Genomic DNA, 114219 nt, shown 5'->3' on the forward strand with positions numbered 1-114219 from the left:
ATGCAAGAAACAAGAATATGATATTGCAGAGAAAAAATGTTCGTCTTCCCTCCTTTGTTCTCAATTTTTTTTTTCATCTATATCCTGTTTCCGTCAGGAGAAGGTGTCAAAATAAAAGCCCCATAGGATCAAAGAAAAAAGGGGACCACCAAAATAAAGGCTGACAAGAAGCAATTTCAATCTTAGCTTCAACCTTATTCACAGACCTTAGTTTACCTTTTGAAGTAATTTACATATAATATCTAACAAACTGAATGACGCTGCGTACTTAACGTTAAGTTACGTAAGTTAGGTTTAGAAAAGTTAAGTTACATGGGTTAGTTACAGTTTGGGAAAAGAAACATACCCACATACCTTAAGATAACTCAGAGTTCACTTGGCTCCACATGGTTTTGAACATGAGAAAGTCCTGTGTTGTTTGACCAATCCACCAACCCGTCCTGCCTCCTTAAGGCTCATTTACACTAACTTTACGTATGAGAATAGATCAGTCAGTTTCAAATGTTATAAATGTCAGTACCTTCATACTTCATGCAGCCTTCATGATGGCATAGATACAGCCAATAGATGGCACTAGAGGGCAGAGTCAAAAGTTCCAAACAACAACAACAACCAAGGTGACAAGTTGTAATATGGTACCTTTAAGTGGAGGCAGCTTTGTAGAGGGCAGTACTCTGTGCTGCATTTACTTACGGACAGACAGAGACTTCTTTTTGTTGTATTACCAATTCGTTCTGTTCCACCATTATTGAAATTTCTATATCATCTTCTACTGTCGTATGTAGTTTGACCTACGCTACACTGCTTCCACAATCTCCAGAGGTACTGCTTTGTTTCGCCTGTATTTGTAAGCTCTAAGAAAATGTGCACAAATATGGACAAAATAAATACAGAGTACAGACTTCATGCATCTTCTCACTAACTCTGAGTTGAGCATTAATGAGCCCTCATACGGACTTACGCTCCTTACACTACTATGTCAACACATTGGTCACGTGATAGTAGCCTTCCCGAGTACATGGGTTACACACGAATTACTGGCTCATTATTGCGTGGGTTGTGGTTCGTTACTTTTCATAGTGAGCACTGCATGAGAACAGCCTGTATCAGTTTAGCATCAGTAAGTTCAATGGATAGACAGTTTGGGAGTGTTAGCTTAGCGCAGGGGCCAGAGGTGTGATGAGGTATTAATGCAAAAAGCTGTAAACCTATAATATGCTAGATTAGATGAGATACAATCACATTCAGGCATGTTTTCAATGAAAGAAAAATCTTTTGGGTTCCAGTTGTACTTTAATGGAAAGAAAGAAAGAAAGAAAAGATTTATTACAGCAGTATAAACATTTCCTGAAATAAATGACCCATCACTGTCAGCCTATAAATTCAGATGCTTCATGTTTCTTGGTGAAGCTAACTTGAAGCAACCTCAAATATTTTGGCTGTCGATTTTTACTATCCCATCACATACGCATAGCTGCAGCAACTTAGCATGCAAGATACCACCATCATTCCAGCTTAACTACTTCAAGACAGATTAGGTTGTGGATTTTACTAAAAGTTAATGGATCTTTGCCCCCCCCCAACATTCCTCATTTCTTCATGGCCCCTGTAGCTGTTGTCTCTGTCTTTCCTGACTCCCGGGGGCTGGCTGGTTGGTATGAAGGGAGGGAGGGTGTCGTCGTTCTCGTTAGCATTTGGGCCATTTAAAGCTGATTATATGGAGCTGGCTGTGCCATAAAGCTTCCCTTCATGAGAGATCACCCGGACAAACCGCACGTCCGACTGTCAATATGATGGCTGTTGCCCGGCAGGCCAAACACAGTTTGCTGGAATGTGAGTTGTTTAATCAGAAGACAAATGCCATATTTTGAGCAGTTTATTTTTACGGCCCGGCGGGGGTGTGTGAGTGTGTGTGTATGAAGTGGCATGAGTGAGTGTGTATATCCCTTTGAATTTGTGCAGGGGTTATATAAACATGCATTAAGCTAGATTTTCTCTTGTTTGTGTGCATTCACTGCATGTTTATGCACATGTATGTTTGACAAGTTCTTGCAGTGTAACAGTGGCATATATGTGTGTGTACTTGAAGAGGTGAGTTAACTGTATATGTCAGTCTACAGTGTGTAGTATGTGTGCGAGGAAGCCATTATAAATGCCTACATTTTTCTCTATGTATGTTAGCGTGTGTGTGAGAGAATAAAAGGTCGTACCGCATGCTACAGGGTTAGTTAGCATTAATGTGTGCTGTGCCAAGGGCCCAGCGTGGCCACCCATGATGGTTGTGGCGCCTCTGAGTAACACAGCTTGAATCAACAGCAAGACAAAACACATTTGAACCCCGCTGAGTTTCTCTGTGAGAAGCCAGTTAATGGTCCTGTCTTGAAAATACAAACAGCACACAAACGCACGGCTCAACACACAGTAGCAACCATTGTTTCTGCCTCACATCTATCCGGCTATGTCACTTTGTCTTCAATTCAGAGGAGTGTTATTAATAATGAGAACTGATGCATGAAGAGTAAATGTTCTCTGTGAGAAAACTGACCCCAATTTGATTAACTCCTGATCTGGAGTCCTGACCTCCGATTTTTCATCACAGTGTTTACTGAAGAGAAGGAAGAAAGACCACTTTTTAGTTTATTGTTCAGTCCCTTTTTGCAGTTATAAAGCAGGAATTTCACACAATATTTGCTAACATTACGTTTAAAAACATTTATTTGTGTAAGGCTTCTCTGATTTTAACCTGTGCTGTTAGTTGATGCTTTTGGACACTACTTAATTTCTCATTATCTGTAATAAAAAACATGTTGTCACAGTTAGCATTATCATTGCTACTAGCTGCCTTTTCTCACTGGGATTCCATGTATCATGCCAGCTAGCTAGACCTGACAAGGCAATGTTCCAATTTGTTTTCTAAGGGACACAAGCAAGTTGCTTTCCAAGGTATTGTGGGCAGCAAGAAAAAAGGGAGGGGATTCTAGGATTGCAGATACAAGCAAAAATGAAGCTATGCTTGGTACAACAACATGATCTCATCCTTACTCGTCGTAATTTCTTGCACGGGCAGAAGCTAGACTAAGCCAGGGGCAACCTTTTTCTTTGAATCTTGATGCAGAAAGAGTCAGTGGTTAGAGGTCAGAGGTAGAGCAGGTTGTCCACGAATTGGAAGATTGGAGTCGATCCCCGGCTGCTCGAGTCCAATTGTCGATGTATCCTTGGGCGAGATACTGAACCCTAAATAGCTCCCAATGGCTGTTCCGTTGGCGTATGAGTGCAAGTGAATGCTTACCCAGTAGCAGGTGGCACCATGTCTCGGCCACCAGTGTGTGAATGTGTGTGTGAGTGGGTGAATGTGACGTGGTGTAAAGGCACTTTGAGTGGTCGGATAACTACAAAGGTGCTATATAAGTACAGTCTATTTACCATGTGTGGTTAGACATGTGTCACATACGGTGACTAACATAAGGGGTCGTGTAGGCAATAAAACTACTTGGTTATGGATAGGAAAAGATTGCAGATGTCACCACAAAACACCTGGTTTTGAGTGGCACAAATGGCGCAAACAACAACAATGTTTGTTGGTCTCAAACACTGGTCTCCTGGGTCAAAGTCTGTTGTTTATTGGATGCATCCACCTCCCCTCCTACTCACCCTGAGTGGACTTTCACACTCTTTCAGCAAAGTTTGCTTCTAGTAATGACACTGATGGGTTTGCATTTGAGTTGGTGGAAAGCCCAGTACATCTCACACAGACACTAAACGGTGCCTCCAATGTCATTATAGTGATGTCTGGACACTGCCCAAGCAGTGTATTTTTCCAGTGGGTCTTCTCCCTAAGATAGGCTTGTAGTGTATGTACAATCAAATTTACCTTTAAACAGTATAATGTTTGGTTTACAGCAAGTTGCCCACTTTCTAAATCCTGAAAATGGCCATCAGTAAGCTATCATGGTATTGTTGCCATGTGTTTTCCACCCTCTGCCGCACAGTTATCCTGGATTGTTTGTAAATGGAAAAACTTATATAGGGCACACTACTTGCTGCATCATCCCTGAATGTAGGCACTGAATGTAAATAGTGACGTTATTCCAAAAGATACTGGACTGTAACATAAACACCAGTACATACATTGCCACCCAACACAACACCACATTCTGCACCCTCAGGGAAGATTCAGAACTGCTGTGACTACAGCAAAAAATGACAAAGAATCATTGTGGAAAAACCTTCGGAAAGCTAATTGCACATAGACAGATGTCACTCATCAGAAAATGTGCGAAATGTATTCTTAACCTGTCTCAACTAGTTTGAAGACATCAGGAAAAATAGAAACTCTGTGTTGAAGAGAACTAAAAAGGAAATCATGTTTTTGATTTGTGCGGGATTACTTTTAACAAGGGACATCTGTCTTTAACAAAACTGTTGAAAGCCATTTGTGCTCAAATTTTTACTGAACAAATAATAAATAAGGCAGATTTGCACTGGATTAAAATCATACTCGACCACTGCAATTACTACGTAAGAGCAGGGCTGCTGGCAGACAGATTTCTAGGAGACTGTATTTTTTGTTCCAGTGCTTATGAAAGATGTAGGATAAATAAATGTATGAAGGTTTTCATGGCAGTTTTTCCTTAAACACATTTAAGGGTCGGGGGGTGGTGGTGCCAGGTAGCCTGGGCTGGCTTCTGTAGATTAGAAGGGCTTGTTATGTCTTCCATACTAACATGTTTTTATTCATACAGTATAGCTGTATTTTGCTCAGTAATTGATTGCTGATTAGTATGATTTGAGACAGACTTGTGATGACAGCCTGTAGAAATAAATAAACTTGAATGCGCACGAGCATTTCAACAACAGCCGCTATTATTGCAGCCAGGGACTTGGAGAAAATACGCATTTAAATCAGTTCCACACTGAACATATAAACAGTATTTAGCATGATTATCTTCACCAAACTAGGAATGGATGTGGATAATGCTTGGCTTCTTCCCCTGAGGTTATTTTGTAACGTCCAAACCATGAACCGTACAGTTTATGTATTTCTACACCCTGATAAGGCCTGATTCTGGCCGAGAAATGACTTCTATTGGAGCATCTTTGTTGGAAGTGATCCGAGTCAGTCAGTCTTCATCTGGGATGCCGGCCCAGCACTCTCACTAACCACTACTTTGTTTCTGACGCAGGGAAATAAATAACCGCCAATCGGAAATTTGTCTTCCCAGTCAATAAGTTCAAACCTTTTACAGGAACCTTAGTAACCTCTGATTGTGTATTTTCTGTGTGTGTGTGTGTGAGTTTGTGCATATTTATGTGCATTTGTGCAATTATTGGATTTGTCCAAACCCATGGCCCGAGGTCGAGCTCACTCCAAGCCACGAAAAGCATGAATCAAAAACCACGGGAGCTCAGCCAGATACACAACAATGCTGACCATAAATATTGAGAGGAAGGCACACCCCAAAACACTTGGAATGCCCCGTGTCTGTGCATGTTCCTTTCTAGCTTTTCAATCAAAAAGAATAATACATTTATGCATAATTCTAACATGATTCCTGTATTTTTTTTCCTGCTAATAGAAGACGCCGATTTGGTGCCATTCAGTCTCGTCCACCATTAAAACTTGACCATAAAAAGAGAGGTTGTTTATCCTCACTTCACTGTGCTGAGTTATGTTTTCATATCAGCGCTGCATGATATGAAGCTCTACTTCCTTCCAATCATATCATGCCCACAGGAAGAAACAGAAGCTGTGCAGGAAATGATCCCTTAAAACATGTAACTTCATGGATTTTGGCGCATTGAGGGTCCTAAAGTGTTATTTTTCTTTTTAAAGCAAGCCTGCAAATGTTATCAAGTCATTACCAAATGGGGATTAGCCCGAACGCTGTGGAGATGAAATAGTCCATGAGAGAGGTTCTTCCTGATGACTGGACAAAAACACTAATGTGGTTTTATTTTTGTCACAGCAGCATATTTACCTACGGTGAAGGTTGTGATTTTTAGCTCACCATCAGATTTCAGACACAGATAGCACCAAAGCATTAAGCCTCGTCATGCTTTAATTATACACTTTATTCCCAACAGTGACCATGTTTGCATTCTTTCATTTATTCTGTAATATGGAGCAAGAACATTGTAGAACTGGAGTTACATCCAGGTAACTTCTATTTCGCCTTGTCTCCTGCCTGCAATCAGCATGTTTATGTTCTTTTATTTACTGTAATGAAGAACTCGCCATTAGGGATGCATGATAGTATCGGCATGTCATTGGTATTGGCCAATAATGGCTTTAAAATTAACTATTAGAATTGGCCAACATGATTTTTCTTATTTTGCACAATGAATGAATATTACATACATTGAAGAGTATTCTATTTCATGTCTCCATCTGCTGGTGGGCTATCACTATAAAGGCCCGAACATACTCAGTCGGAACGTACGGACTCAAAGCGGACGTCCGCAAGCCCTGTGCGCACAAAGCTCAGATTTTACGACCGCGTGGACTCCGCTCCGCGCAACAGTGACTGCTCTGCATGTATTTTCCACATCGTGGGGATTTTTCACGGACATTTTTACAGGAAACTACAACGCGGAAGTGCGCTCGACTATGAAAGCCCGAATGACTGTGGACATTCCTCGCGGAGTCCATTCCGCGTACAGTACAGGCCAAAAGTTTGGACACACCTTCTCATTCAATGCCTTTTCTTTATTTTCATGACTATTTACATTGTAGATTCTCACTGAAGGCATCAAAACTATGAATGAACACATGTGGAGTTATGTACTTAACAAAAAAAGGTGAAATAACTGAAAACATGTTTTATATTCAACAGTGTCACCAGCAAAACACCCCCACACCATCACACCTCCTCCTCCATGCTTCACAGTGGGAACCAGGCATGTGGAATCCATCCGTTCACCTTTTCTGCGTCTCACAAAGACACGGCGGTTGGAACCAAAGATCTCAAATTTGGACTCATCAGGCCAAAGCACAGATTTCCACTGGTCTAATGTCCATTGCTTGTGTTTCTTGGCCCAAACAAATCTCTTCTGCTTGTTGCCTCTCCTTAGCAGTGGTTTCCTAGCAGCTATTTGACCATGAAGGCCTGATTCACGCAGTCTCCTCTTAACAGTTGTTCTAGAGATGGGTCTGCTGCTAGAACTCTGTGTGGCATTCATCTGGTCTCTGATCTGAGCTGCTGTTAACTTGCGATTTCTGAGGCTGGTGACTCGGATGAACTTATCCTCAGAAGCAGAGGTGACTCTTGGTCTTCCTTTCCTGGGTTGGTCCTCATGTGTGCCAGTTTCGTTGTAGCGCTTGATGGTTTTTGCGACTCCACTTGGGGACACATTTAAAGTTTTTGCAATTTTCCGGACTGACTGACCTTCATTTCTTAAAATAATGATGGCCACTCGTTTTTCTTTAGTTAGCTGATTGGTTCTTGCCATAATATGAATTTTAACAGTTGTCCAATAGAGCTGTCGGCTGTGTATTAACCTGACTTCTGCACAGCACAACTGATGGTCCCAACCCCATTGATAAAGCAAGAAATTCCACTAATTAACCCTGATAAGGCACACCTGTGAAGTGGAAACCATTTCAGGTGACTACCTCTTGAAGCTCATGGAGAGAATGCCAAGAGTGTACAAAGCAGTAATCAGAGCAAAGGGTGGCTATTTTGAAGAAACTAGAATATAAAACATGTTTTCAGTTATTTCACCTTTTTTTGTTAAGTACATAACTCCACATGTGTTCATTCATAGTTTTGATGCCTTCAGTGAGAATCTACAATGTAAATAGTCATGAAAATAAAGAAAACACATTGAATGAGAAGGTGTGTCCAAACTTTTGGCCTGTACTGTACGTAACGACCGAGTATGTTCGGGCCTTAAGAGTAGGGGAGATCGTGGATGGCTGTAACAAAGAGATAGTTGTAACACTCTCAGTCTGGCCAATTAGAAACGAGCTGTGGTGACATCATCAACATAGTCCATGCCCATTTACAATTGGAGCTCACTGGTGAAGCCGCATGTCTCTGAGTCCAAATTTGTCTGTTCTAGAGCCAAAAAACGGTTTGTCAGGTGAGAAACCAAACATTTTCATCACAGTAGTTTTTTGCATAGTGTCCATTGTGTTGTATGTACAATTGTTTCACTTACATAGGTTCAACTAGTAGTTTCTCTAGTTTAATTTGATGTGTTTCATTAGTGCTAGCTTTTAAGCTAAATGCTAAAAACTGTTAGCTCTTTCATGGCTGCTAGGCATGGGGAGGGTTGTAACAGTTCTTAAAAAGTGTGGATTTTGGGCCCACGAAGCCTGCACCCCAGGCAAGGACATCTACATTTGCCACAACTGCCAATCAGATTAAAAATTGGCTATAGGTATTATGTTTTAGTTTGCTCAGATAATAGTTACTCTTCGAAAGTGTTTATTGTTCAACTGTTCAAATGCTGTTCAAACGTCAACCTTTTTTGTATTTACGTTATACATTTCTATTTATTTTAATATTATAATTATAGTATTCTTACAAGTTTATTGTTCCTTCTTTATTATTCATTGAAGGGCTTGAATACATTTAGCCTATTGTGAATCTTTTTAAGCACAATAATTTAATTGTCACATCCATCCCCAGCTAGTGTTACAACTCACCCCGGTACTGGGGTACGTTGTAACAATATACCTCTTTGTATTTGACATTAATTTCCATAATCTGTGATGGTGTAGTAGAGGTCAAAGTGTGTGTTATTTATAGCAGACAAATATGGGTACCACGTATCAAAATTTAAGAACTCTAACAAAAAAACCCACTGAGTTACACTTGCTCAAACAAAAAGTGTTACAATCATCCTCGGTCTCCCCTATACATGCATAATATGATGTTAATTTCACTACAGAACAGACTCGATCACTAAAATTAGGCAGGCAAAAAAGTGGATATATTGATATCAGTATGAGTTATTGGCCAGTTTTATGTATCAGCGTATCGGATATCGGCAAAAAAATCCAGCATCGTGCATCCCTACCCCTTATAGTTGCTGAAGTGTAGCTACATTGTGGAGGAGATAACCTACCCATGGTATACCGTCGGCGGCTATGTGAAAAGGCTTTAAAGCTAAACTCTTCAGTGCACAACTCTACATCTTAAGCCATGCTAGATGCTCTGTGAGGCTGCACATAGACACAGTGGCACTTTGAGCTAAACGCTAACATCACAACGTATCCTCATACAATGGTTCGTATGATATCTCACAAATTTGCTCCCCACAAGTGACGCTACATACTTAACGCTGAGTTATGTATTTAATGTTAAGTTATGTACTGTAGGTTAGGTTTAGGAGAGGAAACATGGTGACAACATACTGTAAGATGATTCAAAGGTCACTTGGTTTAACATGGCTCCAAGCCCCAGTCTCTTGAAGGACAGTCTCGTGTTTTGTGACCCATCCACCACCCCAACCTGCCTCCTTACAGGGACTACTTTCCTCTTTACTCCCATCAGTGCATTGGTCACGTGATGGCAGCCTTCTCAAATCCATGGGTCATACACAATTTACTGGGTCATAATCATGTGGGATATATACAAATTTCGGTGCATTACTTTTCGTAGAAATACATACAAACAGTGCATGAGATCAGCCTGAACATTAGCACGCCAACAGGCTCACAATGATATTGCAAACATACTGGTTTTTAGCAGGTACTGTTTACTTCCCAATTACTTGCGACACTGTACAGAGCTCCCTGCAGACTTTAACAAGGACCTATCATGTTTTTCCTTATTCTGTCATTAGTATAATTAATGAGGTAAATGTATGTAAAAGTAATCCCTATGAGCAAAACACCACAGGCCTCTTCTGTTCTGAAAACTCTTTTTCTACTTTGGCTACAGGCTGATGTCAACCCGTTACAGATTTCTTTATATGGTCATCTGCTCCAGGCACACTACTGCAAGTAGCCTACACTGCTACATGTAGCTACATGCTAAAGTCAAGGAAACATGTAATCCTGGTCGTTGTTGTTGTTAATTTCTCCCCAATTTTGGATCATATTTCTGCTGGAACATGTCCTGTTGTGAAGACTTTGGTTTAGAGGCTTTTATTTGTGATTTTTCACTGTAGAAGGTGCTGATACACTCCATTATAGTGACTGCCTGGCTGCAATGACAGTTCACAGATGCTGAAAGCACAGATACTCACATAAGGGGTGCACAGGTGTTCCAGCCATAGACTGTATAAAATAATGGAGTGATGGATGGATCGACATAAAAGCCAAGGATATTATCTGCAAACACTGTGTCGCTCAAAGTCACCCGCCCTTAATTATGTGTGATTTTAAGCCTTAGTAAAATGTAAATGGGTGAGTTATATAAAAAAAATCACCCCCTGTAAATTTGTCAGGAAGGAGAAATTAGCTATAGAGACCAAATCCGATTTTGTAAACATGTTTATTTGGCATTTTAACATGGTTGTCAGTTGGGACTGACAATCACTGAATGGACTGTAGTTTTTGGCACTTTGCACTGACTTCATTTTTCAGCCTTGTTTTGTTTTTTTTTGTTTTTTTAAACTAATACATGTAAAAATGTTCAACTAGAAACCATAAAATACAAATATGAACCTGAAAATGATTGTAATAGCTCCTCTTTAACTTCACTACATTTAGACAAAGTATGTTTCAAGCCTTAAGTTGTACTTTTTCTAAATGTAGTAACATTTTAAAAGTAAATGGGAACAAGACTGTTGTGAGTCTTTGAGAACGTGGACAAGAAAGGTGTGTGTGTGTAGCAGTAAAGTATCATGGCCACTGTCTTAGTGTAGTGTGTTAGCATGCTAACGTATGCCAGTCAGCATTGAACACAAAGTACAGAGAGGCTCAATGTAAATGTCACAGTTTTGTAAGTATCTGGTCATAAACCAAAGTATTGTATAAATTAGAATGTTGTTGCTACAGGAAATGTTAGGGGTTCACAAAAGTTATTAAAACTCATCCTGAAGAGGGCATAAATGTCTCTACCAAATTTCATGGCAATCCGTCCAATAGCTAAGGAGATATTTCACCATGAGCCAAAATGGCTGGTCGACTGACCGACCAGCGGAATGATTGACGATGCCATCCTGAGAGTTATGCTGCTAGCATGGCTAAAAGACAGAGAATCATCATTCATACAGTCCTGGCTAACAACTCAACCACTGACTACCATTATGAACAATTCCTAAGACCATTTATCCACATTTTTTCATTCATACTTTCTATTTATTTTATTTTTTATTGCATGTTTCCTCAGCCAGGAGCGCAATACGATCCAGGGTCTGTAAAGTTTAGATTTCAAAATGATGAAAAATAAGTGCATGAACAAAAAGCCTGTGTGTGTGTGTGTGTGTGTGTGTGTGTGTGTGTATGATCATTGCAAAATAAGAGAATCTAACTTAGAAAAGCAGAGGTTCAGTAAATGGTCTGTATCCCTCCCTGACACTGATATCCTTCAGCAATGTAAAATAAATGGCTCCGGTAATGTCTATTCAACATTTCTCTTCCTCTCCCTCCTGCATTTTTACCAAGCCAGGAAAACCACATGCGCAGTCTATACGATCTAGCCCATATCTAAAGACAATACAGACTAGCCTTCCGACCGGAGCGCCAATAGGGCTTTTGAATGGCAGTCAAAAGAGATCATGTTTTGTAACCCATTTAGCGGTTTGGGAGAGGAAAGACGCTGGCGGAAATCAAAGAAGTGTCTTTGTGGAAACAAAGATCATCTGTCTCTCGTCTTTTCTCTTTTGACAGGAAAGAGAATGTCTGAGGGTTGTGATTAATGAAAGTATGGTGAGGGCACACTCAGTCAGGAAATATGCATACACACACACACGCACACACACATGCAGTCAAACAGAGCCCGGGCACCTGGAGGAGGCATGGATATAATATCCATCATAGTGAGAAAAGATGACACATTTTGTGCAGTGAAACGTTAGCCCCCACCAGCCAGCTCAGCTGTGTGTCCTGGGGCATTTGTCTTTGGCAGGGAGACACACACACACACACACACACACACACACACACACTGAAGCTGGAGGAGCTTCAACTGTCATCAAACATTAAGGATGGAATCTTAGTTAGTAAGAATAATGGTGTTATTATTACAGTGAGGTAATGGCAGATGGAGGAGCCAATGTCACACACATCCATAAACACGCATGCCCACATACACACACATCACACACGATACACCTGTTCACATAGACACGGAGACACACACCCAAACACTTAAACAAAACAGACATACACACTCGCCCTTACACCTATGCACATGTCTGCACTCAAACATAGAAACACACAGAGTCTGTAATGGAAATATAGCTTTTTACTCCAGTTATGTGGAACTTCACATGACATCCAGAGTGGTGGCGACTGAACGCGCTCACAACCACACACTGCCTGTCTCCAGTGTGAGGGTTTGGACAGCCGCTGTGCTCCCCTGCAGGAAGCAGAATTAAGTGTAAATGTGACAGATGCCGAGTTCCTCTCACCACTCTGTCATTACTCTCGACATTATTAGTGTTGATATTGGATGAATTTAAAGTTGCTGCGGAGCCGTAGATAATCACACTGGTTGAAATAAACCTCAGCGGGCGGAGCCACAGAACCACAGCCTACTCTCCAGTTGGCCGGGCAGATGTGTTGTATGGTCCATACAGGCAAGGCTGATTAAAGGAGGGGCAGCAGGTGTGATTCAAGCTGATGGTCAAACTCCAGTGAGACTAAACAGCAAGTCAGAGGTGGGACCAAGTCATTGATTTACACAAGTAAGTCTCGAGTCCTTGCAGTCAAGTCCCAGGTTAAGACAGGCAAGTCCTTAGTCAAGTCCTAAGTGAAACTGACAAGTCCTGAGTCAAGACAGGCAATTCCAAGGTTAAGTTCCAAGTAAAGTCCTAAGTAAAACTGACAGGTCCCAAATCAAGGCAGTCAAGTCCTGAGTCAAGTCTTAGGTCAAGACTGATATGTCCCAAGTCACAGTGACAAGTCCCAAGTTTAGACAAGCAAGTACTGAATTAAGTCCCAGGTCAAGACTGACAAGGCTTAAGTTAAGTCTTAAGTCAAGACAGGCAGATCCTGAGTCAAGCCAAAAGTCAAGATGGACAAGTCCCAAGTCAAGTCCCATGTCCAGACAGATAAATTCTAATTCAAGTCCCAAGTCAAGACAGGCAAGTCCCGAGTCAAGTTCTATGTCAAACTGACCAGTCAAGTTCCAGGGCAAGACAGACAAGTCCTTAGTCAAGTCCTAAGTAAAACGGACAAGTCCCAAATCAAAACAAGACCCAAGTCAAGTCCCAAGTCAAGACAGGCAAGTCCTGAGTCAGCTCTTTGGTCAAGACTGATAAGTCCCGTGTCACACTGACAAGTCCCACATTGAGACAGGCAAGTACTGAATTAAGTCCCAGGTCAAGACAGACAAGGCTTAAGTTAAGTCCTAAGTCAAGACAGGCAAATCCTGAGTCAAGCCAAAAGTCGGACAAGTCCCAGGTCAATTCCCATGTCATGACAGATAAGTTCTAAATCAAATCCCGAGTCTAACTGACAAGTCCTAAGTCAAGACAGGCAAGTCCTGAGTCAAGTTCTACATCAAACTGACCAGTCAAGTCCCAAGTCCCTCAACGCAGAGTTTCCTAAACAAGTCATAATGCTCTCTTTATCAATCATAATACAATTTTAACAACAGATTAATAATACAGTAAATTTACAAAAAGCATGAATGTTTTTAAAAATTGTGTTATTTGTTCAAATAAGTGCGCCATCATAAAAAAAAATAGTGCTGAGCTGACATTGCACTTTAATAGCATATAGCAGTATTAACCAGAACCACAACAGAGTGAATTTTGTATGTTTCTGTCTTGTCTTGTTGAATTTACCTCATCTGGTGGTGGAAACATTTCTATAATTTTCTTTTCCGAAATTTGTAAGACATTTTCTGTAAGACCACTCTTCCTTTAAGTGATATTGTATATTGTTGCATGTTTGAAATACAAAGAGTTGATTCAGGAAATGAAGGGAAATGAACTGATTCTTGGCACACTTTTTAAATATCATATTTTTTAATCTTCAGGCTTGAGGGAAGGCATTAAATATTCTTAAGACAAAAGGCTGGAGTTTCAGTGAAGTCACAAGTCATTAATGTTAAAGTCCAAGTCGAGTTGCAAGAGTTTTTTGATTTTGTCATGTTAAGTCTCAAGTCATCAGTTGTGTGATCTGAGTCTGACTTGAGTGCAACTACCACTCAGATATTAAAGAAAGAAATGCATGTAATATTTATTAGCATAAATAATGACAATAATAATCTACCCTGGAACTAACAAAAGTGATGATATGGATTCCTGACAGGATTGGATTCCACCTATGTGATCAGTTTTAATGTTGTAGAATTTCATTAGGCAGCAGTCTTTAACAGTATGTTTAGTTTCCTGTGAAGTGATTGTAGAAGTGATTGTCGTATTGGCCCTCGTCACTGAACCACATAGAACTCTGGTTCAGTCTGTGGATACACAATTACTGCAGCGGACAGAGTCATAATAATGACAAGCATGCAGGCACATATGTTATTACAGTGCACATCCATACATCCACACGCAGACTTACAGACGAGAACACACACACTAGTAGAGTACATTTTAGCAATCTGATGGTCTGTCTGCTCCGGTAATAGCCAAGCAAACACAGACAGAAGTAGACTGATTCATCTTTAACGGAGGACACACACAATAAGACGCATTAAGCGTGCTGAACTGAAGGAACAGATGAAGAAACAAAAAGCCAACAACAGATTCCCTTGTCTCATACAGTTGTAGTAATGTGGAGGATACTTGTCAGTTGAAGAAATGCAGCTAAAGATTTGGTCTTGGAATAACTGCAAAGCCCACACATGCACATGTATTCTGTATCTATTCACTCTTGAGGCTGTGGGACATGAAGCACAATAACAAACAGTCATACTGTCACCAACTGAAGCTCTGCACTGCCATCTTCTGGCTCTGGACATACTGTGGTAAGAAAGTGCATAGGATGCATTTGGCTGAGCGTCCTTACAATAATTACAATCAGCAAATATCCAGAACAGGGAAAGCAAATGCACAAAGAGCAAATGATAGAATATTTAGTTGTTTACATCAAGGTATAGCAAAAGTATAGAAGCAACTGTGTTGAATTTTAGAGCTGAAATCTTTCCCTCTGTCACTTCTTCTGTACAAACATTGACATATCAATGGAAGGTTAACTCAGCACGCCGATAGACTCCTCAAATTTGATTGGTTGTCTCCATTCACGTAAGGTACGGCCAGTAGAATGCTATGAGGAAGTCTGATATGATGAGGAAGTGATAATGAAAGTATCTTCCAATCTGCATAATTTTTGGACAGAACATATGTTTGCTGACCTCATATTTAATTTTCTTTCCAGCATCTGCACTTGCAGTACAATAAGAACTAAAGCATATGTTTCTACAGTTAGGTGTAGGCACTCACAGAACTTGGTTAGATAAGACTGTGGTTTTGCATAATATTGAAAAAGTCAAAAGTGACTTGAAGCACAAGTTTGATTCATTCATTTTGGTCATTTGGGGGCAATGGAAACAAGCTGTGATCACAACATTAACATAAAAGCTTTTAAACTGATATAGGAAACTTGTTAGAAAACAGGTGCTTATTACACATTCATCAGTTACAGAGAAACATTATCCTTCATTTTGAGTTTTGTTTGTGTCCACATGATAAGTATGAGTCCAATATTCACTCTCTTTTGGCTCTGTTTTTGGTCTCCACCAACTCCTGAGAGTAATATCTGGTTTTTTAGCCGCTAAATGCTTGAATGCTGTAGGTTCCAGTTAGCCAGTTAGTTGCCAACATTTTCTACATTTTCACTACATGATTTGGCATGACTCAGCTCAACTCAACGCACTCCTAGTACCAGGTTCTTTTTGTTACAACCCGAAGTCCCCATCAAGGTCATGCTTCCTTGTTTTCAATTTTGTTAGTATTTCCAGTCTTATTTTGACACTTAACCTTGCCTCTCGTTGCAGGTACTTCACTTCCTGCCCTTGTGTGTTTCCCTCCTGTGTGATTACCTGCCCCGCCCTGATTGGTTTCACCTGTCTGTCATTACCCCTCCTCCCTTGTGTATTTGGTCCACCTGCTGCCCTTTGTCTGTACTAGTTCATCTGTGTAGTTTGGAGCACATATTCTAGCCCTGTGTTCCTAGTGTTTTGATCAGATATCTTTTATTTTTGCATTAAGCCCCAAGCTTTTGGAAGCTTTATTGTAATTTTTTGGCCTGTTTTTCTGTTCACCAACCTTCATTAAAGTCCTTGTGTTTTTGAGTCCTGCTACTGAGTCCTCTCTGTTGTTGGTACCAGTCTGATACTTTTCTCTTCTTTTCACTGCAGGTGGTATCCATATCAGCAGGATTCTCAGCTGATCACCATAGTGATGGCGCATGACTACCTCATCTTCAACATGACACTTGCTGAATCCTTTCATTCCAAACCAAATAGAGGACCCCCTGCATTTTGTCAGCTGTACGGCATAGTGCATGTAGTGCATGAAGAAGTTCTGCAGGCTCCATTTTTGAAAATCTGGGTTGAGTGAATAAAACAATTCTGGTAGCGTGGCTATTAAAAATGGTGGGTCTGTGCAATGTGTCCGTTGCTGCATTGGTGCCAATTCTGTCTGACCAATCAGTGGTCTGCAGTGTTTTAACTCCATTCTCAGGAATCAGTTCAGCTCGCTTGGAACCTCAACTGAGTTTGTACCAAAAAAAGTACCAGGTGCTATCCAAAACTTTTGCAAATGGAAAACCAAAAAAGAGCGAGTTGAGTAGAGTCACGTTGTACAAAGTGGGTTTTTTGCTGCAGCCACAAATAACACTGCGAGAGCAGTGAGAATGAACCAAAAAAGTAAAGCTGTAAATCACGATTAAAAAAATACCTTGCACTGTGTATTGTCCAGGCAGCAATTACATTTCATTGGAAGCATATTTGGCAAAACAGATTAGTATATAATAGTAATTTCTGGGCACCTTTATAGTACTTAGGGAAGCAGAGAGCATTTCCCTAATTAGGCTTTTTTAAATGAGCCTGGATTTAAACCAACAACTGTCACATCATCATGTTGTGATTGTTCTCTGTGTCCTCTAAATGACTCTGCACATACATCCACACTTCTGCCAACATACATTACAGACACACCGCTTCACTGATCTTTCAGCAGGTTTTTATATAACGGATCTCATCCAGGTTCCCTTCCATGGTTGTATTTATAGGGTCTTAGGTCAAGATTCATAAATGATTCACAACATGCTGAAAAGATTCTTTGTAGCATTAAATTTGCCAAAAGGAAAAGCAATAGGAGACAGTACAACAGGTGGAGACAATTTGACCCATAGGTCAACATGCATTATGCACACACAGTCTTCTTCTATGCTTACATGCGTGCATCCATCCTTTATTCAAGCTCCAGTGCACATTGTAACAATCTGTACATGCTGTACATCAAATCATCCATTCCAGGCGGTGATTGAAACAAGATGGAGGCAGCGCTGGGTGGATGATTTGTAAAATACATGGCAACAAATTATTTACAGGGATCCTTACCACCCAAAAAAACATTCACAGTGAGAGGAGGTTGAGTTTTTACTGGGACGAAGGAGACTTTTATGAGATGTGATGGACAGATACACAGCTGAGATTTATGGCTCTGGTGTGGCCTGCTCGTCCAAAGGGATACATTAAGGAAAAGATGGGAGGGAGAGATAGATGAGGAGGAAGAGGAGAGGGTTGAGGAGAAGTAGAGGGGAAATAAAAGAGTGACAATAGAGAAAAAGAGTTCTTTTCATCCACTGCAATCATCTTAATGTCAAATAAAAGAGCAGTGAGGAGTGGTCACAGTACACCCCTCTGCAGACTGAATTTTGAGTTTCATCTTTAGTTTGTCCTTGAGCACTGACGCCGCTGTTAGAACTGTGAAACACATCCCGCATATTACATTTCCACATTCTGCAGTTTGAGTTTATTGGACCCTTGTTCTTGATCCCTGTTACTCTGCAGATGATGACAAGGAATGTGACTGTCTATCAGTTTTAAGAGGAAGTGGGAAGCACACTGACTTTTGTGTGTCTGGAGCAGAGCTGTTCTGAGGACACAGATGATCTTCCTGGTTGGTTAAACGTCAGCTGGTAAACAATAAATGGTGGAAACAACAGAGCCGCAGTTTTAGGTAGAAAATTAGGCAGAAAATGTACTACTAACTGAAAGATGAATGCTAAACAAAATACGCTGATGCTGGATTTACATTATCAACACCAGTTTTACTGAAGAATACATGTCCACTTTATGCAGAAAAAGTATTTACTGTATGAAAAGAGAATATACAGAGAGGATATTTGTGACTTCAGGGTTATCAATACTACAGTTCGACATGAAATTGGCAGATACAAAGGCCTGGGTCTGGAAAAAAGAGCCTGTAACCCTTGTAATGACGATTAGCATTCTTTTGGAGTTGTGTTGATAATTTGCTTTGATTGAGTTTCTTTGTTTGAGCTAATTTGCTTTAGCTTGATTTATTTAGTTTTGTGTATAATTTTGGTAACAGGGCACTGTCAGATTGAAACACTGCTGGTAATGACGTAATAAACGGTGCTGGAAAGGGGAAGGGGGTTTGGGTCCAGGCCCTGGACCTTCAGCTAGGAGCTCATTGATTTCTTCCTGTATGAATAAAGAGCCAAACTATGTTTTTTTCTCAACCTAACCACATGCTTTTGTTGCCTAAACCTAACCATCTGACTTATGTTACATTTTATCTCTGTTTGTACTTCAGATCTTAACATTATCTTGAGTTAATAAATTAAATATAAATCTGAAGAGAGACTGATTCCTGCCACCGTGTTCTAAAGCTGCACTGCATCCTGGTTAGTGTTCCTCCTCTTGTCTATCTGTCATCTATGTTTGATCAGGATAAGCACACACCAAACAGTTAAATAGAGCCGGAAATGAAAAGCCTTTTAGCAGCTTGAATATTTTAGAGGATATAAATCGGATAATGAAGCCTGGATTTTATGATGTGGTCACCACTTGACCGGAGTTCCTTCTTCGTTGGTTTCAAGCTTGCTAACAAAATATTGCTGATCTTTAGCTCCCGCCCGCTGAAATGATTTCTGTCTCTGGAGCAGCTGTGTGTAAAAGAACATTTTCTTAAAGTAAAACTTCAACCTGAGAGTGCTAATGGGGCCTGGGGGAGTGGTCTGGGATGGAGAACGGGGCCTTTGGGGGAAAAGAGGCAGGCTGATGGAGGGCAGGACTGAGAGTGTAGGGCTTGTAAAACTTGTCTGGGGCTGATGCGGTCTCGCTGTGTTTCACGGAGGCTGATGTTAACTGCTGCAGCGAGGTGGAGGGTCCGAGCCCAGTGTGTTTATCCTGGACAGGAAGGTAGCAGGGTGCACAGAGAGAGAAAGAGAGATGACTCTGGATGATCCAGGCTCTGACTGCAGATGGGTGGGCTTTACTGTACGTGTGGGAGTTGTGCTGACCGCATACGTTCATGTGGCGGATGCTCATGCCACCCAGCTGACAGAATGATGATTGCCTACACAATGTACTCACACATCCATAAGGGACTGTCATATAGGATGTAACTCCACTCCTGCACTGTAAAATCCATCATTTACAATGGCTTTTGCACTGCACATAAACACATTTTCTTTATCCATCTCTGCAGGATACAGACCTGCAGCTCAGCTCAGTTTTCCAGATACAACAGAACATGTGCAGGGACACTGGTAGAAGAGCTCTCTACAGTATAGTGTGGCATCTTCATATGTGCAGCACATACAGTGTGCCTCCTCCTACTGTAAAACAACCATCCTGCCCTTGATTTATTTTCCCTCACTCAGTTTTCTCATGCATATCTGGGCGGTGCACTACATCAGAATACAAACCATAAAGTTGCAATGGAGCGTTTCATTCAACAGCACAGGACATTTGGTCCATTAACACAGCCGGTTCAATGTCCCCACGCAGGGTCGGCCTGTGTGGAGATTCCTGACCTCCTGCGGAGAATCAACTCTCTTATCTCACACTTGACTTGAAAAGTTTTACCAAGTTAGCCATTAGAGGCTGAGTGGTGTGAGAAGTGTGTGTGTGCTTAATTAATTGTCCTGGGAGAGTTGACTGTTGTTCTTAAAGGAGAAGTGTGTAGGATTTAGTGGCATCTAGCAGTGATGATTGCAGTTTGTAACCAGATAAAACTTCTCCCATGTGCCAAGCATGAACTCCCAGTTAGGATTCCTTCACTGTTCATTGTTCAGGAGGGTTTTACAGGGAGCCACAATAGACCCTCTTACACTGCCAGATTTTCGGCGAATGTTGGGCCATTTTGCCGGCAAGCTGCGAGCGTTTAGACACACAGAGCCGGATTGGCAAGTTGATCTGAGGTGCCCAATTTTCCACCTCATAGGGTAGTCATACTGGCGCAACACTTTTAGTTTAAAAAGACCGAGGAGGCCTTCCGCAACAGGAGGGGCTGTTGAAGACTTGTGGGAGGAGCTGTTGATGATGCCGCACATGCGACCCACTGGCGGTGGATAAACAGGAAACAGCTGATAGCAGGAATTAGCGAGAGCTAGTAGCAAGAGGGAAACACAAACCTGACAGACACTGTAAAGATGAGCAACTGGGGAGACAAGGAATTGTATGCCCTCCTTGCCCTTGCAAACGAAGAGGCCATTAACCGTCAGATGACGGGGACGGTGAAGAACGGGCCGACTTATGAGAGAATTGCAGAAGGACTGACTAGCTGCGGCTTTCCTCCCACGTCACTGTTTACGTCACATGTTGAGCTACACGTTTTGTTACTTGCTCACGCTCACCATTGCCCAAAAAAGGTGCATTATGCATAAACAAAACTAGGTAGGCGGCATTTAGCTGCACTCCCGATTTTGTTTTTATACTGCCAATGCTGAAAAAAGACTGATTGGGCTTTCCTGCAAATTTTCACAATTCCTGTTTAAAAGGGGCTAATATGTGCAGAGGTCTCTCTAAAACAGCCCCAGCAATTTAAATTGGTGAAAACAAAGCAGTTTCAAGTTAAAACCTCAGTATTCTTCCAACAGTGCTCATCTTAGAGGGTCTGCTAACTACAGTGGTCAATGTGAAAACACAAATGGTCCTATCTAGAGCCAGGGTTTGATTTGTCCATTCAGAACTACTGTAAAAACATGGTAAATAGGCTGCACTTGTATAGCGCTTTTCTAGTCTGCCGACCTTTTAACACTACATGTCACATTCAGCTATTCACACACTATACATGGTGCCAAGTGCTACATAGCATCCATTCACACACACGGAACAGCCATCAGGAACAATTTGGGGTTCAGTGACTTGCCCAAGGATGCTTCAACATACGGAGTGAAGGAGGTGGATGGAGGTGGATGAGCCGCTCTGCCTCTCAGCCACAGCCACTCCACATGGTGGTGCAATATGGTGGACCCATGGACAAGGACCCGCTCCCTAGGTAGATACAAATGGCTCATTCTAAGGTAACAAAAATAAGATGATTCTTATTTACAGGTGATAAGACAACACACTTATTATATCATATTCCATTTCTGCCATTATATCCCCCTAAATCCTTCTCAGGGAGCCTTTAAATCCAACTCTGTCCTACTTTGTGCATAGCAGATGTGCTTAATCGGAAAAAAATATCAACATATACCAAGCCATAGTTGCCCAGGAACAAATCCATTAATTTATTAAACAGAGTCAATTTCAGCATCAGTTTTTGGAATAACACTCTTAGTTTGAAGAAAGGTATTTGCACATCCAACTGTCTCAGATGCAGGTGCGTTGGAAAATATCACTTGAGTCCTTGAATAGAAAATCCTGCACACCTGGAGGACCGAAATGTTAGTGTTACTGATGAATTGTGAAGCAGAGCAAGGGCAGTGTGAGGGACTTTCTGTTTAAAGACTCAAGGAATAAAACTCTTCAAATGTTAAAGCCACAGATTATACTGTAGATTGTACCACTGTTGTATGACAACAATTGGCAACAGAAAGGAGAAACTTATCTTAGTCTTATTTGGCTTTAATTTATATGTTTTTTATTTATACATCTTACCATATGTGAAACAGTGGTAGGCTCTTGTGTGATTCTAGTCTTTGGCACTACTGAGCTCCTTCCCCTTATGTGAGCCTCGTTAAGGCTTACATCATTAAGTCGCACAATACCTCATCCCTCTGCTCTTATCATCACTGTAAAGGGATTCAGGGATATTAATGTCCCATCACTCCTCTGTCTGTTACAAGTACCATTCCTCCCTCATTGTAAGTCCATAACCAAAATTCTTGGCCTTGAACTATGCAGAATATCAGGCCCTGGCCTAACCTCCACTGCAGGGAGACTGAGCCTTTTTCCTTTTGGCCGTTTGATCCTTTGCACAGATGGTTTTCTTCAAGAAAAGGTGCTGAGTGAGAGGTGAAAAACCAGGTTTATGGTATCAAAAGAACCCAAGAATACTGACCGCTTACGCTGTCCTGCCAAGAATGGCTCAGGCTGGGGGGGAATGAGCAAACCAAAAGGCTCTGACTGAAGGTAAGGATATTAGTTGTTTTTTTTATTGAGACTGGAGCCATAATTGCATATAAAATGATTTTTATGCAGTTCACAAATTTGAAATTTTTTGAATGCTACTTGCAAGGATGGTAGCAGTACAGGCAAATCTGTAGTTTACATGTAGCAAATGGTAATGTGTGTTTTCAGATATCCCTGTGCTTTCTGTCTGGGAAGAACCACATTTTTTGGCTCTTGATCCTGGCTTGGGGCATCCACCATACTCTCCACTGTGGCACAGACAGTCATGCCCTCTTGAAGGTGTATGGCGCCACATAGGCATCCTTGCTTCTTGGCGGCCAGGTTTTCCATGAGATCCACAACAGTGACAGACCCTTTCAGGAACCCAAGACACTTGACCCAGCCAGAGCCAACAGGGATAATTTAGTTGCACCTGTAGATGTCCTCTAACTGGACAAGCAGGAGTGACCCCCCAACACCAGCAGAGCCAGGGCCCAGGGCATTTGTAAGGGGGGAACAGGCATCCCAGGTCCTGTGCTCCAGTGGCAGGGAGGTTGTGCCAGCACTGCTGCGACTGTAGGATGCCAGGCTGATGAACCTACACTAGTGGGTTACCCTGTTGCCATTGGTGCTGCTGGTGTCCACGCTCACACCAATTTGCCGGCCACTGTTTAACAGTGGATGACCGAAAAACGCAAACTCAAGGATTAGCTTATCCTATCTTGAATTCCAAGATAGGATAAAGCTACCTGTGTCACTCTTTCTTTGCTTTTCCTAAACACACAACAGACCCCTTCCCACTGGGTGTTTAGCAGAAAGGCAGTATGACTGGATTGTTGTGGAGGACCGTAAACATGCCATGCTTGGTGAGGAAAAATCTCACCTTGAGGACTTGAGAGATGCCTGTGTTTGAGGTTAAGAGCACCACCTCCACCATCCTGGACACCAGCTAGCAGACCATCTTGACCAGGTCGTCCATCCGGCTAAGGTAGGTCTTGAGTGTCTCATGGTCTTCTCAAACTGAAGGTGGGGCAGGCCACAAATAGTGATGACACTATGACCTGAAGCAGAAGGGGACATGCAGATGTGGCAAGTCCGCATACAGCTGTAGGAGAGTCAGGGTCTCAGACTCAAACACTGTGGCCTTGTTGGAATGGAGATTCACAGCCTCATACATCCCCAGCGCAGAGCTCAGAGCCGCGAAAGTTGCACCCATGTGTTGGGGTCTCTGGGTATGAGGCAGCATGAAGCAACAGCCTTCAGAGTTTCTCCAGGTCCTCCAGCTTTTTCATGCCAAAACTTTGCAGTGTGAACATGGGCCACATGTGAGGAGTAGTTGCCTCCCTGAAACAGGTCTCCAGTATGCAGAACATGAACTTTTGGTCCTGGGGAGGGATGTTTGAATTTGCCAGGTTGTGGAGGCTATTCTTTTGCATAGTGGGCCTGGCCAGGACTTCTGCTTGAACAGGTCCACCACAGTGTTCAGTGCTTCCACAACACTAGCCTGAACAAAGCTGACAGTGACCATCCTGGGGTCCAGGTTTTTTGCATGGCAAGGAATGAAGCGAACATCCAAGAAGTATCCCACATTCACATTCTCAGTGGTGCCCCACTGAATGGCACGGAGGCATGCTACAGCATAGCTACTTAAAGAAGTAACATAGAAAGAAGTACAGAAGTATTTCACTGCTGTAAAGATGTTTTCCCCATAAAACTAGGCTGTACATGCAGTGAAAAGATGTAAATACTTTTACAATTGGTGCTACCTGACTAGAAAAATGACTAAAAATTGAGAGATGGGTTGTGACATTTGTTCTAGCCCAAGAGGTAGAAAACCTACAACTACCACAATGCACTGCAATGCACTTGACCAATAAATGCTTAATAAGTAAGAGAGATTAAGTAATGTAAGCTTAGCCATTTAATCACAGGAAACAAAATGGCAGTGAGCTGTTAACAAACAATCTCAAATTACAGTTAAATTATAATCTTTTTCAGCCTTTGCTTTTACAGTACAGAAAACAGTATGTCACCCATTTCCTGTTTGCAAACTTTCATATTACAGCCAAACAGTGCACTAAAATATGTTTCTGAAGATATTTTAGGTGAGAAATAGGCAATACAGTAAGAGAATCTTGGTTTGTATTTGATCAGCACTGCCTAGTTGTACAGTTTGATCTGAGTGGGGCTCTCTCTTGATCCGCTTCTAGACTCTTTGTGATTGTGGTGGGGGTATACAAAAACGCAGAGGTATAATCTGTAGATTGAGCAACAGACCTAGAGCCTGCAAAAATCTGCAGATTTGAGTTGAGATTTGAGCAGGGAGATCTGGCTGGTGATAAGATGGAGGGAGTTTACCACAGTTGATTTACACATACTACCCACATTGTTATGATACAAAGCTGGTTGAAAATCGGCAGGGTATCCCTTTAATCCCACAAAGTTTAAGTGCCTCTTTAGTTTGTTCCAATTCATGAGAGAGAAACTTTCTTTGATCATGATGCCCAGTGTTACTGTACGACTCTCTGGTTTATGTACGTTACACTGTATGACCTCGCCCTGATGACATAGAAGAGCGTAGGCTTATGTGCCGAGGCTGAGCCCCAGACAGCCCTGGCCCAATTTAACCCCTGCTAATGACTAATGTCTGTATACATTTATGTGGTGCAACCCATTTTATTTTAGTAATGCATAAATATTCACTTAAGTCATAACTACCAGGGGTGTCGTCGTTAGGGGAAAAGTTTACCCAAGGCCCTAATAGGAGGGGGGCCCTCAAAAAGCCTGGCATGAAAAACTTGGTTTTGTTTGTACTTTTTTATTTCTAAGAATTAGTGTCATAGCTAAATTCAAATTGGCTCAATAAATCGGTCAAAACACTGAACTTTGTATTAAAAAATGGTGGAAGCTTTTTGAGGCCCTTCTCACCCCTTAAAGGCGCAAAATGGTTTAGTCCGTCCCTGCACCAGGATTTATCTCCAAAGACAGCTAGACCCGAGTAATTGACTGCTTATGCTGCTGGAGCACCAACATACATGGTCAATTCTTTCTCCAAGAGAGGAGGTCCAAAAAAGAAAAGAAAGAAAACAAACTGACTTTGAATCAAAGGTGTTTGAGAGAGACATGGATCAAGAGAGGAAAGGCAGAGGGGGTGTTACGCCCTTGATAACTACGCTGAGTTTGAACTTGCAAGCTCCAGGACTGCAGAATCTTTAGTTGTCCAACATACCTCTTGTTATGAACTGACACTTCTTTATCTTATTTTAACAACTGAGAAATCTTGCCTTCTAACAAGTCACATAGTTTGCTAGCTAAGAACATTAGCAACTGAGGTAAATAAAATTCATAAAATGGGTTATCACAGGAATACATGGTAATTAATAAATGTGTGACAAGAATATTCAGGGTAACGATTTCTTTTACTTGCAACAGAGACAATAATTATCGAATGTGATAAACTTGTCAGCTGATGTCACCAGATTCTGCTTTTCAAGTGTCTTGTGATCACGATGTGCCGTCAGTCAGCTTTAATTGGAGGTGCTCAGCAGCCAGCAGAGAACTGTTGATGTAGTGTGTGGCTCACAGATGTAAATGGGTGTAACCAAGTGTGAAAAAGGGTGTTACTGAGAAGGAGTATGAGACATATTTCAGTCACCTTTCCCAGGATAGGTGGATCCTGTCAATACGTCTCTTAAAGTTCCACTGGGTGGAACTGAGTATTTATTTCAAAGAGACCAGGAAAGCTGTAAATCTCATCTAATGAAGTAATCGCTGAACCATTGGCAGAAACCTTATCAGCCCCAGGCAGACATATCATGGTGATTTTATGCTGTGGGGAAGTAAACACACGCCAAATTAACTATTTAATGATGTTTAAATACTGTATCTCTTTCTGCTGAGTTTTGACATGTGAAGTATCGGATTCCTGTTGTCAAAATGAGTAAATCTTTCACGATCCTTTCCACCTCATGAACCGCAGCCCAGGCTCCAGCTCGGGGCTCCGCGGTCCTCTCGTCAGGTTGTTTTGCTTTCCTGAAGCAGCAGAGATGTATGATGAGGATTTCCGCTGAAAGAGCTGTTGAATTTCCCCCTTGTGTGTTAGGCAGCTCTCCCCTGGGGCGACCTCCCACACTCAACAATGTTGACACGTTATGAGCTCGCCGTATAACTCTCCTATTTCCTTTGATACTCTCACTTTCCCTATAAGTGTAAGTGTGTGTGTGCACATGTGAACACATACCCTCCGTCACCCTCTATCCATCTACTGGACGTATTGAACTCCTCTTTGACTCCCTTTCACTCAGTTACCTTTTCAGTCTCCTTTGCCTTTTTGACTTCCCTAGAATTTTGGAGTTCTTTGGCTGACTGCTCCCTTAAAATGTGCAATTACCATTGTTTTCATTTTTAAATATCGACCATCTTGGTCAGGATATAATTATAATTAGGATATCCTTTTCCACTTGCCAGTAATAAGTCACATTTGATGATTTCCCCTTCACATTTTAAGCAGAACTGGAGGGCTTTTTCCAAGAGTTTGTGCCGCTGGATGCTTGGCTTTGCAGCCATGGTGATGGATTTGAGGCCCTTCTCAAAAACAACACAGCTTAACTTTAATCGTGGCAGTCCACTTTACACATTAGCACAATCAATTTAATTGGGGAAATTGCTGAGCGAGAGGTGACATCAAAGACGGAGGCCAAACGCATGCGATTGCCCGGCATCCATCGCTGCCTCTAGACGGGGGCCGTGCGTCACGGTGGCTGCAGTGGAAAATGTGAATCGTCCACAATGCCTTGTAATGCAGAGAGAGGTCTTTGAGGCCTGCCAAACTGCATCACTGTGCCCATTTGTCTGGGTGGTGTTTTTCACGTAACTCTGGGGGTCATGGAGCTGTAGCATGTGACTCAGGAGCAGAGATGTTTATCCGTATCCGTGTGTCGGAGACGCTTTATGAACTTTTATGGTTTTAGGAGCCAGATTCTCGTATGTCACATTCTCCTTGCTTACATCAAGGTAAGGACGAGGTCAGACCAGACGACTCGTCGGAGTTCCAGTTACTGTATAATGCTGCTCTTTGTAAATGCATACAATGCACAGTGCCATGTGCCACAGTATGTAGGTGGGAAATTGTCACACCCTGCATGTGTGTTTAAGGCTGAGTTTTTAGTGCAGACTGGAATAAAAGGTTATTTTTTATATTTTCCTGAAAGCAGAACTGATCTTTAGCAAGAAATAACTGGTTAGGTTTAACCTTACAGCAGTAGTAGCTTTATTATATCATTTATCATAAGCAGGTCATTTATATCATATCTAGTATATACTTCATATTGTTCTTAATACATTATGTGTGTGTTTTCCTGCCTAATTTCATAGTGGCATGCGGAAAAAATAGACCAGATGACGAAACTATCGCTGCAGATCTCAAGTCGGCCACGGAGCTCAGGGCCATTGCGCGCCTTGTGTAAACAGCCCCATTGCTCAACATAAGCGCCAAAAGAAAGCAGGCAGTGCTGCACAAAAATTTGGCACACTTCATGGTGTTTCTGTTTACAGTGTGAACCTAGTGTTAGTCAGTATAAATAATATTGACTAATGCAGCATTAAAAGAGCATATGCTACATTCAGGGACTATCTATTATTCAGAATCTTAGCCAGGATTGTTTGCACACGGTTCTCAACAAGGAGGTGGCTTAGCCGGCTACTAGCAGCTAACAGTGCTAACAGCACAAGTAGTTATTGCTTTCATGACAATAAACAGTAACTACCATACAAGCATAGTTCAGAGCAGTGGCCATTGGTTAGTCACATGCACTAACATGCGTGCCTGGCTGGACCGTCTACTGCAACAAAGAGCAGATAAGCTCAGCTTGCAACACACACAGACTTAATTCTCTTCTCAGGACGCTATTGCTCCACTATGCAAGTTTAAGCTGCTTTCACACGGCCGCCTGGAATCCATCCTGGCAACCACCTAGTGGCAAGAACATTACCCCAGAAACAAAGCTTTAAAAAGAGCAGCTGCTGCTACCGTCCAGGGCTGCAAAGACAGACGCTTTGGTGAACATTACCAAAGTGCAAGCTAATTTGTAGCTGTATACCGTGGCGAGAAAACATAAATCACTGAAATTACCAAAGATAGAGAATATTTGGACAATTTACCAGCCATCTGAAGTTTGGTAAAAATGCTAGCCCAGGCCCAGTTTCTCTCCTGGTTGTCCTTATTGTTGCTAGCTTTGTTAATTCCAGGTATTCAGACACTAACAGTATCGGCTCAACCATCTTGTCTTCGTTCTGCTTCCGTGATGCTCGCTATCGATCAGCCAAAGCCCGGCAGCAACCGCCAGAAGTTCAACACAGAGTTCATGAACTGGAGGTGGCAAGTTACCGTGCAGTGTTTTCGAAAGCCCCATTACATAGTAAATACTTGTTTACTGCTAAAGCAGAACACCACCCAAACTAAATATTCTAATATGTTATTTCCAATGAAATTTCAATGAATCTTTGTGAGCATGAGCAACCCTCTCTAAAAGCCAGAAATCAGAGAACTAAGTCTCAAACTTGTGATGTCGCAGAGGATAAAGTCAAGACAATAAATGGGAGCCTGATTTTGTGGACCCACAGAATGCTTGTTTTCTTTTTTATACCCAAATGAGCTTTATTCTATTGTAGTGTCCTCAGTTCTGAAACTGTAAATGTACCCCTATACTCAGGACATTCCCCTGGTTGCTCTCAGTGTCATTTAGAACATCTTTCCCAATTCATTGCCAGTGGAGCAGCTCTAGACTTTCTACCCAATGACATCACAAGTCTGAGTTTTAGCACTCTGGCCTTTGGATTTGGGAGTGAGTTGATCATGTTTACATATATATTTGGACTGTCTTAGACCATGGCATTAACATGTATGAATTTTGAAAATGTGCATAGGTCCCCTTTAATGCTCTGAATGTCATAAACAGCTCCTTGAATGAGTAGAAGAATTATACAAGTTGGATCACTGTTATATCTTCATAGTGAGAAATGAACTGAACAGGTTAATACAGTATAAACATGAATGATGTCATTGTATCTGAATCGAAAGTAGCAGAGGCTGTGTTTTATTACGTGCATGGAAATTCAGAGAACTTTTCCCAGAAAAATGTGATAAAGTTACTTCTTAAAGGAGCCACATGACTGGCTGGGAACACTTGCCTCCAACACAGCTACCATGGTAACTTTTTCATAACTATAACAACAAAAGTCAACCAGCAAATAAATGGTGCTTTCCTGTTTTGTTTTGTTTTTTACAAAAATCATGCTTTTTGTTATAGTCTGACACAACAGTTGGCAAAGTTAACAATGGCTCAGTTCCAGCATTTTCATTTTTGGTAAAGCACCAAAGAAAAAGTCGATAATACTCTGTTAGCATTTAATGAAATGTTCCCCAGTGTGTGCAGTCACGCACCTACGAGGTTGTAACAACACAATGCAAGTGCAAACAATCAAAGTTTGCATGGTTTGGATGCTAAATGCACGGTGAAGAGGGTCATCCACACCCTTCGATTTAAACTTTTTTCCATGTATTAAACATGATGCAGGTCTTGCATACTGAATGCTTGGCTTACAGGAATTAAATCGCATTAATCCAGAAGTAAGAAAGGTCTATTTCACTTTGGATTAAATGAGCTAAACCATATGTAGATGCTCCACATATGGTTGTATGTTCATTTATTTTGCACAACTCATCATGCAACCTCAGCCAGCCCTTGGTTGAGATCACTCGAGCACAGCAGGAAGACAGCGATGTCAGCAGACAAGACCCGTGGAGGAAATCCATCTCCGCCTCATCTCTCACTCATCAGTCATCACCATGTGCAGTGACCTAAGCCGAGGCTGCAGAGGTCAAGACCACGCTGTCCATCTCTGTTACCCTGTTCATGAATAAACAGAGGCCAGTGTATGGGTGTGCGTGTCCGTCAGGGCGATTACACGCACACAAAAACACACACAAGCACTCACACAGCCTCGTGCCGACTCCACTGGCATAATTAGAAACATTTGGGATCATTTGCAAAGGGAACACGAGCTCTGATGGGATCCAGATGCACTACTGGGTTTCACCGAAATACAGGAACCCTTATTTACGAGGGGCCATTACTGGCTCCTCACCCAGGGAGGTGTGTTTGTGTGAGTGTGCGTGTGTGTGTGTGTGTGAGTGAGTGTATGTGCTGCTCACTTTGTCCAGATACGAAAAGAGTGTTTGTTGGTGGATCATCCATATTCAGGTCAGACTCAGTTTAATGGCTTTTGTTATTGTGCGATTGTGTATTCACTGTAGTTCTGAACACAAAATGTGAAACTCACTTGGGGGGAGTCAGAAGCAGAGGCCAACACACAGCAAAGTTTAAATTCATTTTAATGATAGAGAAATGCAGTTCACAAGTCATTCCAAAGTCCAAGTAATTTCAAAATGCAATATATTCTCCATATGTGTGGACTTTTCTTGTGTCTTCAACAACATTTCTATCAATAATTCTACAGTTGATTTCAGTTTTTTCTTCACTTGATGTCAACAAAATGACTCTTTCTGATTTCCTGTGGAGGACAAAAAAAAAAATCACAGTTAGCATGACAAACTGTCAATTAAGAAATGACACTGACGCAGCACTGATGATTACTGGTTGCAATACAAAGAAGGCAGGTGTTATCACTTGTAGCACTATGCTGCCACCTTAAGGCTAAGAGATGAACTGATGGTAAAAGTTGATGCTTTCAGAGCAGTGGATAACGTGAAGTTATGGACTGAACCAAACTGTTGAGTATTTTACCTAAAGTGTTGAATATAAGATCAAAAATGCTTATGTTTGGATATATATGACTAATTTAATTTCAAAGATGGTTAGATTTAGCTTTGGATGAGTTTGATTGTTGAGATCATGAAAAAATGGATATGGCTAAAGTATGTGTGCCTCCACCTGTAAATTTTGTATGATTGTGTGAGGTATTGCAATGGAGCAACAAGGCATAACCCATCACCACAAGACCCAATCAAACAAAAGAATGAAGTAATCATGTCAATCAGTCAAGTTTGTACATGAAAATAAACATTAATACCAAGTGTTTTACTGACATCAGTGTATTTTGAAAAAAGACTGTATGCATATAATGAGCAGAAACTGCACACACCCTGTGAAAATGGAAGTGTATTTTGAAAGACGCAATGCATGTATTAAGTGTAAACTGACACAACATCCCAGAATGTCAACAACAGATGCAGGAGGATACCTAGCACGTCATATGTAGGCCCGAAAGTCAGCTGACAAAGCGGTGATATTTGACGAGTTGGGATGAGAATGCGTTGAATACCAAGGAAATACATTTTTTCTAAAAATCTATATGACATATAAATTCTCTTTGAAATCATCAACAATCAAACACAATCCAAAAGACACTTGTTTAATAATGCCACCATTCACCCTTATTACCCATTTACCCATGTTATTTGACTGTTGCCTCCACAGATCCATCCAGATTTGGCCTCCAACCATTCTGGTCTCCTCTTCTATTTCTTTAGTATGCCTGGAAAACAGACGAGACAAAACTTTGCTATTAGAACTGACCTGAGTTATGTTTGAACTGAAGACAAAACCAACAGCAAGCAATAATTCAGATCCAAAAGTTTTGGTGTAGCACCATGTCATGTTGTGTCATCATGTCACAGTTAGTTACATTATGTGTCTAATATGTGATATTAATGCTTGGCTGCAGTGTTTGAGGTGACTGAAAACAGTTTATCCCTCTGGACTAATGTACACCCATTAAACAGATTCTCTGTGACAATTACAAGAGATGAAAATCTGATATGACAGCCCTCAATAAACTGTCTGGTCATCAAGAACGTCACAACATGTTTTGTTGAGTCACATCTTGTCACACTGTGAAACATCACTGACCTTTCAGCAGTGTCAGAGTCCATCAATAACATCAGTTTAGTGCACTGATCACATCCCAATCGGTCAGTCTTTACTCGGTTTCCATCACCACTGCCGGACTGATCAGGAAACACAGTGATGCTTCTGAACATCCCATGATGCTGGTGCAGTACGACACTGTGTCATCTCTCACGTGCCAGTAAAGTGATCGATGGAAGGAAGGATCCCTACAGAAAACACACAGATAGGTGAGGAAATTAGGTGCGTTTAAGTGTGTACATGCATATGTTAGACTGTACTTGTACATGCTACATAGTGAGGACCAAAAAAAAATTTTTAGCAACAGAGTGAGGACGTTTTAGCAAAGTGAGGACATTTTGGACAGTCCTCACTTTTTGAAAGGTGTGTGTGTGTGTGTGTGTGTGTGTGTGTGTGTGTGTGTGTGTGTGTGTGTGTGTGTTTACCTGGTGCAGGTCGACTGAGAGTCAGTCGAACCTCAGGTGGTGAAGTCTTGAACAGCTTTAGCACCCTCTACAGGCAGAGAAGAGAATTTTTAACAGCAATACCACAAAGTGAAAATACCGCACTGCAAGTAAAAGTCCTCTATTAAAGTAACTTAAGTAAAAGTCTGGAGTATTATCAGCAAAATATACTTCAAATATCAAAAGTAAATAAACTCATTGTGCAGTAAAATGTTTCCTGTCAGTGATTTACTATTATATATGATGTTTTTGGATTAATATTACCACTGCATTCATGTGTATGTTAAATTTTAGTGCTGTAAAAGTGTAATTAGTTTTAGTGGTTATGCTCATTTTAACTCCTTTATATACTTTATACTTTACTTTATACTTCACGGTATAACAAAAACAGCCCTTTTTCGGCTTTGTGACCATTTCCAGCTGATTCCATAGAGTTTGTAAAGAGTTTATTTAGTTTAACACTTAACCTTTCAGTTTATGACAAAAGTATTAAGTTAAATAAAATGGAAATACTCAAGTTAGTACAAGTATCTCAAATCTGTACTTAAGTACAGCACTTGAGTAAATGTACTCAGCTACATCCACCACTGACTGATGTTTTGTAGCATTTTAAAACGCACCATTTTCATGCCAAATAACTAGAAAAAATGTATATGTAACAGTATTTCCTTTATAATATAATTCTCCTCAAAATAACATCTAGGTCATTAGATAATCCACAATAGTTAAAAGTAGAAATTATATTTTCAAATGCGTTGATATGTTGAATATGGTCAGAATATTGAACAATAATTACATATACTCATACAACAGTATCATATTTATCATAGCAGACATTACGTTTACAGTCATGTGTCAAACTGACAAATCATCATGAAAATGATAACAGGTACATTAGATAAGACTAAGTCCATTACATATGAGCAAATAAAGGAATACTAATGAAACTCATAAACACAAATGTCTAGACTTAATTTAAAATCTGCACATACTGGATATGACAGCTCCTTGAGTGACTGGCCATTGATGGCCAACAGCACGTCTCCCTCCTGGATCCTGCCGCTCTGCTGGGCGGGCTGGCCGGAGAAAAGCTGCTTTATCCGGACCAGGCTGCCAAAGTCCCGAGTGGGCGGATCCAGCTCGCACATTATGAAACTGAAGCCTAGGCCGTTGGCACTCTTAGTTAGAGTCACTTCCTGGGTGTTGTCTGAAAGTTTGGAGGTGGGAGGATGGGGAAGGCAGTAATGGGATAATGACGAGGTGAAACACAATGTAGACGTATGAAGTCAGATATTAAAGGGAATTGGAAGGAGGAGGTAAATGGGAGAAGAGGAGGGAAGGAAAGAGAAAAGATAAAGTTGATTATCTTTTCTTTTAGAATCTCCATTAGATGTATATCTTAATTAATTTTGCCTTGTCAAGGTTTAAACATAAAAATGAATATGCAAGAATCAAAGCGGAGTTGATATTTGGTGTCTAGTCTCAGACCTCATCACTCCCTGCAAGGATGCAACAAATCTGGGATTGGAGAGTGATGATAATAACTTACCACGGGGAACGGTCTGAGAGTCTACAGGTGAATGAGAGTCTACAGGTGAATGCTATATGGTGGTAGGTGGGTCTTATGAAATGCTTATGCACCGCAGCAGTGGTTGCAAGTCACCTAGTTACAGCATTGTTTTGGGGAATGCAATCTAGCAACAGGCATGGCAAAGCTAAAGAGTGAGCAGAGCAATGATGGCTTAAGGCCTGTACACTTTTTCCTTTTATATGCAATTAATTCATGTAAATATAGTTTTTTCAACTGTTTTTTTTTTTCTTTTTTGTCCTCAGTACTTTCACACAGAATGCAAACAGTGCACAGCCAAAATGTCACAATTTGGGGGGGAACAAGGTTGAATTTCTAATTTTTCACACCACAAATAAAGACATCACCCAATCACATAGTGTAAAACAACAACTCGTAGGCTACGTACGAAACAAGACAGCAAATTTTATTATACCTTTCAACCTTGACAAAGGCAGCACATACCAGATCTACTCCTTTCGTCCTTATCTTAAGCCCTAAATACATACACTGCATAACTGTTAACCAGAGGCAACTCAGATTTACTTAGAGCATTTCGCTAGGACGAAACTCAATAATGTTTGAGGCAGTGGAACTGTCCTTCTCTTTCTCTACCTTGTAAAATGGGGTGTTGCCAAAATCTCCTCTTTTGTTGAGTGAGGAGGAAGAGGACAAGGTCATCATCACTGGATGATGTTGAATCCATTACTTTTTTCTGAAAAATTAGCTGGTGTGAATTTATTTAACCCTTTCATTGAACAAGTGTTGCAGTTGTTTTGATGCGAAATATTCACAGGTGAGTATTTTGCATTTTCAGGGTTGAATCCATTACTTTTTTCTGAAAAATTAGCTGGTGTGAATTTATTTAACCCTTTCATTGAACAAGTGTTGCAGTTGTTTTGATGCGAAATATTCACAGGTGAGTATTTTGCATTTTCAGGTCACGCCCCCATGTGCAAAGGCCTTTATACTGCCATGTAGAGTAGCAAAGGGTGTGTTGGATATGCAGTATGTTTCATTGAGAAGGACATACCATTTGAGAGTAGCAGCAGACTCAAGTTGTCTGCCTAAGATAGCTAGCAGGCAGGGTGCTAAAAAGGATGGATACATTTTCTATTCCCTTTTTGTTTGTTTTATACATTTAGTGACTTTCAGTACTTTAAAAGCAATAGTTCAACTTTTTGGGAAATATGCTAATCGTTTTCTTGCTGGGAATAACGAGCTCTTTCATATATTTCTGGTAAACATAAGGCTATAGCCAACAGCTGGTGAGCATAAAATAGCTAAAGGTAAAAACTTGTCATTTTTACCCTTTGTTTTTTCTATGTCTAAAACAAATAAATTATAACATGTTGATAAGTGAGTTGTAGATGTATTGGTAAGCAGATTTTCAGCCAGGCTTGTAAGGCTAGTTCTTTCTCCATTCTCCAGTCTTTCTGCTAAGATAAGATAAGCTAAGCTAACTAGCTGTACTAAAGACCTCTTTGAAGCCAATTTCACATAGTGGCCAAACCATAGAATTACAACTTCTGGATTACTCATGGTGAATCATTTACAGGTGCGCATTTTACACTGCAAAAGATATATGGTCAAATGCATCTTGGATAACCTCTGCAAGAAGTTTGAGTGATTGGATCACAGTGCGTTTTGGTGGTCCTTTACGCCTGTATTTAGATCTGTTACCTTGTGATCAAGCCCCTAGAAAAAGCATCGCACTTTGAAGCCAATTTTATGTAGTGGCCAAATGTGAAACTTCCAGATCATAGACTTACAATGTAATAGAGATGTCTATAAATCAGATCACAAAATGACCCATTTATGATTGGGATTTGATCCATTCTGTACGGTAACATTTCCAAAGTTTAGAAGAGTCTGATTAAGCATGATTAAATAATTTTATCCCCATTCAAGTTAGCAGAGAGCTAAACTGGAGGTAAGCTGCTTGTCTGCCGCGAGTCCCTAGTGCGCTTGCTGTCGTGACCCAACGACAAGGGGAAAAAAACCTTTTGTACCACTGAGTAGCTTTCACAGGAATGAACAGGGACCATGCCTCTAATGCTGTATCCAGTTTTCTTTATGTATCCATGGTTGTAGCCAGATATTTACCAGGGAAATATCAAAGTGGTGTCAATCTTTTCACGTCACTCTAAACAAGAAAACAAATAAATGTATTTCCAAAAATGTCACATTCATCCTTTGAGGTTTTTGTTCATCACAGCTATTAAAAAATAGCTAAACAAAAATGTGCCAATTCAAAATATGTTCAGAACAAACTTTCTTCATCACAGAATAATTATTTTGTCATAAGATATTTAGACTTGTTACATCAAGATATAAAAAAAATCACATTCAAGAAAATGAAATCATTACTTGCATGTCCTCTTCATCCTTCTGTAGACATGATGAAAGGCAACAGTAAAATCAATTATAAAACCATTTTGATAAAGAAAATATCAATTGAGATATATTATTCAGTAACAGATACATGCATGTAGTTACAAAAGCAACAACAAAGGCCTGTACAAAAATGGGTAGGAGGGACATTTTAAGGGTTTAGATGTCAAGTGGACATTGGCTCATGTGTCTTTTTTAATGGTTGCCAAGATGATAAATTGTCTCTGTGCTATATTAAAAGGTGTGATCTGTCTGTCTGTGTGAGAGTAAAGAGGAGAGGTGTGGAATGACATATATAGAAGGACAGGCCGAAGGATAAGGGAGGCCAGAGGGATAAGAAGGGAAAGGTCAGGGTCAGCAAGGAAGATCAGGATGTAGAGAAAGAAGTGTGTTAAAGTTCACCTTGAAGCAGCCAGGCTAACCTGGCCGGCTATTAATGCACAAAACAGCTTAGACACGGTCTCTCACACCGGTTTTGTGATACAACGTTCTGTCGCTCTGAGGGAACTGCAGATTGAACTATTGGTAATAATTATGAGAAGTTTACAAAAGCCCAAATACTCCCTGCAAATAATTCTGAGCAGATCCCAGAAAGAGATCCTGGGTGTTCTGTTTGTTGAGGCATTTCTATGTATTTTGTGCACTGAAGTTTAAATTCAATTGGTCCAAAGCTAAACTGAGTTTTCCTACCTTCAGTGACAAAGCTGTAGTCCCTGGACCGGTCAGAGATTGTGTTTGGACTCGTGCTGATGGACGAGCAACTGTTGATCCTTAGCCGGCTCGTAGTAGGACTCATGCTCTGATTGGACCCGCTGCTGTTGGTGTCTGCACTCAGAGAAACCCTGGGTAGGTTCATCGACACCCTCTCCAAAACTAAGGTTACCACCTAAAAAAGAGGAGGACAGACAAGAACGTGATCGGGAGGAATGCAAACAAGAGATAAAAGCGCTACTAAGGAGAGGGAGCGGACCAGAAAAGGTCTCTGTTGGGAAGAATGGAAATAGATGGTTGCAGCAGAATAGTATAAGAGATACGTTTGAGCAATAAAGGAAACAGTCATGCTAGAGGCTCTGTAAAGCTTTGAGTTAAGTACTAACATCAGCATGCTAACATGCTTACAATGACAATGCAAACATGTGTAGCAGGTATGTTTGTTAACCATCTTAGTTTAGCATGTAAGCATGCTAACATTTGCAAAATAGCATTTAGTGAATGCTGTGTCTCAAATCAGAAACTTCTGTACTTATATTTGCTATTTCAAGTGTGTGAGTGCATCAACCCTGAGAAATATGGCAAAATGTAGTGCACTATGAGCCGTCAGATGGTGCAACATTCAAAAGATTGAGTGTGGAATATTGTACAGGTCCCATCCATGGATGTATTAAGAGACCTGGATACAGCATTGGAGGCACGGTCCTGTTTATTCTTATGAAAGTTGCTCAGTGGCACATGGTGCCAAAAATGGCCAGATCAAATCCCGATAGTGAAACGAGTAATTTCATGGCGGTTGTGATGCTCAAAAAAATGCCCACTAGGGCTGCTCGATTAAAGGGCCAGTGTGTAAAATGGGTTGAAAACAGTGACATCGGTGGTCAAATTCTAGATTGCAGGGCTCACTCGCTCACCCCTCCCGTCGGGTAAATGACGGCAGCCTCGTAGGGACAAAAAGCCTTGCGCACGACTTTTTCAGGAGCAGGTCTATCTACCGAAGAGGTGAATGTTTATTTAGAAATCTAAACCATGTTACGATATTGTAATGAATCCCTCACGAGCAGGAGACCAGAGGAGCGTTCGGGAAAAAGGCCCGTTTATTTGAGCACTCCAGAAACTCCGGTAACACTCCACTACGTTCCAAACTCTGACTCTTTCTCATAACTTTACACACATACTCATTTACCATACTTAGTGGGGACCCCCCTCCCCTCTCTGCTCCGCCAATCTCCAGCCTGCACACTGACTGACAGCGTAGTCGGTAAACAGTGCTCAGCTGTTTATTTAGCCTAGCAATATCTCCGGACTATAGTAGCTGCAATGGACGACTCTGAACGCGATTTTGAAGAGTTTCTTGTAGCGGACACAGACCCAGACCCATACCTGTTTGAGCCAGAGCATACAGATAAGGAACTCCATGTGTTTGATGCTGAGCAGGTGAGAAGAGAGGCTGAGTGCACAGAATGGGATTCGGTGCTACTGCTGCCATCGTTGGGGAGATATATCATCAGGAGGAAAAGCGCTGCAGAGAGTGCATCACAAGGAGTGAAGTTGCATCTTCTTTTCCTCGCAGATGACGGTTCGGGTTCATTCTCTCCTGTTGCGTGGTAAGTGTGGTCCATTCGCAAACTTTATAACTAAAAAAACTTTTCACTACTCTCTATCGACGAACTACTAACACTCTGCTGTTTCTTCCTCCTTCTTCCTTCCTTCCTCTGTCTTCGTTGGTTCATTTTTACACACGAAACGCGTTCTCTGGCTGGCTGGATTGTCAACTCGGTCTGCCGTACATACATGGCAGCGCAAGATGGCGACCTCTCTAAAGCAAGGCCCTTGCTATATATATATATATATATATATAAAAGCATAATTATAAGGCTACGAAGACCAAACGAATTTTATTTTATAGCGATCATACACTTGTATAGACATATTAATGGGTAGAATATTCAGATTCAGATTCAGATTGACAATAAACCATGCCAAACATTACACACTGGCCCTTTAAGGAAAAAATCATAATCACAATTATTTTGATCAAAATTGAAATGCATGTGAAGACAAAATAACATCTCCAGCCATCCGTGACCAAAAATCATTTACCCTCGATTTAATTAATTTTGAAATCGTTTGCCCTCAAAATCATAATCACGATCACCAGATGATTAATTGCACAGCCTTAGTATCCACTGATTCACAGACATCTCTTTCCAAATTTTAATCTATGGGAAAAAGTCTTTTTGGCACATGACATCACGTGACAGGCTCAGTACTTGTAATTCCACAGTTTAGCCACTATAAAATTGGCCTCAAAGCCCAGCATACATCCTGGTCCCCCGCTTACTGGTCGCTGTCATGCCTACGTAGTGGACCACATGTCAAACTTGTAAAATGTTGACCGTCTAGCGGTACATGTGTATTTTTCACTACCACTTGTCAGATATAAGCCACCATTTTCTTTACTGTGTTAGGCCTAAATCTGTAATAATTTGGTACTGCAAACGATAACACAAATGCTAACATTAGCTTGCTAGCGGTGCATTTTATCATCAGACAATGACTTTACATGTGTTGTGGCGTACGCTATATGGCCTGTCAGCGTAGTTAACGTTTATTGTTTATTAATGTTCAACTGTCATCTTCAGTGTCGAAGATTTTAGTATTAGATTTGTTGTCAGTTGCTTGACAAGTTGTACATTTTCACAAAATGTGGCAGCTATCATGAACTCAATAGATCAACTGGTGATGGAGCCGGTCACTATCAGCTACAGACATTCATAGATATAGAAACGTGCCGTGAAAGTTTTTTCATATTCATTACAATCAGTAAATAGATAAATAAATCAATATGGAAGAAGTCAATTGAGCAAACAAGCAGATGTAGCAGGCATATATTTTGTATTGTATTATATTTTTACAATCGTTCGTCAAATGTTGATAATGCTCTGTCTGCTTGCAATTCGCCAAACAGAAGAAGAAAAGCTGTCTAATCTTGCGATTGTCATTTCCAGTAAGTGAGTCATGGCCATGGCTAATTTGAGGCAACACTACTATGTCAAAATTTGGGCACTATGAAAGTTAGTACATTGTGTACACAGTCTAGTACATGTAAGTGTACTAATGGAAGTATCTAACTTGAGACACTGCATCAAAGTACAGCTGGAACCAAAGTGTTGGACAATTAAAAATCTGACCTCATAAAAAGAGTACAGCTGAAAGGATCACCAAAATGATTACAGTTTATCCTGTTAGGACATAAATGTGCATATCATAATGCATCCAGTTGTTATAAAATATCAACGTCATGGTCACGGCACTAGTGGAAAAGTCGGGGCATCATTCGTCATGAGGTTTAATTCTCTGCAAACCATGAAGGTGTGTACAATATTTTGTGCCAGGCCATCTTGTAGAGAATGATGATGATGATGATCATCATCATCAGTGTATATGTCATCACTGGTCTCTGATGGTTCTCTCACACTGACATAATACAACATCAGTCACAAGTCATCCATTACCTCTCTTGTTTTACTCAGACACTCCACAGCCTGCTGGTAGGTGAAGCCCTGGAAGTTAATCCCATCCACCTCCAACACTCTGTCACCTGTAACACAGAAAGTTTGGAACAAATAAACAAATAAATTGATTAGATTTCCCTCCTCTGATTGTTTCAGCTCTTTACATTGCTGCATCACATCCTTGTGTTGGGTTTTATTTCTGGATTTTAATATCATTCTTGCTCTACTGAAAGCATCAGCTAAATGCCAAAACATACACACACACACACACACACACACACCAAATTTCCCAGTCTTAATGAGTGTTGAATATTAGTGATACGGTGTTAAACGGAATGTTGTTTGTCCACTCGGGGAGCTGTTATGCTCCGGGGAAAGATGCTCAAAAATAAATCTAAAGTGTTGAATTTAATTATTTGCTGTAGGCTCTCATTTCCTTCAGTCCAAAAAAGCAATTAAGACAACATAACATAATGTCTACCATACATTGTTTATCTTCCTGTTTTTTTAGTTACCAGCCGTGACAACGTTGTGACAGCTGGTATTGTTTTCACTTTGTGTGTGTGTGTCTGTGTGTGTGTGTGTGTGTGATCATGGTAAAATGTGGTCCTGATGACACTTCCTGTAGCAAACACTCTCACAGAAGCTGTTGTGAGTATTTTGCCAATATATGTCTGTCTGTCTGTCTGATTTTTCAACACGACAGCATCACAACTGTGCAAGACATTATCATGAAACTTCACAGCTGTCTAGTTGAGCTCAAATTGAAGGCTGAGTTCAAAGATGGGTGTGGCCTTAGCAAGGGGGCTGGAAGTAGGGGGTAGGCAGTGGCTAAGTGGCCACTGGTTCCTCCAATTTACACCCCTGGCCCACATTCGTTCTAAGTTGCGGACTGCAGTGTTACGGATGGAGTGATCCCACCGCAAGATGGCCTTTAGTTACAGTTTCATCTGAGAGTAAGGTGTAATATGCTTCTCATTATTGGTACTGTATGCCTGTAAGTTGCAATTGTTTTCCTTGGTCCACTGGAAGAATAACTGAGGTTTTATATGAACAACACATATATCTTTTTTCAATTTTAGAGGGATGGGCTATAAACATGCAGTTCAATGATTCTGTCCTCAGGATGTCTAACTGTCAAATTCAGAAAGTGCTAAGGACTCTGTGCTGAGGTTTTTGTAAGTCTGCGGCAAATCTGCAGATTTCTCACGTTGTAAGAACTCAATAAATGGCGAACATTATCAAACCAGTTTGAGAAGATTCACCACAAGTGCATAAGGTCTTCACATTGTTGGATTTGATACTTGACAGTCATACCTGAATGTATACGTCCGTCTCTCTCGGCAGCCCCTCCTGGAACAAGGCTTCTGATGTAGATTCCTCCATTACGAAGGTTAGTGTTGACACCACCCTGAAGGATTAATAATGAAACTTTAATTCAGGACATATCTCTGATAAACTGATGGGTAGGAGGGAAAACAGTGTACAAAGACATAGCTTTGGTTGTTATTTTCGCTATTTGTTGCTGCTCAGTTCATAGTGTGGCGGTCACTAGTGTGAGTAAGGTCATGTGGACCAACATCTCTCTGACCCGATTTACACTTGATTTTAAAATGTGCCTTGGATGATCTGATCATAGGTGGACAGCACTAAATACATGGGTCAAAAAACACCAAGATGCACTGTGATCTGATCACTGAAACCAACTGCTGAGATGGTCTGGGATGCATTTGACCACATGTGAACACTAATGCACACTGATGTCCTTCTGACAAGGACTACGTCATCAATGCAAGACATGCTAGTTGTTTTGGTGAGAGCCAATAATGCTCTATAACTTGCCCATTTTACAATGAGTTGGACAAAGTGTTGTGTGACAATCCATTGTTTTGCCCTATGGAGAGAGATGAGTTGGATTCTGCTTACAGCGATATCTCCAGCTGTACCGAAACAACTGCCAATGTAACTGACAAGAATGTGGATGTTATAACTGAGCACAGGCCATTTGATCTTCTAGCGCAGTGGTTCCCAACTGGTCCAGTCACTGGGACCAGATTTCATTTCAGTCATTAGTTCGAGGTCCTACAGTTTAATGCATTCAGCATCATACTTGCATTTGGCCAAACCAGTGAGTTAGTTTGCTGTCTCTATCAAGTAGTCACTCACTGTACAGCAGAAAATGGCATTTCAAAATAAAAGCTCTGTGCTTGAAATTTACTGCACTTAAAAATAAAGTGTGGTTTTTTTGTTTTTTTTTTGGACCGCAAATTTGAGGCATTTGCGGTCCATTCAGAATGGGCCCACGACACACCAGTTCGGAATCACTGCTCTAGCGTAATGACGTACGTAGTAACAAAATCTGAACACAACTGTTCAGCTGGAGACAGCATAAGAGACCCAGGTGTGAACAGTGAGGTGTCTCAGCTTTCTACTTGTGTTCAGATCATCGAAACACATTTTAAGACCAAGTGTAAACAAGGTCTCTGTAATCCTGTCAGATGTTAATCAGATTGCGTAGCGCAGACTTGACCCACTGCTAGAGATCAGTTGCTGCACTAATTACTCTATATAGAAAACACAAAGTTGTACAGTGGCCCTGGTTCTCAATGCACTGCCACTTCAAATAACATATGCTAATACAAGGTAAGCAAAAGAAGAAACATCTTTCTCTGCACCATTTTACATGTTATCCTCACCAGTCCTTGGGCATATACTGATATAACATTTAAGCCCAGACTGCTTCTCTACCATTCACAGCTGCTCTACAACTCTTTCAAAATATTTCATGAACTTACAGAGATGCTGATGCCCAGACTTCCTGATATCTTTCTGAGCTCCACAGTGATCTCCTCTGGCCTGTCCTGAAACCAACACAGACACAAACAAATCACTTCAGTCCAGATTTGTACAGATGCAAGTACAAAATCATCATCACTACAAACAACACGTAGGAAGCACAGTTAGCTGTTTGTATTGCTAACATTAACTCTGGCATCCTAAATTTGGTCTTAAAGGTTATAGATTTCTTATTGACCCTTTAAATGATTCTAAATAAAGATACTGTCACAAAAACACCAAACCATCACCATGATTCTACCTGTGTACTGAGGATTCGTACTTCTCGGGGAACGTGTAGCCTGTTGCCAGTCTTTGGCGTCATCATGACCGGCATAATGTCATCCAAGCTGTAGTCTCCTGATCGACTGTCTGTCATCAGTGTAGTGTTGCACTCGTTATTCCTCAACACAGAAGAGCGCACACTGCTTGGACTCAGGCCCACTGTGGATACAAACAACAAGGTCAGTCCTTGTATAAGATTTTGTAAATGGTGCCAAGTTTTTAGACTATCCAATAAGCACTTCTGACAGAGTATACAGGCCCCTAAGAAGCTAGAGCCAATATTCTTTAGCTTAGCTTAGCTTAGCTTAGCTTAGCACAAAGATTGAACATAAGGGGGACGAGCTAGTTGTCCATGTTTTTGTGCAGTTAAAAAAAAAAGACAGCATGTAAACTAATAAAATTTGGAGGTGTTTTCAGGTGTATTTTGTTGTCTTTAGATTGAGCCAGGGTAACTGTTTTCCCCAGTTTCTAGTTTTTACGCTAAGCCAAGCTAATGGCTGCTGTCAGTAGCTTTTGACATACACAAACACAAGAGTGGTGTCAGTCTTCTCACAGAGTTCTTGGCAAGAAAGTAAATTTAAAGGCAGATGCTATTTGTACCCAGGTTTCTGTCGCCAACAATGCTATTCACACCTAGGGTGAAAATAGCCAATGTGGCTCTGTACACCCAGGTGCATATTCCTGAATGTCCTGGCACTGAAATATGACATTAACGCGAACGGGTCACAGTGTGCATTCAGCAGCTTTATACTAGCTAATTTAAACTCAAACAGGTCTTTCCTGTGTGAAAGTTCCATGCTTAACCCACTCAAACACCACATCTTTCTACCGCTGTGGCCTGTGTCCCTCTTTATACTGCATCACCTGACTCTCTGGCAGTACATTTCTGAGTTTATTCTCGTAAACAAATCACTTTCATCTCAGAGAATATCTGTGATTGACTCGTAGTAGCCCTAACCACCACCTTTTTGTCTTAATCCTAACCACTTCTGACCTTGACGTGTCAGTGTAACGAGTAAGCTATTAGCCAATCACCACACATTGGGATCAGAGACAGGTTGTAGGGATCAATGTAAGTAGCCACATAGCTGCAGTGTGACTATTCTCCCCAGTATTAAATCTAATGTGGAAACCCTGAATAACTCAATTTATTTATTTAATATAAGCAAAATCGTTGTGACACATGCTGTTTTAATATTTAAAATGTAATGAAATGACATATAGACAGAACTCTGTCCTAACACGTACTGATATTACTGATAGAATATAAGGTGTTAAACATCTGAAGGGTCTGAAGCTTTATACTGTACAATGAGAGGTGGAGGATGGATTTGTTTACACCCTTGAGAGCAAGATGAGTCAACAAAAACTGACATTTTGGCACGGAGATAAACAAGTAGGATGATGATGTAAAAATATACCAACAGTTTGACATATTATTATATTATAGAGCTACACAATGCACGCAGGGATGCATGCTGAAACCAGAAAAGGCACTATGCAGCACAAAGAAGAGAAAGGAAATCTCATTTTTACATGTTAGTTATTCAGAACAGGTGCATCAGTGGAACAGGCTAATGACTTAATCACCAACGTTACACGCACACATAGGAGGGCAAGGGTCAAAGCCCCAGCAATGTAACACACATACAGTCACCACACACACACACACACACACACACACACAGAGCACCTTTTGGCTGTGAGATAATGAGCTGCACCTCCTCAGGGCTGCTCTGCATGACCTCCGCTGCCTCGCTGAAGGTGACGCCCTCCAGGCTGATATGGTTTAGAGAGATCAGACGACCACCTGCAGGCAAAGGTCACAGTGAAATGGTGCGGGTGTCCGGTAACAATGGAGTTTGAAGACCACCCCACCACCTGTGAACTAATACGTGACCCCAAAAGCCTATGACTGATTCCCACAGACACCTCCCATCCCCTCTCTGTCCTCCTTTGCACTTTCTGGCCACACATCCCCTGCATCCATTTTGTTAAAACAGAGGAATAAAACATCTACCACCAGGCAACTGGACATATAGGAGGAGTCTGCACCAAAGTGGGGTGTCCACTGTTTGAATTAGAGGTGTTTTAAAGGGGGGAAACTAATTAACTGAGGAAGTGACGAGTGCAAAGTTTGCTTTCTAAATGGGAAAGCAAAGAGTCACAAACAGTCAAAGGTGGAACTTTAGCAATAGGAAGTAAAAGTGTCTGCGTGATTCTCTACCTGGTCGGATGCGTCCATCCTTATCAGCAGGTCCACCAGGCACAATGGAAGCAACAAAGATGCCCAAGTCATAATGCCCCACAGTGTCCTCTCCCACTATCACAACACCTGTATGAACACAAACCACAGTGTGAAGCATTTCTTCCTATCAGCTTTGTTCTCCACATACCCTCAAAGTCAACCAGTTACAGTGGCCTAAATGTGCACCATAATGTACTAAAATTAAAGGGATGACATTAGAAAAAGCAACTGTAACATGGCATCCTGAGCATGCTATAGTGGTAGACATAAGAAAAGAGCCTGCAATAGTTTAAAATAAAATAAAAAAAACTTCATAACTACAAATCCTAACTACACAGATGCAGATATTTTTTAGGAATTGATATTTTCCCCTGTGTTTTGGCCTCTTGTCCACATGCAAGTGAGTTTTAGGTCACCAAAATGAAGATTTTTTGTTAAAAACGCCTTCTAGAGGTGTAGATTTTTAAAAACTGCTGTTTATCTGTGTGGACATGTCAAACAGAGCATTTGAGAACAATGATGTAATCAAGCATGCCCATTGCCGATTGTGCAGTGAGGATACACTAGAAACAACACAAACAATGGTGGAATATCAGTTTGTTTACATTTTGTATACTTAGTATTACTGCATCACTTAACAGATGAACAGAGCTGTTTGCTGCGCCCAGTGTTTCTGCTTCACCTCAGCATCCACAGTTTAAAGTCTGCTAGAAATGACGGTTTTGGATCAAGTCCGGTTAAACCAGCAGATGATGTGACACCATCAGAGTGAGGCAGAGCGAAATTGTTGTTGATGAAGAATGGAAGAAAAAATTCAGCATGTCCAGAGCATCACTGGTATGTTTGGGTGACCTCCGTCATCCTTTTTTCAAAAGGGAATCAACAGTGATGTGATCTCCACTAGGTGTTTTGAAAAAAGTAATGCTAGCCTGTACAATTCACTACTGTTGTGATGAGAGGAGACTGCTGAGGAAAGCTAATGCCAGTTAGTGTTTGGATTCGTTTTGCTCTCTAATGTGGACAAAATTATCTTTTAAAACAAAGGGTAAAAATATTCGTTTTCAAAAATATCTGTGCACATGTAGACAGAGTCATTAAAAGAATATTGACCCGGGGCATAAAGTTGGCAGGCCAGTGGCCCTTTCCCTACTTCCTACCCCTCTACTTTCAGTGGCCTTGCACAGATAATGCCCATTTTGCACATTTTCACCTTCATTGTGATCTGTACTACACACATGTTATGTGATTGTATTTTGCATAGCTGTGACGCCCTCGCTGTGTCTACAGACAGACAGACAGACAGACAGACAGACATATGAACACCTGGAAAAGTACTCAGTCTTTTTCTGTGGTAGTTCCTGCTACAATAGGTGTCCCAAAGATCACGTTTTTCCATGCTGACACACGCACACACATTATCACAAGGTGAAATCAATACCAGTCCCCCTGCTGTAGTTGGTAACATTGTTCTGTGTATTAAAGTGTGATCAGCTTACCCAGGCCAAGCTTTGGGTCTTTCTTTAAGGTAACACATATGACTTCTCTCTCTGACGACGACCCCAGTTTTGTTGGAGTCTCTGTAAGACAGAAAGCAGAATAACACATAAACCTTTACTTAAAAAGTAAACTTCCTAAAATGATGCAGCCATCCATCATTCATTCATATTTAATCAAAATCACAATGTGGTATAGCTGTGACATTTTCAAAGTGCATCATCCCACAACTATTGTCACCATTGAATTATTCATGAAACAAAGTCACATCAGTGAGGAAATAAGAAAATGTGATGACCACAAACAGTTCAGCTGCTGTCAACTTTTTTCTGACTTTTAACCCAAAGTAAACCCAGTTCCCGTTGTCTCTCAGCTCCATAGGCAATAGAAGTTGCAGTGACTGTGTTGATGCTGTTGCTTGTTTGAAGACCATCAGTTAGCAGTACACTTGGTCATACCTCTGGCTGCTGGGGAGGTAGACGGTGCCTCAGATCCGCTCCTCGGAGAGCAGGCTGGGGAACGCATCCCAGTGCTGCTGCGCTGACTGCTGGAGCAGGTACTACAGAAAAAACAATGTGTTAATTGTGAGAGTGACTACATAATTGTGTACTCTGAGACCAGGACGTGCTTTTTCTGATATAATTTGTTTGAAATAAGCAGAAGAACTAATATTAGCCTGAGCTGCCGGATGAATACATACCTCTGCTCATGGAGGCGCTGCTGTTTGATGCGGGCCTCGATCTTGGCTGCGACATCATAACACAGCTTGTTTAGGGACTCATCCTGAGGTGTGGTCAAACCGCTGTCATCCTGTGGCGTCTCTGAACAGGAGAAGGACTTGCGCCGGCTGCTCTGAGAGCGACACACTGCTGCATACTGCACGATGTTCTCCTCTGGAGGCAAACGCAAAGAAATATGGAGGAGTTGGGAATAGACCACAAGAGAGTTTTATCTCTTCAGTAATGTTTTCTGAAGGTCCACAGAAAAGTGCAACAAATCTTGGTGAGTTCTACAATTCAAAAAGCCAGCTTTGGCTATTGTCATGGTGCAGTAACTGACCTGAGACCAGGCTGTGGCTGAGCTGGCGAGAGTTCATCTCATTGTTGAACTTGTGTTGGGCTGAGCAGAGGTCACACAGATATTTGGCTATCTTCGATCTCTCTGTGATGAAGGTGTACTTCTTCTTGCTGCCCCGGCATTCTATTACAAATTTACGCCTCTGCAAAAACATGAAGGAAAGGTTTTACACAGAAAAATAATAAAACATCACTATCAACCACATTTTTACTTTAGCAGCAGTCTTGCAACCCAGCGGCTATTGGTCTGACAGCGAATCAGCCTCTAGGGGTATCGGTCAATACATTGGGGGTTTGCATAAGAGATATCCAGATAATGGATCCGTGTGCCAGTCATTAGCCCTTTTTACACTGCCTCTTCAAGGTGGGAATTTCACACTGTTATGCCGCCTCCCTGTTCTGTATAAAAGGTACAGTCGCAGAATGGAGAGACAGAGTTGTCTCGCCTTTAAGGTGGCATCGGAGGTAGAAACAGCCCCAGAATGATGTCTGTATGAAAGGAGCAGCCAGCAGGACAGGATCATGGGCGGCCCAAGTGTGACGTTTGGTAATGTGTTATAACTGTGACCCACTGTGGGAAATTTGAAAAGTAGCTGATGGCAGTTAGCAGCTAACTCAAAGAAGAAGAAAAGCAGCCGAAAATTTCAGAGGTAGTGACAGTGCCGGAACAATGTCCATATAAATGGGACAGCTGGCAGGACGGGATCACGCGTGGCACAGGTTTTGTTTTGACAACTTGTTATGCATGCAACCCAGCACAGGACATTTCAAAGGTGGCTGATAGCAGTTAGCAGCTAACTCAAAGAAGAAGAACAGTGGCCGAAAATGGCTGCATATTAGGAAACCAATGAGGCCCGGGAGCTCCTTCTCCTCCAAAAGGAGGGTGAGAAAAGCCACCATATAAGATAGACGGTCAATGATTGTTACCGCCATGTTAATGCAATGGTTATTGTTTATAAAGTGCTGCCAACGCATATGTTATATGTCACACTAGAGGCAGACATGTTACATGTTAAATGTCACGCCCGTCATACCTCTCTTATTCCTGGCATGCCAGCATGCTGTCTAAAATAACACGCAGGAGCTGCTCAATGCCACCGTTGTTTGGTTGTGTGTAAAAATGTAAAGGCAGCATAAAGAAGGGACTTTGTAGCGGCTCTATAGCAAAATCTCTGTGTAAAAAGGGCTATTGATTACAGTTCAGTTAGTAACTTAAGATACAAAATATACATAGAGTCATAATGCTGTATAATCACTTATCTGCATGAAATACAGATACATTTAAAAAGGCTAATAGCTAAATCTTCATCAGATGATAGCCAGTTCCAAGATCGCATTTCAGCCAATGAGTTCCACCTCTTTGCTCTCAAACTCAAAGCTCACTTAAACATGATTGGTCAATATTTTCTTGGACTACAAATGGACTACAAACAAAAACCAGAATGCTTCCAATACCAAAGTCTTGTCTTGTCTGTTGCCTACAGATTCTACATTCATATGCAGCTACCTGTCTATAGAAACTGTTTTGGCAGTAATTTGAATTTCACATAGTAAGAGGGAATTAAATGATAAAATGATCACTCCGCTCACATTAGAGGAGATTGTTGCTGTTTCTCTCCAATAGAAAGTCTGACTGGTGGATCGGCAGCCATCTTTAACCTCGTACACGATGATTCCTTTGGCACAAACCCCAAGGATGATCTCTCCTTCTATGGGCTTTTTCTCACGCATCACACGGTGGAACAACACGCCATATTCAGGCAACTGCTGACAAACCTAAAGGGAAAAATGTAGACTGTGCTTCATATGATATTAACGGTAGTTATAGTTGTGCCACTAGTCTAGATCTTCATTTTCTTTATCAAATTTGACTATTTTGCCACCTTAAGGAACTCAAGTTCTGATTCGTCGGTGAGCATCTGAGCATTGTTGGTGTGAAGTCGGAGCAGCTCCTCCTGAATATAAGGCAAGGCACGTTTCTCCATCACGCTCTTGGAAACATACTGGTCAGGGCGGTAGTAGTTCCTACCGTACACCTTAACACAACAGAACAAAACCTTTTATTGCTAAAATCTTAATTAAAGCATTATAATTACTTTCCAGTATTAATACCTTACCATTTACCATTGATATGACAAAAAACAATGCTATGACATAGTTAAAAAATTCTATATGTGGCTACTTGTTGATGTATTCATTATCATTTTAAAAGGGCTCCTTTGAATTTATTGTAACATGTCTTATTGAAATTTGTGGTGCAAAACCTCAGGCATGCAGTCTCCACACTCTGTCTGCAGGGCCAGAGCTCCGAGGTACAGAGCAGTCTCCTCGTGGCAGGACAGTCTATCCTCTAAAAGATCTCTCCTAAGCTGGAGGTAATACTGGTGGCGGGTCTGTTTGTGCCTGATAAAGAAGACAACACACATTTCAAGGATTCAACTTTAAGAGACACATTTTATGGCTTTTTTTGTATTAACACAAGAAAGAAAAATACTTACAAAAGAGAAATGTCATTGACAAAGAATTTGACCCTGAAGAAAAGGACAAAGGTGGTTGTAGGCACTTTCTTCCAGCTATCTGGAGCAACTTTGGAAATCTTGGTGTCATTGTCCACAAAGAAGAATTCATTATCTGACCAGAGAATAGAAAAAAAGAACAAAGACTATGAGTTGACAGAAATAAAGTATAACCTCTTATCTACCTACACCACACAAAGTCCCATACAACAAGCTTTTAGTGTGTGCATGTTTCCCCACATCAGCACGTTACATCACCTGAATAAATGGCCTCGGAATGCTCTAGTGCTCAGATAAAATGCTTCAAACATGCTTTGTGTCAAAGCAGCCTAAACCTTTTTACCGTCAAAATAAGCAAGGCCAAAGTAGAAATGTTCCACCAGGTTGGAGTGAGCCACAATCATGTCAAAGACGTCCCCTCCTCTGGATTTCACCTCACACTTGACCAGGATGCTCTGACCATTTGGCATCAGCACACTCAGCTCTCTCTGAGTGGTTGGAGATTTCCCTTTTTTGGACTGCAAGAAGGAGAAAGTAATTTAGAGCACAGAATCAAATAAAAATAAACAATCAGACAGTTGCCGAATATGTTCGGGGTGACAAATTTCCCATACAGGTGCAGAGTAATGCTTTATTCTACACGTACAAAGGATAGTGTAAGTAATAGATAATTCCCTTGAAGGTGTCCTTTATCACTTTTTAACAACCGACATGGAGGTGTGAACTGTCTGAGGCTGTTAAAGAGTGATAATGGACACCTCAAAGGGTGCTTGTACCATGGTCACTCACCAAAGAAATAAAACATAAGAATATTCATTCATATTTTTATGGTTTTAGCCATCAAAATTCATATTCACAAGTCATAACTCAGTGTCCTTAGCAACACCTAAGGGTTTACCTAATACCTGGAACAATCCTTGCCACCCCATAAGGTTCTTATGTAATGGAAACGTTATTCACTACCCCAGTTAACAGGACAAGCCTTAGATATGACCTAACAACAGGAGATATTCTAGTCTATCCAGCTTATGGAACCCTTTGGCCCAGCTATTAGCCAGAAAGCTACTGTTACGCTAACAAGATTCAAAGTCAATAACATTGCATACAGTTGAGAAACAGCGAATATAATTTGACAGTAGCCAGCGCATTAATTTAGAACAGTGACAGTTTCACTGGAACTACTTAGTCGGTGTCCATTATCAGTTTTTAACGGACACCCTGCAGCCAGTCAGAATCAAGTATTCACCCAAACCATAGTATAACAGGGATTAATTGACAACAGGGAAGCCAGAACCCTCCACGGAGTCCATTACTGCCTCATTATGGACACTTTGAAGGGCATTATGCACATGTATATACCATGGTAATTTGCCAAAGATAAAAAAAAAATCAAGACCATCCATTTATATTTTCATGCTTTTGCAAGTCAATAACATTGTGTATGTTTGACAAACTGTAGAATTTGACAGTATGTTTATCAATAAGACTACATTATTGTCCTCAATCAATATCAAGTTTTTCACGATTGAATGATTAAATATTAGCTTGTTAACCTGTTGCAATGAATTAAGAATGAGACTTTGACTATGTTCCTGTTGCTATGGTTACTCATTTTATACTGACTCATACTATGAAGCCAGTGCATTAATATAGAACGGTAAACAGACAGTTTTACTGGAACTACTTGGTGATGTTAATTATCAGGAATTAATGGACACCCTGCAGCCAATCAGAATCAAGTATTCAGAAGGACCATTGTATAAGTGACTGTGTGAACAAAGCTCAGAAGTTTCATGGGGCAGAGATTAGGCATGTATCTATGCAACTCCACGTTTACTGATGGCTACAAGACCAGGTGTGTTACTATAGACTGCTATATAAAGATGGACAACATGACAACTCACTAAAAGTGAAGCCGAAACATTTTGATCGCCACCTGGTAGCTGTTTGCAGTGTGGGTCATAAAGCCATCTCCCTCCATGTTAGCAGATTGGATATGTGAAGGGATATACTAAACACTAGAAGGACGCATCAAATAAATTTTTCCCAAAGATGGTTTCTGTCATTTTAGGTAGTTCATCACCAGTGCAAGATGGCAGCATCCGGCTTCATGTTTGTACAGTGGGGATAAGTGGAAACATGTCGTCCATCTCTGCATACAGTTTATGGGTGTGACCCTTCAAACTACTGTTAATCTCTTCAAACCCTCACAATGACAGGATCTAATTTACTTTTTCAAGAACTCACCACGATGGATCCAGGCAGCTCCAAGACAACCAGCGGCTCATCTAACATTCTAATAAACTCAGGTCCCATGTCCTGCAACAGAGAACATGGCAAAACACAATATACCTTCAATTTGCCCCATCACAAGATATTATGTTTTCATTGTATTATTATATTATGTAACATGATGATTATAATATTCTAGCCCACCTTCAGTTTCTTGTCATTCAGACTCATTGTGGAATCAAACTGTGCGAGGGATCTTGAGTTGGAGTTTCTATTACCATCCATGTACGGACTACAGGGGCTGCGGTTCAGATGCTGCCAGCTGCCGTAACTCTCCCTGTGCCGACCTCCCGAGGGAACCCTGGAGGGAAAATGAGTTTTCCATTCTGTGTCTGATGGGAGGCGAGATCTGTCATTCATGACACCACCGCTCAGACATCACACATCTCATTTTATTCTCCTCTGGGGTATTTGTCTTAGAAGCACTGTCTTTGTCATTTTCCTCATTGTTTTTAACATTTAAGCAATATATCAAACTTTACTTGAATTTGGTTGAATTTGAAGTAAACAGCATATGTTCTCACTGTGTCTTCTATGTGCTTATACTTGTAAATGGGTTTGAAAACATCTGTTACAAGGTGTGTAAAATATGTTTGGACACAAACTTCATACCTTGTGGGCTCGCATGGATAACATGCTCCGGAGAACGTTCTAGAAATCTTCTTCCTTAGCGCCCATGTTGAGTTACTAATAGAACCTCCTGAAAAACAAATTGGTATACAATACTTACATTATGTCCACAGTACAGTCTTACAGCTTTCACTTTTGGCATGGTAAATGTAAAAAAGAAGTCTTTATATGTTTTTTGCTGAGAGGTGGATGAGAATATTGACACCACCCTCATGTTTATACGCTAATATGAAGCTACAACCAGCAGTTTCTTTCTCTTAGTGTAGCCTAGATAATAGAAGGCGAGAACAGCTAGTCTGGCTCTTTTAAAAGATGAAGAAATTAACATGTCTAGCCAATAAATAAATAAATAAATAAATAAATAAATAAATATGTATGATTTAGCAAGGTTGTGCTGGTAAGTGGTAGGCTAGCCTTTTCCCCTGTGAAGCAACAGCAAGCAGCAGTCACTTATCTTATCTTAGCTAAGCTTAACTTAGTATGGCTTGGCTTACCTTATCTTATCTTAGCATAGCTTAGCTTAGCTTAGTTTAACTTAGCTTGGCTTGGCTTATCTTATCTTAGTGTATGTTAGCGTATCTTAGCTTAACTTAGCTTGGCTTGGCTTGGCTTAGCTTAGCTTATCTTACTGTAGCTTATTTTAGCTTAACTTAGCTTGGCTTATTGGCTTATTTTACTTTAGCATAGCTTAGCTTAGCTTATCTTAGTATAACTTAGCTTGGCTTGGCTTGGCTTAGCTTATCTTACTGTAGCTTATCTTAGCTTAATTTAGCTTGGCGTATTGGCTTATTTTAGCATAGCATAGCTTAGCTTAGTATAACTTAGATTGGCTTGGCTTATCTTATTGTAGCATATCTTATCTTAACTTAGCTTGGCTTGGCTTATCTTATCTTAGTGTATGTTAGCGTATCTTAGCTTAACTTAGCTTGGCTTGGCTTGGTTTAGCTTATCTTACTGTAGCTTATTTTAGCTTAACTTAGCTTGGCTTATTGGCTTATTTTAGCATAGCTTATCTTATCTTAGTATAATTTAGAATTGGCTTGGCTTATCTTATTGTAGCATTAACTTAGCCTGGCTTGGCTTAGTTTATCTTACTGTAGCTTAGCTTAGTTTATCTTAATTTAGCTTGGCTTGGCTTAGCTTATTTTAGCATAGCTTAGTTTAGCTTAACTTACTTTAGCTTAGTTTAGCTTGACTTATTTTATTTTATTTAAAAGCACATTCCCCATGTAACTTACAGCCCTGTCAGTCCTTCTGACTTGGTGCAGGTAATGGCAAGAAACATCAGACTGATAGTAAATAAGCAGATACACCGCACACAAGAGGACTGAATTCAGGCTCAGGTTGAAGCCATAGGCGAATAGGTTGTTTGTAACATTTCAAATGAAGACTAAATCAAAAGAAGCATTTCAGCCCACTTGTGTGCAATGTATCTGCTTATTTAGCTTAGCTTAGCTTTGCTTAGTGCGATGACTAGTAATGGGGAAACTGCTTGCATTGGTGTATCCAAAGATTAAAAAAAAATCTGCCTTCCAGCACCTCTAAAGCTCATTAGTGATATAAAAAAGTAAATTTGGAAAAAGTAAATATAATGTCTTATTAAGACATTATATTTTAGTATAAAAATGGAAGTGCTATGAGGGATTATGTGCCTCACTGTTTCCTGTACAGATTAAACAAAGAAGGTATACAGTAATGTGATAATGAGATTTAGTGATGCTTGAGAGGCAGATAATTACCTTTGAACAGCGCCAGGCTAGCTGTTTACCCCTGCTTCCACTCTTGGCTCTGTCCATATGCAGACATGCGACCAGGCCATTGTTTTGCAAGTCACAAATAAGTCTCAAATCTTTGCACTCATGTCCCAGGTCAAGACTGATGAGTCCCAAGTCCTTAGTTTTGAGTCTTAAACAAGACATGATGGAAAAATCCATCTGTATTTTCTGACCTGCGTGTTTTGCATAGCACAAATAGTTTTTTGTTGACCACCGCATAGTTTTTTTATATGTGAATGAAATAAGTGTTGACTTGCTGGTAATGAATAGCCAAGCATTAATATTAGATGATTTAGCAAGTAAAGGGAAATGAATTGATTCATGGCACACTTTATAAATAACATACTTTTCAATCTTTGAGTTGGGGAAAGTATCATATATTTTCTAGTTACAAGGCCCAAATCAATTTAAAGTCATAGGTCATTGCTGTTAAATAAGGCAAGGTATGTTTAAAGTCATTGAATTTATGACTCCAATCTGACTCGAGTGCGTTTAAAAAATTAAATAGAAAATATTTACTATTGAGCTGTGTTCATCTTTTTCACAGTTGAACAGAGCCAGGCTAACTGTTTGCTGTCTTTATGCTGAGTTGACTAGCTGCTTATGGTAGCTTCATATTAAGTGTACTGAAACATCCAAGAGTGGTATCAATCTTAGCATCTAACTCTCTGTAAAGAAAAGTGTGTAAGTCTATTCTATAAAATGTCAAACTATTGCTTTAAAGGACCAGTGTGTAGGATTCAGGGGGATATATTGCCCGAAATAGAATATTATATAATAAGTAGCCTATGTTTTCTTTGGTGTATAATGATTTGTAACTTGTAACTTTGTAATCTGTTGAAATCACTGGGTCTGCTCGCTTTGGAAAGGAAGAGACCTCTGCGGATAATTCGGCTCATGGTAAAAACCTCCTTATTGTCTGGTTTAGATAAAGGTGAGCACACATTAACTTGTGAGAGAAAAGGGGTAAGCACACAGTAGCATGCTGAGGGTCAGCCGCCCTTCTCTGAGATGCCGAACAGCATCAGAAATGCACTGATTTGTAACATGAACTGCTTTATTCAATGTTTTTAGCAGTTAAATTGTCTGGTCCTTTTGATTCGGAAAGGATGACACCTCTGAGGTTAATTCAGCTCCTGATAAAAACTTCCTGAACAATGAATACTGAAGGAATTCTAGCTGGGAGACGTTTTAGCTGGTTGCAATCCGCAATTCACTGCTAGACGCCACCAAATCCCCCTAAATCTTACACACACACTTATTATAAAAACATAGCAGGCTGCTGTCTGCCTCAGTGTGACCATATATGCATTTTAACATAAGTTTAAATCTGACAGAAGGGATCAGTTTCTTACTGTGTAATCTGTCCCTGATCATTTGACTGCGGTCTGTTAGCCGGGATCCATTTTCAGCCATGGACATGTGATCAACCTGCAAAGACATCACTGTCCAGCTCAAGGAAACAAGCAGAGAGTTGGTGCTATCTGTAAACTCAACAAAAACAAAACTAAAACTTCTTAAAACAAAACATGACTTCACTGAACCAGCTGAAATCAATCAGTGCCCCCGTAATATGTGTATTATTAATCTTTTGGAGAACCAAATCTATAGGTAATATGTAACAATTTTGTCCTCTAAAATCACATGTGGCCTCAGTTTGCCCCCGCTCCTTTTGAAATGGTATAGAAGTGCCACTGCCAACACCATCCACTCATCCACCCACTCACTGAGTTCCTGTAGACATCTTCTACCAGCTGCCTGATGAACCGTTCAGCAGGAGGCAGCATCGAGGTCCTGCTGTGAAGTTCACAGGTCTCTAGCACTGTCAGCAGGTCGGTCCGCCTGACCACAATGTCCTCACACATGCTCAGCAGCAAACCCTCCAGCTCTGCACTCAGCTGGACCGGCTAGGAGGACACAGGTGACAGTAAAATGGATGAAGTACCAAGAAAAGGCAAGAACGAGTTTGGGCAAGAGATAGAAAGGAGAGGGAAGTACCTGGTTTTGAGGTAGATGATAATCAACACACCAATAAAGAGTCATCCCCAGTGAGTACACAACCATCTGGAGACAGCAGGACAAGGAAATGATTGAGACATTAATTTCTGCTCATATAAAAACACTTTCTCTGACATCCAGTTAGTAACTCATGCTTTCTGATTAAAGAGTTAACGTCACAAACAATCTCTAAATGATTCAAATTCATGATGCATAGGTTTGTGATATTATTCCTGTCCAAACAAAGCAGTATACAATGATGGACACGATTTCATTATATTCTATGATGGTCTGCTTCTCAACCTTTTAACATGTGTCCTCCTAAAACAAAGTAATTTCTCACAGTCTCTTCAAAGATTTAATATGTTCACCCTGTGAGCATTTTATAAATGTCAGATGGGTTAATTTGAATAATTTTTAGAAGCCTGAAGTGATAAAACAACCCAGTTTTTTTCTACAAAATAGCCATGGTATACTTAGAAGAAATGTTTTTGATTTTTTCTTATCACATTCATCGTCTTATGACCCCTCAGATTGATCTTCTGACCCCTTGCTTTAGAACCACCTCTCTACATCATGATATTTTGTAGTATATGTCCTCACAACAAGTCTCCGAGTTCTCTAACCTTTTCGGCTGCAGTCCTGGTGGAGGCGGCGTGACCCTGCTGGACCTCCGGAGCTGTGAAGGAGGACACATCTTCATATCGTGCACAGCTCTTAAAGGCCAGACTCCCACTGGCGGACAGCAGCACCGAGCCTGGGCTCAGCACACTGCACATGTTACCTGAACCTAAACGAAGAGCAGAGCACAAACTGGTGACATTTACCAACTCAGAGAGTTTCTCTATCTTTCCATGTGGTATGTGGGTGAGCACGTTGTTCCAGCCTCAGTCTGTTTAGATGCTCTTGAATGCTGCCTGAAAGAAGAGCACTGTGCACTGACATAGGTGGAATTGGGAGGAAATATGAACCGATGAGTGGTTACCTTTTTTGGAAATGTCCAGTAAGGCATCAGAGGTGGCAAGCAGCAAACACCAGACCTCATCCTCATCCAGTGGTGAACCCCGGGCCTCCAACACTTCTGCCAGGGTCACAAATGTACCCATCCTGCTGGGATACACATATATTAAATTGAGTTTTTTTTTTGTTTTGTTTTTTTTGAATAATATCTGTTTGAGAGTTAGTTCAGACTTTTGATGTGGGGTTGAATGATGAACATGTCCATAGTTAGTGCACTACCTACAGCCGATGTCAGACAGAAGCTAAGCAATATACTGCTGTATTTTTGTTGTCTGCTATATTTAGAATATTTAGTACTCCATCCATCTATCCATTTCAACTGCTTATCCAAAGCCCAGGTGCGGGGGCAGCAGGCTGAGCAAAGTAATCCAGACATCCCTCTCTCCAGCAACGCTTTTCAGATCCTCCTGAGGGGTCCCAAGGCGTTCTCAGACCAGACGAGATATATAATCCCTTGAGCGTGTTCTGAGTTTGTCACGGGGCATCCTGCCAGTCGGACATACCCCGAACACCTCTAAAGGGAGGCGCCCAGGAGGCATCCTGATCAGTTGCAAAAACCATCTCAACTGGCCCCTTTTGATGCAAAGGAGCAGCGGCTCTACCCCAAGCTCTCTGCGGATGTCCAAGCTCCTTACCCTACCTCTAAGGCTGGGCCCAGCCTCCCTTTGGAGCCCAGCTACCCCTCGGTATTTCACCACTTTACCTTGCCATCACACAGCCCTCTCCAGCAGGTAATTGAAGCCATTGTCTAAGGTTTCTTCGAAGGCACTAGACTCCATTGACAAAAATGGTAATTTTACCTCACAGAACATGGGAGTTGCTGGTCTACCGCTGCCTTGATTGGTTAGTTAGTTAGTGTTATTGTGTGACTTCGATAAAGCCAAACTAATCTTTAAAACACCAAACTCACACAAGAACACAAGCAAACAAACCCATCGATGCAGCGGTAGACCAGAAACTTGCGTATTCTGCAAGGTAAAATTACTGTTTTTGTCAGTGGAGTCTGGCTTTGAGCATAGATAATGGCTTCAGTTCCTCATCAGAAAGGGCAGCTAAAATATGTTTTGTTGTTGCCGACGTCCACAGCAGCCGATCATGTGCCGATCACCATCTATTGTAGGTAATACACTGACTTTAGATAAGCACCTTATAACTGTTATATACCATGGTGCATCACAGGAGTAGTTGTGCTAAGTGAAATGTTCGTGCCATTTCTTAACAACCAGTCTGGATGACCTCACGGGCTGGAATCCCACTACTAAGTACTTCAGACACAGCGAACGTTTAAAGGCCAGAGGTCAGAGTTTGAGACAGACAAGCTTAGGGTTTAGTGGAATTAGATCTAATAGGAAACAAATCCAACACTTCTGTTTATTGCTAAGAATACCTTAACTCTTTCCTATCGAAATAAAGCAACGTGTAGTTTCACATAAAATCCTGCAGAATGGAGAGCTTCAGGTTTTTACTTTACCAAATTAGTCTGCAGTTTTAGTTTTCAAAGCTTGAAAAGGACACAATACACTTGTGCAGTATGTGTTTTTTTTTGGTTTGTTTGTTTGTTTTGTTAGATTAGATTCCATATACTGTAGTGTGTTACTTTGGACCAATTCAGTCTGTTCAGTCAAGGCTGAAGGATTGTTTTACATCACAAAACAGGAAGAGTAGCAAACTGACATAACTCTTTCATAATGGGGGACAGAAGATGGCAGGCAAAATGTAGGTTAGTCGCTCTCACTTCGAACATATTTGTCCTCTCAATGGCAAAAAGACAACTTTTGACTCATGATTTTCTTGCAGCAGTCCACTGAGGTTTGTAGTATTCAGTTGTTAAAACTAACAGTACCATAGATGTGAAAAAATGGCTACCGTGATAAACAGATTTACATAACACTGAAGTATTAGCATGGCTCTCAGTAACTGCAGTAACCTGAGTTTTCATTCAGATTAACATGCGGATGTTGCTTTCAGGAAGCGTCTTATTATAATCATCTTATTCCCAGTGGTGGAGCTTCCTATAGGAAATATAGAGGGAGCATTAATGGGTGTGGTGGATTGGAGTGTGATAGAGTAAGAGGAAATGAAAAGGCACAGGAGGCTAGGAGGAGGGAAGAATTTTGTTGGTGTAATGACTTCACGTCTTTATCTTAATTATAAATTATATTACTTTAATTGAATGTACAACTGCTGGGATTTGTGCTGTTTCGACACACTGCTTTGCAGCCATTTCACTCTGTAGCCTTTCTGGCACACAAACAGAAATAAAACTCTGTCAGACACATGTCTGGTGACATGGGAGATTGCCAAGTAACCCGGCTCTGTTAATCAGGTTATGTGTACTTTCAATTCACCCAAGACAACCTGGGGTGAAGTGTCGACAGCAATTAGTGAATATCTTTTTCACAGCAGACATTTTCACTCGTCAAAGCAGGAGAAACACAGGTGTTACTAATAACATTAATGATGGCTCTGTTTTATTAAAGTGTCACCGTGAGCAGCGTCATTACTTTTATTATTTACACCTTGAGCTTTTTCTACTGCGACATTTCAAAATTTGTTGAGTGAAAATTATTGTTAATTAAATGCTTTTTAAAATCACATTTCTGTAGATATATATAAATAAAAGTAATTATAACAAAATATTGCAGGTAATTTATCAAGAGAAAGATGGCTGATCACACAGGCTCTTTGCTTCTTACTTACTCTGTGTGAGTTTGATGCTTTACACAGGAGCAACCCTAAACTCAGTCAGTCTCATTTAATTTCCTACATCTCAGATGGAGGTTGTGATGCTACAGCAGCAGCATAAAGAATCATGTACCTCATGCTTAACCAGCACTGTGTCTGCATACACACATTTCAGGCCTGCAGGTGGTTAGAAACATTCTCACACATTATGCAGCCTACCTTATTTCATCTGGTATCTGAAAAGATTCTTCTTAAGTTCCTTCAGACATCCGTCACTCTGGACCTAATCCTTCTTCCCCCTATGCATCCTCTGCTGCCATTGCACCCATTTCTCCCTCGTCCGAGTGCTCCTATCTGTCATGGCAGCTTGTCACACTCCGTCATTTCCCCCCAGGACAGATCAATCGTCTCCACACAGAGGACACATCAGCTCCGTAACATCATTTGCTCCGCACTCACAACTAATGACGTGCTGTTTCTGTGTTTTGCATTATTTTCGACTATTTTTAGACTGGGGGACTTAAGAACATAATTGGATTTGCAGGGCAAGCTAACGGCAGATGGGGCAGCAAAGGACCAGGCCATTGTAGGCGGCACTGTGGTAATCTGATGTTTCAGCCACAACTAACACATTAATTGTCCCACTTTCTATTAGGGCCTTACATAGATTAAGTTGATTGGTCAATGCACATGGCTCGGTGAGTAAGCAGATGTCATGGAAGATATGCTACAGGCTCGCTCTACCAGGGTTGAAAAAGCATTCAAATTTTACTAAATAATAGTGAGAAAAAACTAACTGACCTATGTAAAATTACATAGAGCCATATTAAATGTCAAATGTGGACAGGTAACACCAGTAAAGGTGTTATTCTGAAAATTGTATTTAGATGTGGTGTAAAATGTAAAATACTTAAGGACATATAGTTGAGTATAAGTAGGTCAGGAGTGGTCTAAGACTATAAAGTCTTATTAACTGACACCCTCAAAGGTTACGGTAATGGGGGCCTCTAAAGGGTACTCTTCTTATTCCTTTTTTTGCTGTTTTGTGTGCAACTACGTCCCAGTTATTTGCAGTATTTTCTTGTCCACATACTTGTAAACATATGAAATGCTGACCCACCACTTCGTCCTCAGCCACATCATCAAGAGGGGGCTTGTAACTTAGTCTGGATTTACGTCTCTGTCCTTTACGGCCCAGGAAACGATAAACACGCTGACGTGTGGAGGAAATGTGAAGGTTATACAGGCAGTGCACGTGACCTCCTGTCTTGAGCAGTAGCTGTCATAAGGGTTAGAACTGAGTGATTGAAATGATTGATTGACCTAATTAGATACACTTAATCTAGTATGCTTATCTGGGTGCTGAATTCTCACAAAATGGTGCTGGAAAGCATCAGGAGGACAGTGCTGATTAAATGATTTATGTAGGATTTCAAATTACTGACAAATCATGTTTTAGGACACTGTACTCCATTATAAGCCTTACTTTCTTTGATAATGCATTGCATTTGGTTAGGTTTGGTCCAAATGTTTTAATGTAAAATCTAAATCTGAATGTAACTAGTAACTCTAGCTAGCTTTCATTTTTTTTTATAATTTATTAATCCCCCTGAGAGGAAATTCAATTTTTTTCACTCTTTTGTCACACACAGATCAGGTCCACAAACAGGACCTATACATGCACAAAGTGGAGAGATGTCAGAGTGAGGGGGCTGCCTTGGTCAGGCGTCCCGAGCAGTTGGGGGTTCGGTGCCTTACTCAAGGGCACCTTGGCAGTGCCCAGGAGGTGAACTGGCACCTCTCCAGCTACCAGTCCACGCTCCATATTTGGTCCAGACGGGGACTTGAACAGGCGACCCCCCAGTTCCCAACCCAAGTCCCTATGGACTGGGCTACTAGCTAGTATGGTATATAGCATACAGTGGCATAGAACTGAATTGCTTGGGTAATATATGGAGGGGCAGATTATCAAATAACGGGCCCCTGGGCACAGATATGCAAAACTACCACAAAAACACCACAAACAGTGCAAAGGAACCAGAAAAGACACAAAACAATGTCAAAGAGACACAAAATTATAAAAGATCCATAAGAAGTAAAGAAAGACACAAAACAGCTACAACAACAAAAAGGGGCAAAGCCACCACAGAGTCTGTGTCTTGCTCCCATGTAGTGGAGGTGGTGAGGCCTTTTGCATATCTGTGCCCAGGGCCCATTGTTTCATAATCTGCCCATTACAGCTCTTGAAATACATAAAGTTGCAATAAAACTCTAGATGATGCAGGAGCAGGAGTTCTTTTGCAGTGCTAATAGGCTTTTTAGAGGTTTCTTAACTCTGACATCAAATAAAATACAGAGTTGAGACTTAGATTTGATCACTGAAACAAATTTCTGAAATTGAGTAGACACATTTATGAGCCAATCAAGTTTACCTTTGGATACTACTGTTATCGCAAGAGCTGAGTATTTCAGACAAATAAAAATGACTGCAGTGAGAGAGGAAAAAGAGCATTGTAAGATCTTACATTATGATCAGGCTGAGACAAGAAGAAAGCTATTTCTCAAGAGAGGAATTAAAAAAATATCCCATAAGAAAATGGTCATAATCTCAGATTGATGTTATACTGAGCTCAGTTATGTCTGGGGAGAAATAGTTTGGAAAGAGAAAGGATATTATTTTGAGTTTTTGTTTCCTCTACGAAAGCGTATTGCTGCCACAGCAGGAAAAAAATAATGGGTCAGTATTAAGTTATAACACGAAAAGTTTATTGTTAAGTTTTTCACATTATAACAATACTAGTCCATACCCATTGGTAGCTTTGTCACCTTCTACCTATGCCACTCCTCAATGCCTATGTGCAGTTTCACATAGATTGACCACGTCAGTGAGTAGAAAAACATGGGACAGACAGAATGACTGACTGACAGAATGACACACTGACAGTTTCCGTGATTATGTACAGCATACCATACCATGACTTAGTCATACCAAAAATTTGAAAAAAAAAAACCAAAACATTGGTCCACAGGGGGAGCCACAGCGATCGGTCGCATTTTAGCCATTTTTAAGCATTTTTCTGTTGTTATAGCGCCACCCAGTTGCCAATTAGAGTTAAATTTCTCCAGTCACCTTGAGGTGTCTGTTCTACATATCTACCAAGTTTAGTAAAAATCGATATAGCGGTTAGGCTGAGATACGAAATTAGCTCTCTAGTGCCCCCATTTTGTTTGATGGGGTCAATAATGGAGGGGTCCCCTCAGATTATGTGTGGTCATATGCCTACAAAGTTGCCTGGTGATCGGTGAAACCCTTGAGATGTTATACACCTTTATGTGATGAGCCACGCCCTCCGCAATATTCATTGCCTTATAGAAGCTCAGTTTTAGTAAGTTTTCCAACTTTTGCCAAGAGGGAACTTTAGATATTGGTCCCTAGATTATGTTCATCGAGTTTCATGCAGATCGGTCAAACTTCCTAGGAAGAGATCGATTTGAAGTGTTTTTCAAAAAATTTAAAATGGCAGAAAATCTACATTACCGGAAGTTATGGGTTCTTGAGGCAAATTTGTTCCTCATGAGGAGAGGCATCTCTGTGCAAAGTTTCATGTCTCTACGACATACGGGGCATGAGATATGCCCATTCAAAGTTTGCAATTTCAATCGGTTGCTATAGCGCCCTCTTTGGCCAAGTGATGTAATATTGCTTCATTCGCATCCTCCCATGACCCTCTACCACTGTGCCAAATTTCACATGGATTCACCAAGTCAGTGAGGAGAAAAACATGGAACAGAGACACAGACAGAGTCATTATATAGTAAGATAGTAAGATATTTTCACGTTAAAACATGATAATTTATACTGTAAGGACATTAAAAGTTCCACATTACAATGCAATATTTGGTCTTGGGAGGTGCACCCATATCCTCCGGTTGTGATTTGACATTTGGCTATTTGCAATGAACAGACATCAACATGGCCCAAAACACAGATAACATGAAACTATATTGTTATATCATGAAACTTTTCACGTTTTACAATATAACTTATCAGGTTTTAACCAAAAACTATATTTTTATAACGTGAAAAACTTCTTGTTAGAATAATAAACTTTTCACGCTATAACTGATCCATGATTTTTTTCCTGCTGTGGCAGCAATACGCTTCCGTACCTCTTGATGTATCTACCACATATAATTGGGCATTTGTATTTCGCAATAATTTATGTTTTTTATCTAAATAAGTTACAGGCTACATTAGCCAACCTCTACTTTATTAAAACTAGTGTATATAAAAATGTGAGTTGAAACAGTTTTCTTTGGTAGTAGTAACTGTCAATGGTAAATGTCTGTGAGAAATGTACTGAAAAAATGCTATCTAAATATTTATTCTAAATACTTTCTGTGTATTTATTTTATGTCAAATTATATGAATACACCTGTAAATTTCTGTAAAATAGCAGTACATTCACGCTGTATGCGGTGTCATTTGAAAACGTTGCGAAATCGTCGCTTCCGCTTCCCGGAGCGGCTGCCGGGAACGCGCAGGCGGTCTTGAACGTCCCCCTGGTCCTCATTGTGCAGCCGAGGAAACATCGCAAGGTTTCGACGACGTTGGTATGAAATGGCAGAAACTGCTTGTGTCACGGAAGCACAAAGATTAGGTTACGTAGAAGCTACACATGTATTCTGCGATGATCCCGGCCTGTTAGTGTGAGGGAAACGGGAGTGTATCCGGAGGAAAAAGGGATTAAAGAGCTGTTTTTCTCCTTTAAAAAAAAGAGAAACGTCCGGGTTGTGTCTCCAGCAGGCAGCAACGGCGACTGCGGGTCGACACTGGTGGAATTAACCGGAGAGGGGTGAGCTCGACATATGGATTTTTATCTTCCTATCAGACATGTTTGACGTGTTATTTGTCAACAGTTGGGGGATGGGAGCAGACCAGTTCGGGTCACACACACGTTACTGTAAATAGGTGTTACTACAATGTACACGGTGACCACCACAGCAGGCAGGACAGGTCTGGCCTAACTGGGAAAAGGCAACCAGACTGAGTGGCTACACTGGGAAGCACACTGCTGTAACCTATCCATGTCAGGGCTACACACACATTAGCACCGCTTCCACTGTAAACTGTGAACTGTGGGTGGTGTTACCGGTCATGGGAGTAGTGAAAGATTCAAGTAAAGCGCTGTGACCTCCAGTGTGTGGTCACCGAAAGACGATAACATCTTCCATGTAAACAGAAATCACTTACTGACGCCTTTGAATACACCCTGTTTTTCGCTAACACTGATATGTACTGCTGTGATATGATCTTGCATGTTTCTGTTAGCCTGTAAGGTGCTCAGTTCCTGCACTGTGAACTGAGCAGAGGTGGGTTTACTCTGGCTATTATGCTGTAGCAGCATCTCTGTTAATTCGATAACAACAGTGGGCAGATGGGATATCAATATGTGGCTATATGCATGGCTGCAGTCTGTCTGTTGATGTGGTCTTTATGTGATTTATGTGATGTGCTAATGGCCTCACTGACCTGCACACTGAAAGGTGAATGGGAATATTCCTCCTTGGCAATTGCATAATCATCTTTGTTGTAACAATCAAATGGTGAGCATGTCTTAACAGTAAAGTAGTATATCTTATCAAGCCAGGGGATCAAATGTGAAGTTTTGCAATCCATCATCATTAATCTCTCAATCTGGTTTATTAGAATTGTCTGATCAAAGGTAGGTTAGTCAGGTTGCAGCTTGTGTGTGTCTTGTTTGTTATACTATCTATCTAACATGTTCCTGCAGTCACATTCGGGGTGATGTAGCTCCCGGACTGCACTGCACATTGCTAGCGAGGTTTTCTAAGCAACCTGCCAAGAGAACAGCAGTGGTCAGCCAAAAGCACCAAGAAATCTGATTCCTGCACCAAAAGCGAAAGGTTGCCCGCAGAGATGAGATTATGAGTGCTGGCTAACACATAACAAGCCCACATTCATATCTGAGAGTCCTATTGGTTGATGCTGACAGATTTGCGGCTTAATTATATGTTAATATTATATCATTATAATATTTCTCAACAGATAAATCATGGTGTTAACAGTATCAAGGTTGGCTTTTGATTTCTTAGCTCCTCTGTGCTAATATTACACAGAATGAGTGCCTTTTTGTTTAAAAACTCTATAAACAGGTCAGCTTATACTGCTCACAGGTGCATACCATAAATTGCCTTGGTAGGTTTAGTCAATATTTGATATGAAGACAGGCCACACTGTGGCATGTGCTGCTTGCTCCACTCTAAGCTGACAGCCAAGACCAGCCCTGACAAAATAAAACAACAGTGTGCAACAGTTCAAACAGTCATGGGTGAGTGCTAAGACAGTTTCCTTGAGAAGGAGTCACCACTCTCTCGTGTCTTTCCACACCTTTGGATCATGTTCAAATCCTCTTCTGCAAGATGTGATATTTCATTAGTTGTTGTTTTTATCCTTGTGCAAATGTACTTTGTGCTTACACCTCATGTAAACCTGCTCAAATAATGCTTGTTGTAAGGATTACAAGCACAGTTTGGTCTATATAACAATAATAATTATGCAGCTGAGCAACATGACAGAAAAAAAAATTGCTGTCTTTTTTTTCCACAACAGTCCACATTTGTATACATAGCATCAATTTCAGTCACTAGTCCTCTTGTTAGAGATTCCCTTAAGCTTTAATAGATTTAGAAGCTAAAATATGATGAAGCATTGTCTGCGCTGAAAACAGAAAATCTATTGGGAATAATCAATGTACAAAAACAAACAATGATCTACAGTCATGTCAGTCAGAAAAGATAGCACGTGTTGCATATCAGCACCATGTCTGTCTTTTGCCATTAAAAAAAGCAACAGCATGTGTGAGTTGTTTATTAAGGGGGTGGAAAGCATATAGTAATGTAACTGTTTGTTATGGGGGTGTTTCTCTGAGTCTTGCTGCATGCTCCAGTGGATAGGTGTATTAGCTGGTGTTGGAGACGGTGTGCTTGCACTCTGCGTGCTTCATTGGATAGAACTTTGTAAGGTATTCTCTCATCCACTGCATGGCCAAATGGGGCTTTAAGTAGCCGAAGTATGTGACATCACCCATTGGTTTGTGGACTTCATTCTGAAGCCTGGAGTTTGGCATTTTGGCCAACATCTTCTTGGATTTTTGGAGCCAAAGGTGACCATATTTGGACTAGAAGGTGGAGCTAACCTTTAGTCTAGCTGCTTGCTTGGTTAGCATGGTGCATTTACATGTCGGTGAAGATTCTCAGTCATCCAGGTCGTGGTAATCACAAGTGCGTTATCGTCTGTACCTGGACTTGCTTGCGTTTCTTGAAGACGCATCGCTTCTCAGCTGTTTCGCCTCTCAACTTGGATGAGAGGCGAAACGTCTTTTAGAAATGCAAGCAAGTCTAGTTACCTACAATATAGCACTTATGAGGTGCATTTACAGTCACAGTTAACAGTGATAATGCTAATGCAACTTTTTGCCAGCAGAAAACAAGCTAAAATCCATTAAAACAAAATGTACTAACTGGAAAAAAATATGTAACTCCTAAGAATGTCTTTTATTTACAACTAAACACTGAACGATACATTTTTAGGTGATCAGAATGTTATTAATTAACTTTCATGAAGTTAAAACGCACTGAAATAGCGACGGCTATGCCTAATCAGGGGTTACGTCATGGTTACGTTGCCTAATCAGTGTTGTCGCCAGGTGGTGACTTGCCAGCACACAGCATCCACCTGCCACTGAAAGTGCCCACGCTCTTGATCATGCATAACTTGACTAATGCCTTAATAGCTTTGCTCGTGGAGCCAGCCTCTGGTGGCCATTCGAAGAACTGCAGTTTTTGGCACTTCTGAGTTGGCTTCGTATTTCAACCCCTAGTGGTAGCAGGTTGGTGTTACCCTACCACTGATGTGCTGTTACCTCACATAGATTCATTTCTGTGATGAGCTTGGTTGTTAATACGTTGTCAACTAATGTAACTTATCAACAGTATATTTAAATATCAAATTTCTTATCAAGGACGTTTTCTGTAGTGATCAGCTTTCATATAGTCCGACTATAATTGAAAGGATTGCATTTTTTAATGTACAAGACAGAAAAATGTCATTTTTAGCATGTCTTTGATTGTTGCAGAACAGGAGAGATGCTTTTTTCACCTGATAGGAGATCACCTATGTTGAGCCCAAATTCCCTGGCATGAGTGACTCTCCTCTAGTGGTCATATTTCAGACCCTCACATAACAGCTGACTGCATGTCTGAATGTTGAATTTTGTTCCGAGTTTTTGTCTTTCAGTTTATCTTGTTTTCTTTTGCTTGTTTATTTTTTTGTTTAGATGGTGGCAATTTGGTTGCATAAAATATTCCTCATTGTTGTGTCGTCTTTTGTGATTAGCACATTACCTAAAATAGGGTTCAAACTGCAGGGAGTTTGAGTGTAAATACCCCCAAATTGTCCCTCCAGATAGTCAGAAATGTGGCATAGTGCCTTTATTGCTAGCAATGTTCGTCACAGACTGTGCCCTTATGAGCTCTTATCAGCAGCCATTACTTCGGCTGAATGTGAGTGATTCAAAGATACAATCTATCTCCCAAATTGCAGGTGGACCCACATAACTCCAACCACATTGATAAAAGAATCTGGACAGTGAAGTTGCTGCGTTCGGAGTGAACAGGAGCAGACCCGTGATAGCAGATGAGAGACAGGTTGACTCCCAGGAGAGACAGTGTGATGGACAGCGGTGAGGAGAGAGACCAGTGTAAATCTGGGCAGGATTGCCAAGATGAATGTGTGTTCACTTCCACAGAAGCCATATCTGACACTTTCTGACACAGTTATCTGTTCTTTTCTGTCTGGTTGTCACAGATATTATTTTGTCACAGTCAGTGATTTACAATGGAAGGCGACAACTGTGTCAGCAGTGGTTGGTGGGAGAGCTGTGATAAAGCTGCAACTTTGATGCCTCAATGTGATTTTGATAAGGATTATCAAGAGATCTGAATGAACTTTGACCCTTGAAGGTGTCATGTGGCCAGATAGATGAAACGACTTATTGGTTTGTCTTTTGCTTTGTTGTATCTCTGTGTAAAGATGCAGAACCCACTTATTTACTGAGCTAACATATTTCATTCATTCATTCTTTATGGCGTGCAGCCCTGGCTGTGTAAGTGTGTGATGGGAGGGGCACACACACATGCGATTCTCTGCCTACTAGGCCTAACAGTTGAATTGGGTTGACAGCCTGACACACACTGTCATATCTCTCAGCCCCGTTTCCACATGCAGCCACAGATCCTCCTTTCTCACAGTCACCCTGATATGTGCTGCTCCGTTTTTCAAAACGGGAGAGAAAATCATGTCACGCTACACGCTGAAGACTAACAGCAGCTCAGACATATTCTGCAGTGTTTAAATAGGCCTGGTAGAACATGATGTGAGTACATACTCTCTCTCCTCTGCGGCTTATATTTGATTTACCGAATGACATTTTCTGAAAAGCACTATAGAAGTCGCTTACATATTATTTCTGGTCCCTTTGCATCCAGATACCACTGGCAAATGAAGCTGACATTTTTTGCTGCTCGGTGGATCAGTGTAAAGATTGGATGATATGCAACATCAGACTGAATAACATGGAAATATAGGGATGAGAGACCATGATATATCAGGGTTGTTATAGCAGTCATATTCATGTAAATATATTCTTGCAGCTTTGCTGCAGTTGGAAAGTAAACACATGAACAGATTTTGCTTTGTTAGGTCTAAATTAAGCCTAAAATGATCCATTGTTGCGCTCTGCATTTAGCCTACTGAAGAAAATTCCTTACTTCGGTGACCGCTAGTGGTGGTTTCAAACATCCTGTGGCTCACATTCTTACTGAGGAGCTAGCCTCGCATAGCCAGACCTATCTCGCGCTGTGCCAGAGCTCGAGAAAGGTCTGGCTCAACCCATCAAATTCCGCACTTAGGGAAAAAAAATACGCTCTGGGTTGTTTGTATTTCTTTAAACCAATCACAGTTATCTTGGGTGGCACTAAACCCAGGATGCAGCAACAGTACCTTTGCAAATCAGTGTCAGAAGAGAACTTGTTTCGGTGGAACGTTTGCTCGTGGGGAGTTGAGCCCTGGCATTAAAACGGCTAAATCCCTGCTGAAGAAAATGTGGCGTAAAACATAAAATTACTTTTTATCGCAGGGGTTTCTAGCTCAGAGGTTGTTGTTTCACGCACAGCGGTGTAACAAAGTGTTGAGATATATTTGGCTATGCAAGACTAGTTTCATGTAGCAATGGGGATTTTTAAAACTGAAACAGGTGTCCAATGACGTTATACCCACAGTATCACATCCTGTAAGCCGGACTGCTCAGGAGCTACAAAAGCTGAACACAGTGAGACTCAGACATTTCCTTGCAATTTCTTTCTAGTCGCCTGCATGACATACATCGAACTATTCAGTTTACTAACGACATGGCTCGCCATTTTTCAAATAGCAGCCAGGGACAACAGGATAAAAGGCGTGCAGGCAGCATGTGAGGTGGTAGGTAAGGTGTTGAATCTCTATCAGGTGATAATCAAACAGCAGCAGGTGCTGGAGATACTTGAAACTGTTATTTCATCTTTTTACAGCTTGTCAGTCTTTGCAAAGTCACTGAAGAGCCTTGTCATTTTGGATGCAGCCATGACAGGCTGTGTAAAATAACTTTTCATTAGTCTGTATTATTTACGATCTTGTTTGTACATGTGGTATTTTGTTACATGCCGCACAGAGCCGTCATGTCACATTGGCTTACGCGCACCCCGGTAGGTCACCGGGTAAAGTGCATACCGTTGAGGCTGAGTCTTTAGAACAGCGGCATGGGTTCAAGTCATGGCTGGGCCCTTTGCTGCGTGGCATCTTCTCTGCCTCTCCTGTCTGTCTCTCTTACTGTCGATTAAGCAGAAACGTCTAAAAAATAATCTTAATAATAAGATGATTAAGTTGGCCTAAGTTACATGTGCCAGTTTGTTTTCCAAAATCAACTTGGGTGAAAGCCACGTCCCCCTTAGAATAGTGTTTCTCTCCACAGGTGGGGTTTGGGTTTAGGTAGGGTTCTGGTTAGGTGCAGCTGAGATAACTGATTGGGGTTAATGTTGGATATGGGTCAGGTGAAGCACCTCAGAACATGACTGGTTGGGTTAGGGTGTGTTTAAAGGGATACATTGCCCATTTTCAAACCTACATTGTATCAGCCCATACAAACCAAGATTATGTTACTGTAATTTCCTGTTTCTCGCCTAAAATGCCTGCAGAAACATATTTTAGTGTAATGTTTGGCTGTAATATGAGAGTTTGTGAACAGGAAGTGAGAGCCATACTGTTTCCTGTAGTGTAAAAACAGATTCTGAAAAAACTAAAATGAAACTGTAGAACTAGAGAGTGCCAGTAGAATATCAACTATGGATGGCAGTTTTGAGTATGTTTGCTTTCAATAGGCTGACACTCACCAGTAACTAACCTGTTAATTTTTTAAATACAAGTGGCCTTCCCTATTCTGGCAGTCCATTGCCCCAGTAAGCTTTAGCGTTGCATTTCAAAGCGCTATCCATTTAGGTGGAGAAACTTTAATGTTTTGTGAAGTAAATTGTCTTCCCTTTTATTTTCTGTTGGCTTTGCCGACGGACAGACAGACAGCTAGCTCCGTTATTGTGTGGAAAGATAGTGCCCACTGCTAACCCTCCGATCCCTGCTGGCCAGAAGCTAATGTTAACTAGCTAGCAGTGACATCATTGTTCTGGTGGTGGGACACGATGCTGCAGAAACATTGTGCCCCCCCCCCCCCCCATTCTCCCTCCAGAGTAAGCGCCATTTTAGGCCGCAAAACTCCTTTAGCATCGTTAACTGTGCTAACTATGCAGTGCTGACACTGCTAACAGTGCCAACAGAGCTTACAGTGATACCAATGCTAAAGAAGTTTTGAGGCTTATAATAAAGCCGCTTACTCACAGGGCAACCTAGGGGGAGACTGAGCATGAGAACAATGTTTCTAATAGCAATGCTGTTGGGTTGGGATGGTGTTACTAGCAGTTATCGTTAAATGAGGACAGCTGATAGCTAGCTAGCTCCTACCAGTCCTGGGTGGTGAACAGTGCAGTAAATAGAAGAGTAGCAAAATTAACCTACAGATCGACATGTAACTGCCCAACAATATACTTGGTAGTTAGTTGATCAACAGCTAACTGTAGGGGTGGGAATCTCTAGACACCTCAAGATTCGTTTCGATTCAATTCCAATTCCGAGGGCAACGATTTCGATTATAAAACGATTCTTGATTGTGAAATAAGCCAATAAGAAAATTTACACTAGATATTGAAAAACAATATTGTAATAAAGCTGGGAATACATATCCAGTGCATACAAACTGTATTACTTACTGTGGTTGAGATGATTACACTCCACCGGTCCATCCTCCTCATCCACAAATCTCAACGGGACTCTCCTGTCCCTCGTCGACCTCCTCGACATTTCTCCTCCAGTATTTACAAAACTATAACTGACTATAACTATCTATGAACTATAAAAACACAAACTATTGTTTAAAAAAAAAAAAAAAAAAAAAAAAGACGAATGGTGGCAAAACTACGAACCAGTGTCAGAAATTAGCAAGGGCCACGGGCCATTTGGCCCGCAATTTAGCCAAGAATGCCCCCAAAAGCCATGTTCCGGGGGACAAAATTGCCCCCAAATTTTCGAAACAACTATATGAATTTATATTTTTAACAGTATTACAATCTGACATTAAAGTGTAATTTTATTTTCATTAAATTAATTTACCGTCGCATCTACAACTCATTTTCCAGACATAATCAACGAGCTTGCACTGATTACGTGAGAGTAATCTGACAAAGAAGGGGAGGGGGCTTTGCTGTACAATAAGTATAAATTAACCATTTCTTGGGTGATCTGTGTTTACACAAAGACAAATTAATGAAAAATTAAGGTAGAATGAATGTTAAATTTTAAATTAACTTACTTCCAGGATTGCATCTAAGGAATTTAGTACTGCTATCAGTAGATTAATGGTTAAATCATCACATTTAAACTGGTTGAATTACAGGAAATCTGAGTGATATTTTACAACCATAACTTTATGTAACCCATTATTTATTTTATTTTTTAGTGGTTTCTACTGAAGAGTGAAGACACTATCTTAGTTGGTTTTGCTTTTCATGTGCTTATTGTTAGAACATAATTACAATTTTTTGATGGCCCCCAAACATTTTGAAAATGCCCCCATTTTTTAGACCATGGGAGCCAAAATTGCCCCCAAAATATTTTGTTAATTTCATACCCTGCTACGAACTATGGTGAAAACACAACGAAAACACTCAAAAACACAGCATAAAAAACACAAAAGCTTTCAAAAAACCACAAATACTATTATTTACAACACTAAATATTATTTACAAAGAAAACGCCACCAAAACTCCGCTAAAACTCACCAAAACACCGCTAAATCACTCAAACCTGCACTCTCCTCGTCAACTGTCACTCTTCTCCTGCTGTGCTCACTTCCCTCCCCTCCTCCACAGTTAATGACGTCTTTACCGTATACCGTGTATATCATATATCACTGGAAAGCTCTGCTTCTCAGCTTTCAGAATCCGTTGGAATTACGTCAATAGCGCGAATGGTCAAGGAGTTACAGTAATTTGAAAAATAAATATAAAAATAAAATTAAAATCAATTATGAGTTTTCCAAATCGATGCTCGCATCGTTCAAGTCAGAATCTCGATGTATCTAAAAATTGATATTTTTTTTTCCCCCACCCCTAGTTAACTGTCACATCCCTAATATGAACCAAGATTCTGTTACTGCGTTCATTGCTAATTTCTCACCTTAAATGTTTTCAGAAACATTTTTTAACTTACTGTTTAACTGTTATTCAAAATTGTTTGTTACCAGCTGGCAGCTGTATTGTTTCCTGTGTCAAAGTGGCCAAGCTTGTGTGACGTTACCCACCTGCAGGAGCTTTTTATGATCCAGTGTGGTGCAGTGCATTGTGATAGCTGTTTTCTCCAGTCATGTAGCACCAGATTAGAAGTATTTACATCTTTCTACTGCATAGATGGCCTTGTGTTATGAAAAGACCAGCTCTCCAGCAGTGAAATACTTCTTTAAGTGAATTTGTTTCGTAAGTTTTTCATTTTATTGAAGTGTCATGATATGTTTGTGCTTCTATACCTGCAAGTGTGAGTGTTTGCTCAAGTATACATTGTTGTTGTTTTTTCCAAACATTCAGCAGTATGTCTCTTGCTGTAAGATAAAATAACTGAGCTCAGGCTCTTTTGTGAACCTTTGATTTATCCCTGTGCATCTGCACAGCGTGGCTTAGCTGCAGACTGTCGACAAGGTTCTCCAGCAGGAGAGGGAAGATTGTATTGCAAGAGGCAGGTGAAAGGAGAGAAGACAAAGATAGGAAGAAACAGAGGGGATTAAACACAAGTATAAGGGAGGAGGCACAGGGGAAGACGAGTAGCGTTTGAGTTCAGTGTAAAGATATCGTTCCTGGTGTATTGGTCTTTATTTTAGAGACTTTTGGGATTTGATTTGACTTCTAGTGGATCTAAAAACCTTCAATAGTGAGACTTCTCACCAACGAGTGTGTGTCAGAACAGCGCAAGCAACTAATCTGTTCATTGATCTTTGAACAGGGTTTTTAATTGATTTAGTCTGGGTCTTGACTTGGTTTCTACCTTCCTCTGGTCAGATCTAGTCCGAACCTGGTCTCTGAATTTAGTCGGATGCAGTCAAGGTGGTCATGACTTCAGCCCTGCAAATATAAGAGAAAGCAAAATGGAGGAAATGAGAGAACGTTTCAAGAGCTGGGTACCCGAGTAGGAAGATGATTGTAGAGGAGAGGAGAGAAAGAAGAAGGCAAACCTCGTCAGCTCACGGATACTGAAAGGAAGAGGGGTGGGTTAGTGGTAGTTAGTGGTCAGAGAAACCCAGAGGTCAGGTCATGGTCTGTGGAACTTACAGCTATCATCGCAACGCTGAACCCCTCAGCACAATGTCCCAGATTCCACTAATGATTTGTCATCTTCAGACGCAGCATGAAACCCAGCTTCCTCTGTGTCTCTCTGCCTGGATCATCACTCCATCGCACAGACCTTTGGGTTTTATATAGTAGTCATTATAGCTGATGAAGCGCCAGTAAGAGGAGATTTATACTGTACCACTGCACACATGAGCAGCATATCTGCACTTTAGTGGGGTTGATTGCTACTGGAGACTTGACAATTCTTTATTGAATAAATATAACTTGTTTGCACTTGAGAAATGCAGATAAGGGTGTTCACATTAATTACATGAGGTCTCCACATAATACCAACCCCAGGAGTGTTTAATTGAATTAACTGAGTGAAGTGGCAAAGGAAATAAGCTGTTTCTAAGCCAGACTGCCTGGGGTTGGTGGATGCATCTACAGTAGGAGCAGCTCCTTAAAGTGTCATTGGCTGTTGTTTTACTGGCTTAGATACTGGAGCATAGACTAATAATGGCCAGTCACCTATTGGTTTGTGTACTCATTTTTGAGGCCTAGAGTTTGGCATTTTGGCTGTTCCCATCTTGGCTTTTTGTAGCCAGAAATGTGACCTTATTTGGATGAGAGGGTGGAGCTAGCCCTTTCCGCTAGCTGCTAGCCTGGTTATCATGGTACATTTACAATACCGCTATGGTTAACTGTAGCCCCTTTTACACTGCCTCTTCAAGACGTAAATTTGATGCCATTATGCTGCCTCGTTGTCCTGTATAAAAGGTACAACAGCGACAGAGTTGTCTCATCTTTAAGCCAGCATCAGAGGTTGTAACAGCGCCGAAGCAATGTCTGTATAATGGGACAATCGGCAGGACGGGATCATGGGTGGCATGGGTATGACGTTTTGATGACGTGCTATGCGTGCGATCCATCGTGGGAGATTTCAAAAGTAGCTGATAGCAGTTAGCAGCTAACTCAAAGAAGAACAGTGGCTGAAGCCAATTTGGAAAACAGTGAGGTCCAGGAGCTCCTTACCGTCCAAACAGAGGACGAGATCAGCTGCCATATAGCAGGAACAGTAAATAATCTTTACTGCCATAGTTGTTGTTTAGAAAGTGCTGCTGATGCTTATGTTATATGTTTAACTAGAGGCTGACGTTGTGTTACATGTCACATCCGTCATGTCTCTTTTTAAAACCATGATGGTGATGATGAGGCTTGTGATAATGGTAATTGTATTGCTAATTTTCACTAGTGGAACCATTAAAACAAAATGTACTTACAGGAAAACCCTTAGAGGGTCTTTAAGTTACAACCAAAAGCTGAACAAGATTTTTTTTAGGCAAGCAAAATGTTCCAGTTAACTTTAATGAACTGAAATAGTGACAGCTACAGCTATGCCTACATTCTGAATCTGGTGCTACGCCATGGTAACTTTGCCAAAACAATGTTGTCACCATGGTAGCGACTTGTCAACGGACGGCACCCATCTGTGACTCAAAGCAGCCTCATCCTCAATTATGCGTAGCTTTAAGCTTTGATAACATTTAAACAGGCGAGTTAAATAAAAATTCACCCCCTGACTGCTGTCATAAATGGGGAAATCAGCTATAGAGACCAAATCTGTTTTTCATCCCAGGCTGTAAACATGTTTATTTCTGCTGTTAAATTGGGCATTTTAACAGTCAACCTTTGGGGATTGACTCGCCAGCCTCAAGTGGCCATTTGAGGAAGTGCAGTTTTTGGCACTCATGCTGGAGTGATGGACAGAGTTTGACACTGCCACAATTAGAGACATTTGTTACAAAATTCAATCATGATTCACTCCAAATTTACCCTTATAAAATAGTTGTTATCGAAAATGAATGATATTATCCCACACTGACAAGAATAGTAGTTCACCTGCATTTTCTGACGAAATTGACAAAGTCACATTTTTACCAATTGGAAAGCATAAAGTATATAAAGAATGCCTTATCAGTGTTTTGGAAATCCCTGTTTAGTTTTGTGTGGATGTTTTGGCAGCTTGAAGAAAAGTGTGAAATCAGATGTTGAAAAGTGCTGAAAAAATGACAACCTCTCTTTCTCTTTACGCACTGCAGGTCTTGCGAGCTCCACTTGAATGCCCAGTCATAGCGTTCGTCCAAGGCTTCACCATGAACCGGAACAAGCGTGAAAAGGAGTACTACAGTATAGATGTGGGCGATTCAACTTTTATGGTTTTAAAGCGCTACCAGAACCTCAGACCCATCGGATCCGGAGCACAGGGAATTGTCTGGTGAGTCAAAGAAAGAAATTCTAATATTTAAAAAGATGTCTTGATCTTTGAAATAGTATTTCAACAAAATAAACTGCACTTCATGGTCTTTATTGGTGGCTGGTGTTTTCCTAGTTAGACAAACTCTGTGAGATGTGTTTGTAAGCCCTGAAAAAAAAGTCTCACATGTCTAAAACAATCTTTATTTATCAGTCAGAAAGGGGTGAAACTGCAGAAGTAAATGTTCCATATAGGAACTGTCAGTTGAGGGAACATTTGATGAAAGCTACTGATGCAGCGCTCAGACTTTGCCAGCTGTCGGCTTTGAAAGCTGATGAGATTAGACGTTACAATATCAGCATAAGTTGCATACAACACAGAAATTGATGCATAATGTAGTATTTGTTGACAGTGCAGTGTGGTGTTGTGTTCCCTGTGGATTTCTATAGAAGTGAGAGGAGTACAGGGAATGTGGATGCTGAAATAAATTTGAATCTGAACCCCAGGATCACTCAAGTCCATGTGAGGATTAGCTCCTGTATGTAATGATATCATATCACTTGTGCCATGATGGCATTGTTTACATATTCATCATTCCAGTGGATTGATTAGACGATCATTTTTATTTATTAATGGCCAAAAGGGGAAGTTCCAGATAATCCTGGTCCAGTTGTTGTAACATGAGCAAAGTAGGATGAGCTCCTTTACGTTCTTTGCTGTCATCAATCTTCTCTGGTCCTCATACCAGGTAGGGGATGCCCAGAAAGTGATACACATGAGGATCAGTCAAGGCTTTTCGTTATGTGAGGAATTGTTGGTCAAATATCAACATCCAACATGCTTCTCTTACGTCAGCTCTAACTGTGAGGGATCCTCAAGATTTTTGTTAAAAAGATATATAAATGTTTGTCGTGGAATCCGCATATTGTCACAGCTCCATCACATAGGGGAACTTACCAGCTTTCTATTGTAACAGTGTTACTAAACAGAAACATGGTGAGTGACCAGAAAAATTAAAAACCCATGTACAGTAAAATACAGTCAAATATAACAACATTGTAATGTTGCAAGGTGTCTCAGATTTTTTGTTCCTCCTAGGACTTAGCAATATGGATAACATTCAGTAAAGATCTTTCACAATGTTTTTATACTGCGATATATAGCACATTCTCTACAGTACTGTAAATTGCCATAAAGCAGTATTGCTCATTGATTTGCCCACACTGCTCTAATACAAACAGACATTTTTAATACTGTATTTGTCAGTGTAAAGGCCTTAACACACCAGGGGCATTTTTTTGTGCCATTAAAATTGCACATCAATATAATTTTTTTTGAAAACGGTAACCCTAACCCAGGGACGGCAACAACCAATTACATTGAAAGGACATCACGTCACAACGTCATGACAATGGTGAACCTGTTAATCAATTATATTTCTCAGCACTCTCTATTATATGACAAAGGATACAAAAATGATAAAAAGAACTCAATAACATCGTGTTGAGTAGCATCCACGGACAAATACATGGAGGCTCGGTAGTCCAAACCAAGATGGCACACTTTGTTACTCCTTTCAACCTTGACAACAGCAGCACATATCACATCCAATCCCTCAGTTCTTGGCTCTCAGAGTAAAGGTCCTAGACATAAACACTGTGTAAATGTTTACCAGAAAAAACTCAAAGTCATTCAGAGAAAATCTATTTGAAATTTTTATTGAACAAGTGTTGCGACTGTTGCAAATTCGCAACACTGCCGATATGAATAGTTTTGAGGTAAAATATTTAAAGGTGAGCATTTTGTATTTTCCTGTCATTTATTTGTCACGCCCACGGTGTGTAAAGGCCTTAAACAATATGGGAAAGTCTGATCTACAGGCAGAAAGATTTCTAGCTACTAGTGCTTTTTATTGTCACACTGTCCAACTAGTTCTTTCACATTCAGTGGGCGTAGAGCCTTAAAAGCCACAGAATTGAACAAACAAACATTTTAAAGCTACTAAAAATATTTTAGAATTAACAGCAGATCAAACGTGTATGTGAAAGGGATCAACTCTTCCCCATCCAACAGCAAGTTACAAGACATACTTACCACAGCCTACAGTTTGCGAACTAGCTATCACCTATTTTCCGAGAGCCTGTCTGCAAAAGTTTGTGTTTATCAACCATCCAGACCCGACACACATACCCCTAACTTAATGCAATATACGAGCACAATTGTCAGGACTTAGGGTGGAGACAAGCAGAGACGAGTGCCGTGACATGTGTGTTAAAGAGAGCGTTAAAGAGAGTGGGAAAGTGAAGGTGGAACGTGGACTATTGCATGCATTGTTTCTGTAAGTTATTAATAACTTTGAACCATTTCCTCACACATGATAGACTCAGCATAGACTGCTTCATCCTGTTGCTGCAGTATGTCACCATCGCTGCCATATTGGATGTGTAAGACTGGCCTTGAGTTGATTTGTTTCAAACTGCTTATTTTGAATCCTAATTTTAAATACATGTTGATTTTTTTTTAATCATGCAAATTTGGCTGGGTGGTTTTAAAATATTTTTTCTGTTGTATGACAAACTCAGAACACATTTATTTTTGCTTTGCCTCAACTTTAATGCTGCTTCTAAATGTGTTTTTATTATGCAGTAACCATCACTGTTATGCAGTACTACAGGCTGACAGTGACAGTAACTGACAGTGTCAGACTGCAGCCTGAGAATAAACACAAAGAAACACACAAACTTAAAACAACACACAAACTTTAAACAACACACGTTAGCTTTCTAGCAAATGTGTCATTCTTATTCAAAAGCATGGAAGCAGGTCTTGTCCGGAACCTTGTCTTGTTGAACCAGCTACCAACAAACCAAAGGGTTAAAGTATCAGTGTGTGTGAAACATCCTCAGAGAAATGCGACTAAAAGAAAACATAGTTTGTTTTTTTATTCTTTTGACATATTATTTTTGACCAAGTTTTTGCTTTCATTTTTCACTCCAGTTCAGCGTATGACCACAACTTGGAGAGGAACGTCGCCATCAAGAAGCTGAGCCGGCCGTTTCAGAATCAAACTCATGCGAAACGGGCCTACAGGGAACTGGTGCTAATGAAATGTGTCAACCACAAGAACGTAAGAGCTTGAGTTCCATTCTTTTGAGCATGTTATTTTAATCTTTCTGTATGTCTATTTAATATTAGGGATGAGATGTGACACCTTTTCTGTATTATGTATAAGTGTTCCTCCTGTGGGGACAGGCTTATATCTGGGTTTAAAGGTTGTTTCAGAGTTTAAATCAGTCAAGATGCAATGTGATGAACAAGCATGTGGGAGCAGTGAATTTCCGATAGAATAGCGGACACTTGGATGGAGCAAAGCTTGCCCTGAGGATAGATCTGGAAAATGTAACTAAATCAGTTTGAACATCTTTTTTGTCCTCATGTGTCCTGAAATTATGCTGTGTCAGGCTGCATTTCAAATTACAATACCTTGGTTGATTGACAGGTCATCTCGAAAACAGGAATCTTGTGGATTACCACAGCGCTCCTTCCTGCTACTGCTGTTCTATGTAGTGTTTTGAATCAGTGAATGTCCTGTTATTCATTATTAAAGCTCAGGCGGCTGCAGTCGGAGCCTCTCAGTTGTTCCTTGGTGGTTCAGGGATGCAGAGTTGATAACGGTGATGTCATTCATTTACAACCCTTCATCTCCCCTTCACACTCACAGATTAATAACTGTGCTTTTTATTTCAACAGATAATTGGCCTTTTAAATGTATTCACACCACAGAAGACACTGGAAGAATTCCAAGATGTGTGAGTATAACTGAGCCCAAATAAAATCTGCTTGCTGGGTGTTTGTAAAATCAATACAGGATGTAGCATGCTGGGGGCTTAGATTGCCTTTTCTGACTTTGGGGGCTTGTGCAGCTCAGCTTGATCTCTGGTTAGTGTGTTATTCTACCTCACTATAACCACACAGTGTGGGGAGATGTGATTTACAGAAGACATATAATTATAATCCCTGTAATTACTGTAAAACATGCACATGTTTAATGTTGAAGGCACTTTCTACAAACTAGATCCAATCAGCTGATTAACAGGTGGAAATGTGTCATCGTAAAGCAAATGTAAACACTGACTTAAGGAGAAGCTTTAGTAGTTTTTTTCAACCCTGACTTTATCTTCCTTTGTTTTTGTGCTCAAGTGACTAATGGGAACTACACTTGAAAAAAATGTTCAGTGCTGCAGCTGGCAGCCTCAAAACAGGCTGCAGTGTAACCACTGGTAACATATGACCCATATGTCTTGTTTTTGCCACTGACAGGCTCAGATTATTATTCTAAGTGTCTAACAACATTATGGAAAGGATCCCTACAGCGATAGATATTTTGTTGAAGAATAAGATCCTTTTTCTTCACCCAGAAACAGCCCTGAACTGTGATTTTTTTAAATCAAACCACAGTTGGTGATTGTTAGAAAGTGGAAAGACGAACCAAGACGATTTTTGTGTTTTGAGTTTTGTATTGTTTCTGTCAACTTTAAATTAAGTGTCTTTTACGTTAATTAACTGTTTTTTTTTTAATGGAGACTGATGAGTTTAGCCTTAGAGTTTTGTGGCTGTAATCTGGTTAAACAGAAAGGATTGTACTCTTGAACAAAAAGGTCTATCTCTGTAGTGACCCTTTCTGTAATGTTTTCAAACACTAAGAATAACAATCTGAGCCTGTCAGTGGCAAAACAAGCACTTTAGTGGAACAAAATCAATGGTGCGCATTTGCCCTGAGTGGTTACATTGCATTGTGCTTTGCTGCTACTGGCAACAGTCCTCTCACCCAATGCTGGACCAATTTCAGAAAATGTTCCAATGGGAAAATACGGTCAAGTTGAAACATACCATTAGGGCTGTCCCAAATACCATTTTTTAACATTCGGACCTTCAGCAGAATTTATAACGAATATTCGAACATTCGAATATTCAAATTTTCATTTGCTGTGCTGCAATAAAATGGTTAATCAGCAGTGCTGTGCACTGTAGAGCCCATGAGCTGCTGGTTCTGCCAGCCTGAACAGAATATAATGTCTATAGCCTTACTGTTGTGTGTACAGCCTTTATAGACTGAGCTGAGTAGTGATGCGCGGGTCGACCCGTAACCCGTGGGACCCACAGATGGACCTGCGGGTCGGGCAGCAGTGATCGTCTGTTAAATCGGTCTGTAAATGATATTTTGACATTAGTATTATAATCTATTAATCTATAATCTATTACTGTCAAGGTACTGATGCGTTGAGCAGGTGACAGTCCGCTGTCGTTTTCAAAACACACTTGTGTCACGCACTCCTAAATAAACTTGTTGAAACTTTAAACAGTAATTTATTGTACAAAACGGGGGAAACAAACGTTGACAAAAACAGTTCCATAATTCATATTAAATTCAAAAGATAACGAAAAAACAGCTACAAGTTAGAGGGAATAGTGATAAAGTCGTAAAATTTGGCATTGATCTACAGCCTCAGATGGATGCGCTCAAGCGTGCCGTGCACAAGCTCAGTTGGTAGGCTATACTTTATTTTCACATTTTTATCAATGCAATTTCAAAGTTTTAATTTTTATTGATAATCTACATTTACCAACAACAAAAAGACTACATTTAGCACCAAAAAATATGTAAAAATAAGTAAATAAATAAATAAAAAAACTAATAACGAATACCAAATTTTCATAACGAATACCTACCCATAGAAACGAATATTCGAATATCCGAATATTTGGGTACAGCCCTACGTACCATACATACCCTTTAAGTCACAACAGACTGAAAATGGCTATATTTGATATCAAGGGTCCATGACACAACTTTTCAACATACAAACTTCCAAATAATGGTTCTGGTGGAGTGCAGCTTCCACAATCTGTCCCCTAAGCTTTATTTCTTTGTAAACTCCAGCCTCATAAATTCCACATTGGGTGGACACTGCCTTTAATAAGATGAAAACTGGGGTATATTTGGCAGCGTCCCCGATGTGTTTGGAAGTCGACAAGACGCCCATGTGAGTGGAAACTGGCTGTGGAATCGCAGAGAGGGGAATACTAAACTGAGATGTGGGGGAAGTGATGGTTTTGCGGAGTATGATGGGAACAAACATGATTAATGCCATCCTCTTGAAGCTCTGTGTGTGTGTGTGTGTGTGTGTGTGTGTGTGTGTGTGCGCGCGCGCGCTTATGTGTCTGAGAGCTTGTGTGTGTGTCTGCAGCGCTGTGTCTGCCTGATTGGAGCTAAAAAGGAAACTGGACAAATCATAGCCAGAGGGCTGCGGGGCGAACACACAGTTAGAGGATGGAGGAGAACACTCCATTGCGCTGAGTGTTTGTGTACCTGAATGCAGGCTTGTATTACAGAGTGCATGACGGGGCATTATACACATTTCTATCATATGAAATATGGATATCAGCATATACATATGTGTGCATGTGTGCTTACACTTACCTGCATAAAAACATTCTGTGCCATACCCTTTTTCTGTTTCCTACATGTTGTATTAAAACGTGGAGTTTATCCAAATATCATCCAAGCAGAAGTCCTACTTTTTACAGAGCAAAGCTGCACACTCTGTCACCAAGATGTTTCTCTGTGTATAAAAATCTGTCAGAAGTTCCTGACTCCATGTAGGAGGATTGTAGGGACTGATGATGTAAGAGCTGCCAGATAACATAACATCATCACTGTTTTGAGAGGGAGAACCATTACTGTCACTTCCTAAATGCCATGGGAAACAAGTGCTGCGTGGGTGAGATCAACGAGTAGATTTTAAACTTGCTTATGCAGAGTTACGTGGCATTTAAGTTCAGGGCTATCTGGAGACTAATAAGTCAGGAAATTGTTCAATAACTCACCAGAAACTTTTAATCCTCTGTTATTACATTTTTTGTGTGTTTGAGTAGTGTCACATTGTCACATAATTCATAAAAATAAGCTTCATATATATGAAATGTATGAAAAGTGAAAAAACGTGTTTTATGTTTTAACTTATGAAGTAAATATTGCTCGCAGAATGTAACAGCCATAGAATAATGACAGTATTGGCATTTAGATTGGTTCCCTATAAGCCTTTCCTCAATTTAGTCTGCCACCAAGTACGATGTCCTGTGGAAGTAAAGGCTGGATGTACAGCACGGAGGAAGCGCCTCAGCCATAAACTGTATAAAAATAGGTTAATGGACGTAGCCACTGTGACGGTTTGTGGACTCCCATTTTGCAGCCTCGAGTTGCATTTTGACTGTCCTCGTTTTTGGAGCAGAAGTGGCCATATTTGGAAGGGAGGGTGAAGCTAACCCCATCACTGACTGTTAGCTTGGTTAGCACAGTGCCTTTATGGTTAACTGTGATAATGGTAGTGCTAATTTTTGCTAGCCAAAAACAGGCTTATAACCATAAGTACAAAATGTACTTGCCAGCAAAACTGAACATCTGATTCCTTAGAGGGTCTTTTAGCACAATTAACTTTCATGAACTTAAAACACATTGAAATAGCGATAGCTACAGATGCTATATTCTGTGAATCTGGGGTTATACCATGGTTGTGTTACCTAACCAACATTCTTGACATGGCAGCGACTTGTCAACATAAAACACCCACCTGTCACTCAGTGCGGCCATGCCCTTTATTATGCATAACTTTAAGCCTTAATAACATTTAAGTAGGTGAGTTATATGAAAATCATCCTCGTACAGTTGACAGACACCAAAACCTTTTTTGGTACCAGGCTGTGAACATGTTAAGTTTTGTTGTAAATTTGGGCATTTCAACATGGGTATCTGTGGGGACTGACTTGCCTTTGTAGCCAGTCTCAAGTGGCCTTTTAAGGAACTGCAGTTTTTGGCACTTAAGCGTTGTCGCTTGGTCATCCACTGCGCAACCAAAACATAAAGAGGATAGCACTTTTGTTTTCCCCTGTTGCTATTAGTAGCTATCCCCTGTTTCCAAAGAGCATCACAGCAGCAGAAATGGCAGACCATGGAACAACTGAAGTAACTGTGGAAAAAATGGTAGTTGTTAGGCTCTGAGGAAAATGGAAAGTGGTCCAGTTAACTTTGCTACCACAATAATAGCACTTGGAAATGCAAGGGTAGGGGGAAAATTGAAAAATTGTCTGTGACCTATGACTCTGTGTACATGTCCGCCCGTCCATCTGATTATTTTACCCTCTGGTTTCCCTGCAGGTATCTGGTGATGGAGCTGATGGATGCCAACCTCTGCCAGGTGATTCAGATGGAGCTGGACCACGAGAGGCTGTCCTACCTGCTCTACCAGATGCTGTGTGGAATCAAACACCTGCACGCTGCTGGCATCATACACAGGGTGAGGCACACCAATATACATGTCTACACATGAAACAGTTTGTCGAAATGTTAAACTGAAAGCACACGTGCAAGCTCAAACTGATCTACAGCTGGATATTAGCAATTTTATGATTTAGCTGCTGCGGATCTCTCTGGATCCGAAATACAGAGGTATTTGGTTGGCAGCTATTAGCCAGCAAAATATTATACATGGCAAAAGCCATCATATGCCAATCACATATGTCATATGTCAAGCTATTACAAGTTTAAAGTTGAGAGTTAAAGGAATAGTTCAACATTTGGGAAATACACTTATTTGTTTACTTGGCGGGACACAGAGACTTTCTGGAGTCTCTGTAAACTCATTGTGACAACCAGGCTCCAGGAAGTCCCTGCCCCCGGCCAAGAAATAGTCAAGCCCAAAACTCTCTCAAAACCACAACATGTCATTTTTACACTTCAGTTTTTGTATGGATTAAGCAAAAGAGATTTAGAGCCATATTTTAATCACACAAAAGCAACACAACTCTAGGATACAGGAACTGTATGGCTCCAAGTGCTAAAGGGCTGGATGAAGGTAAATATCGATCAGAAGGTGTGGTTATTGACAAATATACACTCAGCCAGTCACATCACTGCCCTCGTCGCTCTGAAACAGCTTTGCCAATCACAGTGACGCATGATAATCACGGCTACAAAATGGAAACACTCCGCTCCAGGAAATCATGTTGTTGTTTGGATGATGCTGAGCAGCATAATGGCTCTGCACTCTGGGGCGGCACTTCTCCAATCAGAGGTTGCAGATGTATCAGTGTACTTGCTTGTGCTGGTCATCGAGCTGCCTTAAAAAACAGGGCCCATAACGTATTAATAGATGATTCAATCCTGGTTGATGGATTTTGTAAATTCCTGACAGAACCTGGCTAACTGTCTTTAGTCTTTATGCTAAGCTAAGTTAACTGGCTGCCAGTGGTAGCTTCATATTTACTATACAGACATAAGTTTGATTTTTTTGTCTAAGGCTGAATTTCTACTCCTGCATTGAATCGATGCCGTGTCTACGGCTCTGGATAGACGTAGAGCCTACTTTGTAGCCTGATGTGCACCGCCCCAGAAATGTAACTACATGTTGCGGCGACGCAGAAGCCTGTTTATTTTTGTATGCTGAAACCATCAGAAACGAACCTTTTATTTACTTTTATGTCACAGATAAGAAACACTAAATTGTGTAGATAATAAAGCCTCCACATTAATAGCATTTAAGTCTTGTGTGTAATTTATCCTTCAGGGATTATACTAAGGGATTTATCCTGCCTTTATATGAGAAGAGGATATCTCTGCTCGTCACTAGGCTAATTTATACCATGTAAAATGCCATAGGCTTTTGCTAATAATGTTAGCATGTTATACTTGTTTGGAAAACGTGTGTAGTATAAAACAGTTGTTTTGACAGTGAACCTTGTGAGTTGTACTGGAACCAAATTTTGTAACGTTACCTATGTTAAACATTGCTGTTGTCCCTAGCTTCATATGAGTAGAGGAAAATTCCGCTAGCCTCTAGGCTAATTTATACAATGTAAAATGCCATAGGCTTGTGCTGAAACATTAGCATGTTGTATTTGTGGGGAAAATGTGTCCAGATAAAGACAAGCACTTTGTCTGTGAATGCTGCAAGTTATAGTGAAGCTGATTTGTGTACTTGTGTTTGAAATTGTAACTATTACGCCATGGTTATGTGTTTTTGGGTGTGTTTTCAATCAACTAAACTTTACAGTTTAGTTCACAGAAACTCTGCCAATGACTAGTGTGTTGGAGGCGTAACTGCAGAGTCACACAGACACACCACCGCACAAGTATAAATGCTCACAACGGCATAGACGATGTGCGTAGGCTCTCCGACAGAAAAAGAAGAATGGTAATTCCAAAAATGTGTAACTATTCCTTTGAAAATGTGAAAGTTGGCACAATCTATCAATCTATCTATCTATCTATCTATCTATCTATCTATCTATCTATCTATCTATCACAATCAAACATAAAGAGGTTGTTAGGCAGCAGATTTTGATGTACAGGTTGCGGTAAAACACACATGTATGCACTCAGGCTCTTGTTTACTTTTCAAACAACAGACACAAATGACACACTCACACACCCTGAAGCACCAGCAGCCATATACAAAGGATTCCTCTTGTACGCGCACACACACACACACACACACACACACACACACTGACAGCACTCTGTCAATCACCCTCAGTGAAAGACGCAGCAGTAGATTAGCAGAACTCCTCTTGCTCTGCCAGCCAGAACTAATTGAGCCACAGGCGGAGCTAACCAGTGCCACTCGCATCAGCACGCAAAGCTTTCATAAGGTGAACAGATGCAATATGAGTCATGGATCGCCAAAGATTCAGCTCTCTTGTTCTCATGGGCTTTGTCTCTGTGATGAGAGCTCTCCAGTCCCTTTTAAGATGCTCAGAGTTGCTAAGCACTCCCTCTAGAATACATTTTCCTAACTATCAAGGCAGTAGAGCGCTATCGACCGTGCTTAAGCTCTGCTGCTTGATGTCTCATTGTCAAGAAGGTTTTTTGTTTCTTACCTATAATGCATTAAGGATTTCCTGAAGTTCGTTCTGTAGTGTTTGCTACTGAGCTGCCCTCTGGACATTTTTGGACACTTTGATGCCAGGTGTTAAAGCAGTCTGTGTATAATTTCCAAACTAGGAAGTGATCACAATAAAGACAACAGTGACTGCTATGACACTCCAGATGAAGTATCCAATCTGTTGTAAATCACACTGAATGCCAACCAGTCAACTTGAAACTGTCATGGCTGGCAAATGAGTTGTTGTAATAAATCAGCTGGCAGATGGCCGCCAGAAAATTATAGCCACAGGCGCTGAGTCTTGTTGATGACATGACAACAATGTCAGTTTAGTTCGTCATGATTATTTTCAGAAGACGACAAAGACTTCCTCCTGCACGTCAACCATTTTACAAGCTCTTTGTTATTTAGCAGGGGAATTAATACACTTTGAAGGAGACTGTCAAAGACAATCAGAGTCACAGATCATTAGGGCTGGGCAGTATGGCCTATAAATAATATCGCAGTACTTTCGGGCGTTACCACAAAACACGATATAAACCTTGATATTTTGAAATTTCCTCTAAACTACTGTTGACTGCTAAAATACTAAACTACTGAATAAACTACTGTTACAAAATTAAATACAGTACTTTTATAATAAAGTTGAAATACTGTTATAATAAAGTTAAATACAATACTGTCATTAAAAAGTTAAATAAAGTATTGCTGTAAAAGGTTAAATACAGTGCTGTTATAATAGAGTTAAGTAAAGTACTGTTATAATAAAGTTAAATAAAGTACTGTTATAATAAAGTTAAATGAAGTACTGCTGTAAAAAAGTTAAATACAGTGCTATTATAATAGAGTTAAATAAAGTACTGTTATAATAAAGTTAAATAAAGTACTGCTATAATAAAGTTAAATAAAGTACTGCTGTTAAAAGTTAAATACAGTGCTGTTATAATAGAGTTAAGTAAAGTACTGTTATAATAAAGTTAAATAAAGTACTGCTATAAAAAGTTAAATACAGTGCTGTTATAATAGAGTTAAATAAAGTACTGTTATAATAAAGTTAAATAAAGTACTGCTGTTAAAAGTTAAATACAGTGCTGTTATAATAGAGTTAAATACAGTGCTGTTATAATAGAGTTAAATAAAGTACTGTTATAATAAAGTTAAATAAAGTACTGCTATAAAAAGTTAAATACAGCGCTGTTATAATAGAGTTAAGTAAAGTACTGTTATAATAAAGTTAAATAAAGTACTGCTGTTAAAAGTTAAATACAGCGTTGTTATAATAGAGTTAAATAAAGTACTGTTATAATAAAGTTAAATAAAGTACTGCTATAAAAAGTTAAATACAGTGCTGTTATAATAGAGTTAAATAAAGTACTGTTATAATAAAGTTAAATAAAGTACTGCTATAAAAAGTTAAATACAGCGCTGTTATAATAGAGTTAAGTAAAGTACTGTTATAATGAAGTTTAATAAAGTACTGCTGTTAAAAGTTAAATACAGTGCTGTTATAATAGAGTTAAATAAAGTACTGTTATAATAAAGTTAAACTAAGTACTATTATAATAAAGTTACATAAAGTACTGCTGAAAAAAAGTTAAATACAGTGCTATTATAATAGAGTTACATAATGTACTGTTATAATAAAGTAAAGTTAAATAAAGTACTGCTGTAATAAAGTAAAATAAAGTACTGCTGCAATAAAGTTAAAGTGCTGTTATAAAGTTAATACAGTACTGTTATAACAAAGTAATACAGTGCTGATATGATAGAATTAACTAACATGCTGTTATAATAAAGTTAAATAAAGTACTATTATGTTAAGTTAAATAAGTACCTTCATAATAAAGTCAAATACAGTGCTGCTATAATGAAGGTAAATAAAACACTATTGTGATAAAGTTAAATAAAGTACTGTTATGATAAACTTACGTACTTAGGTACCTTTAAAATAAAGTTAAAGTGCTGTTATAATAAAGTGAAGCACTGTTATAATGAAGTTAAATGAAGTAGACTACTGTTAATAATAATAATATAGAGTGTAATCGATATATTCCCCGCCCTTAAGCTCAGTGAGTTTCTTCTTGTTGGCGTCAGGCTATCGTCACGAAGCAGTGCAGAAAATAATGCAGCCCTAATGTGAAGACACTGAATCCAAACCGTTAAATTATGGAAAAAACAAGTGGGACCAAACAAAACAAACCCTTTGTGATACATCATCTCTTTGTTTTTCATACTTTGTAGGAATGAATGATCATGTCCTATAGAGGAACACAGGCCCCAGTGTCCAAATACACCAACTACAGTGTTTTCCATATATAGAATTTATTAGATTTGTTCCCACACAAAAAATATTTGTTGTATTTGTTATTTTTTACTTTAAAAAACACTGGTACATTTGGCAAATGTGGAAATGAATGTCCCTAATTGAAGATGAAACTGACTGCAACAGTGCTTTTCAGTTGACTTGGACCTCTGATCTAAATCAGACTTGTAATTCTCAGTGATGTCTTTTCTGTGTAGGACCTGAAGCCCAGCAACATCGTGGTGAAGTCTGACTGCACACTGAAGATCCTGGACTTTGGCCTGGCCAGGACAGCTGCCACCGGCCTCCTCATGACGCCCTACGTGGTCACCCGCTACTACCGCGCCCCAGAGGTCATCCTGGGCATGGGCTACCAGGCCAACGGTGAGTGGAGGAAAGCAGCTTCTTGACAGCGACTGGCCAATAAGGAGCTCTTAAGCTGCTGCCTGGCCTGCTGCATGGCCCTCCCCCCTGGGATGTTTTCAACAGCACCTCCCAAACACATACACACACACACACACACACACACACACACACACACACACACACACACACTTCCACACACACACTCCCTGTTCCTGTAAAGGTCACACTCAGGGGGGAAGTTGGCATGTTGGGCATCGGTGCTTTGTGTGAAACTTCCTGTCTGGGGACTCCAGTTCCCAGCAGTGCTTTAGCATGCGTTTGATGTTTTATTAAGAGGTTGCCTGTCCTGAGCTCCGAACAGCCTGGCTAAAAACGCCAGTATGAATACAGGCACTTGTGCATGCTTCAGCAGTTTCACTCAGTGCTCCTGCTTGGAACATATCACAGTTTCTGCAAGACAGTCTTAACGGAACAGTCTAACATTTTGAGAAATATGCCTTTTTGCCTTGTGTTGGTTTGGAAGATTGGTACCGCAGTTAGCTTGGGTTAGCATATAGACTGCTAGCAGGGGGAAACGGCTAGCCAGGCTCAGTCCAAGGGTAAAGAACTTCACTTACCAGCACCTCTAAAGCTCACAAATTAACACGTTATATTTTGTTTCATATTCAGAACAGAAAAAACAAAGTTGTAGTTTTACAGGGGTTATGTATTGGACTAGGTCCTGGTTGAGTCCAGGAAATATAACATGTGAATAAGTGAGCCCTGGTGGAGTTAGAGGGCAGATGATTTAGACCGAGCCGTGCTAGCCGTTTATCCCTGTTGCCAGTTTTTATGCTAAGCTAGGCTAGCTGTCTCTTGGTTCTAGTCATATATTCAGCATACAGACATGTAAGTGGTATCAACCTTTCCATTTAATTCTCAGCAAGAAAGCCAGCAAGCATATTTTCCAAAATTTTAAATTGTTCCTTTGATAGAGACGAGACTGGGGCTCCAGTAACCTAGCAGATAGTTGGACTTTAAGGTATTTAGTCAGATGAATAACAGTCAGTTTGGCAAATTTTTGATTTCTAGATATTAAAAGAACCCAGGGAATCACATGTTGCCTCTGGTACTGGCATCATGAGGTGGACACATAGCAACAATGCTCCCATTATGGCAAAACTCCAGGGTATCTTTGGTATTTATCAACTTGGACGGCATTTTCCCATGTGTTTGTGCCTTAGTGAGCAATGGGAACGCCAATTTTTGAATTTGGTCCAGTGTTGAGCAGAAGCGCAGCAGTTGACAGCTATGAAACAGTCTGCAATGTTGTCTTGAGTCCAACAGGACACTGTCAATGTACATCCACTAAAACTGCTAGTTTTTGCCACTGACAGGCTCAGCTTGTTATGAAAAGTGTCTCACAATTATGGAAAGGACCCTACAAAGAAATAAAACATTTTTCTTTACCTTTCGACTGATCTGGTCTTTTTGTTATTGTCTTCAGAACGAGACTTCTGCTTTGAGTAAGACTTGGTTACACACACGTGAAGAAGGATATGAGAAACGTTTTATTTCTCTGTAGGGTCGTTTCCATTTTGTTGCCTGATGCTTATAAGAACCATCTAAGCCTGCCAGTGGCAAAAACAAGCACTTTCAGTGGACGTACTATACATTGACGGTGCAGTATTGCCCCTGATTGGATTGAAGGATTGATTACACTGTTAGTTTCATGGCTGCCAGTTGCAGTGGTCTTACTGGACCAATTTCAAAAACTGTTGTTCGCATTCGTCACTATGGCATAAAAACATGAGAAAAGGTGGTCCAGGTTGAAAAATACCAAAGTTCCCCTTCAATACTAACGCTCTCTCATCCTTGGTCCTCTTGACCCAAAACACTGACCCTAATTTTTCCTGCTGACTTGTTGCTTTTTTTTGCTTATTCTCTTCTCCCTCCTTTTATGCTGCACATATGTAGTGGATATTTGGGCTGTGGGCTGCATTATGGCAGAAATGGTTCGCCACAAAATCCTTTTTCCAGGAAGGGATTGTATCCTTGAGCTGCTTGCAGCAGTGTTTGGCATTTCTTATGAAACAAAACATAGCACCCGGAAATGTCTTTTCGTCTCTTCAAACCATGTCTCTTCATCAAATGGATCGCACAGAGATCATAACCCGAGAGCAACTATAGAGATTCTATTTCTTGGATTTGCCTGACACCTTGACTCGCATCCACCCACCTGCAGTTCCTACAGACAGACAAACTCACACGACTGCCTCCTCACTCACCTCGGCACTGTTGCTTCAAGCACCACGACAGTCACACGAAAAACCTGAAATAGAATTGAATAGTTTGCTCCTCCATTGCTAAGAACTAAACTGCATGAAATACCCTCCTGCATCCTCAGTCTGCTCTTCATGTCTTTGTTAATGCAGCAGTCACAGGTTTTGTCCCACAACATAATACTAAATAAATTGGTGTTGTGTTTTAGAAGTATTTGTGTATCTGGAACGGCAGTGTTGCACATGTGGGTGTGACAAAAGCTCCAAAATGATCATTTCTGGCCGTATAGATCAGAATGTTCCAGTTTAACACAGCATGAAGTGCAGTGAGGATATTGAGGGTGTTAAAATGCATTTCTACAAAAACACATTTTCAGAAGACCTTGACAGTCAGTGTCTCACTTTAAAAGCCTCTGATTCACTATTCAGTGCATCTGAAGCAGATATCATCTGGAACATATATTCTTGATTAGTAATACTGCTGCTAGTACAGAAGTGTGCAGTATGTACAGTTAAAGCCAGCCAAAAAGAATCATAATACTTTCTCTAGCAATGTGGGACGCTGACCAGGTTTGAGTGCACCCAACTGCATGCAGTTCATTTTGTCTTGTATCACACACATCACCTGGCACCACATCATGTTTTGTTTTTTTATTTTCCCTTATGTTCTTATGAGTTTTTTATGTTGTAAGGGTTGTTTTCTGTTTGTTTTCCAGCCCTGCATGCTAATTTGGTGGTTGTCATTTCATTTTTCAGTTGATGTCTGGTCTGTTGGCTGCATCATGGCTGAAATGGTCCGGGGTAGTGTGTTGTTTCCAGGCACCGATCGTATCCTTAAGTTGAACCTTCATCCAAACCCCCGAAATGCCGTCTCGTCTCTCATCCTTTTGTCTGACATCTTGTTCATGTCTTTCCACACAATGGGGAAAGCCTGCCAAGCTACTGCACCTGTTTAATGACTGATTTAATGAATCATTGTATGCAGTGGTACCGTTAATTTCTTTCAGTGAGTGAGTGGACGAGGAAAAAACCTTTGTCATGGCAGTGATAGTCCTCATAGCAGGTTAAGCACAGGTGTAATCAGTCACACTAATGAACAAGCACAATGACAGGGTTAGTTAATTACACCTGTGCTTTCCCTGCTATGACATGGATGGATTATATATATGTGTATGGAATTATATCCTGTAAATATTATGTGGGAGCCTCATGCAGCAGTTGTACTTGGTTTGCATACTTAACTTTTTTTTTTTTTTTTTTTTTTTATACCTCCGCACCTGGATAGTGGGCAGGTTGTCCGTTCATCCTATTCTTGTGATCGTGATATCTCAAAAATACCTTGAGGTAATGTTTTTTTCAAATTTGGCAAAAAATATCTACACGGACTGAATGATGAACTGATTAGATTTAGATGGTCAGGGGCGCCGGTGGCTTAGTGGTAGAGCAGGCCCCCCATGTACAAGGCTGTTGCCGCAGCGGCCCGGGTTCGACTCGAGCCTGTGGCCCTTTGCTGCATGTCACTCCCTCTCTCTCTCCCCCCTTCACAGTTGACTGTCCTATACATTAAAGGCTAAAAGCCCAAAAAAAAAAAAAAAAGATTTAGATGGTCAAAGGTCAAGGTTACTGTGACCTTGTCTGTCTCATTCTTGTGAATGCGATATCGTAAGAACACCTTGAGGGATTTTTTTTTTTTTTCATTTTGGCGCAAACATTCACTTGGACTCAACAGTGAACTGATAAGATTTAGGTGGTTAAAGGTCAGGGTCGCTGTGACCTTGGATCCATCTTACTCAAGTGAATGCGATATCTCAAGAACACTTTGAGGAAATCTCTTCAGATTTGGCACAAACGTCCACTTGGAAAAAAGAATGTACAGATTAAAAGAAGAGGTTTTAGGCGATAACTCAATAATTCATATGCTAATTAAGGATATAATGATTCATATTAAGCTAAAAACAAACTGTGCTATCACTGATTAATTACTTCGCATTAAGAAGTTAGTAGTTGGTTAATATTGTAATATGCTGGTTGACTTTGGTTAGCTGAGGTTTATGTAGCATTAGCTTTGTTTGTTATGTTAACAGAGAGGTTACATTGACAGAGTAAGCAGCTAAACGAGAAAAAAAAGTTATTTGTTCTTAGAGCAAAATCCATTATAGTAGTACTGTATGTCATTTAACAAACTAATATGACAAAACATAACACTGTCCCATTTCAGGTTGTTAGAAAGCATGAGATTATGAAAATATGTCATTGGGAAAATACTGTGACTGAAACTAATGAATCGGAGGCTAGCATGAGTAGAGTGGTGCAAGAATAAGTCCTAAAGCCCAGAAATTTGTTAGTTTTTGCACTTTTACATCTTTTACATCATCTGCCAACAAGTGGCTAAATGAGACTACAAAATGCCATCACATACCATGTTGTGGGGGCAATGATGAAGCCATGGGATCGTGTTGTGGTTCTTTTATAGCCTAACGTTAGCTTTTTACTTCTGGCAATTGCATTTAAGATTCAACAATCATAAAAGTGGTATTAATTTGTGAAAGGTAATCTTTCTGAAGAAAACATGTAAGAATCACAAACGTTTGTTTGCCACAGAGCTTGCTTCCTGCAATAATCCAAAATCCAATTAAAAAAAATCCTGCTGGCTTTTCTTGTCGAGGAAACCAGGACGATGCAAACTTCTGGGTTGGCCTACAAAAAAGCACTCGGCGGTGGTAGGACTGGATGAAAAATGGAAGCTTTAGGGTTACTAAGAACAATAATTTCAAGTGTTTGAAGTTTTCTGTATTTACAACTACTCCATGTCCTCCATGACCACCCAAATCATGTTACCTTGAGAGGCAGCTGGATTCATGAGATCAGGCGAAATTTAGAAGATCACACGAGTCACAAGATCACGTGAGAATCCAGCCCTGATTTTACTCCGCAATAGAAACAAACAGTATTGCCAGTATCTACTAGTGGACACATTTTTATTGTCACAAAGTATATACCGTTCCCTGTTGATCAGTACCTGAGCTGATGATCTATTTATAATGTTTCTATCTTTTAGATTGTTATTATTGTCAATTATTATTGTTTCATTAAAGCCAAACTTTTTCATAATTTCAAAGAGAAAGGTCCACCCTACAGAGTCGAATGCGTTTTTGGTATCTAGACAAGTTTGTTGATAATTTAGGGCAAAGCCTTTTCTAATAATTCAGTCAGGATTCAATACACTTGTTGGTTTATGATTTATCCTGTCTAACTTATCTTTCCCCACTTTTGGTTTGACGGATAAACTTGGGGCTCTCTATGAAGGTTGTTTTTCATGTTCTGTCAGGACCCAAATAAATGGATCCACTGTTTTGCCTACCAGGGAAACACCTGTCAACAAGCCCAACAAATCGCTTTTTAAAATGGCTTTAAAAAAATTGGTTATGGCAGCAGGCTTTTCCTCCTTGTTGTTCATCCAGTGTTAAGGATGAGCGAAGACGCGAACAAGACATGTCTGTATGTGTCCGTCAGGTAGATCTGTACATTTTACATCTGTGTGTATGTGTGTTTTTGTCCTCAAGAAAAAAAAGTTGCATACATATTTCCAGCATCTGGATCACTTGAGGTGAGCATTGTCTGTCTCACCTAACATAGTTTATGGTGTGTGTACCCCACTTTGTCCAGCTTGGCTGATTTCCACAGGTTTGAATGGGACTTAATTATTTTCCTTAGAAGTGAAACTGCCAATACTGAATAAGCCTTTCACCTAATTGTCTGAATATTTAAATTCTTTGTTTTGAGAAATTTGAGTTGAGTTCATCCAATAATACACTTTACAATCTTGAGCCATCTCTTTACAGCAGTTTCTACATCCTTTATCCCATGACAGCTTTGATATTGCATCTTTCAGCACAGTTGCAGCTACACGTGTATTTTAGGAACATATCCAGGCCAGAACAACGCAGTATGAGATGTAGCAGCTCCAGATGGCTCTCTTTTATTATTCATCAGTTCAAAATGTTACTCAGAATGACCCAACCTGACTCTGGAATGGCCACTCCTTCTGTCCAAACCCAGCCTGGTACTTTTCTTAATACTGCAACCATAAGATATCGACCAGTGGAATAAGGTGATCGAGCAGCTGGGGACACCGTCTCAGGAGTTCCTGATGAAGCTCAACCAGTCGGTGAGGACCTACGTGGAGAACAGGCCACGGTATGCGGGCTACAGCTTTGAGAAGCTCTTCCCTGATGTCCTGTTCCCTGCAGACTCTGAACACAACAAACTGAAAGGTAAAGATTCTGCCGCCTCTCTTAATACCCGTGAAACCATCTCGCGAAGGCTTATTGAAGCACGCTAAAATTGGTGTGAGGTTGTAAATTTAGTTCCAGCTAAGAGATAAAAACCATTTTGGAGCATAGTTCCTCTGTTACAGGTGCAGCAGTTGTCCAGCCTGAAGGGGAACCATTTGTAAAATGTAAATTGCTGTTTTATCACATGCCAGAAGGAGCCAGGAATAATGAGGCAATCAGACTTTCCAGAGAGTTTTATGCCACAATATGCTCCAATTTTACTGCCTGAAATTTGAACAAAAGACTTTGTAAAGCTGGTTCTTTTTTGCTAATGTAGAATTTATCATGGGCAACATTTTAAATGGCTATTTTTGTAATTGAAATAGTGATATAATGGTTCCATGGTGGCTCATCGAGTATGTATCCAATCACTTGCAAGCAGAAAGATGAACTTTTTCCCCATCACTTTGAGTGTATGTGCAACCGTATAAACATCTGCTGACAGCAAAGCCCGAGTGACAAATCAATTTTCAGCAGCTGCCTTAGATTAAGCACTTACTACAGAAGCTGACAGTTCAGGACCAAGTTGTTTACTGTGAGGAGGAATTTACCTCAAGCACGTCTTCATGTGTAAATGGAGAGGAGCTGACAGGAACACTCAAAGCGAGCGTCGTGGAGCTGTTTGAAGATGAGGCAAGGAGGAAGAAAATGTTTCTGTACTCATTAATTCATGGAGGATATGTGACAACAGTATTCCCCTGAAGTACACCTGTTAAACTGCATGTATTAGATGTTCACATACGGCACACGGCTCTTTGATTGCCTACGCTGACAAGGCTTTCACATAGAACATTTGATAATCAAGGTGAATGTCCTGATCAGCCCAAATACAAACACAACAACAGTTTCTATCTGTTTAAAATGGAAGGTTTAAAGGCACCCCGTGTAGTGTTTGACCACTAGCTGTGCAATGGAGCAGTGTTTGTGTGAATTGGCCCCCCATCTTTGTTTGTAACATGCAAAAGAACGCATGAGCATGTAAGACGTTCGCCAGGCTTCAAGAATGTACACAATATGTTTTTGGCAAGAAAACACTGAATGTAAACATAACTGTTTGTTTACAAGAAAATTCCACAGGGCATCTTTAGAAAGATCCCATCATTCTCTGGAAAACCTCATCCAACTCTCCTCCTGTGTCACTGATCCTCCATTTATTAAAAATCCCCTCCAGATATGTTTTATGACATATAAAAATATTGAGCTTGGAATAGATATTTGTGTCTGATATGTTTTTTTCCACCAAGAGTTAAATTATGTAGTTACTAGTGATGTCACCACCAAGAATATTTTTGAGCGGTTTACAAATGTCAGTTTTTAAATTAATTTTGGTACTTTTTACTTTACTGAGCTGTGCACCACCCAGGTCTAGTGGGAGGGGTTTCGCTCATTCAGTGATTACTGTTAGTAACTCCGTCCCAACACAACAGTGTTGCTGTGAAAACACTGTGCCTACCTTCAAGTCTCCTCATAGGTCCCTAAGCAGCCCAATTTTGAGCCACAAACCCCTTTTATCATTATCACTGTTAGCTCTGTTAGCACCGTTTGCAATGTCGGCACAGCTAGTAGTGCTAACATACTTAACAATACTTAAGGGGTTTTGCGGCTCAAAATGAAGCTGCTTACTCACCAGAGCACCCTGTGAGGAGACTACAGGATGGCCACCATGTTTCAGCAGCAGTCAGTGTTAATCATGAATGAGCAGTGCCACTAGCTAGCTCCCATCCAACCTGGGTGGTCCACAGTGCAGAGCAGCCAAGGCTCACATTAGCTAACCAGTGGAGATTGGAGGATGGGCAGCAGGCCCCTAGGAAAGCCGTTGAGCCTTGCAGCAAATTTTTCTTAGTGGCCACTCACGTTATTTAAGAAAAAAGAAAAAAATTCCCCTGCGGCACCCAAATAATTTTCCCCATAGGGCATCATTATAAAATCATGTCTGTAAAACTATTGAGCCATGGTGGTTTTATATTTGTAAAACTCACGGGTGGGGTCAGCAGGACAAATACTACTGCACATTTTCAGTGGGCCATATACCGGGAAGTAAACCTGGATGCTTGAAAACTTTTTTGCCAGGCAAGCAACTCCATTGGAATAAATTGGCACCATCTTGGCGTCCAGTATGTAGTTATTATTAAAATCTATGGTGTGCAGTGGTCACTGTGTTTTCCCATGTCACACTGTTACGCTGTTACACTGTCTGTCAGCAAAGCCAACAGAAAGTAAAACAAAAGGCCAGACATTTACAGCACAAAACATTAAAATTTCAAAACCCTAAATAGATAATGCTTTAAAATGCAGTGCTAAAGGTCACCAAGTCAGTGGAGCACCAGATTAAAGGAAAGGCCTCATGTATTTCATATCATTTTTCATTTTTATTTCTTAAAAATTAACTGGTTATAGTTACAGTTTAATGAGTTCTGGGCTATTTAAAGCAAAACTTACCAAATCTGACAACTCTCCCTCATTTAAAGTCCTCAGTGTATATGCACTGGAGGTTTCAAGTTTCCATGACACACTAAATTGCATACAGGACCACAAAGTCCTGCTTGCAGTTGAACTCAGATTGAAGACGAGCACAGAGAAACTTTTCCCCCCTCAACAGATGAATGTTGAAACATCCTTCTAGTGCACATACATTATTCCGCACAATGAAGCTGAAACAGCACAGTGAAGTAACAATTATATCACACTGCTCCAACATCTTGTTCCAGCAGAATATGCATCACATCAGCAAGACGCTCTCAAGTGGAAGACATTGTAGAATCAAAATCTGGTCAGTTTAAAGGTTAAGGTATCCTGTTTTCTCTTTTTCTGCCATAATTTCTTGTCAGCGAGCCAAGCTCGAGACCTACTATCCAAGATGCTGGTAATAGACGCTTCGAAGCGGATCTCAGTGGATGAGGCTCTCCAGCACCCTTATATCAACGTGTGGTACGACCCGACTGAAGTGGAGGCGGTAAGTAGTCGCTAATTATTGATGGTTTATTTATAGGTGGGTTTTGTTTTTCTAAGCATGTGAATATTTGCTTTCTCACTGATGGAAAAAATTCACAAACAATGGATTGCGGCTGCAGACAGCACCATGAATTGTACATGACTTGCAACAGCTATCTACTCCATCTGAAGGTCCAGTTGCAGCTGAGTGCCATATGCCCTTTTTGCATCTGATTGCAGTTATCTGTGTGGCAAAGTATAAATGTTGCCTTGGCACCAAGAACACAGGAGGCAGAACGACAGCAAAGAAAAAGAAAACTAAAATTTTCATACCTGGAGCTACAGGTCCTGGCTGATGAGGTGCGGAGGCATTCCTCAAAACTTCAGACAGGAATTTAAACATGAGAGAGAAAAAAACGTATTAATGTCCCAGTCTGTCAGTGCGCTTCAGTTGCCACCAACTCTCTAAAGACACTAATTATTTCACTGTAACTGCGCGTGGCTCTTAGCGCTGATCTTTGTGAATGTGACTGTTATTGCAGTGAGGCTCATTTACATACAAAGGGGCTAATTCTGCGCCAGATGTATCCATATTACCTCATTTAATGCGTGCCAATAGCACAGGAGCACTGAGACACTATTTGCTTTGCAGTGCAGGTAGGGGTGCATGTCACTCTTTGCAGGTGCTTTGAGAATTACACAGTTTCTTTTCGCTTTATTTGTGCAGGTTTAGCAGCCAAGCAGTCCTTTTGTGAATTTGCCCCTAAAATTGTTTGTGCTCTGCATACAAAATGTGCTGTCTGTACGTGTTTGGTGACAATCAACCACGCTCTCCTTGGAAACACAATGACTCAGCCGGTGAAAATTGATTTTGCCCTGTGATCAGGTGGATTGGGAGATGAGGTGAATTGTTGCATTCTTCCACTCCCCTCTCCCGTGCAGATTTGTACACCGTTTTTTTTGCTGTGACACTGCGTAAATGCATCAAATCTCCATTTGACTCTGGGGAGGACAGATAACTATAATCCACAGCTGGCTTTGAGGAAGTTTATTCCAGCTCTGTGTTGTAAATTTAAAGTTTTTGTGGGATTTTGCTGGAAAAGGTTTGTGCCCTCCAATGCAGAAAAATGTAGTATAAAGTGTGTTTAACATGAGGAAGGTTTAATGCTGCAGTTTTCTATCTCGGGCCATCAATTAGCTGAGTCTGCAGCTGAGTTTCCACCCTCCTGTTTTGGGCCTCATTCACCTGCTGTTAAGGTGGAATGAAAACATGCATTAAGCTCAGAGTGGTAACTGACTGAAAACCTCAGGCCTTGTAGTTAAACATACTTAGAAACTGTCTTTGAAACTGAGGCTGCGAGTTCTGTAAATGGCACTGTCAGTAATTATGTGTGACAGCAGGGTGGCCCGGTGGTTTGACAGCACTTTAATTTGAATCACATAAGTTTAGTGGCCAATAATAGCCAGCGTGAGTCCATCATCAGTCTGTCTATAAAAACACTGGCTTAAAGCATCAAGTAAATGTGTGCTCTGTGCACTGTTTGAGTCTGAATATCATTAACCTGAGTGTGATGTGTGTGGGGTTGTCACTCTATGTTTAGAATGAGCATCTGTCAAACACCAAACATGTGCATCTGTCTGTTTCCAGCCACCACCCGCGATCACAGACAAGCAGCTGGATGAAAGAGAGCACACAGTGGAGGAGTGGAAAGGTAGGAAAGATCCTCTGTTTCTCCTCTCCTCTCCTCTCTGATAAGCTGTCATAAGTACTTAGCTTTTTGCAGTGTGTTGCATAAGGTCGGTCTATGTTCGTGCTTTGCAGCCTGTGGGACATTTAATCTTCTTTCTCCGACGCATGTTTTCATCTGTACGCTCAGAATTTATAAATACACTCGTGTCTGATGCACAGTCCCACTTTTACACTGGGAATAACTGATGCAAACGTGGCAAACATGTCCTCCGTACTTCCTCTTTTCACTAGGGGTGCTGCTAATGATTTTCTTTGTCAATTAATCTGATCTGAGGATTATTTCCTCAATTAATCGACCAGTTATTTCGCTTATAAAATGACGGAAAATGGTGAAAAATGTCAGCCAGTGTTTCCTAAAGCCCAAGTTGACATCTTTTAAATGTCTTACTTTGTCCACAGCCCAAAGATATTCAGCCTACTCTCATACAGGAATAAAGAAACAAGAAAATAGTCACATTTTAGAAGCTGAAATCAGATCATTTTAACTTAAAAAAATTAAATCAGACGGAATTATAGATTATCAACTTAGTAAGTGATTAATTTAATAGTTAACAACTTATAAATTAACTGATTAATTACTGATTAATAACTAATTTGCACAGCTTGAAATGTGTATTAGATTACAGATCATCTGCATCCAAATCTTTACTCTAGTGAAAAATCCAGATTTATACCATGAAGTTCAGGTATTTTTTAATAGAAATATGCTGGATTGGTTAGCTGTGATGAAATATAAGTGCAGATGAAAGAAACAAAGGAAAATGAAAAAAATATTGTACAACATAAATAAAATACATTCACATGGACACAGACCATGACTTGATTTCAGGTGACTGATAGAAGTTTTGGGCCAAATAAATGAACTAGAATTTTTTTTTTTTCCCAAGCTCTGTGAGATGCGCAAAACGGCTTAATATGAGACTAGCTGCAGTTATTACTATATTTCAGTAAATGGTAGTTGGACTTCCTCCTCTTCTTCTGAGCCACAGCGCCCCCCCTAGTGGAACGTATAGTGGAGCATCAACAGCATATAAGAAATGGATTTTTTGCTTGCTAATAATGTAACCTAAATGCAGCATATAAATGGAAAATGACAGCAGACCTGCGACTGACTGCTGGGCAACACCCCAGGAAAGTAAGGGTGCTGAGAATTTAAACATCCTCCTCCTCCGCAGTGCAGACAGAGTGATAATGACGGCAGGAGATTCACACCTGGATCGTGATTTGTTGGTGTTTCCTCTTTTCACACACACACTGCATCTTTCTCTCCTTCGAAATAGATTATCATGTAAAATTGCCCGTGTATTTTACCAGGTTAGATAAAAAGCATATTCAAGTAACTGCACATTACAATTATGGGAAATGACTGAAGAACAGTCAGAAAATCTGTGAGGTGACAGGAGTGAATTACATACCGCTTCCTGTTCTCATTGTTTATACCTCTGTGCTGTTGTTAACAACTGTGTCTTGTTTGTTGCAGAGTTGATATACAAAGAAGTGTTGGACTGGGAAGAAAGGACAAAGAACGGTGTCATCAGGGGACAGTCAGCGTCCATAGGTTAGTGGGGTTTCTTGGGTGTGTGAGACACTTTAAGAGGAACACGTTCAAGTGAGCGTGTCCCTCCTAAAGATGTGTAAATGATCCAGACTGTGCCAATAATCTGTGTCCAAAGCCTGTTAAAACATCAGCAGTGCACTGGTACAGCTCTGCATATTATGTCGCAATAAGATTTCTGTGACAGAAAAGGTGTTTTCCACTCTTGAGCTCATCTTTATACTTACTTAACTTTGGTAATTCCTCTACAAGAGTCTACCGTATGTGGACAGGAGAGTGACAAAACTAGCACACTTAATACACGTTCTGTTATGACCCTGCTTAGGTTTGGCATAAATCTACAAGTGACACAGGATTATTAAGCAGACTAACAACTGCAGCGAGTTAAAGTAGTGACTCTTTATCCAGCATGTGGTGTGGCATTAGTACTGCTCTTTTTGAATGTTAGACACAAGAATTAGTCTAATATAGATTGCACAATAAACTGTCTATGAGCTATGTAATTGTCAAACCAGGCCTCTAAGCCTGTTATCATTTTATTACTTTTTTATGTAAAAATGGTGCAAAAGCTGTTACACAACTTGAAATTGTAGGGAAAATGTGCGAGGCAGCAAGAGGTTCAGTGACATCACTTTGAGAAAAGTTTTTTTTCTGGCCTTTCTCCTGCAGTCCTGAAATTTTCGTATGATAATACAAAATTCGAAACTTCTCATAAATACAAGTGGAAACATAGGTTCTCATGCAGAAAAGAAGGAGCACCATCTTGCTAGCACTACGCAGACTAATAAGCTTAAAGGGCATCTTGGGTATTTTCCAACCTGGACCTATGGAGATGACCAGTTTTGAAACTGGTCTGGTGTTGAGTGAGACCACTGCAGCCTGCAGTCATGAAACAGCCTGCAATGTAATTTTGGGGGCAATAGTGCAGCATCAATGTATGGCCACTTTAAGTGTTTGTTGCCACTGATAGGTAGAGATTGTTTGACAAAGAAATAAAACATTTTTCTTTACCTTTTGCTTGACCCGGTCTGTTTATTATTGTGTCTAACAAAGTAACAAGGAGAAGTCTTGTTCTGAAGTCTTGTGAGGGAAGGTGTTGCAGGAAGACAATAACAAACAGACTGGATCAAGCAAAAGGTAAAGAAAAAAATGTATTCATTTCCACTGAGCAGTACGGTAAGGTTCAGTTCGGTATGCTTTTTTTCGTTTCCACTGTGAAAAGTTGTGGATGGTACCAATTGTACTGTTCCGTTCCATCCCCATTTTTGGTCCCCCCTTTGTTGGAGTACCTAGCTCACAGATCTGGTACTAAAAGGTGGAGCTGTGAACACTGCAGTCTGTTGATTGGTCAATAGAGGACAGCCACTCTGCTCAGGGCTGAGTTGTGGCTGGTTTTGAGGCTCATGTAACCACTGTTCATACCATGGAGAGTTTTATTAGTAAACCATAACTATTAAATAAAAGGATGTTTTGCTGCATCTAGCAGCAGCTGTAGTCTGAGAACAAATAACTTAATTCACTGGGCCGACTGCTGGATGTTAACTTTTAATCTTACTCAATGCAATAGTTGACTATAGTTGACCACTGGACGATATACGAGGTGCAGACTTCCTTCTGTGTCACCGGTAATGAGGAAATACAGTGAGTGCTGGACGGAGCAGTGAGTGACAACAACACCACCCATATTTAAGAGCACTGTTTGTGGTGGAAACACTAGGGTCTAGGTACCACGTCTGAAGGGTTACTTTTGGTTCCAAAGGCACCATACCGAAAGTGTTAGGTGGGTACGGGCTGTTGTTGATGTAGTAGTAGTTTTCCTGCAACAACTCAACTCACAAGACCTCAGAACAAGACTTTTCCTTTAAGCAAGACTTAGTTAGACACAATAACAAACCGATCAGATCAGCTAACAGTAAAGAAAAACATTTTATTTCTCTGTAGACTCCGTAATGTTTTCAGACACTTATAATAACCATCTGAGCCTGTCAGTGGCAAAAACAAGCACTTCCAGCCATCATAGATTTATGGTGCGATACTTCCTCGAAGGATTACATTGCAGCCTGTTTCATCTTGCTGCAGCCGTCTTTTTCAATACTGGACCATTTTCAGAAAATGTTGCTCCCTTTAGTCACTTAAATACAAAAACACAGAGAAATATGGTCCAGGTTGAAAAATATACCTAAGTTTCCCTCCAACTACAATCATACAAAGGTGCTTCAGCAGCCAGTGCTTTGTGTTCACTTCTGATGGCTGACCACAAGGCCTCTTCTATGTCTCACAGCACAGGTGCAACAGTGAGCAGCAGCCCCCAGCAGCACCACCAGCACCACACCTCCATGTCCTCCTCCACCTCTGTCAACGATGCTCCTCTATGTCCACCGACCCATCCCTGACCGACACTGACAGCAGCCTGGAGATGGCCAGCGCCGCCGCCGCTGCTGCTGCTACAGCCACCGGCCCCCTGGGCTGCTGCTACAGCAACCAGCCCCCTGGGCTGCTGCAGATGACTATCATCTACACCTCCTCCTGGTCCTGGTCCTGGTCCTGGGCTGGGCCTCGCCCCCTGGTCACATCCAAGACCACTAGCCCAACACTGGCTCCTGGCCCCGCCCCCTGCATTTGTCCCCCCTCCCACATCCTCTCTGTGCTTGTCTTCAGTAGTGTAGCGTTTAGCCAGCCAGATGTTTAAGAAATATTTTGATTTTTGAAAGGACAGATCTTTTTTTTTTCTTTTTTATTAAAGTTATAGTCTTTTTTTAAATTAGGATTTCTTTTCGTTTGAGTCCTAGCTGTAATTTATTGTGGCATTTCTTAATTTTTCAGAAACCTAAGATGATGATAAGAGAATTTTTATGATTTCACTACGTTCCGGTTTGTATTAACCGACAGTGAGAATTTAAAGAAATATCTGTACAATGTTTTAATGTGATCTATTTTTCTGTTTAAAGTCATTTGTTTCACTTGTAAGCTACTGCTTTTACAACTTGCCATATAAATGTAGATTGAGTTTGTACAGATTTTATGGTAGATGTAGTTTTATCTTCGATACAAGTTTGCAGTGAGCCATTGAAACATAATTGAATTGCAAGACGTATGGTCTTAGTACTCCCCTTATCTGTTTTATCTCCCATAATATGGATATTGTTTTAAGTTCATATGACATATCCATTGATTTGAACTGAGATCATTTAGATTTACTTGTAAAATTTCTTTTTCTTGTGAGTCACTACTACTTCCTACATTGTAAAATTTAATGAAAGCTTTATAATTTACGCATTCTTCACCTCCTGATCAGTCATGATAGGACTTCAAAATGATTTTCATACACCATCTGATTCATTTTACCTTCTGCATTTAAGCTATGGGATCGATAATGGCACAGTTAGTTCCCACAAGATAACTTGGAGCTCTTTGATGACTGTCTTCTGTAATTTTAAGTGCTTTAAAGTACCTCTTCTTGTCTGCAACAGGCTGTGTGACCTTATGGAACTGGATTGGTGGTATTGCTTCAGAGGACTGGATGCACAGAGCTCTTTCGCGTTCTCCACTGGCTTGCTTTGACAGTGAGCTATTGCTAACAGTACGGAATGTTTATTGTTGTGCTTTGGGAGGTTTATCGAGACATAGATGAGTTGTGTGAGGTCGTAAAATTGGTGACGGTGTAAGTAGAATGTTCTTCAGTCAAGTAGGGAATTGTGATTTTGAGAACGCTTGTGAACGTGTCGCTATTGGGTGTTTCGGAGGGGAAGTGATTCTGCAGCCTGATGGGAGAGTGTGAAAACATGTCAGCTTCCTTCTACAGATCCTGTTATTAGTAATGTACTTTTGTGAATTTGGAAAATTGCGAGTGATTTTTTTAAAAAGTTGGCCTAACACTTTGCATACCAGACTTGCCTGCAGTTGTAAAAAAAGAACCTAAAACTTAGCAGCACAAATAACCAGAGTCAAAAGAAAAACAAATTATTCTCGGTATGCAATAATAGTGCCCTTTTTTTGAGTTTTTTTTTTATTTAGCATTGAAAGGAAAAGTGCCTGTTTGTCATTCATTCCTGAGTACATGGGTATTCATTACGTGTAGGTTTTTATGGCGTCTGGTTAACAACGGTAGTTTCCATATCAAACCAATAATGTATGATGGGGTTGTAGTTCTCACAAATGTATTGTATATTTTTCTACTTGTTTTGATTTTGACCCTCGAGCGGGAGACCGTCGTGTCTTGCAGGGTAAGAAGGTGATGATGTATACGTTGAGATGCTTAAGCACGTGTTTGAGTCATTTCAGAAGAAAAGGCAGTTTTATCAAGGTCTTTCATCAAAGTAAAAAGAAGTGTTTCTTTGCAGTGACAGCAACCGAAATATAGGTTAATAAGAGTTCTTTGGCTTTTCTTTGAGTACTAATTTAATGTGATGGTTGTAAGAGAGAAGAACGAACAGGATGTTTTGAAATTCAACTACTGGATCAAACTAAATGAGGGAACTCTGCGGCTGCATTTTTGTCAGTATTTTGCAATGGTTTTGGATACTGTTTACTGTTGGAATTGCAGATTGATGTTTTAGTTACAAACACACATCTGAGAGGCAGAGCCAAACGACCACGGTGTTTCTGGCTAATTCATTTTTTAAGTTCAAAGTAACACTTGTAGTACTAAGTGAAAAAGTGCTCTAACCATAGTAAGTCAATTTAAAAAAAAAAAAAAAAAAAAAAGCCATATTAGCTAAGAGCTATCTAGGCAAGTTGTGTAACTTTTTAAGTTCATGAATATCATGGTCTTAAGTGAAAAAAAAACAAAGGAGTCCATGCTATTTTGCTCAATTTATTGAGGTTTCATGCAGCCATTCTGCCTGCTTGAACTGTTTGCATAACTAAAATTATCTGCAAGAAGCAGAGTTGGGATGTATTGTACTGTCATGGATGATGAGCAGGTGTGGTGGATGTTGGCACAAACATCCCTGTGCAAGGATTGTTTAAACGTGTAACACAGCACTGTGTCTAGAACCTGTCCCAGTCTTTGATAAGGACGTTAAGCTCAAAGCAAAGTTGCAAACAAGGTTGTCTTTAGACTGTAGCATGACACGCTGTGTGCTCTGTGCTGTGCTCTACTGCAGCAACTAGTTACCATCTGCCAGATATGTAAGGCTAAACACAGAAGTAACCATTTACTTAACGGCATGATTTTTCAGATACTGCAGCACTGTCTCCTTTATCAACTTCTGGACTTGCACCAGCTATTCGTAAATCCATTATTAAGTGTGTCATTCCTAAGTTCTTAGTAACAACTAGCTAGTTTCAAACTAATGTTTTAGTAAATCGGGTTGCCCCATTAAAACTTAAAGTATGCTTTATCCAGTAAAAACCTCAACAATGGGTAAACTGGTTGTCATCTGATCATAATCAGTCAGCATCACAAACTATAACATAACTTTCAAAATTGATGGTTTTAATTGAAAAAACAAACAAACAAACAAACAATATAGTAAATGCAACTGCCAGTCCTTTGTAAATGTAGATATGACGTTGTTTTATTTATATATGCATACATAGAGACGTATGTGTTTCTGAATTACTAATATCCATACATTTTTGAAGAAGTGAGAAATGTCTCAATACACTACTACCCTCAGTTTTATTTGGTCTTTCAGTCTAACATTATTAGCCCGACCTTTTGTACTTTTATGTTATTTTTTGTCAATTTTGTGGAATTTATTTTAAATTTTAAAAACTTCACAGTTTACGTCATTATTAAACAGCAGTTTAAAGTGTATGGTAAGTGTATTGACCATGTAACATTACCGCTTTTACTCTTCAATCTAAATGGGTAATAGAATAGCAAGCGTTAGTGCTGCCACCAAGCTACGCAGCAGTTAACATTTAATATATCAGAAAACATGTGTTAGCTTCTTCACTGAGCTACAAAACAATTAACATTAAATATATCAACAAACAAGTGTTAGCTTCGTCACTGAGCTACGCAATAGTTAACTTTTAACAAATTAGCATGCTAATGTTAGCTCCGTCAGTGAGCTACAAAACAATTAACATTGAATATATCCGCAAGCAAGCGTTAGCTTTGTCACTGACTCTGCAATAATTAACGTTATAAATTAGCAAGCAAGTGTTAGCATCTTCACTAAGCTACACAAAAGTTAATGTTAACATTAAATCAATTAGCAAACAAATGTTAGCTTTGGCACTGAGCTACACAACAGTTAATGTTCAATAAATTAGCAAGCAAATGTTAGCTTTGGCACTGAGCTACGCAACAGTAAACATTTAATAAATTACCAAGCAAACTGTAACTTTGATACTGATTTAAGTTACACAAGTTAACATTTGATATATCAGCAAGCTAATGAAAGCTTTGTCAGTTAGCTGCACAACAGTTAACATTTAATATATTAGCAAGCCAATGTTAGCTCTACGAAAGAACTAGTTGATAGGGTGCAACCCATTTTAATTTTGTGATGCCTATATATCTACTTTGTAAACACTTAATGGTTAATAACTACAGTAAGTTTGAACTTACGAACAGCTGGTGCCACTGGCTCCTGCTCTCTTTTCTAGTCACCAGAGTTTTAAAGGAAAGGTTTGGCCAGTAAAGTGTATTGTCAGACAGTAGTTGTAGATTCCAACAGCAAAAAATTAAAGTGTCCAGCAGTAAATGTACAGTAGTGTTTTGACAAACAATGACTTGGACATCTGTAAGAAGGCAGCGATGGCAGGGAAAATATCAGTGGTATGTATCCATGCGTCATATTAGCCCATTTGTTATATTAGCTAAAATAATCAATCAGAAAAAAATACATTGTCTAAAGTGCTCTTAATTTTCGTAGCCCAACATTAGGGGCTTTAATTGGAGTATTTTGTTATGTTTTTCTTCTTCTTCTTAGGTTGTTGTTGCTTTTTTATAATTACCGCATCTCTCCAAACAATGTCATTCTGATTTAAGTCGGCTTTGATGAACTACCTCACGCTGAATTTCTGCCAGTTCTTGCATATACTTAGTCGCCTGCAGAATTAGCTATCGAAGACGTGTGAATAACAGATTCCATTATTTATTTATTTGAAAGTGTACTATTTGTCGGTTTCAACAGACTTCTAGTTTTGTACATTATGTATACTTCACCTAGAAGTAAGAGAATTGTTATATGTATTTTTTTGTTCTTGTTTTTTTTTTTCTCGGTTTGTTTTTTGTTTTTAAACTAAATGTGCAATACCTTCAGCAAACTGTGCTAGTAGTGTGTGATGGGCCTAGCCTTTGTTAGCTGTCTCCTGAAGGTAAAGAAAATGTTTGGTACTGTCAATCCATGTTTTCCTTTTTTATGAATAAGATCAATTTTTATTTCTGTGACTTGTTTATAGTCATGATGTTATGTAATCAGTCTTACCTGCCAAACTAATCTGTTGGCCAAGGCTTGATGCAGAGACGGAAAGTTCTTTGAGTCACAGCGCGGCCAACAGCTTTTGATTTGGAATTTGGTAAGGACAATAATGTTAATAAACACAAAAAAGATGAGTAAATACCTACAAGAAATCATTATACGTATGGTGCTGGTTTGTAATGTTTGCTAGTGAATCCAGCCATGCAAGTAGTTTTAAGAATTCCTGGATCTGCGCGTCCCAAAAACCGCAACCAACGAAGAAGTGCACTACTAGAATACATGCACTGGGATCTGATGATGCCACCTCTTAAGAAAAAAAACATGTACTGCAAATAAAAGAAATACACTTTGATTTATGGTTGTATGTCCTCTGCTTTACAAGTTGCCAAATGATCATTGCCTTGCATACAATGTAATCAGTACAGTTATAGGTATACTTTGCTAGACTCATACGGAAGTTATTCCCGTCGGTCATCACTTATTACCCAGTAGAAGTGTGTGGAGGTATATTTTTATTTTTATTTTTATTTTCGAAACGTTTATGGTTGTGTACCCCCCCACAGCACTCAGGTGAGGTGTGGGTTTTATAAAAAGGTAGCAACCAGGTGCTGGCCCATAAGCAGCAAGCATCCCAGAGACACAGCACCACAAAAAATGCAACCTCAAGGCGTTCTCAGGCCAGACGAGATATGTAATCCCTCCAGTGTGTTCTGGGTCTGCCCAGGGGCCTCCTACCATTGGGACGTGCCTGGAACACCTCCAGGGAGAGGCACCCAGGAGGATCCTGATCAGATGCCCAAATAACCTCAACTGACCCCTTTTCATGCTAAGGAGCAGCGGCTCGACTCTGAGCTCCCTCCCAATGTCCAAGCTCCTCACCCTATCTCTAAGGCTGAGCCCAGCCACCCCATGGAGAGAACTCATTTTCAGCCGCTTGTATCCACGATCTCATTCTTTCGGTCACTACCCAGAGATCATGACCATAGGTGAGGGTTGGGACGCAGATGGACCAGTAAATGAAGGGTTTGCCATCCAGCTTAGCTCTTTCTTAACCACGATGG

General features: G+C 40.4%; 2 protein-coding genes across 2 annotated transcripts; one reads left to right on the plus strand and one right to left on the minus strand.

Moving 5' to 3' along the window:
• Positions 1 to 32056: 32056 nt before the first annotated feature.
• Positions 32057 to 59442, minus strand: frmpd2 (FERM and PDZ domain containing 2). The gene is made up of 28 exons (XM_049563440.1): positions 59322 to 59442; positions 58963 to 59126; positions 58337 to 58402; positions 58066 to 58245; positions 57694 to 57769; positions 54546 to 54633; positions 54078 to 54234; positions 53889 to 53960; positions 51985 to 52159; positions 51624 to 51756; positions 51390 to 51528; positions 51009 to 51161; positions 50716 to 50901; positions 49109 to 49268; positions 48750 to 48942; positions 48508 to 48608; positions 48052 to 48132; positions 46535 to 46642; positions 46001 to 46117; positions 44285 to 44466; positions 43983 to 44048; positions 42505 to 42598; positions 41188 to 41273; positions 37649 to 37844; positions 33990 to 34204; positions 32980 to 33046; positions 32537 to 32742; positions 32057 to 32162 (listed from the first exon to the last, which is right to left on the minus strand). Exons 1-27 carry the CDS (start codon positions 59440 to 59442, stop codon positions 32705 to 32707), a joined length of 3414 nt encoding a protein of 1137 aa, XP_049419397.1. The 3' UTR covers positions 32057 to 32162; positions 32537 to 32704.
• A 7143-nt stretch (positions 59443 to 66585) lies between these two features.
• Positions 66586 to 113510, plus strand: mapk8b (mitogen-activated protein kinase 8b). The gene is given in 13 exon segments (XM_049563014.1): positions 66586 to 66897; positions 79186 to 79361; positions 82338 to 82467; positions 83091 to 83149; positions 87556 to 87694; positions 92801 to 92966; positions 95966 to 96037; positions 99301 to 99483; positions 102372 to 102496; positions 104123 to 104186; positions 105705 to 105782; positions 108066 to 108140; positions 108143 to 113510. Coding segments are annotated over 12 exon segments (1539 nt in total). The 5' UTR covers positions 66586 to 66897; positions 79186 to 79239; the 3' UTR covers positions 108469 to 113510.
• The last annotated feature ends 709 nt before the right edge of the window (positions 113511 to 114219 follow it).

The sequence above is a fragment of the Epinephelus fuscoguttatus genome, linkage group LG20 (genome assembly GCF_011397635.1).
Source record: "Epinephelus fuscoguttatus linkage group LG20, E.fuscoguttatus.final_Chr_v1".
NCBI lineage: Eukaryota > Metazoa > Chordata > Actinopteri > Perciformes > Serranidae > Epinephelus > Epinephelus fuscoguttatus.

Coding starts and splice junctions, on each gene's coding strand:
- frmpd2 (XM_049563440.1), bottom strand. CDS start 59,442: ATGGGTACATTTGTGACCCTGGCAGAAGTGTTGGAGGCCCGGGGTTCA. Junction 58,246..58,336: donor ATCATCTACCTCAAAACCAG/GTACTTCCCTCT, acceptor GTGTCCTCCTAG/CCGGTCCAGCTGAGTGCAGA. Junction 49,269..50,715: donor CAGCAACAATCTCCTCTAAT/GTGAGCGGAGTG, acceptor ATGTTTTTGCAG/AGGCGTAAATTTGTAATAGA.